The 121,896-nt window shown below is 40.8% G+C and overlaps 2 protein-coding genes across 2 annotated transcripts in view; one reads left to right on the top strand and one right to left on the bottom strand.

The window, feature by feature from the left end:
- Positions 1 to 636: 636 nt before the first annotated feature.
- Positions 637 to 104,482, top strand: EPG5 (ectopic P-granules 5 autophagy tethering factor). The gene is made up of 44 exons (XM_063453849.1): positions 637 to 771; positions 39,501 to 40,436; positions 41,399 to 41,642; positions 43,235 to 43,371; positions 44,380 to 44,487; positions 44,987 to 45,060; positions 45,367 to 45,472; positions 55,935 to 56,049; positions 57,010 to 57,160; positions 59,630 to 59,785; positions 61,215 to 61,372; positions 61,748 to 61,902; positions 63,682 to 63,822; positions 64,309 to 64,473; positions 65,340 to 65,459; positions 65,597 to 65,835; positions 66,460 to 66,600; positions 66,888 to 67,032; positions 68,124 to 68,321; positions 68,866 to 68,976; positions 69,189 to 69,311; positions 69,527 to 69,693; positions 70,778 to 71,005; positions 71,849 to 71,972; positions 73,141 to 73,285; positions 73,482 to 73,653; positions 74,028 to 74,190; positions 75,212 to 75,354; positions 76,118 to 76,274; positions 76,783 to 76,977; positions 77,875 to 78,088; positions 78,848 to 79,008; positions 80,251 to 80,443; positions 81,838 to 81,913; positions 85,453 to 85,556; positions 86,930 to 87,105; positions 87,642 to 87,827; positions 88,624 to 88,833; positions 89,196 to 89,340; positions 98,273 to 98,515; positions 99,099 to 99,318; positions 100,068 to 100,283; positions 101,479 to 101,593; positions 104,248 to 104,482. Exons 1-44 carry the CDS (start codon positions 718 to 720, stop codon positions 104,428 to 104,430), a joined length of 7,713 nt encoding a protein of 2,570 aa, XP_063309919.1. The 5' UTR covers positions 637 to 717; the 3' UTR covers positions 104,431 to 104,482.
- A 14,038-nt stretch (positions 104,483 to 118,520) lies between these two features.
- Positions 118,521 to 121,896, bottom strand: part of SIGLEC15 (sialic acid binding Ig like lectin 15) — an 8,504-nt gene continuing 5,128 nt past the window's right edge. Inside the window, exons 3-4 of the mRNA XM_063456390.1 lie at positions 121,605 to 121,896; positions 118,521 to 118,654 (exon numbers count right to left, since the gene is read on the bottom strand). The exon at positions 121,605 to 121,896 is cut by the window's right edge and continues 80 nt beyond it. Coding sequence (XP_063312460.1) covers positions 118,521 to 118,654; positions 121,605 to 121,896 — 426 coding nt within the window. The remainder of the gene's footprint in view (positions 118,655 to 121,604) is intronic.

Here is a 121,896-nt window from a genome sequence, read left to right as displayed (position 1 = left end):
ATCTCTGTAGTAGGGTTTTTTTGTGATGAGATACTAGTTTGCCCTGGTTATCTCTGTAGTTGGGGTTGCTGTGTGTTGAGATACTAGTTTGCCCTGGTTATCTCTGTAGTAGGGGTTGTTTTGTGATGAGATACTAGTTTGCCCTGGTTATCTCTGTAGTAGGGTTTTTTTGTGATGAGATACTAGTTTGCCCTGGTTATCTCTGTAGTAGGGTTTTTTTGTGATGAGATACTAGTTTGCCCTGGTTATCTCTGTAGTTGGGGTTGCTGTGTGTTGAGATACTAGTTTGCCCTGGTTATCTCTGTAGTAGGGGTTGTTTTGTGATGAGATACTAGTTTGCCCTGGTTATCTCTGTAGTAGGGGTTGTTTTGTGATGAGATACTAGTTTGCCCTGGTTATCTCTGTAGTTAGGGTTGCTGAGATGAGATAATACACAGTTCTGGTTATCTCTGTAGTTGTGGTTGAATTGAGCTGTATGTAATAAATGAAGGGATAACAGCAGAATACACAGGATGTGAACTAGGCAGATTCGCGGTCTGAGCCGATTGACTCTCCTCGGGCTCCGTACGCAGTGAAGTCATCTCATTGGTCGGATGGTTCTGCCCTGTGAGCGCCCTCTGCCGGCGCTGTGGATTATGTCCGTGTTTACAGAGCTGTCAGCTGACAGAACTACTGACACATCTCGGGCCCCAGGGGCCACAGCACCCACCGGACAGAATGGCCGAGGCCGTGAGACCACGGAAAGTCCGGAGCAAGAGCAGGCAGGACAAGGTAACCGAGGACAGGGGCCGCTCTGTGACACACCGGGAGACAGGGCCCGCACACCTCTCATTACAGCTCCCATCACCCTCAGTACAGCTCCCATCACCCTCAGTACAGCTCCCATCACCCTCAGTACAGCTCCCATCACCCCCAGTACAGCTCCCATCACCCCCAGTACAGCTCCCATCACCCCCAGTACAGCTCCCATCACCCCCAGTACAGCTCCCATCACCCTCAGTACAGCTCCCATCACCCTCAATACAGCTCCCATCACCCTCAATACAGCTCCCATCACCCTCAATACAGCTCCCATCACCCTCAGTACAGCTCCCATCAATCTCACTACAGCTCCCATCACCCTCAGTACAACCCCCACCATCCTCAGTACTACCTGACCCACACTACAACCCCCACCATCCTGAGTACTACCTGACCCACACTACAACCCCCACCATCCTCAGTACTACCTGACCCACACTACAACCCCCACCATCCTCAGTACTACCTGACCCACACTACAACCCCCACCATCCTCAGTACTACCTGACCCACACTACAACCCCCACCACCCTCAGTATTCCCAAACCTCACTACAACCCCCACTACCCTCAGTATTCCCAAACCTCACTAAAACCCCCACCACCCTCCGTACTACCTGACCCCACTTCAAAACTCACCACCCTCAATACGACCTGACTTAACCACAACCTCCACCACCCTCAATACAACCCTCACCACTCTCCGTACTACCTTACCAAAGGAAATACCCCACCACCATCCATTTTACCTGACCTCACTACTGCCCCCACCACCCTAGGTTCTACCTGGCCTAACTATAAACCCCACTACCCTCAGTACTATGTGACCTCACTACAACCCCCACTACCCTTGGTACTAACTAGCCTCACTACAACCTCCACTACCCTTGGTACTAACTAGCCTCACTACAACCCCACCATCCTTAGTACTACCTAACCTCACTACATCGCCCACTGTCCTCAGTACTATGTGACCTCATTACAGCCCCCACTATCCTCAGTACTAACTGACCTTACTACAACCCCCACTATCCTTGGTACTTCCTGACCTCAGTACGACTCACAGTATCCTCCGTACTAACTGACCTTACTAAACCCCACCACCCTCAGTACTACCCTTGGCACTAGCTGACAACACTACAACCCCCACTACTCTCAATACTACCTGACCCCCCTACAACCCACACAGTGCTACTTTATCTCACACTGCCACTAACCTCAGTACTACCTGACCTCACACGCCACAAACACTACCCTCAGTACTATCTGAACACACAACTCCCATTGCTCTCGGTACTACATGGCCTCACACTGCTACTACCACTATTTTGTCTGCTCTACCAGCTATCATACTAAAACTCTCACCACTGTCAATACGGTCATCCCTCATGCAGGTAAATACCCTCCTGACCGACATCTGCCTGTCAACTCTGTTACCACTCAAACAAAAACTTTTACCACCACTAATACTAAGTGACATTTACCTATCAACATTTGCTGTAACTCCCACCAAACTCAGTACTGACATTTGCTTGCCATTAACCTGACCCAGTTCAGTCATGACATCACACAGAAGCTGTCATAACCCTCATTACTGTCTCACACTGCAACTCCTCCTAGCCCCAGTGTAGGTTGACATCTACCCATAAGCTCTGTCGGCCTTTGTACTTCATTTGCACCTTTAATTATTCTTAATATCAACTGGTCATCCCTTCTATTGCAACTCCCATCACCCTACACAACCCTGAGTACCAACATTACAAAGTAGCTTCCACCAACTTCAGTGCCGTCTTAGGTCTGTCTGTCAGGTCTACCACCGTCCTACTGCATTTACTTCCACTCTCATTTCTGAATAACAGCTGTCTGTCAACACTCATACTGCATTGCCAACAACCTCAGCAACCAATTCCAACTATCCTCAATAGTGCCCAACATGTACGTCATGGTTACCGACTTTGTATTAGGCTTTGTGCTGTAACTCCCACCACCCATACTATGGATACCTGCTTTCCTTCTTGCTTATTCCCATCACCCTGGGCACATTTAGTGTGGACAGACTATATTTTCTAGGTTCCACTATCCTCAATAGTGAATGGCACCTACCTGTTAGCCCCCACACAGCTACCCCCTCCCTCTTCAGTGTTTTACATACATCCACTAGGCAGACCTTTTTTGCCTTGTACTGCAAACTTTGTTATACACAGTGAATGAATCACAGTATCACTCTATACATTCTGACCTAACACTGCAACTCCCATCATTCACATTATATGCATTTCATGCAAGGACTTTAACTGTGTTGCACATTTTGCAGAATGTTCTCTGGTGTATAACAAATTAAAATTAGGACCCCTCAGTCGGGACTGTCCCCCTGATTGAGACTGTTGATCGATATGATATCGACTGACGTAAACCTTTGATATGTTCACATCCATTAACTCTGCAATTGCAAACACGTGAGCTATAATGTGGCAGTTTTTGTTTACTCTTTTGGGTGTTTGAGAACCTTTACTGATTTAGCAAATGTCTGCTATCAAATCATGATCTTGATTTAATGTTTTTGGATAAGCATTTCAAATATCAAAAAGTAGTATATAAATGAATGCATTAAAATATATATTTAAAAAATGTAAATTCAAAATTGATAAAAAAAAAAAACTAAAAAAGTTTATCCGAAATGTTTAAATCATTTGATAAGCTTATCGAACAATATTAACCCCTTTTGAACACAAATGACGTGTGACATGTCATGATTCCCTTTTATTCCAGAAGTTTGGTCCTTAATTGGTTAAACTGAGGCCCTTATCTGGTAATATTCAGTAGGCTAATTTTATCTTTTTTATTTTTTAATGCTATTAAATTGTAGCTTTATATTCTTCGCTGTCACTTTTACGTGTGCTGGCTTGAGTTGTTGTGAAGGTGTGATGTACAGGGAATTTTATTTACATTTTTATTTAAATTAAAGATGGGTTTCATGAAAGTCTAGTCATTATAGACAAATTGACTTATGGATTGGACACTTTAAATGTTACCTTAACATTTCTTGATTTGCTGTTATGTGCTCTTTTAAAGAAGTCTCTGTCTTAGAAATTTGTATAACTCTGATGGTTATTTGCAAAGAAAAGGGGAAAGCCTGATATTCCATGGCGAGGCCCGCAGTTGTCATAAGAACACTATCTACATAAAAGCTGGAGGTAGATGTTGGAGGAGAAGAAATTTTAATGAGAAGCCTATGGAGAGAGGACAATTAATTTTCTTCTGAGATTTAGATCCCATGATTCAAATGTATGCTTATGTGAGTGTGTTATGCAGAGAGTGTAATTACATTTATGCGAAATTTAGGAGAGTATTACTTTTTCAATATTTTCAAATTAATTTACACCATTAATGCTTTGTGTGAGTTTGAAGACATCTTACAAGCATCACCGTTACGTACGCACTTTGCGTAGGTAATGTACTCCAAGCTCCCAGTCCCTATCTCACTAATCTTTCCATATAGCTGTGGTGATTTTGTAAAAATGTAGGTTTACATATTCCGTAAGTCCTATGGGATATATACTGTATATCTCACATTAAGATGCCAGAATTGGAATAGAAATATCTGCCACTTCTGGCTTAATGCTGAAACATAGAAGCCGCAGATTTGCAACAAAGAAATAATATTCCGAGGCATATGCCTTTTGTAAGTTATGATCTTTACATTTTTTGCGTAGCTAGCTGAATTATTGTGGTGACCTCATGTTATTTACTCACATGGAATAACAATTTGAAAATAATTGATGCTTCATGTAGCTATGACAACAGGACAAGATTTTCAAGTAGTGCTGCTGACCTCAGTGCTGAATTGCGTTCCACCCTCTGATGTAATGCTGCAGCACATGAACAGGTGGACTGATATAGAAAATATATTTGACCTCTTATGATGAGTGCTGTTGCTGGGATAGTCTCATAAAATTTATCCTACAATATGAGTGAGGGATTCGTTATGGAACTTGTTTAAAAATGTGGCATTTAACTGCAAGTAGTGTGATTGCTAGGTAAATGTAAATAAGCTCTGGTCTGGACATGGATCAGTTGGTATCAGCTCGTTACTCTGCATTGCTAATCTTGTAGTCACTCACTCTCAGAGTGAATCCCATACCAAGAAATGTTGAGCAGAGTGAGCATAATGTTTTTATAACAAAAAAACATTAAAGGGACACTATAGTCACCTGAACAACTTTAGCTTAATGAAGCAGTTTTGGTGTATAGAACATGCCCCTGCAGCCTCACTGCTCAATCCTCTGCCATTTGGGAGTTAAATTCCTTTGTTTATGAACCCTAGTCACACCTCCCTGCATGTGACTTGCACAGCCTTCCATAAACACTTCCTGTAAAAAGAGCCCTAGTTAGGCTTTCTTTATTGCAAGTTCTGTTTAATTAAGATCTTCTTATCCCCTGCTATGTTAATAGCTTGCTAGACCCTGCAAGAGCCTCCTGTATGTGATTAAAGTTCAATTTAGAGATTGAGATACAATTATTTAAGGTAAATTACATCTGTTTGAAAGTGAAACCAGTTTTTTCATGCAGGCTCTGTCAATCATAGCCAGGGGAGGTGTGGCTAGGGCTGCATAAACAGAAACAAAGTGATTTAACTCCTAAATGACAGTGGATTGAGCAGTGAAATTGCAGGGGAATGATCTATACACTAAAACTGCTTTATTTAGCTAAAGTCATTTAGGTGACTATAGTGTTCCTTTAAGATACAGTGATAACAGGTGTCCCAACAATATCAATCACTTCCACTGATCATCGGGGACACAGTGGACTCCATTTTTCCTCTTCACTGTGGTTGGGCAACTAAACATGAGGGGAGCTTCAGTACTTTGGCGTGGGAGGGGAGTAGCCAAGCTAAAATTTGGGGATATAAAAATAGTGGAATAAGTCGGGTTTGATAAGCAGAATGTACTCTTTTTTTGTGCTAGCATAGCAAGACTGGTTACTTAAAGGGACATTATAGTCACCAGAACAACTACAACTTAATGTAGTTGTTATGGTATCTATAGCCTGTCACTGCAGGCTTTTTTTTTTTATTTAATGTAAAGACTTCTTTTTCAGGCATTAGCCTCCCAATGCTTGCCTATGGGAAAGCAGTGGAGTGGCTAAGATTATCAAGTTTGATGATCTCGGCCACAAAGGCGCGGCATCGACTGCGGCAAAACCGGCATGGCTTGGGAGAAAAGGTGAGTAAAATCAACTTTAAAAAGGAATGCAGGGGTGTGGGAACTAAACAGTGATTTTACCACTATAATGTCAGGAATACATGTTTGTATAATAATGACCCCAGGCTTAAAATTAATATAATGTGTAAAGCAGATGATAATGTCTGTATAATTAATTTATGAATTTAAATCGCTAAAAAGCTTACTGCAATGTTTTAACATTTGTGAAAATGTCTATTATATGCAGTCACATGATGAGTACATGTATCTCCAACAATTACCTTGTACACGGCTTGCAATATAAAATAATAATTGCAGTTTGCATGGCCTAACTATGAAAATTAAGCACTCTTCAGTGCTATATTTAACATCATGTGTAGTTATTTGTGATTGTTAAATGATAGTCACAGAGAAATGTGTGCCATATCAGTCCCTGAACATTTGGTAGATTGAATAGAACTGTAATTAACATTACCCAGTAGTTATGCATGGATATGAAATCATCTTTATAGACCGTCTAAGTACCAAAATCATAAGTTTCAATGCACATTGTAGTGTTGTTGGTGCTTGGAGTATTCCGTTAACCCAGAGCTTGACAAATTTGCTTTGAATCTAGGAGCCAGCTAAAAACAAAAAAAGTTTTGTTATACTAACAAAACTTTATTTTCATAGACAAAAAAATAATTCTTAAAGTGCCACTATAGTCACCAGAGCCTTACAGCTTAATGTAGTGGTTCTGGTGTCTAAAGCCTGTCCCTGCATGCTTTTCAATGTAAACACTGCCTTTTCAGAGTGGAGCTAGTACTGGCGCCTGGTGGGACTATGGTAAGTTGTCAAACTATGATAAGAATGTTTGGTTTCTTACAGTGTGGTATTAGGCCAGGGCACTTCTGGAGCCTAGACCACTACTCCTCAGCTGTAGTGGTTATGGTACATGAAGTGTTACTTTAACCACTTAAAGGACCACTATAGGCACCCAGACCACTTCAGCTCAATGAAGTGGTCTGGGTGTCATGTTCCTCTAGTTTTAACCCTGCAGCTGTAAACATAGCATTTTCAGAGAAACTGCTATGTTTACACTGCAGGGTTAATCCAGCCTCTAGTGGCTGTCTCCCTGACTCAGCATGAGTACAGATCCCCATAGTAAAGTATTGACCACTCGGGAGCTGACGTTGGCAGGGGAAGGAGAGGTCACCAGTGGGAGGGGGGACCTAATAACCCTATAGTGCCAGAAAAACGTGTTTGTTTTCCTGGCAATATAGTGCTCCTTTAACCCCTTAATGACAGATGACGGAACAGGTCCGTCATGCGGGTGAAGCACTTAACGCCGAATGACGGACCTGATCCGTCATGCGCTAAAACTAACCCTGTGGTACCGGCAATCTCTGGGTTAACGCTGTTGCTGGGTGCGTCCAAGTCAGGGGCAGACCAGCAACCGCAAATTGTGATGTCCCAGCCCACGTGATTGCTGTGACAGCCAGTCACCGCGGTCACAATGCTGCTGGGATATCAGATCCGCCTCCCTCCACCTCTTGTGGGTTTTTGAAGTGGAGAGAGACAGATCGTTGTTACATTGTGTCCCTGAAGTGAATAAATTGTCTGAAGAGGTTCCAAATCCCCTTTACCCTGGTCTTTTAAAAAAATTAACCCTTTCCCTGCTGGCTGATCACTGCCAGCAGTGATCAAAATACTGATCACAGTACTTTACTGTGAACTATTTTTTTTTCCCCCCTCTTAAGGGTTTAAATTAGATTTTTTTAGGGTTACATTTTAATATTTAATTTTATTAATGTGTGATTTAGTTAGTTGGGGTTGTGTGAATTGGGGAATTTAGTGATAAGCTAGTTAGGGATAAAAAATAAATAAATAAAGTTTAGTTATTTGGTTAAAGTTTATTACCCTAATACATAATGCTTAGGAAGTATAGGGCAGAGGAGTTTTATGCCCTGTTAGCGGTCGACTCAGAGGCGACGGACACTGCCTCAGGGAGTGACGCAGGGGACAGGAACTATGTGCCAGATACTGCAGGATCATCAGGAGAAATCGCTGATTCCCCTAATGCTCAACATTGCGAAGATGACTGGGTACATCCTAATAATTTTTCACCAGACATCCCAGTGTTCACTGCCAATCCTTGCATACAGGCTGACCTGTGTGGTTATAATGCGCTGGATTATGTGCAGCTGTTCTTGGGGGATGAGATTTTTGGGGAGATAGTCACCCAGACTAATCTGTACGCTGAGCAGTATCTGGCACACAATCAAGAGTCTCTTATCGCCAGGAAAGAGAGATGGAAACCAACCAGTGTGCCAGAATTGAAACAATTCTGGGCACTGACAATGCTAATCGTGATAATTAAAAAGCCCACAAATAGAATGTAATGGTCTAAAACCCCATTTGCAATACCCCCATTTTTCCCCCAGACAATGAGTAAGGACTGATATGAAGACATACTGCGATTTATGCACTTTAGTGGCCCAAAAAGGCCATCTGCAGTATAATCTTCTATATAAAATACGCCCTCTAATTGCCCACTTTAACAAAAAATTTGCCACTATTTATACTCCCCAAAAACATATTTCTATTGATGAACCCCTTAATGAAGTTTAAGGGAAGACTGGGGTTCAAACAGTACATCCCATCCAAAAGATCCTGGTATGGGATCAAATTTTATAAATTGTGTGAAAGTGGCAGTGGCTATGTGTGCATCTTTCGTGTATACGAAGGAAGGAATAGCAACCTTGATCCCCCAGGTTGCCCAGATATAGTAGGGACAAGTGGGAAAATTGTCTGGGACCTAATCATGCCTACTAAACAAGGGATATTACTTGTATATTGATAATTTTTATAATGGTATCCCACTTCTAAAAATGCTGTACAGCTTTGAGACCGTGGCCTGAGGCACTATTCGGAAAAGTCGCGCAGGTTTCCCAAAGGCTCTAGCAGAAAAAATAAATAAAAAGGGGGAAACAGCAGCTCTCTGCCAGAATGAACTGCTGGCACTAAATACCGTGATAACCATCAACTGTCTGATCAACTAATGCAGCCATATTTGATAATGTGAAAGACCAGGGCATGGTATAAAAAAGTGGGCATATATATAATGCAGACGGCAATCCACATTGCCTTTGTAATTAAAAAAAAAGACAAATGCTGAGCTGAAATGCACATTTCTATCATTTCAGTTTCAGCTCATTTCTGGGTTGCTTGAGTGCCAAAGAGGGGGGACCATCAGTGGAGCCTAAAAAAAGAATGGAGGCAGGTCTCTTCTGCTTCAGGATTCCATCAACCCCCAAAAAGAACCCCTCCCCCCCCCCCAGAAAAGGTGAAGGGTGTGTTACAAGAGGGGCATAAGAGCTGAGACCAGTTAATTCTGCTCTGATTGCCTCTCTCAGCCTGGCCTATGTTTTGGCCACTGTTTTAAAATTTTTCACACCCAGGCCGAATAAGTAGACCGGTTTTGGGGTGTGATTTTAGTAATCTGCTTGGTTACCGAATCTTGGCTTTTTCTCCTGCTTATCCTGTCTTCTCTGATCCTTGACCTCGTCTTGTCCTATTGTTCCGTTTCTTTTTACTCCTTTGACCTCAGCTTGTAACTTGACTATTCTCTGCTTGTATAGCCCGGTCATTCTATGACTGGTAAAAAGTGTCAAAATAACCTTAGGTAAATAGCCTGTGATGTCTACTTTATATAAATATATACTTTTTTTTTTTTATTCTTTATTTTTGTAGTGCACATGCATGATACAGACAGGCTTGAGGTGCCCCAAAAGCAATCCTCAGGCGTTTCCCACGTTTAACATGCGGGGTGTATGATTAACTGGCACAATTTTTATATTTTATCAGGCTTAATTAACGTAACAGTAACGTAACATTAGCATTAATTAATTAAGGCATCGATTAAAGCGTAAGTATATATGTTATGCAGTGTTGGTTCATGCGTTAACTATGTTAGTTTCAATATAGATAGTACAGGTAATGCAGTATATGTGATGCAGTAAACAGTTCGCCTACACGCTAGGGTAGAGTAGCTCATTATATTAGTTGTGCTTATGATTATAAAGATGTAGCTTGCGCTTAGTGCAACATGTTCCCCTCAGAAGCATAGCGGTGGAATTAACATGTTGAGAGGTTAGTAAAGGTAGCTTTATGCGATGCAGTTCAAGCTAGTGTTTAGGGTACATGCCAATCTCGCGCGTTAAACAGAAGTTAATTATCAAACAAAAAATAATTAGACATTGCTCCTAGCCCTTCGCTAGCTAAATGTACATACAAGTGTCCAGGAATGTAGGAGGAGTGGTGCTGGTACTTCCTCCGGTGCTTAATAGAGGTGGTTAGGCCTCTATCCATAGTTGTTCCCTGTCAGCCAACGCCCGTTCTGCTGGGCCATTGGCGTTGCACGTGGGCCCCTTGGATCGAGGTTCTGTCCCCTGTGTGATGCTGGGGGGAGCTCCGCCTGTGTCTCTTGTCGGTTGCCAGCCTCACTGCCCCCCGATCAGCGGCGCGGCCGGTGCTGTGAGCATCCAAACGAAGGGGGAACATCCTGCCGGGTAGTGTCGGTTGGGGCCGCTGGGGTACAGGCATATTGGGCATGTTGGTAGGACCCCCTCCGGGGCTTGGGTGCGCAAGTGCTGGTACCCCAGAAACCTGGCGTTGCTTCTCTCTGTGCTGGTCTCCTGTCCCGCTGGTGGGCCACTCTGGGTGTACGAGGTGTATTTCCGTCCATGTGGCGCCGGATTGCCGGGCGGAACCACGCCGCCACCTCTCTGATCGCCATCTTGTAGGGCTGTCTCTGGGCCCGATGTTTGATCCACAGGCTGGCGCAGATCTGGTCGAAGAACTCCTGTAAGTTCCTGGGAGGTTTAAGTAATGCACGTTTTTTAGTAGGCTGTATCAGTGCCGCCATCTTGTGTGGGCCTGGACAGACCCACATTGCTTTAGACTTTGTCTAGGTGCTGGTGTGGGGGTAATCGTCCCCAGCGAGGACCGGGATATCCCCCGCCGGTCCAGAGGGGGGGTAGCAGGGTTGTGCTGAGATCATGTCTGTGAGTGGGTCCCGTGCCGGGAGTTCGGCCGTCACCCCCAGGCCTCAGGCTCCGCTCTGTTGTAGGCCACATGGTCGTTCTGTGTCGTTCCGCCCCACATCGGTGCCGGACCGGTACCATTCTGTTTCTCATGATTTCGTGAGTGGTCACCGTGAGTCGCTTGCGTTAATGGGTCGATCTGTGGTGGCGTGTTTGTACTCCGTAGTGCAGGAGCTCTTAGAGTGTGCGACCGGCCATCTTGGCTTCCAGGCCCCGCCCCTAAAATATATACTTTTGGGTGGCAATTTTGTTTTCTTTTATGGCTATTAAGCTTACAAGACAAACCTACAAATTCTAAAATTGCTCCACATTAAAAGTTTATTTTACACCTTATGTTTTGTGATCTGTAACTACCAAAAAAAAAACTTAAACTCCTAGACAAATTATATATTCTGTAATTTAATTTATTTTTAATTACTTTCCTTAACCTGCACTAATTATGGACGCTTTAATTTTGCAAAAACTGTAAAAAAAAAAGAAAAAGTTTTCCGCATTTTTTTCTTTTAAAAATAATAAACAAGCATTTATATATGTATATGTTACTTGTATATGTTACATAGTTACATAGCTGAAAAGAGACTTGCGTCCATCAAGTTCAGCCTTCCTCACATATGCTTTTGCTGTGGATCCAAAAGAAGGCAAAAAACCCAGTCTGAAGCGCTTCCAATTTTGCAACAAACAAGGAAAAAAATTCCTTCTTGACCCCAAAATAGCAGTCAGATGTCTCCTTGGATCAAGCAGCTATTAGCCCACTAATTAGAAATTGTATCCCTGTATGTTATGTTTTTGCAAGTATTTATCCAATTGCAATTTAAACATCTGTATAGACTCTGACAAAACCACCTCTTCCGGCAATGAATTCCATATCCTTATTGCTCTTACTGTAAAAAAACCTTTTCTTTGCCTTAGATCTCCTTTCTTCAAGCCTAAATGTGTGACCTCGTGTCCTATGTACAACCCTGTTTATGAATAGATTTCCAGATAATGGTTTGTACTGGCCCCGAATATATTTGTATAATGTTATCATATCCCCTCTAAGGCGCCGTTTTTCCAAACTTTGTTACATCAAATTAAAGCCCTTTCTGTCCTTTAAAAAACTGAATATAATGTGTTGTTGCAATAAATTAGTATAATGCAAACTGCAATTTGATGCAAACAGAATGCAAAAATTGCTTGTGTCATTAAAGCGGCACTGTCATGGCCGAATACCGGTTTTTTTTTTTAAACCCCCCCTCCCGCCTCCACTACATCCAATTGACCCCCTAGTCATCCCCAAATGCCCCTAAGCCCCCCATATTACCTATTTATTAATCTGTATTTTCTGCCCCAATCTATATTCAGGGCGCCGCCATCTTTGTGTGGGTAGGTGAAGTCCCTGTGGGACACGTCATCTCCCACACTAGATAATGCTGTGAGATTCCCGCACATGCCCAGTTAAACACTTGGACATGCGAACGGGAATTTCATCTATTCATTCATTCATTCATTCATTCATCAGACAGACGAATGAATGAATAGAAAAAAAATCAGACGAACAAACTAACACTGTGTATCAGTGTTCGTTTGTTCGTTCAGTTTATTACAAGGAGGGAGCACACAGCTCCCTCCTTGTAACATGTAAAGATAGAAGCGGCAGGGAGCAGTGCTCCCCACCACTTCATAAGCCTTGCCCCGCCCTGCAATTAGGTTTAAGCCAATCTGGTTTAAGCCAATCAGAGTGCTCTTTGTCATTTTACACAGCGTGGGAAAATTCCAAAGAACTTTCCCACGCTGTGTAAAATTACACAGAGCACTGTGATTGGATGGATTTCAAGCCACCCAATCAGAGTGCTCTGTGTCATTTTACACAGTGTGGGAAAGTCCTTTGGAATTTTCCCACGCTGTGTAAAATGACAAAGAGCACTCTGATTGGTGGGCTTGGAATCTAACCAATCACAGTGCTCTGTGTCATTTTACATCTAATGTAGTGGCTCTGGTGTCTATAGCTTTTCCACGTAAACACTGCCTTTCCAGAGAAAAGGCAGTGTTTACATTGCTGCCTATTAACATCTCTAGTGGCAGTCACTCAAATGGCCACTAAAGTGTCTCCTATCTGCATGAGGCGCAGAATGCTCCCCAAAGAGATGCATTGCTGATTGGTGCAGCATTTTACCGCGCATGCTCGATAGCTCCCAATGCTTTCCTCCAGGAAAGCATTGGATTGGCTGAGATCATCAAGATTGATAATCTCATGTATGGAGACAGGCATGGCATTGGGGAAAAAAGGTGAGTAAAAACACCATTCCCAATTGATCAAAGGGGGGCTGGTGACCTAAACATACACATTCACTGACAGACACCTGGACTGATAGACACACAGACTCACTGACAGACATACACACACTCACTGACTAACTGACTGACTGACTGACTGACTGACTGACAGACCCACACACTCACTCACTGACTGACAGACACATCCACACACTCACTCACTGACTGACAGACACATCCACACACTCACTCACTCACTGACTGACAGACACATCCACACACTCACTCACTGACTGACAGACACATCCACACACTCACTCACTGACTGACAGACACATCCACACACTCACTCACTGACTGACAGACACATCCACACACTCACTCACTGACTGACAGACACATCCACACACTCACTGACTGACAGACACATCCACTCACTGACTGACTGACAGACACATCCACTCACTGACTGACTGACAGACACATCCACTCACTGACTGACTGACAGACACATCCACTCACTGACTGACTGACAGACACATCCACTCACTGACTGACTGACAGACACATCCACTCACTGACTGACTGACAGACACATCCACTCACTGACTGACTGACACATCCACTCACTGACTGACTGACAGACACATCCACTCACTGACTGACTGACAGACACATCCACTCACTGACTGACTGACAGACACATCCACTCACTGACTGACTGACCGACACATCCACTCACTGACTGACTGACCGACACATCCACTCACTGACTGACTGACTGACTGACAGACACATCCCGGTTTGCCGGGAGGAAGTGAACTTTAATTACTTTCTCCTTGCTCTTAAGCCGCGCAGGGGAAGGGTCGGGTAGCCAGCTCTGCAAAATGGGAGCGAGTTGGAGGCGTGCTCTCTGGTACAGGGGTGAGCCGGAGGCGTGCTCAGTGGAATAGGGGCGGGCTGGGGGCGTGCTCAGTGGAATAGGGGCGGGCTGCGAGCAGAGCAGATTTTACCAGGTGTCCTGCCGGCTTGTGGTTCCCCTGCACGGCCTCAGCGCCGGAAGGAAGTACTTACAGTTCCCTTCACTTCCTCCCGGCGCACGGGCGGACAGAGAGCTTGCACGGCGTTGCAAGACAGGAGGAGGAGGGCAAGGGCTGACCAATCCCAGACGTCAGGGCAAAATTCTGGCGCCTGGGATTTGTTGAGCACTGATATATATTTGTTTTTTGCAGATATGTCTAGTCCTGTCTGTCCTAACAATATGGAAAAGGACAAAGTGACTGCTCCAGTACCCAAAAAAGCTTATAAAACTAAGCATTTGGTATGTAGTGAATGTTCTATGCCTCTACCAGATGGCACAAAGAAAAGAATCTGCAATCAACGTTTGTCTTTGATACCTGTTTAGATATCAGAACAGTCAGTCAAAAGATTCTGAAGCCATAAAAGTGGGAGGAAGGATAAAAAAGTTTGTTCACAGATGGAGAGACACCACTTCAAATCCGTGGATTTTAAATCTGGTAAAAAATGGATACAAAATCAGATTTGCAGGCCCCGAAGCCGAATATCCCAGTATCCTCCTACCAATCGAATTTAAAGAACCAAGCTTTGTTTTCAGCCACTGTGACCCTGTTAAAAAAGGGTGTCAAAGAGAGAGTTCCAAAGGCCCATCTCCATCAAGGGGTTTACTCTCATTTGTTCCTGGTCCCAAAACCAGATTTGTCATTCTGGCCCATTCTAGATCTGAAGAGTATAAACAGTCTGATTCCATGTCAACGCTTCAGAATGGAATCCATCACATCAGTGACACAGGTCCTGCAAAGAGGAGATTTTATGGCAACACTGGATTTAAAAGATGCGTATCTACACATTCCTGTGAACAAGGTCTCAAGAAAATACCTAAGATTTGCCATAAAAAAGGGTTCAAAGATTCATTATCAATTCAAAGCCCTACCATTTGGTCTGTCCTCAGTGCCAAGGATATTTACAAAAGTTTTGGAACCTATCACCGCAGTTTTGAGGGAAGAAGGTATCACAGCCATTCCCTACTTAGATGACTGGTTTGTCAAGGCAAACTCAAGAAACGCTCTTGTAGAACATGTGAAATTCACTCTCAGTATCCTGAATGAGCATGGTTGGATCATCCACCTAGAGAAGTCATAACTTCATCCAACAAGGATGCACTATAAGAAGAGCCATGAGCGTTTTGAGACATCTCACTTCTACCATTCCAGCTGTAAAATGGGCCAGAGTGGAATCAAGACCATTACAGTGGGAAATCTTGACACAATGGTTCAAAAAAGAAGATTTGGATTCCATAACGGAGATTTCTGAGCCTGAAAAAAAATCAACTATACTGATGGACAGAAACTCAAATCCATTCCACAGGTCTGTCATTTCAACCAAAGTATTGGATCATCACCACCACAGACGCATCAGATCTAGGATGGGGAGCTCATCTTCAGTACCATATGAAACAAGGCATATGGTCAGTAGAAGAAAGAGAGGAGTCATCCAATTTCAAAGAATTGCTGACTGTTTTTTATGCCCTTCTTCAATCCAAAACCCTCATTTTGGGAAAGTCGGTAGGAATTCAATCCAACAACCAAACTACTGTTACATACATCAACAAACAGGGAGGTACAAGCATAAGAAAACTACAGATACTCTGCACAAAAATGATGTCATGGGCTCAACTTCATCTAGAGGATCTGTCGCTGTTCATATAAGGGGTATAAACAACATTATAGCAGATAACCTCAGCAGATCATGATGGTCCCAGAACGAATGGTCCCTAAATCCTGTGATATTTTCTCAGATTGTGGAGAAATTCGGGAGGCCGGTCATAGACCTTATGGCAAGAAGAAAGAATGCAAAGGTAGTAAGATTTGCCTCCCTTTTCAAGGCAGACTCTCCTATGGTCCTCAATAGTCTATCGATCAATTGGGACTTCAAACTTGCTTCTGGGTTTCTTCCTGTAAGCCCCATTCCATGGATTCTACAAAAAATAAGAACTGACAAGGTGTTTGTTCTGGCAGTAGTTCCATACTGGCCAAACCGAAGTTGGTTCTCAGACTTGAGGACAATGCCTTTGAGGTCTTGGCAACTTCCACTATCAACAAATCTCTTGGAGGACGCAGGGATTCCCCTAGAAATCTTGAAGATGTTCAGATTGACAGTATGGCTGCTGCAAGGCTGATTTTACATCACGAAGGTGTTAAGGATGAAAGGATTTTACTTAATTCCACCAGAAAATCTACCTCGGTCATTTTATTTAAGAATCTGGGCAAAAGATTTTCACTGGTGCAAGGATCATCATTGCCTAAGTAGTTCTCTTTCTACAGATACGATTTTTAATTTTCTACAGGATGGTCTTAATGTGGGATTAGGGTTATCTACACTCAAGGTTCACCTTTCCGCTCTTAGCCACTTCCTGGAATTTGGCTTCAGACCTTTTGATTCAGAGATTCTTCAAAGCCGTAAAGCTCATCCGACCTCCTAAGAGAAATTTCTTTCCTTTATGGGATTGGTCAGTTGTTCTTAAGGCCCTTTGTAAAGAACCATTCGAACCTTTGGATGAAATTTCCCTGAAGCTTTTTGTAGCAATAACATCTGCTAAAAGAATCCGTGAAATTCAGGCTCTTTCATCTTCTCCAGAATTCACTTTTTTTTTTTTTTCCAGACAAAGTTGTCCTACATCCAAAACCATCCTTTCTTCCGAAAGTAATCACATCAAGGGCTATCAATCTAATTGTACTGCCTTCCTTTGGTAATCCGTCAGCCGGGAGAAGACTTGGCATATGCTAGATGTTAGAAGAGCCCTTAGAATTTATATTGATCATTCATCTGGCTTCAGAAGATCAGACCATCTTTTTGTCAGTTTTTTTTTTTTAGGTCTCACAGCCTTTAAGGCTAGTCTGGCTAGATAGCTAGTAGATACCATAAAATTGTCCTACACTTCCTCAAAATTGCCTTTTCCATCATCATTAAAATCACACTCAACTAAAGCTATGGCTGCTTCATAGGTGGAAAAGGCTCAAGCATCTACAAAGGATATATACAGAGCTGCTTCGTGGTCTTCCTTCAACATCTTTGTGAAGCATTATAGGCTAGACATATTCTCTGCCTCTGAAGCAGCTTTTGGGCGTAAGATGCTTTCAGCAGTGGTTACCTAATTCCCGCCCAGATTGGTGGTGTTTTATTTATTTTACATTTTTTGGGGATCTCGATATATCCCTATCGTACTGCCACCATATGTTAGGAAAAACTTTTAATTTACTTACCGTAAATTCCTTTTTCCCTAATATGGTGGCAGTACAGGTTTCCCCGCCTTATTTTGATAAGTTTTGCAGTAAGAGGTCTTATTGTTGCAAACTGTGGGATCTTGGAAGGTTAGTGCTTTATACTCAATGGGGGAGGATCTTTTTTTACCTTAATTTCTTTGAGATGCTTGTCCCAGGGAAGAGCACATCCCTATTGCACTGCCACCATATTAAGAAAAAAGGAATTTACGGTAAGTCATATTTAAAAAGTGTGAGAAATTAAGACATTTTGTTCTTTTCTTGCAGTTCTGCGTTGCATTTTAACTGTGATTGTCATAATACGGTTAACTTTTACTGCAATAAAATACACATATTTGTGTTCAGCAATATCTCAAGAGTATAATGGTACCCCCCTGTACAGGTTGCAGCTGAGGAATGAAAATTACCTCCATCATGGCATACCATTTGGAAAAGTAGACAACCCAGGGTATTCAAAATGGGTTTTGTAATTTTTTTTTGCATTTAAACCCCCCCCCCCAAAAAAAAAGGTTATATTACCGATTATATCATCAGCATCATATGTTTTAGTGCTCTAACACTCTCTTATATTTGTGTTCTGTAATATCTAACGAGTACAACAGTACCCCACATGTCCAGGTTTTATTGTGTTTTGGAAAGTAACAGGGTCAAATATAACACAAGCCCATTTCCATTTCTGCACATTTAAATTTGCCAGATTAGATATGTTGCCTTTGAGACCGTATGGGGGGCATCTTACGAATGAGAATTACCGTATTTTTCGCTCCATAAGACGCACCTCACCATAAGACGCACCTAGTTTTTAGAGGAAGAAACCCAGTAAACAATATATTCTGAACAAACTGTCCCATAGTGTTTCTTACTATGGGACAGTTTGTTCAGAATATTTTTTTTCTCCCCTGTCCCATAGTGTCCCCCTCCCCATAGTCTTCATCCCCCTCCCCTCCCCATAGTCTTCATCCCCCTCCCCTCCTCATAGTCTTCATCCCCCTCCCCTCCCCATAGTCTTCATCCCCCTCCCCTCCCCTCCCCATAGTCTTCATCCCCCCTCCCCTCCCCATAGTCTTCAACCCCCCTCCCCTCCCCATAGTCTTCATCCCCCCTCCCCTCCCCATAGTCTTCATCCCCCCTCCCCTCAGTCTTCATCCCCCTCCCCTCCCCTCCCCAGTCTTCCTCCCCTCCCCAGTCTTCATCCCCCTCCCCTCCCCAGTCTTCATCCCCCCTCCCCTCCCCAGTCTTCATCCCCCCTCCCCTCCCCTCCCCTCCCCATAGTCTTCATCCCCCCTCCCCTCCCCATAGTCTTCATCCCCCCTCCCCTCCCCTCCCCATAGTCTTCATCCCCCCTCCCCTTCCCTCCCCTCCCCTCCCCTCCCCATAGTCTTCATTCCCCCTCCCCTCCCCTCCCCTCCCCTCCCCATAGTCTTCATTCCCCCTCCCCTCCCCATAGTCTTCATCCCCCCTCCCCTCCCCTCCCCATAGTCTTCTCTTCTCTCCCATACTGTCCCCCTCCCCTTGTCCCATAATTACTTACCTGTCTTGTAGCGTTTCTCGGCAGCACAGGGCGCACCGCGGTACTGGAACTTGAATTTCATGTTCCGGTTTCCGGCGGGACTGAAAGGAAGTGCGCACATGAATTTCTATTTATTTGTGTATAGTTTTTTAAATGTTTTTTTTGTTCTATTTATTTTTTGTACGGTGTCAGATGTTCAGTTCTCTTTGACATCTGCCTGTCTGCATTGGAGCAGATCAATATTGTCAATGTAATACTTGCATAACTTGCAATCTTACGTTTGTCAGCAGTTGTTGGAATTTGATCAGCTGGCTGTTTGCTGGTCATATGCTATAAGCACACATTTACACATATGTAGATATAGCAGAAATGAAACCTAGAATTTTTCTTTACAAATTCCCTCCGGTACTTACAAATCACTTAATTCCCCTTGTTGATTTCTCCCTCATCCTTTTACATTGTAATCGTGTTTTGGTAAGGCCCTCTTCATATATTATTTTAGCATGTCATTCAAATTTTGTTAGAATGGTTTGTTTTGTTTACCTATTGTACAGCAATGCGAAATATGTTGGTGCTATATAAATAATATATAAGTAATTGTAAGTAATGCTTAAACTCCCTCACTTGCTATTTGCCTTGATTTATATTTATCATTTATTATTGTGCTAGATCTCAATACCTGGGCACCTTCATATTGTTCTCATCGATCCATGGTATCTGTATTTTGCCCTTCTGTATTATTCTTCTGTCTGATATAATGCAGGTAACTTAGCAACTGAAATGGAACTTGGCTTAAAGGAACATTTTAGGGTCAGGAACACAAACATGTATTCCTGACCCTATAGTGTTAAAAGCACCATCTAGCCCCCCCCTTGCCTCCTAAATACAGTAAAATCGTACCCCTGACCTTCCTCCTTGGCTGACATAATCAGAAGTGGTGATCTCAACCAATCACAATGCTTTGGGAAATGGGAAAGCATTGGATTGGCTGAGCTTGTCAAGGAGGCAGATCAAACACAGCTCTGGCCAATCAGCATCTCCTCATAGAAATGCATTGAATCAATGCATCTCTATGAGGAAAATTCAGTGTCTCCATGCAGAGTGTAGAGGCATCTCTAGTTGCCACCTGTGTGGAGTGACCTGTTGAGGTATCCCTATTGTAAACACTGTATTTTCTCTGAAAAGCCAATGTTTACTGCAAAACGCCTGAAGGGAATGATTACACTCACCAGAACAAATATAATAAGCTGTAGTTGTTCTGGTGACTATTGTGTCCCGTTAAGCTTTGCCTATTGACAAAAATTGCCAAAGATTACACTCCTCTGCTTTTTTTAGTTTAACTTAAAAAAAGGTGGAGAAATAAAAAAAACAAGGAGAAATAATGGATTAATGTCCAAGACGTTTTAAAGGAACACTATAGCCACCCAGACAACTTTATGTCAATGAAGTGGTTTGGGTGCCATGCCCGTTCTTTTAACCCTGCAGCTGCAAACATTGGATGGTTAACCTGCAATATCTACTTACCCTCACAGCCAGTAGAGGCGCTTCTGCAAAACCTCAACTATTTCTAAAAGAGACCATCTGATTGGCATAGCGTGGCACTTTGCTGCATACTAAACTAACAATGCTTTCCTATGGAAAAGTACTGGATTGGCTGAGATCATTGATCCCAATGATGTGGAGCTTCCCTGTGAATACCGCCGCATCTTTTAAACTTTGGCAGTGTGGGTCCTTGTTACCTAAAAAGTGAATAGGATACTATATTGTATGGAATACATATTTACATTCATAACTCTATATTGTGTTTTTTTTTTTTTTTTTTACGGATCAAGGCAATTGTCAGATCTCTGAATCAAACCAAAACCTAGAATTTGTGCTGTGTGTTTGTTCCAGAGTAATTGAAGTGTTTCTCTTTAAGTGCACCCATCAATATTAAATATCAGGGCTCAACAAATCCCAAGCGCCATGGTGACTAGAAATTTTGCCCTGGTGCCTGGGATTTGAAGCCCTTTAGCTAAAGCGGCAGGATGGGGGAACAATGGAGCCTGCTGGCCCCCTTGGGTATCATGCAGGCGACAGCCCTTGGCTGCATGGGGCAATTTGCGATGTAACAGTAATCTTCCTGCAGCTCCTCTCTGCTCCCTTGCGCAGTATAGTGATGCCAGTAGCTGGAATATGACGTAATTCAAGCCCCGGCATCACTACAGGGAGCAGAGAGGAGCTGCAGGTAGATTACTGCTCCCTCGCACGCATGATGAGCGAGCAGCCCCACTGGACCCCAGGGAAAGATCCACTCAGCTCTGCCAAAGGTAGGGGGACTGGGTGGTTTAAAATTAAAATGGAAAATGTAAATTTGTGTGTTTCTGTGTTAGTGTTTGTGTGTGTGTGTGTGTCTGTGTCTGCTCATGAGAGAGGTGTTTTTACGCACTTTCTTTCCCACACTGTGCCAGTTTCGCCATGGCTTGTCCTGCCTTTATTGCTGAGATAATCAATCTTTAAAATCTGAGCTAAACCAATGCTTTTCTATAGGAAAGCATTGGGAGGATATTGCGCATGTTTTCTATATATAACATTCAGCACCTCCGTGGAAAGCGTGGAGACGCTGAACAAAGATCCTGCACACTGTGCAGTACTTACACAGGACTCTGTAGTGGCGTCTGAGTGACTTTCACTAGAGGTGTTACTAAGCAGCAATGTAAACACTGCCTTTTCTCTGAAATTGAAAAAGCTATAGGGACAGGCTATAGTCACCAGAGCAACTACATTAAGCTGCAGTGGTTCTGGTGACTATAGTGTCCTTTAAAGGGACACTATAGTCACCGAGACCACTTCAGCTCAATGACGTGGTCTGGGTGCCAGGTCCCTCAGGTTTTAACCCATCACATGTAAACATAGCAGTTTCAGATAAACGTGCAGAACGTCCATAGGAAAGCATTGAGCAATATATAGACAGTTTGAATGCGTGTGCGGCACTTGCCGTGCATGCGCATTCTGCTCCACTCGGGAGCTGGCGTCGGCAGGGGTGGAGAGGTCACGAACAGTTTAACCCCTTCAGCCCAGTGGGAGGGGGGACCCTGAGGGTGGGGGCACCCGTAGGGCACTATAGTGTCATGAAAAACGCTTTGTCTTCCTGACTCTATAGTGATCCTTTAAGAATTGTATATTTATCGTAAATTCAACTTCGCTAGTTTTAATAAAAATTATTAAAGGACAGATAGGACTTTATTTCATTATCCTCCATGTATATCTAAAAAATAGGATCTCGGCTCACAGAGGAAGCCCCCGGTATTGATATTGATACCTGCCTCTCCCACGCTGCTCGTAACTGAGATACCGGACATTCCATACCATGCTAATGGTGTTAGAGCCCAATATTTTTAGCATGGAATGGAATGTCCTCATGTCTTTTAAGGTAGTAAACCTTAAATGGATATTGTTTTTTGCTTCTTGTTTTCTTTTTTTTGTGTGTTTGTCATGCGTCTTGACTGTTTGAATTTGTTTTCTATGGTGGCCATGTGCGCAAGTACTTTTGCAGAAACTCGTTGCCAATATATGCGCATATTCATTGGCTGAGAGTGTCAGTGAGGTATAGCACATACATGCTACATGTCCATCATTTTGTATGGGTAGCTGGATGTAGGTTTTAACACCATTCTACAAGCTAATATACAGGTCTATCTACTCTTGGGCATACACAGAATGGCTCTTGTTTTATTGTACTGTATAATAATCTGTGTAGACTAGCTGTGCAGCAGTAAATGTGCGTGAATGCATCTAGCACAGGCGAGCAGTGGCCTTCTTGCTGGTTATTGTGTTTTTTGTGGGAAAGAACAAAATAAATGACTGCATGAGTTTTTATGTTGCATGTATGCCAATGAAAATGAGGTGGAGGTCTGGGGGGGAAGGTTGAAAGGCAATTGATTGGGGTTATGAAGTGGGTGGGGCTATTGTGAAAAATACATTTCCTGTTGTTTGGACTGAGAGAATAGGAAAAGCCTCATTAATATCTTTTTAAACTGCTCTTCTCTTTTTTGCTGCTGATTTACCTCCGCATACGAACTGTGTTTTTTGTGTGTGTTTGTTTTCTTTAAATGAAATGACGTTCCTGGGAGAAATGTACAATCTACTTGAGAGGGAGATGCCGACAAATAATTGTGATACTTACATTGTTACCATAGGAACTGTTTATAGAAAAGAATGATTGAGAGCTTCCCATAGTACTTTACTTTCTGATTCATTCACAAGGTAGTAGTTATGCATTCAGAATTTAACTTCAACTGCTCTCTCTCTTCTGGCATTGTCCCTGCTGATCTTAAACTTGCCACTGTAGTACCTATCCTGAAAACATCTCTTGACCCGTCCTCCCCCTCTAGCTATCGCTCCCTTTCCCGTATGTCTCACTTGCTCAATTCCAACTCTCTCCTTTACCCTCTTCAATCTGGCTTCCGCACTCTCAACTCTACTGCTCTTATCAAAGTTACTAACGACCTAATCGCAGCTAAATCCAAAGGCCACTACTGCATACTAATTCTTCTTGACCTCTCTGCTGCCTTTGACAATTGATCATGCTCTCCTTCTTCAAACTCTTCAATCACTCGGTCTCTGTGACTCTCGTGGTTTTCCTCTTATCTCTCCCAACGCTAATTCAGCGTCTCCTTTTCTAATGATACCTCCACCCTCGTCCTGTCTCTGTTGGCGTCCCCCAAGGCTCTGTCCTTGGTCCCCTTCTATTTTCTCTTTATCCTGCCTTTTTTTTGGCAAACGTATTTCCTCTTTTGGATTCCACTTCCATCGGTATGCTGATGACACCCAGATATATCTCTCCTCCCCGGACCTCTCCCCTGCCGTCCTGCAACGTGTCACTGCTTGCCTTTCTTCCATCTCTGACTGGATGTCCTCCCGCTTTCTGAAATAATTTTCTGCATGGATTATTGTAACCCTCGCCTAATTGGTCTTCCCAAAAGCCGTATTGCCCCGCTGCAGTCTGTAATGAATGCTGCCGCCAGACTGATTTTCCTCTCTAGTTGGTCCTCTTACACCTCTGTCCTTACATTGGCTTCCTGTATCCTATAGGAGTCAATTAAATGTGCTATCCCATACATATAAAGCACTGAACAATCTAGCCCCTCTTATATCTCTTCACAGATCCATAGATATGCCCCTTCTCGGTCTCTCCGCTTTGCCCATGACCTTCTCCTGTCCGCTGCTCGCATGCGTACAACCAACTCATGTTTACAGGACTTCTCGTGAGCGGTCCCGTCCTTTGGAATAGCCTGCCTACCGATGTCAGACTCTCCCCTAGTCTTTAATCGTTTAAAAAGTGCCTTAAAACCCATCTCTTTAGAAAAGCTTATAGCCTCCCACAGTAACCTCTACCTCACTTACCTGTCTCTTGCTTTCTCCTAAAGGGCAGCACCATACTCTCTCCTCTAGCTCTGCTTCACCCCCCTTATTTGATTGCTATTTCCTGTCCTACTATGTTTTATACCCCACTTCCTATAGACTGTGAGCTCGTTTGAGCAGGGTCCTCTTCAACCTATTGTGCCTGTAAGTTTTCTTGTAATAGTCCTATTTATAGTTAAATCCCCCCTCTCATAATATTGTTAAGTGCTATGGAATCTGTCGGCGCAACAATAATAATAATAATAATAATAATAACATTACTACCTCGCACAATTTGTAACCCAATCAGGGCCAAAGAACTATTGGAGTTAATATTCTGATAATTTACATGATTTTTTTTCTCTAAGCAAAATTAAAGTGCAACTTTTTTTTATTTATTTCAATGAGTAGATAAAACAACAAAAATTAGGGCATAATAGCAATTTATTGACCTGCAGTGGTTATGGTACTGCGGTCTTCTATTACTTTCCCAATAGCTGAGCATAAGTGATTATAACTACAGAATATTCCCCAAGCATGAGCCTAGACTTCATGAAGGGTGTAACAGGAATAACTTTTATTGATGCCACACTGGCTTTTATGAGAATCCTCCTGCAAGAGGACCTCCCACAGTAAACAACTACAATAACCAATCAGTGTACAGATTTACAGTAACACCCTCCCTCTCTCCTGGGAGATATTGAGATAAGTTAAGGAATAACCCAATTATCTCCAGGCAGAGGGCACACCATTTTCACAAAAATTATTTAAAACACCCCTTTTTACAACCGGTATCCCCACAAATTATATCCCCTGATAGCCCCGATTTGGGGGACCAACATATTCAAATTTCACCCAGATCGCTTCAGGGGTTCCCAAAAAGTATGGAAGTCATAAGTTACCGACCACACACGAGGCTCCTGCCCAAAACATTTCCACGAATTCAGCATGTGTGGTCGGTCAATTCAGTAAATTGAAGTCCCGAATGGATCCTCCTGGCTCCTAGGAGCGATTGCTCCCCTTGTTCGTATGAACCAAACTACCGAATGGCGCTCTCCTGGCTGTTCGGCAACTACAGGAAGCAGGCGTTCGTATGTTGCAGCGGTGGTTCGGGAGGTCGAGTGTCCGATTTTAGTTCCAGACACTTGACGACCAAGTCCCGCTGCCTCCTTTTGTGCAAACAAGATGGCTGCCATTTTCTGTTCCACGTGGATTTTGGCTATACGAACGGCGGCCGCCCAGAGAGCGCTTAATAGACGGTTCTTTTGAAGTTAATGAGCCAGGAGGGTGGTCGGTGTTCGGTAGTTTTAAACTGCCGAACCAATAAATCCAAAATGAACGAAATGTTGAAGAAAATGCCGAAACTCAGTCTATTTTTTTCACAGGGGGTTCCTGCCTTCTTAAGGCAGCAGGCTGGGTGCACAGTTTAGAAATATCACAGCTGAGCGATATTGCTCAGCGGCAGAATTAAAAGGGCAAAGTGCAGTGCTCACTTTCAGCACTGCACATAGCTTATCTGTCAGTCTGAGGTCACTACCTGTGGTTCCAATTTATAGAGGGGACCCTCCGGTTTCTAAAGATACCTGGAGTTCCTTGGTACAGCAGGTATTTAACCCATGCTGGTACTTTTTAAAGCGTGACAGCCCATGTCTTCACTGAGAGTTAAAGTGCATGACAGCATAGACCGCCTTGTGGTACTTCAGTGTTTCATTAATATATTTCCTCCCTGCCACTTGCTTTTATTTGTATTTATAAACTTTTCTTCCTGGTGCTTGATCACAGTACCTTAGTGTAGCCATTTTGTTCTCCCCTGCCCATGGTGTTTTTTTGTTTGTCAATCTTCTGTCGGATTGATTTCACTGATTGTGGGTAAATCTGATTGGTACCTTAAACGGAAAACTTGCTTTAAGTCGCACTCATTCTCAAGGTTTGTCAACGTGACTTCGATGAAAGATACCCGTTAAATTACAATGGAACAAACTAGGTTTTGCCCTGGTTCAGAGGTTGTACAATTGTCTACATCCTTAACACTCCGAACACCATAGCAGGGACATCAGAATGTTGTTTAACTAAAAGTCTTGAACCCAGCACTGTTTAGCTCTACCCCTGCCCCTTTACTGCTCTCAGATTATTTAAATAGGAAATTTAGGGCTACCCTAGATAGGGGTGCTGATGTCTGGCTAAGAGGGTCAACTGACACTCTAAGCCAATCAGTAGCTTCCAATATCTAAAAATGGCTTAAGAAAAATGTACATTTTAACCCCTAGATGTTGGTTGGCACCTGGGACCTCCTGGAACCATAACAACTTATTCACAATGAATTTGTTATGATGCCTGCAGGCTCCCTTTAATGGATTAAAGTGCAATTAAGAGAGCAGGAGATAAAAATGAAGTAATTAGAAATAGGTAAACTCACTGTTATATCTGATTTGTAAATGAAACCATTTTCTGTTTTCAAGCTGACTGAGTCACAGTCAGGGGTGGTGTAGCTTGGACTGCATAAACAGAAACATAAGTTAGACCTGCAGCATATGTGCGTGTTCATACTGCCTCCCTTCTGAGTTTTTTACATTTTATATTTTTTTTAGGAAATCATTGCTGTGCCTAAACAATAATTTAGTTTTTGTTTCAAGATTTCCAAAATGCAATGCTATGGTTACTAGCTATTCTTAACATATGCTCGCTGCAGAACTCTGTGCGAGGGCAATATTCATCTATTAACTGTTGCTCGTATCTGATTCTATTCTTTTGTTCTCTGATGTGTGGCTTCCCACTTATAAATAGATTGCAAAACTGTGTATATCTTAAAGGGGACACTGTGTGCACTTTACCATTTCATCTCATAGACTTAGTTATAATGCCTGGAATTTCCTGGTGCAGTCCCTTCGTTCAGTGTAAAACCTGAATGAGGGTCCCTGGCCCCCACAGGTACTTTGGCTAAGGCTGAAATACACTGTTCCTAGTCCATACCAATTCTTCCGATCAAGGGGCATCTGTGATAGGCTGGAAGATATTAGCTGAGACTCTCAACAAATCACTGCCTCCTATTGTTACTCTGGCTATTGCTTCGTCATTAGCCCAATCAGTACAGATGGGAAAGGGAGAGACCTAAAACATGTTTAAATATTTGAACGGCTGAACAGTATTTGGCGCACCCATTTGGCAAAGCTGAATTGGCACATGGGATCCTCTGTAAATGTTACAGAATTGAAAGGGTTTACACTGGTTCTATAAATCTAGAATTAACCCATACAATTATTATTGTTTTTATTTTCTTAAATTACTTAAAAATGGTTTGACAAAACTTGGAAGAACCACATATAAAAAGCTTAAATGGGTTGCTAGGAGTGCCCTTTTAATGCAAGTCAATTGCAGCATCCTTCCCCGCTGCAGTAGTTGTTGTTGTTGTTGTTGTTATGATACCGGAGAAACTGACGGAAGCCAAGCACAGAGAGATGGACACAGGTTTCTTCAGGAAGGAAGAGATTCTTTATTGGATCACCGATCGGGACTCAGAGGGACTAGCGTCACCAAAATACCACAAGTTCTGAGCCCCGGACAATAGTGCAGGCTCCTTATATAGGCATATAACTCCTCCCATATTAAGCTCCACCCGCACATTCTCTTAACCAATCAACACAAATAAGAATTAACTTCCTGTTTGACCGCATGGCTTGTCCAGCACAATGGAGGAGGGGGAATACTACATCCTGTATTCTTGCACATGCTCCGTACACTACTGATCGTATCTTGCCTCGTGCAACCAACTGATCGATACGTCAGTATATGCACGTACACATGCCACGTGGTAATCTCGGCCTACTAAATTTATTTTTACCGAGATTCCACCACATTCCCCCCTTTGATGCCTCTTGATATTTTACAATTACTTGAGGCATCACATAACCTTAGTTTTGCTTACACCGCAAGTTACCTTGAACCAGACCAGACTTATCTTATGATGTGAATCTTCAACATTCATCTTCCTGCATTGGTTCTCCTTGATCTAGAGCCTTATACTTATATATCGCCATTATCTGTGCAGCAGCCTTCCTCTCTGCTATATTTGCTATCAGGCTTTGCACAGACCTAACTACTAAGGGTATAAGACACGGTAGGATTAGACACAACAGTAAAATCAGTAGGACTCCACCTACCACTGCCTTAAGCCCTCCAAACCACTCATACCAGCTACCAAACCAACTACTTGGATTGTACCCTTTCCATACCTGAGTAGGCACATGCGCTAGTTTAACCATATGGCTAGTAAGCTCAGCTATTGCTTGCCCTTCGTCATCTATTTGAAGACAGCAATTGCTTAGGTTAAACTTCCCACATACACCTCCCTCTACTGCCAAAAGGTAATCCAAGGCTAATCTATTCTGGTATACTGCTGTCCTCATCCTGGTATTATGTTTTACTAGGAGATTGAGCGCTTGTGATGTTTCATTAGTGATAATCTCAACCACCGCCTGTAATCTTATAATGCGGTTGAGCATATAAATAGGGGTTCTATAACCAAAGGTACCATCTTCTGCCCACGTGGCTGGCCCATAATAATCTATGATACGCTGGGGAGGCCATTCATTATCTTCCCAGGTGCCTATCTCTAGGGGTCCCCTTTTCTTCCTATGATTCACATCATACACCTTAACACCTAAAGTCTCACCTGTTTCAATCGGTAACAAGAAGAAGGATGGTTTGAGCATACCCAACACACATGCCCCTTCCCAGTCCTGTGGCAGCTCCGAATAGGCTTTCTTACCACAGATCCAGTACAAATTTGCTGGGGCTCTCCAGGTAGATGTGATAGATAGATCAAACCACACATCCTTTAAACTGGCATATCTAGCAAACGGGTTAGATGGTTCTGAGACATTTGAAGCCGACCACCAAGTTGTATTTTTAGTGTCATCATCATAAGCTTTTTGCCCTAGACAAGTTAATTCTCCTACAGAAGTATTATACATTATTCCTTTCCTTGCTATGCAAACATAACCTATGATGGAGGTCTTTAATCTCCACTCAGATTTACCTCTAACACTCATATGATAATCGGCCTGTGTAGATATTAGTTGGTCAACTGCCTCAGAACCGGACATTACCTCCTTTGCTTCCCAAGGCCATTGGTCTCCCATGTTAGTACCTCCACACACATAGCAGTTGGTAACATTAAGACTACCGGCAATACTTTCAGCTAGGTCAATGAACAGGTTCTTAGCATTATGGGGGATCTTATTATCTATACTCATCTCTTCATAAAAGGAATGGTATACTTGATGAGTCTGGGAGGATACCGTATCAGTCTCTATCCCTATAAACAATAATGTCCCAGGATCTAAACCCGTCCCGTATATCTGAAACCCAAATAAATTGCCATACTTATCGGGGTTATTAATAAGTATATGGACTGGGTTGCATTCCATAGACTTACAATATGGGCTAGTCGGTAACTTAGTCACTATCATGTCTTTATCTACTGTCTGTCCCCAAGTCGCCCACCCCACACAAGACCAATATGGACAAAAGTTATAATCTTTATTTGGGCATCTGGGACTCACATATTTATTTTTACTACTGGGACAAATATATTTATCGTTAGATCCATACGTCCTCTCCCATCTAAGATCCCCACATACATTCCACGGCTTTCTACCACTTGATATCGCCTTACATGCATCAAATAGCAGAACACCCGAAGAATATACGGATTCTAACACCGTCTTATTAATTAGGGTCCCCTGAGGATCTCCATTCCTGAGAGTCAACCAAATTGTACGAGGTTGATACTCTGGACTGAAGCACTTAGGTTCTCCTGCTCCTAAATGGCACACACTATAGTCTATATTTAGGTATCTACATCTTGATACCTCTCCTTTACATTCGTATTGTGAATGCCAAATTAGGGTTTGGGAAATATGGTTACCTGTTCTCGTAGTCTTAATGCATACCTCACAGCTAGGAGTGTCGGTACCTCTACCTTCCTGAATATAAAAACACACACAAATAAACACAATCAAAAGCACATCTTTCGCCGTCATCCTCAGTCTTCGTCCGTGCGAAGGCGCCTCAGCTTCCAGGATGTGAGGGCTGCAGGGAATGGAGTTCTGCTCGTCTTCACAGGTGTCCCTTCGAGACTTTCCTGGCTTATAAACTATGTGTTGGTAAGCGGACAGGCTTTATTATGGCCTTCTCACTCACATACCAAATCCCAAAAATGATAAAATTTGTAATCCACAATAATTCCTCGTTACTCCGACTGAGTAGTGCGTTTCAACCGGATCTTGCAGGGATTCTCTGGATCTGCTGTAACTTGCCAAGAATCGACTGCTGCTGGTTTAACCCTGGAGTGATGTATCCACGGAGTCACTTCGGCCACTTTAATCGCTGTAGGGGTAGACAAAAGAACAACATAAGGACCTCTCCACTTGGGCCCTAACGGTACATTATTCCACTCTTTAATCCACACTTGATCTCCTGGATGATAACTATGAACAGGGGGATAAATATTCACAGGTAATCTATCTTGTACCCATTTCTGTACCTCCTCCATAGTCTTACCCAACTCTACAACCTGCTGCCGGGTAATTCCTTCTCCCAACTGACTCAAATCCCCCCTTAAGTTACCAAGTACGGGAGGTGGTCGCCCATACATAATTTCAAAAGGAGAGAGGCCCATCCTTCTGGTAGGGGTACTGCGGATTCGCAATAGAGCTATGGGTAAGAGAACGTTCCACTTAAGTTGGGTTTCCTGACACATTTTAGCCAACTGGTTCTTAATAGTTCTATTCATTCTCTCTACCTTACCAGAACTCTGGGGTCTATATGCAGTATGAAGCCTCCACTTTATACCAAGCATATGAGTCAGTTGTTGTAGGCACTGGTGAACAAAAGCTGGACCATTGTCCGATCCTATAGAACAGGGTAGTCCATATCGGGGTATTATTTCTCGTAGCAGGAATCTCACAACTTCTCCTGCTTTCTCTGTACGAGTGGGACATGCTTCTACCCAGCCTGAATAGGTGCACACAATTACCAACAGGTAACGATGTCCACCCGATTTAGGCATCACTGTAAAGTCTATTTGTAGATCGGACATGGGGAGTCCCCCCATAAACTGGACTCCTGGTGGCTTTACTGGTCCTTGTCTTGCATTATTTTTAGCACACGTTACACATCTGCGTACAATGGCCTGAGTCAAGTTGGACAATCTTGGTATGTAGAAATGTTTTCTGAGAGATTCTTCTGTACTGTCTCTCCCAGAATGTGTCCCGTTATGATAGTTCTGGACAATTTCTACTGCTAGTGATGCTGGTATGACTATTCTTCCATCTTCTAGCTGATACCACTTGTTCTCCAAATACTTTCCCGGTTCAGTCTTTAACCACTCCTCTTCTTGAGTTGTATAAACTGGAGTCCATTGAGACAGTGGGGTTGGTATTAGAGCAGCTATATGCCCCACATACTCCTGTCTTCCTGATTCAGCAGCACGCTTAGCTGCACTATCTGCCATCCGATTTCCTTTGGTTACATCACCATCTCCTCTCAGATGCGCTCGACAATGTATAATACCGACTTCTTTCGGCTCCTACACTGCTTCTAATAGTTGTAGGATTTCAGCTGCGTACTTGATTTCTTTGCCTTCTGAATTCAGTAGTCCTCTTTCTTTATACAAAGCTCCGTGGGCATGAGTGGTTAAAAACGCATACTTGGAGTCCGTATAGATGTTTACTCTTAAACCTTCAGCCAATTGTAACGCTCGCGTCAGTGCTATCAATTCTGCCTTTTGTGCTGATGTTCCTTTCGCCAGTGGCCGAGCTTCTATCACCTTGTCTATTGTTGTTACTGCATATCCTGCATAGCGGATCCCTTCTTTCACATAACTACTGCCGTCGGTGTAATATTGAACATCGGGGTTCTGGATGGGAAAATCACAAAGATCTGGTCTACTTGAAAATACTTCATCCATTACTTCCAAACAATCATGTTGACTTTCAGTAGGTTGTGGCAAAAGGGTAGCTGGATTTAAGGTGTTTACAGTCTCTAAATGCACTCTTGGGTTTTCACACAACATTGCTTGATACTTGGTCATACGGCTGTTACTAAACCAATGATTTCCTTTGTAATCCAACAACGTCTGTACTGCATGTGGGACTCGTACATAAAGTTCTTGACCCAGAGTAAGTTTATCGGCTTCAGCTACTAGCAGGGCGGCTGCAGCTACGGCTCTTAGACAAGGTGGAAGTCCGCTGGCCACTGCATCCAGTTGTTTAGACATATAGGCAACAGGTCTTTGCCATGATCCCAAGTACTGTGTCAATACTCCCACAGCCATTCTTCTTTGCTCATGTACATACAGGTAGAATGGTCGTGTGTGATCAGGTAGACCTAATGCTGGGGCACTCATCAAAGCCTTCTTCACATCTTCAAATGCCGTTTGCTGTTCTTGAGTCCATAAGAAGGGGTCGTGCTCTGTACCTTTGATGGCTGCGTACAGAGGTTTTGCCAGTATCGCATAGCTGGGAATCCATATCCTACAGAAGCCTGCTGCCCCCAAGAATTCTCGCACTTGTCTTCTATTCTTGGGTATTGGTATTTGGCAGACAGCTTCTTTTCTCTCTGGCCCCATAATTCTTTGACCTTCAGAGATATGGAATCCCAGATACTTGACAGTTGGCAAACACAACTGAGCCTTCTTTCTGGACACCTTGTATCCTGCCTTCCAGAGAATGTGTAGTAGATAGTGCGTTGCTTGCTGACATTTTTCTTTTGTAACTGCTGCTATCAACAAGTCATCTACATACTGTAACAATACACATTCTCCTGGGATAGACTCGAAATCCAGTAGATCTTGACTTAGAGCTGAACCAAATAGGGTAGGTGAATTTTTAAACCCTTGGGGCAGTCTTGTCCAAGTCATTTGGCGTTTTGAGCCCGTTACAGCGTTCTCCCATTGGAAAGCGAAGATACATTGATTTCTGCGGCAATTCGGAGGCAAAAGAAGGCATCTTTGAGATCTAAGACTGTGAAGTAAGTAGCCCCGCCCGGAATTAAAGCAAGCAGGTTATATGGATTGGGTACGACTGGATGTATACTAACAACCGCATCATTGACTGCTCTCAAGTCCTGCACAGGTCGATACTCATCTGTACCGGGCTTTTGAACAGGCAGCAATGGGGTGTTCCAGGGGGAAGTACAGAATTTTAGGATACCATACCGTATGAACTTATCCAGATAGGATTGTATGTTCTTCTTAGCCTTCTGCGGGATGTGGTATTGTCTTAGGCTCACTGGATAAACCCCAAGTTTTAGTTCAATTTTTATAGGTGGAATATTGCGGGCCAGTCCTGGTGGGTTGTTCTCTGCCCAAACTCCTGGTATGTTAAACAATGTCTCATCACTCCTAGGGTTTTGGCTAGTCAACACTGTATAAAGTCGCCACTCTTCTTCCTTTGGTACGGATAAAGTCATAATACCTGAAGGTCCATTAAACTTTAAAGATGTTGTTCCATTTGGTAGGAACGTAATCTGCGCTTGTAATTTTGATAGCATATCACGTCCCAGCAATTGGACTGGACATTCAGGCATATAAAGGAATTGATGTTTTACTACGTGGCCTCCCAATGTACAGAGTCGACTTTTAAGAACCGGTTTTTCAGCACTTCTTCCAGTTGCTCCTATCACAGTAATAGTCCTTCCAGATGGAGGAGCAACTAGATTAGTCACCACTGAATGTTCAGCACCAGTGTCGATCATGAACGCACTCCTTTTTCCCCCTATTGATACATCGACCATAGGCTCCGCTCGACCAAGGGGGATGGAGCCCGGTCGGTATCAATAGTCCTCCATGACCGTGTCAGCCAATCCTACAAAGTCCCTACCTTCTCTATCGCGGGACCTTTGCGCTGCTGGAATATACCTGTCTTCCCTAACACTTCCTCTGTTCCCATTACTCCCTCTATAACCATTACTCCCTCCGGGGCCTCCTCTACCTCTTGCTCTGCCTCTAAAGTTTCCGTAGCCTGCCCTGGGTTGGTCTCTCTCGTACTGCTCTCTTTGTGGACATTCGTTCCTCCAATGCCCTTCTTCCTTGCAATACGCGCATTGATTCCTACTCAAAGGCTCCCTATTCCATCTACTATCGCCTCTATCCGGGCCCCGTCTATCTACGCCTGCGATCGCTACCGCTAGCATATCAGCCTTTTTACGCATCTTGCGCTCTTCCTCTTTCTTACTTTCTGTATCCCTGTTCATATAAACCTTATTCGCTACCTCCATTAGTTGGTTGATGGACATACCTGCAAACCCTTCTAACTTTTGTAGCTTGCGCTTAATATCTCCGTATGCTTGGCTGACAAAGGCGGAGTTAACCATTCGGGAATTGTCTGCGTCTTCCGGATTAAAGGGGGTATACAAGCGGTATGCCTCCAATAATCGGTCATAAAAGACACTGGGCGCTTCATCGCTTTTCTGGATCACCTCAACTGTTTTCGACATGTTAATAGCTTTCTTTCCTCCTGCTTTCATGCCAGCAATTATAGCGTCTCTATAGGCTCTGAGTTGAACCATATCAGCACCATTTACGTTCCAATCGGGATCAGTGTTGGGATAATGTGTTGCGGCCCATGCTGATGGATTGGCTTGGTTTAAAGTACGGGCTTTATCTTCTAATGCTTTAATGGCTGCTTGATTTATTCTTGTCCTTTCCTCATTGTTAAATAAAGTCATTAATAACTGCTGGCAATCAGCCCATGTCGGATTATGCGTCTGTACTATTGAGGTGAACAGATCAGTCATAGCTTGTGGTTTCTCAGTATACGAGGAATTATGGGTCTTCCAGTTTAAAAGATCGGTTGTGGTGAATGGGACATATACGAAGACTGGGTCAGCGTGTGCCATTTGACCTGCGGCATCGATATAAGCTGACCCGGGATTCAGACGAAGAGGCATCTGATAGTGCTTTAATTGTTGGGCACCAGTCAACTGTCGGGTTTGGATGGGGCTACGTAGAGGGGCGTCAGTCATGGGTTCCGGTCGGGGAGAGATAGGGTATGGGGATGTGGGAGGTTGGTTTTGGGAAAAGGTTGTAAATAAAACACTTCGAGCCGAGCTAGATGAAGCTTGACCGGAAGTCTGAAGTGGCGCCAAATCAGGATATTCGTTTCTAATGGGGGTTGGTTCTGATTCCGGAAGGGGAGATTTAGTACGAGGGGGGGTGGATCCTGTACTGGAGGAGGAAGCGGAAGTGGATGAGGGTAATGAGGGGAGGGGTGCAGGACTTCCTGCGTTTGCGTCACTTCCTCTTAACGGAAAGTAAGGGGGCGGCAAAGGGATCTCGGACTCAGGGGGCGTGTCCAAAATGGGCCTAACACCAGTCCTAGTGGACGAACAAGTCCTAGCTACCATGAGGCGACACTGCTCCTCGTGGCATGTCTGGAGCCATTTTGGCGAGTCATTTACGGCCTGTCTCCAACAATCAATATAAGGAAACTGGCCGTAAAGTTCAGGCCTACCTGATACAGCCACGTGTAAGCGCTGTACCAGAGTTGGATCCAAACTGCCACGTGGCGGCCATGCCGCAACCAAAGTAGGCCACTCCCTAGTGCACAAAGTAACCAAACGTACAGAAGACATCTTAACCCCAAAATCACAAGTTTTGAATCCCTTTTTAAAATTCTTCACCATACAACCTAAGGGATCCGGAATCGTTGACTGCGACGCACCCATACTTAACAATGGAACGTCGTCGACAACGAATACTATACACGCGTACTATTCAACAGTCACACCCGTTTCCTCTGGCAACAGCACCACGTGGTACAGTTACCAAGTGAAACGTACACAATAACAATAAACACTCAGGGAATTCCCGTACACACACAGCTGTTACACCAGTCACTATATAATCAATATTATGCCCTTTGGCGTAACTGTACAGTCACCCACGCTATAATTCTCTATATACGAATTACCCGTCTATAACACACCCCAGTAACATCGTCTTTTACAAATAGCGGTTACAGTACCGTTAGCATAGGTCAAAGCACAAGTTAAGGTCACAACACAATTATTAGTGGTTATGGTGTTAAAACATGCAATTGACGACAATGATTAGTACTTATATACAGTGTCAGTAAATATACAGGGTTATGGTACCGTGCACTATAATACAGCAACACACTATTAACACTCTCGCTAGACGGCTGAGCTCGCGCTATCTAACAAGATATACACTTTACTAAAACAATCGTTAACACATTTACAATTCCCAACTAAACTATTGGCCAGTACCTTGAATGGACTACCTAAAACTATATACACCCGTTTTGGTTAGCCACACTGCCCAATCACCACATATAGCGAGCTAGAGAACCGAATTTACACAGGCGCCTCTTGGTCGCACTATCAAAAGTCTAGTGGGTTCCAAATTTACACGCCTTCCCACTTAGCCCAGATAGGTTGAGAGCTAGCGAACCGAATTTACACAGGCGCCGCTTAGTCTCCCGGTCCCTCCGACCTAGCGAACGTAATATACACCCTAGAACGCTAGTCTAGACAAGACACCGGTGTCCGGCTAGGGCTATTTACACCAGGACCCCGCCTGACTAACAAAATCAAACGGTCTGACTAAAGAGCGTTCGATCGAGCGGTGCGCCTTCGCTCCTTCCCTCCGACAGAGGGGGCAGATACACAGATTCAAAACCCCTTTGGGCCTACCGCACAATCGGTATACCCCTAGTGGGTCCTGCCGTCTAAAACAGCAGTTGTCTTACCTCCTCGTTCCTGAACCTGAGTTCACACTCATCGACGGGGACACCCCAGCACTTCTCACGTAGAGGCCGATGATCTCCTGGACAACGGCCCAGTGGCGCCGAGACGAAGGGAGGTCCACGCAGAAGTTCAGGGGTGCAGCCGTAGAGAACGTGGGCAAAGATAGACCGTCTCACGCCTCTGCCTCTCAGCTACCGTTGAACGATGAGCTTCCCGGCCAATGCACCAAATGATACCGGAGAAACTGACGGAAGCCAAGCACAGAGAGATGGACACAGGTTTCTTCAGGAAGGAAGAGATTCTTTATTGGATCACCGATCGGGACTCAGAGGGACTAGCGTCACCAAAATACCACAAGTTCTGAGCCCCGGACAATAGTGCAGGCTCCTTATATAGGCATATAACTCCTCCCATATTAAGCTCCACCCGCACATTCTCTTAACCAATCAACACAAATAAGAATTAACTTCCTGTTTGACCGCATGGCTTGTCCAGCACAATGGAGGAGGGGGAATACTACATCCTGTATTCTTGCACATGCTCCGTACACTACTGATCGTATCTTGCCTCGTGCAACCAACTGATCGATACGTCAGTATATGCACGTACACATGCCACGTGGTAATCTCGGCCTACTAAATTTATTTTTACCGAGATTCCACCACAGTTATTATTACAATCAACTTGTGCTGACTTCGGTTGACATCAATAAGAACAGTGTTAAATCGTTTCAGGGACGTAAAATCTATGCTCAAGATAAGACTGCTATAGTGGTTCTGGGAGCAATGAATTTATGTGAGCTAAACAAAATTAAAGGTCATTTGAGAATACAAGTTCACAAGGAAACTGTAATTTTTCTTGAAATTTAAAAAAAATAAAAAAATGAAAATCACTTTCAACTTGTGTTGCTTTGTTTCACTTGCATGGAGGTCCACACTAAGAGTTTATTGATACGTGGGAGAGGGACCACATGTTGATAGTATTTCTGCTGCCCCAATGTATAGGTGAAATTTTATGTTTAAATTCATACTAGGTTGTGTGTACTATAACAGGTACACTTTAACTGCAGATTTGGAAGAGCAAACCGGAAAAGCCACAGCTATACATCATTAATATGTAGTCGCTAGTAATGTTATTCTGTATAGTGTGAGTTTTTAGTAATCTAAAGTTCTTGGCCCCCAACTGTCTCGCTTTTGTCAGGACAGTGCTGACATCAGGGCTCTGTTCCGCTGTCCTGTTTTAGTTTCCCCGAGCAGCACAGTGCAAGTGCATCATTCAGCGGGCTCTTATGGATGTTGCCGGTGACGCAATTGCATTACTAATGACTCTCAGAGCCTGCCCCCACTGCGCCGGTTGCATACTTCCCAGTGTTTGGCGGTATGAAAGTTAAAGGGACACTATAGTCACCAGAACAACTACAGCTTAATGTAGTTGTTATGGTGGGTATAATCATTATATGAAGGTATTTTCATGCAAACACTGCCTTTTCAGAGAAAAGACAGTGTTTACATTGCCCCTAGGGACATCCCCAAGTGGCCACTCCTTACATGGCCACTGGAGGTGCTTCCTGGCTCAGGGCTGCACTGTAGGTAGCATTGCCGTTCAGCGTCTCCACGCTCTGCATGGGGACACTGAATTTTCCTCATAAAGATGCATATGAGAAGGTGCTGATTGGCCAAAGCAGTGTTAGGCCCGCCCCGGTGGGAAAGCTTTGGATTTGCCTTAAAATCTGCAACCTAAATGGTGGGTTTAGCGCTATAGGGTCAGGAATACATGTTTGTGTTTCTGACCCTATAGTGTTCCTTTAATTTAACATTTTCAGCCACAATAGTTTAATGTAAATTCTTCAAGTCAGCTATGTTTTAAGTTTGGCTATTTGGCCTTTTAACTTGAAATTATTATGAATTCTCAACAATTCACACTTTACTGGTTGTGGTAGATTCAAATCTGAATTGCTAAATATCAAGACTGTGGCTGTACCAAAGTGGAAACATTTCCCCAGCTTAGCTGTGTTTGCCTAAAATTCTGTTTACTATAATCTGGGGTTTAGTGAAAAAAAAACATAGTGACTAACTCTTAGAAAGCACATTGGATTTTTTACTCCTCAAACAAGGATCTGAATTTTTTTAAAGCAAGTTTTTTCACCATCCAATGCTGTTAGTGTTTTTCTTAATAAAACCCTCTTTGGTTTCTCTTTTCAGGAAAAGAAGAAGCAACATATTTTTAAGGATATAAGCTCTGACAAAACTCTACTGGTGGAGAAAGAGAAGAAAATCGCTGCTACAGTATCTATTTCTGATGCATCTTCACTTGCTCAGACTGCACAGATTCCTAAGACAAAAGAGATCCCTGATAACTTTATTGAAATCCAACTTAATGATGAAACCGGTATACAAGAGATAACTGTGTCCGGTAACTTGCCTGCCGCAGCTTCTGTAGCTAATGACGAACCACCTGTAGAATCAAATAAAACTACTGAAGACATAAACAATACAAACATAAAAGATCCAGTATGTTTTTCTCCAAGACAGGAGGGAAACATTCAAGGAGATGGCTTGGTAACAAGCGTTACAAGTGCAATGGAATGCTCGGATGTATCTACAGATTTGAATGAATGCATTGCAGGGTCTCCATGTTCCTCAGTTGGCAAACAGTCTGTAGATGCTCAGGAGCTTCACCCCGCCGTCCTTACAATGAAGGAACTCGACTCTGCGAACCCTCAACACTTTGTGGAAGCCAAAGAGATTCTCCATCTGCCAAAGGTGAAATCTCTGTATCCTGAATTACCAGTTGAAATTGTTGATCAGAAAAGAGATGTTGCTACAATTAAACCTCTTGTACATATTGAACGTCTGTATCCAGAAATTCCCCAGCAGCCAAAGCCTCTCCCGTTCACAAAGGACCAACTGAAGATATTTGAGCCATGCTCGTGGCTTGAGAATGTGGATTCTTTCACGGATGAGTTTGAGAGCATTGCTCATCAGGACAGACATGAATTTCATGAACTGCTCATGAATTATGCTCGATGTAGGAAGCAGCTTCTGTTGGCAGAAAATAAGTTGCAGATCATGATATCTGACTGGAAAAATATTAAAAGCAAAGTTTGGGACTTCAAGGAGGAACACATGACAGCTCAGGTAATCTGCTTTAACATTTTAGACAACATGGAATTGCTACGTTTAAGGAATAGCAACAATGTCAACGATTTTTACTTATATTTTGTTTTATATATTATAAAATGTGTAGGTTATAATTTATTAATTGATTTTAATTTATAGCTGAGCTGAAACCTCTGTTCTGCCAGCACCGAGACTGAAATGTATTGGGGGCAGACTAGATGGGATGTGAGTTCTTACTTGCTGGCCCAATCCCACCCCTGAATGGGAAATCTTGAATTATCTGTATCCATGTGTAGCCTTACATTTGGCACTCTTACAGACTTATTCACCTAATTGGGAATTATCAGGAATTCTAAGGGAATTTTTAAATTTAGGACCAAAACTGCGAAATGGGGAAAAAAAAATCTCCAAGTCAAACTATTCAGTACAGCTACTTTGGCCTTACAATTAAACATTCACGAGTTCTCAACAATTCTAACTTCAGTAAATATCTCTCCCCAGAACTTGGAAACCTCGGCTCAAATCCTAGCCACACCATTTTACCAGTAAGTGTCCTTGGGCACAACATCTAAAGATATATAATTGTAACGCACTGCAGATTATGTTGGTGCTATAAAGATGCTAATGATAGTAATGTATAAGTTAACACACTTCAGTATCATACATGGTGACTCAATATTTAACCAGTTACAATATGGGATTGTACAAGGAGCAAGTAAGCATACGCTTACGCTCTGTACTGTTAACTCACAAAGGGTGATAGCTGGTCCAGGCTGAGGAAATTTTTTAATTCAAGGCTATTTTGTAAATGAAATTATATATTTGTATAATTCTTCTTTAACTTGGTATCAATTAAAAAAAAAAAAAAAATGCATTGTAAGTGGTGGAACCAAGTATTATACTATTAGAGACTTCCTGGAATAGAAGAAAACTTATTAATATGCTGGTTGGTCTTAAATATCTTGCATTTTTCCCTACAGGGACTTTGTGAAGATCAGGCTAAAGTTGTTGGCTATCATCATTACCAAACAGCTGACGTGAATGAATCTGCATTAGGAGATCTGAAGCGACTATTTGAGCTGAAATCTGATCACTTGCATCAGACATTCGCCCTTCATTCTTACACGTCCGTCTTATCCCGTCTGCAGGTTGAATCTTACATGTATGGATTGGTCAATAACTCCCTGTTTCTAAGATCTGTGGCGATTTATCCACCTGACCATGGTAATTATCCTAGTTTACAATCCTTTCATACCATTTGAGATACAAAGGCTTTTTAGGACAATAAGGGGACACTATAGTCAATAAAATAACTTTAGCTAAATAAAGATGTTTTGGTGTATGAATTGTCCCTTCAGTCTCAGTGCTCAATTCTCCCATTTAGGAGTGAAATCACTTTGCTTATGTAGCCCTAGTCACACCTCACTGCATGTGACTTACACAGTCTACCTAAACTCTTCTTGTAAAGAATCATCTAATGTTTACACTTCCGTTTATTGCAAATTCTGCCTAATTTAGAATGTCATATCTCCTGCTCTGTTAGTAGTTAGCTAGACCCTGCAGGAGCCTGCTGTATGTAATTAAAGTTCAATTTACAGAGCAGGAGATAAAACCTTTTGAAGTAAGTTAAGATCTTATTAAAAACGAAACCATTATTTTTTCATGCAGGCTGTGTGAGTCAAAACCAGGGGAGGTGTGACTAGGGCTGCATAAACAGAAACAAAAGTGATTTAACTCCTAAATGACAGATAATTGAGCAGTGATACTGCACAGGTATGATCTATATACAAAAAAAGCTGCTTAATTAAGCTAAAGTTTCCTGCAAACATCTCTAACTAAATCAGATGGATGCCTCTTGGAAATATGAAACAACAAGATCCGTTGCAAATCACATAAAAAATGGCACATCTGTCTGTTTAGTGTTCTCACTTTAATTTTGAAAGTGTAAGCAATTTCATTATCTAGAATGCATTACAGTTAGAGTTTAAAAAAAAATGCATAAATATGTTTTGACACAGCGTGACACTTGTATTCGTTCACTTTCTCCTTTTTTTTTTTTTTTAAATGATGCTCAAGATCAGTAAACAGAAACAAAATATACGACTGATAATAACCTTCGAAGGACAAAGTCCTTCCTTATTACTGTAGGACACACAGCAGTTTTGGCTTATTTTAAAGCCCTTAGTGAGAAGAAAAAAATGGGGAGGAAGGGTGATGGAAAAGAGGGGACCAGCCATGGGATGCCTAGCTTGCATTAATGAACACCTGGTTGACTAAGGAGAATGACCCTATCCCCTAAAGTTAGCCCTCTCCTTACTATTACCCAAAGCTATAGCCTAACTGACACCATACCCTTAGAACCTCACAAGCTCACCTTTCCATGAACATGAGCTTAGAGTAGCGTAGCTTAGCACATGTGATAGATAGACCATATAGAGAGGCAATGGTAGATTTCATATTGTACATTTCCTCCATCTGAGATATCCACTGATGGAGAGTAGACCTGCTGTCAGTCCTCCAGTACAAAGGAATGAGAACATTGGCTGCATTTAGTAAATTCTTCATGAGAGATGTTTTACAGGTTGGAATAGACTCTGGTTTGAATGGAAGATCCAGGTCCAACATAAATATAACCATACAGATTTGCATCCATAGTTGTGGCTGTATTTGTATTTTAAGTCTCTCTGGTAGCACATAGCTATAACCTAAAAGGCTTCATGTGAACAACAAGGAGAGTTAGCCTTTTACCTATAGCCTTGTTTACACTTAACTTTCTTGTGTTCGGAACCCCAATGTAAACTTTTTTTTAAATACAGGTTCCCAAAAGCTAGAAGGTTCCCATTCTGATGTCATCCTACTGAAGGAATGTATTAGTGTCTTGTTCAGCTTCACACGGAGAGTCATTGAAGATGTTCAGTTTCAGAATGATGTCCTCATTTGGCTTCAGAAACTGGTAATCACCATGTGTCTTATTTTTTTTTTTCAAAAATCTACTCTCCTCAATGTAATTCTTTTGGATGAGCTTTTCAAATGATCACTGTCTGTTAGAAAACGTTTTAAATTATTTATCTATACTCTGCTGAAATTTTAGTAAAAAAATCTTTTGAAATGTTTTTTTCTAATCGATTGTGATCATTTGAAAAGCTTATCCAAACAAATGTAAATAGACATCCATGTGTCTATCTGCCCACAAACCCACTCGTTGTGGCCTTGATCACAATCCAGCTCTTTAATCAATATCAAGATTTCTGAATTTTTTTTCGGAATTTTTGTTGGAATTGACTGTAAAGCCAGATGCTGATGAAGGTCTTCATTTATTAGCTGATAATGTTGGAATGTAGTGGTTATGGTACTTGGAGCCTTCCCTTAAAGAGTTGCTCCGAACAAAAACAAGTGTTTTCATAAACTTGCCTCTTTTCCATTGCTGAGCCCAAGTTCTCCCCTCAGCACAATCCTTCCTTGGCTGATGTCATTGGGTGGCTTGGAGTGGGAGTTTTGGCTATATGTACAGTATGCTGGCGCCAGATGTAAATATTGATGCGGACAGAGATAAGGGCTTAAAGCGGCACTGTCATGCCGAACTTGCCTTTCTCCAATCGATTCCTCTCCTCTCCCTCTGCCAGGATCTGTTCTTTATTTCTTCCTGTCTGCTCTAGTTTTCCTTAAAACATAAGACAAAGTAGGGACTATTTTGTCTTATGTTTTAAAGAAAACTAGAGCAGACAGGAAGAAATGAAGAATAGATCCTGACAGAGGGAGAGGAATCGATTGGAGAAAGGTAAGTTCAGCATGATGGTGCTGCTTTCATCTCAGTATGTGCAATGTTTCATTGTGAAATGTTACACATAGAGACTCCAGACATCATGATCACTTAGAATAACTGAAATGGTCATGGCGTTTGAATTAACCCTTTAGGTAAGAAGTGCTATGGAGCTGGATTAATCTTTGTTTTTCTCTGTAGGTGTCCATCTTACTAAAAGTTGGCTGTTTGGGAGATCACCTCTTCCTCCTGAACCACATCCTTCGGTGTCCTGCTGGTGTCAGTAAATGGGCAGCTCCCTTTGTTCAGGTATGTGCATGTCGTATTTGTAGTGTAACTGCCATTAACACGTTCTCTTCTGCTTTGCAAGTACATATTCTAATAGCATATTGATTATAAACACCAAGAACTGGCCTGGATCTACTAGCAGTTTGTAAATGTACTGTAGATAAATTATATCCTTTTTAAACTGATCCATTGACTCATTTTACCTAACATACTTGGGGGACTGGGGCCAATTATAAAGAAATTTACTAATCAAGAGAAATTTCACTTTTACATTTGCTCAGCTATTTTCAGCATTGCCAGTCAGCTCATCAATTAAAATATATCTGATTTGATATGTTTTTACATATCTTGGTTCATGTTACAAACCCTAACAAAGAGGAAACCCAATTTCTCTTTGGTTTTTAAAATAAAAAAATACCTAAGGTATATTTTAAGTTAATAAGATTGTGGGTACATGCAACATCTTTTATTCAAAGAGAAATAGCAGAACGATAAAAATTGAATATTTGTTTTGTTTTAGGTTCGAGTCTTGCACAATCCTGCAGGTGTTTTTCACTTTATGCAGCTTCTTGCCTTGCTGATGTGTCCTGTTCGGTAAGGAAAAAGTGGAATTGTATGTGCTATTTGTAGTGTATTGTGTTTATTTTGTGACTTTCTTTAAATGTTTTTATTTAACACTTAAATATGTTTAAAACGTATCCCTCACAATGGACATCTCAATGGCCGTGTTTCTCAAACACATGGTTGAGGTTTTATACATTTTCCCTGGGAACAGAATTTAGTTTTCATGAATTATTGGACTATGAGTTCTCATAAAGGGCTTGAGAAATGCTGAGCTAAGGAATCCTATATTTGTGTGGCAGGCCAATGCATTGCCTAACTCATTTTTCTCCATTGCAGAAATCGAGTGGATTTCTTGTGCCACATGAAGCCAAATGAAAGAAAAAGTTTGTCTTCTGGCAAAGAGTCTGGAAATTGGACGTTAGTTGATGAGGGAGGAGAGGAGGTAAGTTAAGCATTATGTGCTTTTCTCTTGTCAAGGGTTATGCAATACAAAGGTCAGATCACTGCATATGACATGAAAAATTGGGATTATTGACAGAGTTTGGTAGGTTGATAATGTAATACTGTACATATAAATTAAATATATATTTATTATCTGTGTGTGTGTGTGTGTGTATATATATATATATATATTTTTATCTGTACAGTTTTTTTTATATGTGTGTGTGTGTGTGTGTGTGTGTGTGTATATATATATATATATATATATATATATATATATATATATACACACACACACATAAAAAAAACTGTACAGATAAATATATATATATATATATATATATATATATATATACACACACACACACACACAGATAATAAATATATATTTAATTTATATGTACAGTATTACATTATCAACCTACCAAACTCTGTCAATAATCCCAATTTTTCATGTCATATGCAGTGATCTGACCTTTGTATATATATATAAAAATATGAGGGAAGGCTGCTCTCCGGACTTTTAAAACATCAAACTTTTATTGAGAAATAGTTAAAAAACGACCAACGTTTCGGTCCCCGCTCGGGACCTTCCTCAGGGTCAAATAGAACAGCAAAACAATACAGTACAGTGTAACAGTGACGAATATATACACCAATAGTCAATTAGTTACTCACTCAGGTGTGTTCCCGTGCGTTCCCGCCATCACCCTGTGTTCTTCCGGGTGTGCGCGCGCATACATGTGCGTAACGTCCTTTCGATTACGTGTCTACGTGTTGGTTCACCCGTCACCCTGGAAACCATATCAACAAAACGGCCTGCTTGTGCAAACCGGACCGTGGTCCACAGAATGAAGGATTCTACAAATATACTGACAAAAAAGTGCATCTAAGTGCTTATGATTAAAACGATGTATTGCCAGTGAAAGTGGATGTGCAAATCAATATCCATATAATTAATATTAATGACAAAAACTATGTGCATTGACCCCAAATGGGGTATGTGGGTAATTATGTATATACGGAGTGTATCATATCTAAAGTAGTGGAAAACGCTACTTTCCTCATTAAAAGTGCTGGTGACAAATATAAAGTGCTGTGGCTTTACGCAAAACTGTGCAAATAGTGCAAACAAAGTGCAATGCTCATACATAAAGTAGCTTGAAGTGTAAAATACCTGTGTATAACAGTGTATTGCAATAACTCCGAAATAAAACTACAACTAATAAAAAATACCCAATGCTTTCTATCACTAATTAAAAACATTTTTTCATTCTTTCATTTTTTCATTTAAAATTCCTAGCTAGCTGTGAAACTTCATATAAACGCATGATAAGTATTATTTTCATTTAACCCCATAGGAGCCACTGTATTTAGTTGATGGATCCAAAAAGTCTCTTTTTGAAGGAGCATCTTTCCTCTATCTCCACATCTTCAAGGAGAGACCACTCATTTGCTACAAGAAGAATAGGAGCCTCAAGGATATACTGGTTCGCACAGATCCAGTGGAGAGCTATTCGGGGGCAGTTAAACAGAATATACGAGGGAGTGTGCGATGCCTTGGGTGTGTGACATGTGGGCACATGATTCCAGCTAAGAGATTCAACCACCCACATACGAACGGGACCTACGATATTAAGCATACGATTACCTGTAAAACCCAGTTTGTCGTATACAAACTGGTATGTCCATGCGGCCTCCACTATGTGGGCAAGACGGAGACACAGTTATGTGAAAGGATCAGAGGACATCGGTCGAGCATCAGGCTAGCCTACAGGGATGGACAATCAGACAAACCGGTTGCACGGCACTTTTTGGAAAAAAAGCACCCACTGGCATCACTAAAGTTTGTGGGTATAGACCACATTCCTCCCCCCCGAAGAGGTGGAGATAGAGGAAAGATGCTCCTTCAAAAAGAGACTTTTTGGATCCATCAACTAAATACAGTGGCTCCTATGGGGTTAAATGAAAATAATACTTATCATGCGTTTATATGAAGTTTCACAGCTAGCTAGGAATTTTAAATGAAAAAATGAAAGAATGAAAAAATGTTTTTAATTAGTGATAGAAAGCATTGGGTATTTTTTATTAGTTGTAGTTTTATTTCGGAGTTATTGCAATACACTGTTATACACAGGTATTTTACACTTCAAGCTACTTTATGTATGAGCATTGCACTTTGTTTGCACTATTTGCACAGTTTTGCGTAAAGCCACAGCACTTTATATTTGTCACCAGCACTTTTAATGAGGAAAGTAGCGTTTTCCACTACTTTAGATATGATACACTCCGTATATACATAATTACCCACATACCCCATTTGGGGTCAATGCACATAGTTTTTGTCATTAATATTAATTATATGGATATTGATTTGCACATCCACTTTCACTGGCAATACATCGTTTTAATCATAAGCACTTAGATGCACTTTTTTGTCAGTATATTTGTAGAATCCTTCATTCTGTGGACCACGGTCCGGTTTGCACAAGCAGGCCGTTTTGTTGATATGGTTTCCAGGGTGACGGGTGAACCAACACGTAGACACGTAATCGAAAGGACGTTACGCACATGTATGCGCGCGCACACCCGGAAGAACACAGGGTGATGGCGGGAACGCACGGGAACACACCTGAGTGAGTAACTAATTGACTATTGGTGTATATATTCGTCACTGTTACACTGTACTGTATTGTTTTGCTGTTCTATTTGACCCTGAGGAAGGTCCCGAGCGGGGACCGAAACGTTGGTCGTTTTTTAACTATTTCTCAATAAAAGTTTGATGTTTTAAAAGTCCGGAGAGCAGCCTTCCCTCATATTTTTCTACATTATTTGGAGCTCTGGTGGTGCGCCCGGCATTGGACTGTCTTTAAGCGTGAGTGCAGGGGATATTTGTATTTTTATATATATATATATATATATATATATATATATATATATATATATATATATAAAATAGAAAAAATACCGTCACTCTAGGTCTTCCAAGCAATGGCGTTTATTTTCAGTTAATCCAATGTCAACGTTTCAGCCCTAGTTCAGGGCTTTCATCAGGACACATATATATATATATATATATAAAAAAATATTATTATTATTACCAATTATTATTGCCATTTATATAGTGCCAACAGATTCCGTAGCACTTTACAATATTATGAGGGGGAATTTAACTATAAATAGGACAATTACAAGAAAACTTGCAGGAACAATAGGTTGAAGAGGGCACTGCTCAAACGAGCTTACAGTCTATAGGAAGTGGGGTATAAAACACAGTAGGACAGGAAATAGCAATCAAATAAGGTGGGGGTGAAGAAGAGCTGGAGGAGAGAGTAGAGTGCTGCCCTTTAAGAGAGAGCAAGAGACAGGTATGTAAGGTTACTCTGGGAGGCCATAAGCTTTCCTAAAGAGATGGATTTTAAGGCGTTATTTAAACGATTGAAGACTAGTGGGGAGTCTGATGGCGGTAGGCAGGTTATTCCATAGGAAGGGAGCCGCCCGCGAGAAGTCCAGTATGTGTGAGTTGGCCGTACGGGTGCGAGTAGCGGACAGGAGAAGGTCATGTGCAGAGCGGAGAGACCGAGAAGGGGTATGCCTATGGATCTGTGAAGAGATATAACAGGAGCTAGAATTGTTCAGTGCTTTATATGTATGGGTTAGCACTTTGAATTGATTCCTATAGGATACAGGAAGCCAATGTAAGGACTGACAGAGGGGGTGAGGTGTGAGAGGACCGACTAGAGAGGAAAATCAGTCTGGCAGCAGCACAGACTATAGCGGGGAAATACAGCTTTGGGAAGACCAATTAGGAGAGGGTTACAATAATCCATGCAGGAAATTGCTAGAGCATGGTCAAGCTCCTAGGTAGCATCTTGCGTAAGAAAGGGGCGGATGCGGGCAATTTTTTTTTTATGATGGAATCTACAGGAATTGGCAACATACTGGATGTGAGGCTTAAAGGTGAGGCCAGAATCGAGTATGACGCCAAGAAAGAGGAGGAACAGTATTAGAAGGAGGAAAGACAAGGAGCTCAGTTTTAGAGAGATTGAGTTTCATAAAGCGGGAGGACATCCAGTCAAAGATGGAAGAAAGGCAAGCAGTGACACGTTGCAGGATGGCAGGGTAGAGGTCCGGGGAGGAGAGATATATCTGGGTGTCATCAGCGTACAGGTGGTAGTGGAATCCAAAAGAGGTACCGTATATACTCGAGTATAAGCCGACCCGAATATAAGCCGAGGCCCCTAATTTTACCCAAAAAAACTGGGAAAACTTATTAACTCGAGTATAAGACTAGGGTGGGAAATGCAGCAGCTACTGGTAAATTTCTAAATAAAATTAGATCCTAAAAAAATATTTTCATTGAATATTTATTTTACAGTGTGTGTGTATGAGTGCAGCGTGTGTGTATATGAGTGCAGTGTGTGTATGAGTGCAGTGTCTGTATGAGTGCAGTGTGTGTGTGTATGAGTGCAGTGTGTGTGTGTATGAATGCAGTGTGTGTGTATGAGTGCAGTGTCTGTATGAATGCAGTGTGTGTGTGTGTGTGTGTTGCAGAGCCGTGGGGGATGGGCAATTCTATTTTTATTTATTTTAATTTTTTTTATTATTATTTCTTATTATTAAATTGAATTTTTATTATTTTTATTTTATTATTATTAAATTGAATTATTATTTTTTTTATTATTATTATTATATTTATTTTTTCGTCCCCCCTCCCTGCTTGATACATGGCAGGGAGGGGGGCTCTCCTTCCCTGGTGGTCCAGCATTGGCAGTTCAGTGGGGGGGGCTGTGGGGGCTGCAGAGAGCGTTACTTACTTAGGTAAGTAACGCTCTCTGCAGCCCCCACAGCCCCCTGTCTGTATTATGGCAATGCAAATTGCCATAATAAAGACTATTGACTCGAGTATAAGCCGAGTAGGGGGTTTTCAGCACAAAAAATGTGCTGAAAAACTCGGCTTATACTCGAGTATATACGGTAATACGTTTGCCAAGAGAGGCAGTATAAAGACAAAATAGAAGGGGACCAAGGACGGAGCCTTGGGGGACTCCAACTGAGACAGGACGAGGGGAGGAGGTATCATTAGAAAAGGAGAAGCTGAATGAGCGTTGGGAGAGATAAACGTAAAACCACGAGAGGATGGAGTCACAGAGACCGAGTGATTGAAGAGTTTGAAGAAGGAGAGCATGATCAATAGTGTCAAAGGTGGCAGAAAGGTCAAGAAGAATTAGTATAGAGTAGTGGTCTTTGCAGTCTCGGTAGAGTGGAGATGGCGGAAGCCAGATTGAAGAGGGTCAAGGACAGAGTTATCTGTATAGATAAAAAAATCGGCACAGATAAAAAAAAAAAAAAAAATATCTATGGGTAATGTACATGTTTGTAAAAGTTGGTATGTTAGTCATTTATTTCATAAAGTTTTCCAATCTAAATGTTTTTAATTCTGCAGTTTGGGCATGTATATGTAAATATAATGTTATTTTTGGTAGACTTTAATTAGAAAGCATGTGTCACATGCACTTGATCACACCTTATCTGGTATGATTTATTCTTCTCCACATGACTTATATCCTGGTTTTCTAACTGTTCCTATGCTGGTTAGTAACATGTCCAGCTTTCAGTATGTTTACTTAAAGGACAGTATAGTCAGCAGAACAACCACAGCTTATTGTATTTGTTCTGGTGTTTATAGTCAGTACCTTCAGGTATTTTGATGTAAACACTGCCTTCTCAAACAAAACACAGTGTTTTTCTTATAGTTTAGGAACACCTCAAAGTGACCACTCCTTAGCTGACTACTAGAGGTGCTTTCTGGGGCTGTGCTGCACAATGTGCAGCACTGATGTTTAGCATGTTCATGCTCTGCATGGAGATTCTGGGCTCTTCTCATAGAGATTCATTGATTCAATATATCTCTATGAGGACATTCTAATTGGCCACGGTAGCGTTTAGCTCTGCCCATGCCCTGCCTCCTTGGCTGATGTTATCAGAATTGACTATCTCAACCAATCCAATGCTTTCCTATAGGAAATCATTGCGATTGGTTGAGATCAATTCTAAGGCGGATCAGGGGTGGAGCCAGCGACGGCAGACTCGCGCAACGCTGGTAATAAGGATGTTTCTACTATATCTAAGAGGGGCTGCAGGGGAGATAAATCGTGATTTTTAACACTATAGGGTCAGGAATACACATTTGTGTTCCTGATCCTACAAGGTTCCTTTAAAATCAATGTTTGTTTCAAGTTTTCCTGCTTTTTACTTTGCCTATACTACTTCTATATTTCCTTCTGCCTCTGTGATATCTTTCTAGTTTGTAAGTGCTTATCCCTGCACTATCTCACTCATTTTAATTTTCCCACTATTTCCAGATCTCTGCTGATCAGGGGTGGCTGGTGAAATTTTAGATTATTGGGCACCAGACTCCATCCTTGAGAGTTGATCCCAAAGTTTTTTTTTTTTTTTTTTGCCACTTAACCCTATGTGATCCATCCCTGACCCAGTGAGACAACACACCATAAGCCTATAAATAGATAAATACATATTTTATGCACAAATCAGAAGCATTAACCCTCACCGTACCATATATGGAGCCATAGACAAATCCATTAACCCTCCCAGTTCTTTTACACAAACCTATGAATCCTCATACATAGACCTATAAAGAAACCATTGACTCTTCCTGGGCTTGCAAAGACCTATAAACACACCATTGCTCTTATTGCAATGCAATGTCCTGTAAATAAATCCGTAAACCTCCCAGTGCTATACATGAACCTAAATACAAACAATGAATCCTCCCAGTGCTATATATGGGATTACACACATTATTATTGTTATTATTAGCATTTATATAACACCAACATAATCCTCTGTGCTTTACAATTATAGATGCTGGATATTCAGAGGTGAAGGATGTCCTGCTCTACCGAGCTTACAATCTATTGCACACAAACCATTAACCATTTCAGTGCTATACATGGGGCTATACACAATCATTAACTTTTTTAGTACCACAAAGATCTATTAACACAGATCTGACAACATTAAAGAGGCATTTACAGCACAGTTTGTTTTAGCACTGGTATCTCTGAATCTATTTAGTTAACCCCTGCCCCCACAGAAAAAAATGTAACTAGTCTTCCTCTTACCCTTGATAATAGATATTTGTTTTTCTCACAATTATGTAGTCGGGTGCTTCCCCTAGTTATGTTCTTTGTAGGCGTCATTGTTTCCTCCTTACTCTATAAACACGCAACCTTCATTCCGTTTGACAGTTCCAATACTTTTTGTCCAAACAAAATCCATCTACTCATTACTCATGTGCTTTCTAAACTGTACCATGCTTGATCTCTGAGATTCTTCTTGAGCTTTCTATACATTCTTCATTCTATCATTCTGCTTCAGCAAATTCAGAGTGCTACAGCCCTTATCCTCACCAGACTGCTTTGATCTGTTCATCTCCTGATTCTCTTTAACCCCTTAAGGACACATGACGTGTGTGACATGTCATGATTCCCTTTTATTTCAGAAGTTTGCTCCTTAAGGGGTTAAACCCAAACTACCTTTTGATCCAACATGAGCTACTTTTAAACTCCTCACTTGTTATAAGTTGGAAACCAAAACCCATCTGCAGCTATCAGTATTGATAGTTGGTGTTAGGGCTATGGTTAGTAGTACGGTTAGGGTTTGGGTAAGGTAAGGGTCAATGCTGATTCAGGGTTAAGGATAATGTTTGGGGTAAGGGAAGGGGTAACGTATACAGTTAGTTAATGTAAGCCAGGGTTTGACAAATCCCAGATGCCAGGTCACTATGACGACTAGGAAATGTGTCTTGGGGCCTGGGAGGTGTGAGCCCATTCAGCCCCTGAGGTGACCGGCTGCCTGAAATAGGAGGCGGGCTTCTAGGCGGCTCGTGGAGAGCGATATACTACAAATAAAAAATACAACCTAAGTCTGCAAACTAGAAAATAATTATAAATATACCTATCCGTGACACAGAAACAGCTTCCCACGGATCACCTCCCAAATGGTGGTCTTAACAAACCATAGAAATACACACAATACACGTGGAATTCAGCTGGTATGTCTAAAAGAAAACAAGTAAACAAAACATAGTGTGATACCGTTAAATACAAGAGACACTCTCTGCTATAGATTGCGTTTACGAGATATTGGAATAAGAAGCACTCCAAAGGTGCCTCCCCCGAAGTGGATGGGGGGAGCTAGTATCTCCTTCTCAGGGTTGAACTTATCACCATAAATCAGGAACCAGCCAGGACTCTGATAGGTAGATAAACTTAAAAAAAATTTTAAATGACAATAATCGGTCCCAACATTGGGATTTCCTCAGAGACCAATATGAATACAAACAGTCAATAATTAGGCTCCCAAAAGCAACTTAATCCCTTCCACCCTTCAGTCCCCTCAAATAGGGCTAATCCCTCAAGTCCATTGGTGCTCCAATGGGCGTCTTCCCTTCTTCTCTATTCCATTGGAGAATTCAGCTCTTGCTTCACCTGCTCCTAAATGTGTGATTTCAAATAGCCCTTCTCGCAGCTGTGCGCAATTCCTCCAATCAAAGAAAACTTCCGTGCGTTCAAGCATGTACTTCTGTGTGTTTCAAAGGCCCTCATGGAATACAAGATGGACGTGCGCTCCATTGTGAATCCAAGAATCTCCTCCTGGTGTTCTCTAGGGGCATCTGATTCTATTAAGCAGATAGGGAGAGGCTTCTAGTGCTGTAGTCTCCACTAAAGGGAGAGTGCAGTTAGTTCTCATTAAAAATATCAATTCCCCCAGATTACAGTGTGGACATGTAAAAAGTATATATTGATTTATTTCTTAAAGTGCAATGTATATATATCTAATTAAGTGATTGTCTTACTTTTGTAAAAGAAACATGCAATTATTAATCCATTACTGTTCATATTGTAAATTCCATTTTTTTATTCTTAACACACCATTTTAGTATCCGTGAAATTATCTGACTTAATAAATTAATACATTAATCATACTCATCGAAAAAGTATCAGTGCCACACATACCCATTAAGGCCAGATGCGCGTGTGAAGAGCAGAGGGATGCAGGCAGGTGGCTGGGTGTTCTAGAAAAATCCCCTCATGGAGAGCTGAACGAGGCAGGCGGTTCACTGAGTTCAGAGGCGTCAAGAAAGCTGTAATCTTCCTGCTCTGCTGCCTCACTCTACCTGCAATCATGCCTGGCATACTAAACATTGTGCGAGCAATGCAGCCCCACTGGAACCCAGGAACAGTATTCACTCCAGCTCTCCCAAAGGTAGGGAGGCTGGGTGGACAAATTTAAATAAAACAAATTATAATTTGTGAGTGTTTGTGAAAATGTGTGTGTGCGTTTGAGTTGCAGTATCAGTGTGTGTCCGTCTGTCTGTCAGTGAGTGTGACCCAGGAATGATCTCTAGAGGCCGTCTGAGTGACTGCCACTGGAGTGGCTACTAAGCAGCAATGTAAACCTAGAAAAGCGTGCCTCGGCATGTCCCTCGGCGCTGACTTAGTCCGCCTTCGCTCCTCCCCACCGACGTCAGCTGGCGGGGGATACCTAACGCGCATGCGCGGCAATGGCTGTGCTTGCATTAGGATTTTGACATAGGAAAGCATTATATAATGCCTTCCTATAGGGATTTGGGTGCCGCTGAAAGTCTTCATGCATAGTGTGAGGACGTCCAGCGTCCGTTAAGGAACCAAAAGTCACCTAACAGTCCGGAAGTCCCTCTAATGGCTGTCTGGTAGACAGCCACTGGAGGTGGAGTTAATCCTGTAAAGTAATAATTGCAGTTTATTAAAAATAGCCCTTCTATGTTTAGCCCTTCTATGGAACCTGGGCCACTGCACCCAGACCACTTCAATGAGCTGAAGTGGTCTTGTTGCCTATGGTGTCCCTTTAGAAAGTGTCTACTCTGTAATAGAACTTGAGGTGTGGTCTAGGAAATCTAGCATTTAGTGATGTGACTTGTTTTTTAATGTGGAACTGTTAGGAGGTGTTTTTGTAATACCCAAGATCTCCTTGATGTAGACCTTTGCATTGTGAGTTCTCTTTTCCCCCTCATTCTATTTTGTTTTTTCTTTTTCTGTAAAGCCTTTTGGTTATAACATCGGATAAGTGGGCAGAACAATCTAAATGCCACATAGAATTCTGGAAATGGTGGGAAAACTAATTCTAAAAATAATTTGACTGTTTCTTTAATGGCTCTCTAACATGTATTTTGAATGTGTATTGCGTCTTTTATTTATAGAAGAGCAAGTAACAACCTTGGTTTTCTTGCAAAAGTCTATAATGAAATCTGTAGAGTAATGCATGAATCAGATCCATATTCATAATGCTTCATGGTGCTAACCAGACATCATTCTATATTTCTTTAATTCATGTGAACATTCCTGTTCCTGTAATAATGAGTTTTATGCAGATATTGCTGTTTTTTTTTTTTTTGTTAGGATGAGGACCCAGAGACCAGCTGGATGTTGTTATCAGAGGATGATCTAATTGCCCTTCTTACCCAGTTTCCTTTCCAAGATCTGTTCAAAAATGTTCTTGGTTTCAATCATAGAGGTAAGTGCTCTCCTTAGTGATACACAATCCTAACATGTTATCATTAACACATTACCAATGACCACTACTGACCATACCATCATTTGTGGTTTTGATGTTTTATCCCAGTAAACACTATTTTTGTCAGAAGTCTTACAATTGTCAGAGGCTTTTACTTAAAATTAACATGCAGTGTGGTCTATGGACAGGTTAATACATATTGTCATGCTGAAACATGTATAGGTTTGTATTAAAGCTCTTTATGAAAAATACTTGCTTTTCTGCAAGTTGTCAGCTTCAAGATAACACACACACACTCATTAAAAATCTAGTCGGTGCCAGAATAAATTATTTGTTCCAGCTACTACCTGGTTCCCAATTGCTCACTGAAGAAGCTGCAAATCCTTCAGAGTTTGAGAAAATGCAGGGCTTTCAAATGAAGGGACACTGTAGGTTTTGTGTCTGCTTTATTTCATTAAACTGGTGTTAGTGTCTGGAGTTCCCTGGTACCATCATTTCACAGTTTTTAATGTTTTTATGTTTTAATGCTAAACGAGAGTCCCCAGCAGCCCATCCCATCTATGTAGCTTTGGATAATTAGGAAGTATTACCTGAGCAGCAATGGGGAACTGGGATTGCCTGAGAGTGTCAGGTGACTGCTTTTAGCCTGTCAGAGCTTCAGCTGATGGTATGAACGGGTATGACTCCAAAGAAGTGTGTAATCTCTGACTTGGTCATTTAATGTTGCTGCTCTTGTGCGGTTTAACACTAAATGGTGTGACAGTGCCAGGGGACTCCAGGCACTACAACCAATTCAAAGCGATGAAATTGTTATAGTGACTACAGTGTCCCTTTAAGTATTTGTGAACCTATAAGCTATATGCAATTTGCACTTTCTAGCCATGGTTTTGTTCTACACAGTGAGATTTAAAAATGTTGTCTCTTTATTCACAAGTAATAAAACTCTTCCGTATTTAACAGGTGACTACTTCCCTGAGAAAACTACACCACAGGAAATGATGAAGATGTTTGCTTTTACCAATTCATTAGTAGATCTTCTGGCTCTTGGGCTAGAGACCTTTAACAGAGCACGGTATCGACAGTTTGTCAAACGGATTGGTCAGATTATACGGTATGTTTAATGATAATAGGTTATGTCGGCGCTGTGTAAATACCAGAAATAACGTAAAAATAATAGGCAGTGATTATGGTGCTTGGATTGTAAAATAAGGTAGCCAGGAGTACTTATTTATGTGTACTGTTATAACAAAAGTTTTTTTTTTTTTTTTGGTCAATCTTTATTTTATTTGTGCTTAGAGAGAACAGGGATGCCCAGCTCGCCACAACAGCGGTCATAGACAGGCATATAAACACATCGTGTCATAAACATAACAATACTTTGCAGTAAAATATCACATTGTGGTACAAATCGTTAGATACAGTGAAAGTAACTATGCACAAATTTTTTTTTTTTTTTTATAGTGGGCTAGATCGTTATAACGAGTTGTCTCCTCTATGACTGTAAAGGTGCCAGGCTAGAGATGGCATTGTCAATGTTGTAGGGGTGTGTTGGTTTGTGTGCTTGGGGCCTATATGGTAATTGTCCTCCCACCTGGTGTTGGTGTAGCAGGGCTCTATTTAGCTAGTCGTTGTGTTTGGTCGCCCCCCAATTTGCTTAGTAAATTGTAGTGGTGAGAGCGTGTTGTCCTACCATAGCGGTCTAGTGTATCCTCAGTGTTCTGTGGCGGTAGAGTCTCTCACATCCCCCATTAGGTGAGGTCTTTTGGGGTGCCTCACTGCCTGGCTAAAAGTTCAGCTTCTATACGGGATGGCGTCGTAGGTCGGAACTATGGTGACTGTGGTCTTCGGGACCTGTCTAAGGTAGTCGTGTGTTTTGGCCATGTGTCAGGTTCCTGGGGTGATATGTGGCGCTCCATGCTGTGCTGTGCTCCTTTACCCTGGAGCACTGGGGGGGAGGGGGGGGAGGGGGGGGGGAGGGATTGTAGAGACGTAACGTGGTGTTGCCACCTTGTGGCTTAGGCCTATCAGAGAGAGGTATTGGTAAGATATGTACGGCCTTTAAAACAGAATTAAAACATAAACACAAATTATAATTTGAAAGTCTCCTTAACTGAAGAAGTTCAGGTAAGTCTCTTATCCCTTCCCGGCTCAAGCGTGGGTTTGGCCGTGGCCGCTCTTGCGGGTGTGTGCCCATGGGAAGCTGTGCGTTGCTGTGGGATACCCAGTGCCGTCAGCAGGGCCGGGATTTCGGTCGGGTCTGTGGCCTTGTACGATTTGTCAGCTTTTGTGACCCAGATTGATCGCGGTGTCGCCCATCTGTAGGGCTGCTTCTCTGCTTGCAGTATTTTCGTTAGGAGTTGCATGGATTTCCTCCACAACAAGGTGGCTCTGCTTAAATCCTGGAAGAGGGAGAGTTGGCATTGTTCAAATTCGTAGGGAGACTGTCCCTTCAGTGCTTGTAGGAGTCCCATCTTGTCCGTGATTGATTGGCATCGCAGGATGACGTCCCGAGGTGCTGTCGCTGGTGCCTGGGGGGATTTGGTGATCCTATATACACCATCGAAGGTAAAGTATTTGGCTTGCTTTGCTGGGAGTAGGGAGGCCACCAGCCTCCGGATAAAGTGTGTCAGCTCGTCGAGTGGGATTGTTTCCAGGACCCCCCTGATCTTTATATTCTTCCTCCGCCCCCTATCGTCCAAGATATTCACTTGCCTGTTTGTTTCATACTGTGAGGCCTGTATTTGTTGTACCCGGTCGCCCAGCTCCTTCAGCCCCTGCTTAAGGTCAATCACCTTCCCCCTCTGTAGCTTGGGTGCGTGCAGTGACGGCCTGTACCTCCGTGGTGAGCACCGCCAAATCAGCTTCCCACATTCTCCGGAGGTTATGCTGGAGGCTGGTAAGCATGTCCTTTATCTCCTGTTTGGTTGCAGGAGTTGCTTCAAGTGTTTGTGAGGCACTCCCTGAGGCTGGTGCTGGGTTCCGAGGGGAAGCTCCCCCTCCCGACCATGAGGGTGAGGAGTCTCTCGAGCAGGAGATTTCCCGCTGGGTTGGGGCCAGCGTTGGAGGCTGTAGCATGAGGCCGACGTCTCTCTGTGTCTTGTTGTCGGTTACCGGCTGCTTTTGGGATTTCCTCCCCATGTCTCCCTCTGTCGGTGTAGTCGGTAGGAGCGTGGACAGGTCGAAGTCACTCCACGTCGGGTACCCCCTTTGGTACGCGAGGGCCTGGTCTCTCACGCGGTAGGCCTTCGGGCCGCGGCTGCGGGTTTTTTTTCCCGGTGTGATGAAAAAAGGCATCGGCCGCTGTAGTGTATCGTTCTGCAGACGGAGCTGCCCCCGGTTTCTATTTTGGCGATACGATGCCTCCGTTATTCGCCTTTTAGTGCGGTAGATCGCTGGAGCGGTGTTCAGGTGCGACCACTCTGTTGCGCTGCTAGGCTCCGCCCCCCCAAAAGTTTTTTATTTTTTTTAACCTGTGTAAAAGAGTTTTGTGCCCTTTTTTTTTTTTGCTCTGGTTACTATTCCTTGTAGCAGTGAAATTATTAAACACAGAAAATCTTGGTTTCATTCTTGTTTTCCACAGGATAGCTCTGAGCTATGTGAGTGATCACTGGGAACTCTATCTGAGTAGCAATAGTGCCTCTACCCAGAGTTCTGAGCTGTACTCCCTGGGTAAGCTGCAGGCGGGGTACGACGAACTGTTCCTGCGATCTGTTCTCTATGTCCTTAAAGCAAAAAGGTAAGAACTGGAAAATAAATGTATAATTTTGCCATATTTAGTGTCTTAGGTGTGCACTATATAGTTCTGTAATAGGTTATTTTCTCTAAGCATTAAGTTATATTGAATTGACATCTAACTTGCAAACATTTGGCTAAAATAGTTGAATTATTATTATTTTTTATTTTTTTTACCCTCAACTTGTTTACTGAACGAACTACATTGTGTTGCACATGTCTCTGGTATCATTAAGGTGACATTTAAATATATGTTCTGCTTTTTACATAGTGGTCCTTTTTATTTTAAATTAAAGCCTTAAATTAAAGCATGTAAACTATATAATCTCATACTACATCCTCTAGGGGGAAGACTAGGAGTGTCACATATAGGATATGGATTTACGTTCAAAAAGGAAATAAACTGAGGAACAAACAAAATCAACCGTGAAATAATTCACCTAAAATATTATGATGATGACCCTAGTTACAGCCACTTACTATGAATAAATATATCCAAGACTTTAAGGGGAAACTATAGTGCCAGAAAAACAAAGTTGTTTTCCTTTCACTATAATTTCCTATAGTGCCCCCTGTGGTGCAGAACAGTTACCTGATTCCAGCAACGTTGTCCCTTGGTGCAGGTTCAGGCTCCGCCTCTACTCCTCTTCCCGCCGATGTCAGCCCAGGGGGCATAAGAATGCATGTATAATGTTTTCCTATGGGGTTTTACATGACGCTGGATGTCCTCATGCATAGCGTGAGGATGTCCAGGGTCAGGTGACCAAAAGCCGCCTAATGATCCGGAGGTCTCTCTAGTGTCTGTTTAGTATACAGCCCCTGGTGGAGTTATCCTGCAAAGGTAATTATTGCAGCTTTATTAAAAACTGTAATAATTACCTTTGCATGGTTAAGGGACCTGGGACACTTCACCAAGACCACTTCAATGAGCTTGGGTGCCTATAGTGTCCCTTTAACTTATGATTCAGCATAAAAACATATTCAGAAAACGTTGTATAAACTGTTGGCCAGATGGTACTACACTCCAAGTGCACTTTTTCACTGTGCGGAAGCATATCCCTCAAAGACATATTTATGCTGAGGGTATGGGAAGGTTCTGCAGCACTTGTGATGGATTTGCCCTCTATTGAGAACAACTCCACCGCACTGTTTCATGCTTCTCATTTTTGCTATACCTTTTTTTTTTCTGTCTCCATGCTTCATGCATCATGACACCATGAAACCACCACAGTTTCCAGCAGTTTCACTTCTGTTTGCAGGTTATTTTTTGTGTGGCTTTTTTGTCTTCTTACCATCCCATACGATAATCGCACACAAATGATCTCATTGCAAAATTGTTTTTATGTTGACTGATAAACTGTGATGTGATATGTTAATGTTTAATGTCTTACGGTTTTCAGGATTACTGTAACATTTGTTTTTCTGTGTCACAGGCTTGGGATATGGCTTTTTATGTCTGAGATGCCTTTTGGAACATTGTCAAATAGTATGCTCTGGAAGCTGTTTTATCTCATGCATGACGCAGAAAGCGAGAGTATGTCAGAGCTATATCCTACCATAGACATGACTGCATGCAGTTCCAGACTAAATGGTATTTATTTTTACAAATCACAATGATTTTCCCCTCCAACTTTTATAAAGGCTTTTGAAAAATATCAGTACCGTTCAAACCAAATATGCACAATGAGATGCGCTCAGTTATGACACATTACCTGAAAATGGAACATTTTCATTCAGTTATGTTTTACATTGATCTATTTTGGTCAAAAATGTAAAATTAATTTAAAATTTCCATCATTGCACGCCTTGTGAATAACCCTGCATTCGTATTTTAGCTTAAAAAAGAATAAAACAGAACACAAAAAAATAGCAAATCTGATTTTAATGTGAAGTACTTAAATGGTTGGCCTTTTTACTCTGAATAATTTTAAGACGCATAGTATCCATTACTTTTTTCCCGTATTAGATCAAGAAAACAAACAGAAGTTTGAGGAATATCTTTCAACAATGAACAGCTCAGAAGGCATTTGTCTTCTCACTACTTTTGCTCAGATGGCACAAACCAAACATCAAGATGTGGACGAAGAGCTGGTTCAAAGCATAGCCTTGGAGATTTATGAGGTTTGATGGACTGCAGGATTTCAAATGCTCTTAATTTGATACATTTATTATTTGATATTTTTGTTCCTGACTACATGATATTTTAATAGAACCTTTTTTTTGCTATATATTTGCAACAAAATGTGAATTGTCTGAGAGCAACCTTGTTATTAAAACCCTAAATATAGAGCAGATAAGGTAATATATATATATATATATATATATATATATATATATAAAAAAATTTTTTTATTACAATGCACACTGGGGTGGGCCTAAAACATGAAAACTATATAGTTCATAATATAACAGATTTGTATTCCTAATGCTATAGTGTCCCATAATAGGAACCTATAGGTTAAAAAAACACAAAACAACAACTTTCCCCCCCACCCCCTCAGGACTATAAGCTCACCTTTATCACTGAGCCCACTGTCCACCCCATTTGCTGATAAAAAAATACAATTTAAATAAAGATTACCAACCTCGTTTCCAGTACCAAGGCTCCTCTGCTGCAGCTGCCCGCTCAGTCTCCAAAGATGCCAACATGCCTGCTGATGTCTACTGTGATCTCGTCCAATGAGATACACACATGTAGTCAAACGCTGTGCTCCTCCAATCAAATGCTGTTATGAACAGAATTTGATTGCAGGTCCGAGTTTCACTCATAAGTGCCTCTAGTGGCTAATGGGCTCTGGGTGACTTTAGTGGTCTTTAATGCAGTATATTTGTATTTATTTATTTATTTATAAAATATTTTACCAGAAAGGATACATTGAGATTGTTCTTGTCCTGGGTCCACAAACACTGCATTGTTACAATAGGGTACAATATAATATTACAAAAAAATAATACAATATATATGTTTATCGCCAATAGTGGTGTAGATAAATATTGGCAAAGGAGTTTGAACAGGATGCATATTTCTTTTTGCAAATATGTAACTGTTCCACTTTACTAAATCCCATTATTTAATAAAGTACCAGATCCAATCCAATCAACCTGCTTGAGTTTTAGAGTAATTGCCTCATATGGGGGCTGAATCCATTCCAACAAGTGCACAAGCCTGCTCTCTCCTTTGAGCTGGCCTACATGTGTGAAAGAGAAAAGTGTACGAGTTGACAACAGTTTTCTACAGTTACATAGCTGGAGTGTGCTTTTCCTTGGGCATCATTTTGGATAGCTAAGTGTACGTGTATTGGAAATGTGTCTGAGGAAGATTAGAGAATTCAAACCTAATGACCTTATGTAATCTACTATTACTGTTATAAAATTCCTGCATCAATGGTACTCCACTTCCTTAAATCTGTTTTTGTCCATTTTGCAGCATTTTTCCATAAAGAGATTCTATATATAGATGTATACATATATTATACCGCCAGTGTTCTAACTGCTGAAGACCTGTTCCTTGTAGACTTATAGAGTTGCCATCTGGGCTCACTGGGATTAAATCAATTATTGTGGAGAAATATTTGGAGAAAGTATCAAAATCAAAAAATGTTTCTACGACCTAATATTTTAACCACAATCCCATTTTAATAAATATGCCTGATTAATTTTTTTTTTCTGCATTACATTTGTTCAGAAACTAAATTCTGAGCAACTGTCAAATTTTTTTACACATGAATTACTGTCGATATACTTAAAGTCGGGATCAGTTTTACCCTGACTGTTTTTAGTCATTTGTAGTTTTCAGATTATGTTTTGAGTTGCTGTATGATACATGAATATTTGTTACTGTGTATAAAATTGAATTTTTGACACACATTGTATTGATTCTTAATGTTCCCTTCTCTCCAGGTATCCTACGTGAGCCTCTCTACCAGAGAGACATTTTCTAAAGTGGGTCGTGAGCTTCTTGCCACAATCACTTTTGTGCACACTAGTATGATTTCTGTCCTCCTAGAACGCGTCCGGGCCACCATTGATGAAGTGGGAATGGTGAGCATTGGTTTAAATAATTTTAATGTTGTTTTTCCGTATCTGTGGGCTGTTATCACTGTATGTTTGTGGGTAGTTGCATGGGTCATGTTGAATCTATTCTGAATTTAATTGTGTTTGTGAACAAACCTTATTTAACCATCTTTTTCCCAGATGCATAAGCTTTTGGCCTGTACATCCACTGGGTGTAAATGTGTTAAACATAAAATATTGGGGCTTTTGCTGCCCCTCCAGTTTACAATTTCTCTGCTTCCCAGTTTTTCCAATACCAGTTGCCAAATCCGTGTTTACATATTAAAAGTGTATCTGTTCACAGATAGTGTTCTGCGTTAGGGATATATCGACAACGCTGATGTCTTTTTGTCCCAGTGTAGTAACTCAGATATTGACATTGTTTATTTTTATTTAACAGCAGAGTTTGGGATCCCTGTAGTTAACCGACTTCATTGACACGTATGTGTTTTTTTTCTCTCATTTCCTTCTAAGGTATCCTTATATTTATTTAAAGAATTGCCTTTACATAAATGGCGTCCAACCTCCTCTGAAATCGGCATGATTCGTGACTGGCTGCTCAATCACAACCTCTCCGAGGTGGAAAACAAGCTGGCCTGTGTTATACTGGAAGGTCTCAACTGGGGGTTTAACGAAGAGGTGTGTTGTGGGTTTTATTGTGCGGCATATAAGCTGAATTCAAGCTTTTTAGGAAGTTTAATGTGGAGAGTGGAGGGTACTAATGACAACTATCAGTTTGTCTAAAATAACCAGGCTGAACATTTTCAAATCCATCTTAGATTAATATTTTCTTTCCTGCTCTGTTCTTGTTAGAAATGTTATAAGACAATACAGATCAATGTTTAGTGAATAAATCCCATTAATAAAACATATTTATGTAAAATAACATTTTCTTATTAATTAAGCAATTTCTGTCAAAATGTGGAAAATAGCAGTGCCTTGTAATAGCTTCTTCCGTCTTCAGTGCTGATAGAACAGGCGTCATATCCTGAGCAATACTCAGTAAATACTTTTGATTTCTCCCTATTCATGTACGAGAAGATCTATAGATAATCCTGCAGTTCTTTTTTTACATCTAATACAATCTCTACTTTAACACACTGTAAGTTGTGTAATTGTATTATACTTAATTCTATACTCGGTGCTAGCATGTTGTGCACGTTATTACATGAGATTATTGAAAGCTTTTTTAGGGGCCTGCAGCTCTATCTGCTGCAAGTGTTTCCTGTACAATTTATAGGCTACATCTTTGCACCTTCTACAAGCTCACCCGTTCATCCACATGTTTTGTTAAGAAAGGTCCAAATGATGTACAGCAGCATTTGCTTTTTTCTTTTCCTGAAAGTGCATTTCATTTTCTTCTGTAAACTTATAACAGTATAACTGACAATATGTTGATTACAAGTATGTAATGATTGTGAGTGATTAGGGAATGTTTCTGAATGATTTTGATATTGAACCGTATTGTTTGTAGTCAGCATGGTTGATATATTGATCTTTAACAGAACACTCTTCACCTCGATGCTGCCGTTCATGTTGAAGTTGCCCTTATGGTCCTTGAAGCATACCAGAAAAATATCACGGAGAAGCCGTACACCGGACTGATTTCAGAAAGCATAAAGCAGGTACTCCTAGTTTGTAGCCACGTTTCTTGTAGAGTCTTCTGCAGTTTCGTAATACGCTGCATTGTCCTTTTGTAGGCTTGTGAGAAATACTTCTGCGGGTTTTTATTAATTCTGTTGTACCTTTTCTCTAAATAAAGGTATCTTACTTAGCCAGTATTGTCCGAACGGGTCAAACACCTGAAGCTTCTTTCAATCAGTGGGCTTGGGATCTAGTGCTAAGGCTCAAATTGCACAGAAATGACAACCTGAAGCAGCTGTGTGATAAAGTTCCTGACTTGACAGAAGCCTCTATTCTGCATCCCGTGCTTAAAGCAGTGAAGCTGGGTATCCCTATTGGCTGTTACATTGCTCTTGCGGTTTCCTCAATTGGACACAGGTAAATACACCTTACATGTTTGTGACATATGGGTTTGATTTGGAATGATTGTTGCTTTTTAAAAGAGAGAAAGAAAGACTTAAAGCGGCTCTGTCAACTTCTTGTGTTTTTTTTAAATTTATTTATTTATTTTTTTTGCCGCTGGTAGTGTGGTGGCAGCCATTTTCTTCCAAAGGATCCTATTCAGCTTCTGGCGCTCCAGTGCTGTACTCTGTCACATGCGTGAAAATACAACACTAACGCCTATGGAGGATCCCACAAGAGCTTTGTAGAGCAAATAAAAAATACATGAAACAAAGTAGTCCCTATTTTGTATAGTGATTTTTAGTGACTGAGTTGGAATTGCAGCACAGTCGATGTGCGTATTTCAAAATGTTTTATCTTTATGAAATGCACTTTTTTTAAGGGGTGGGGGAGAGACAACAACAAAAAAATATCCCATAAAGCATAGGTAAAAATACTTTTACTTTTGTAATAAGTATTACAATATACTTATTACATGGTAATACAAATTACCATGAGTATATTTTAAGAATGTTTAGGAATGCAATTTGACCAAAAAAAAAAAAAAAAAGCTATTGTTTGCCTGCTTATGTTGAGTTGTTTGTTGTTCTTATCACACAGTGTTGACAAGTTCTGTGCAGAAGGTGTTACTTTGCTGGGAGAACTGATCCAGTCCAGGCACCTGCGGGCCGTTGTTCACCTTTTGGATAAAATTCTGCCCATGTTTTACCCCTGCCAGAGCTATCTCCTTAAGAATGAGTTGTAAGTTATCCCCTCTTTCTCTATCCAACATGTCTAATATGGTTTGTGCACAAGTTTTCATATAGACTGATGTTTACCAGGTATATATAGTGCAAAGAGTATTGACCATCTCTTGATTCATTCGGTGTGTGCATTAGCTTGGTATTGCCCAGAGTACATTCTTAGATCCCACCGAGTAATAGTAGGCTCTGTAGGATCTCAACATCTTTTAATTATTTATTTTTTGTTCTTTGCTACTTCCATCTGCAGCACTAAAAGTGTCCCCCTGTGTATTTTTCTCTCTGTAGGTTTTTGTCCTACATTTTACTCTTCCTTCAGCTGGACAGTGGAGCTCCTCAGGGTATGACCATGCAAATGACACATAAAGTTACTCAACACTTGACTGGAATTAATTATGGAGAAAATGTGAAGCTTTTAACAAATATGGTGCATGTGAGTACTGACTGTCATTTGGTTTGTCTTTGGGTGGAAGTGTACAGCTTTGGTTATGATTAGGTTAAAGGGACACTATAGTCACCTGAACAACTTTAGCTTAATGAAGCAGTTTTGGTGTATAGAACATGCCCCTGCAGCCTCACTGCTCAATCCTCCGCCATTTAGGAGTTAAATCCCTTTGTTTATGAACCGTAGTCACACCTCCCTGCATGTGACTTGCACAGCCTTCCATAAACACTTCCTGTAAAGAGAGCCCTATTTAGGCTTTCTTTATTGCAAGTTCTGTTTAATTAAGATTTTCTTATACCCTGCTATGTTAATAGCTTGCTAGACCCTGCAAGAGCCTCCTGTATGTGATTAAAGTTCAATTTCGAGATTGAGATACAATTATTCAAGGTAAATTACATCTGTTTGAAAGTGAAACCAGTTTTTTTTCATGCAGGCTCTGTCAATCATAGCCAGGGGAGGTGTGGCTAGGGCTCCATAAACAGAAACAAAGTGATTTAACTCCTAAATGACAGAGAATTGAGCAGTGAAATTGCAGGGGAATGATCTATACACTAAAACTGCTTTATTTAGCTAAAGTAATTTAGGTGACTATAGTGTTCCTTTAAGATCAATTCATTACTGATCACTGGAAAAACTAAAACAGTAGTTGTAGGCTACAATTTAGTTTGGTTTACTGTTATTCATATTGGATATTTACTGTTTACTGTTTTTTTAGGATGGATTGCATCAAATAAGCTCACCTCTTATGCCTCTTACAGCATAATAATTTACTAAAATGATTACTAAAAAGAACACTTTTGTGAATAGGCTGTAAGTCTGAGCTTACAAATGCATCAGAGGAAGGTGTTTTTTTGGTAACTTTTTTGTGTACTTTGTTTTACTGGTGACCTTTTAAATGCATCAATCTATTTCCTAGTCCCCAAGTGTCTAACTGCAGCTCTCAATCCACTGCTTACTGATGGAAGCGAATTGTGGGAGTTGTAATCAATAGTTTAAGGGAAACAAAAGGGTTCTCAGGCTCTGGCTTGTCACCCGTTTGTTGTACAATGTTAACTACTTGTTTTGGTTTACCCCCAAAGTCTCATATAGCTGCAAGCAACAGTTCCAATGAAGTGGGTGCTGTGGCTGTCCTTGAGTTTTGGACTCAAGTCCTCATTAGCCAGCAGCTGTGGCACAGGGATAAAGGAACTCTCCACCTGATGGATGAGCTGTGCAAGGCAGCATTCAGATACCTGCAAGAGGAATGTGTACAGAAACTGCTCTACCAACAGCACAAGGTAAGGCAAAATGGCTCTCCCAGTGTCTTTAATGTATTTCTTCACTGACTAAGGCCTCAATTTAATACTGTTAGAAAAATCTTTCCATGTGATATATCTACAGACGTCATCATTAAAGGTTGGATGGAGTTTTGTAGATATCTGGAAAGTTTTTCTAATAGTATTGAAACATTTGGAAACCTTATTAGAATGAGGCCTTAATAGCATCTAGTGTTCTCCTCATTTAACAAGATATTTTACATGCATATAAGGCTGAAAGTTGCCTGATGACCTAGAATGAGTAAGAGACTTGTCGTCCTGGGTGTGCAGGATGTTTTTTCATTGTGTCCTTCTCAGAACTGTATAACCGAGGAGACTTCCTTATGACAATTTTTCCAAATACTTTCTCTATGTAAATAAGTGGTCTAAAAATGAAGGAAAGCATAGAGGAACGTGTTTGTGTGGGTATGGAACCCCTAAGTAACCTTTTATACACATGGCATCATTTTTTTTTTTTTTTTTTTTTTTCTTTCATCCGATTTTAATTGAGCTTATTAATTTATAGGATGCGTTGGGATATCACTGTGACCGTGGCCTGATCTCTTCATTTGTGGGTTGGATTGTAGCTGGCAATGTGACTCCTTCCTTCATTGATTCCGCCTACAACCCCTCGCAGGTGCTGACAATGTCCATCAGTTGATTATGAAAACTTTGTTTGTTTTTAATTTTATAAATATTTTTTTTTTCTATAGTAAGATTTTGTAATTGATATATATACGGTAGTCTTAAACATGCATTGGATGTTTTATCTGTTAAGCGTGTGAACAGGTTCACAAATTGTCTTGATTTTTGTTTTGATTTTCTTCTTTTCCATGTGGTCATTTTCAGATCTGGTTCTCTTGGATGGTCCTTAACACAGAGTCTCTGTTTGAGGAAGATTCACAGCTACGTAGAGTTGTTGAATGGGAACTTGTCAGCAATCCATCCATTACTCCAGATCAGGCTCTTAAGGTATTTACACTGACATTCATTCATGCTGTCTACTTATGCTTTATTGCTACAATCAGCTTTTGCAAATTATGCTGCTGTAATAACATTTTCAGTTATTGTTGTATTATTTCATATGAATGGTCTGTCTAGTTTTTAATATGGCATTGTAAAGTTGCTTTTTTTATGTCCCGATTTTTTTGGAATAATGAACTGTAATTCTCATTTCTTCCTACTAGAAAGCTCAGCAGCAGTTGAAGTTACCCATAGTGCCTTCAGTACAGAGGTTAATGATTTATCGTTGGGCTCATCAGGCTTTAGCTACTCCAGCAGATCATCCTCTCTTACCATTCTTTTGGCAAAAGTTCTTTCTCCTTTATCTTAATCGTCCAGGACCCCAGTATGGGTAAGGTGCTATAGTGCCATACGATGCTTCACTATTGAGTACTACAGATTATATTTAATCTTGGCGGTGAAACAATCTGACAGTTTGTACAAATGTAACATTCTACATTGCATGAGCTCTATTTTCAAAACACGTTAATGTCAGTACTGAAATTACTTCTCAGTATCATAAACTCCAAGCTCCGTTTTTATGTGTTGTAAGTGAATTATTTCACGAAAGCCTTTGTAGATACGGAGTACCTCTCAAGGTGCTGTAGAGCTACTCCGCTCATGTTGCTTTGTCTATAAGTTGACAAAGATTCATGGTAGTTGTAGCTCTAAAACAGCTTGTTTTAAGGACAATCTCACAGCACAAGTTAGAGAATCCTTAGTAGGATGAATATGGAGTCTCCGACAATAAATGTTATTGCTCTCTAGCAAAACTTGATTATAAGCACAATGGGGTTTTCATTTTGTGAAATAACATTTAAAGTGCCTTTGATTACATTCTTAGGTGTAAAATAAATCATTACTTTTATTATGTAACACGTGTTCACCTTTTTTACATGCTATATTCTGCTTTTGGCTCATCAAATGATTTAGATGTTTTGCAAACCGCAACTTCCATGCTTTATTTATTTATTTCTTTGTGTGCTTTTACTGGTATTTTACAATCAACTTCTGCTAAATAAATCTACTCAGATATATTTCTTACTTTTAGCAAACAAATATATTATATTGCTTAGCGCACCATCTACAGACGAAGCTAAATGTAGTCCGTACCATAACTTCCCTTAGTGAACACAATACGTGTGACTCAGCCAGACTTGGCATTCAGGAAGATGTAAAGGGGTCATTAAATTGTTTCTTCTCTACTACAAGCTCAACACATATAAGCAATATTTAATTTACAAATGTACTTGAAACATACATTTTGGTTAGCCTCTTTAGGTGCCTTCCATGAACAGAAATTTCCTTATAATTATTATTTAATACATTTTTTTTTGGTAAGGTTTAATTTAGGTGTATATTGATGCATAAGGGTAAATAATAAAATGTGTCCTGAACGCCTGTATGTAAGCTATTTTGAATTATTCTTTTCTCAGACTTCCAGTAGATGGCTGCATTGGAAAGCGTTTTTTCAGCAGCCATGCTCATGCCCATCTCCTGAAGCAGATGAAGCGCCGTCTGATGGAAGTGGCAGATTTTCACCATTCAGCCAGCAGGGCTTTGAGAGTCCTGGTCCCTATGGATGGATCACCTGTGTTTTCAGACTCTGGGGGAAGCAGCCAAGAGTGTATGACCCCTCCTGACCTGCACAAGGAACTGGTGCGGTAAGGGCTTCCCTACTTATAGTAATGATAAACATAAGCCAGAACTGCACAAATCTGAGTTTAATGTGTGCATTTGGAAATTTAAATCTGATTTAATGAGACTATAGAAAGTAAATTGTACCTCCTTTATTATTATATAATGTCTAGATTTACAGAAAATGATATGCTTCTGTTCAAACAAATAAAATAATAATGTACCTGTGTGCCTTTCACTGGTCTATACTCGCCCTTTGTTACAGTGCAAAACCAAAGCTGGAAGCTCGAATTTGGCAAGCTGGGAGGTCTTGTTTTTGTCAATTAAAGGAAGAAATATTGCACATGTGTAGTACTAATTCTATTCGTCTCTATGGGTTATGGTTGAATGGTACATGCGATTTGCAGATTTTACAGTACCTTAATATAAATGGTTCAATATACAACTGCACTCAGGGACAAATGACTATATATAAATAAAATCGCAGCACTCATGTTTTACATTTACTGCTGGTAGAAGCTTTTCTTGTAGGCAGAAGGCAAGGTTATGGACAATTTGAAATTTAAAACTGTATGCTGATTAGCTACTCAAAATATTTGGTCAGTCAGACTATATGTAGGATTCAAACACATCTCATCTACACAAATGAGAATAAACTAACCACAAACATAGTTTTGTTTTCTTTATTAACTGAATTCAGCCCGTATAAAACTGTGACGGGTCTGTGTTTATACTAGGGTCATTGAGAATCTCTCTTTTTATGTTATTTGCAATATATGTTCTAAATCTCTTTTTAGATGCATTCAGAAAAAGTGTTTTCTTCTCAATTCTTGCATATGAACTGAAGCAAAGTTTTCAATCTCTTCTAGGTTATACAATGTGTTTATTGTTTGGCTGGAAGATGAAAATTTTCAGAAAGGTGATGTGTACATCCCCTCTTTGCCTAAACAGTATGATACTCACCGTCTGGCTAAGATCATGCGTAATGAACAGGTAAATGAACACATGAGCACACAGGTAATTCACTTGAAAAGGTAGGACCTGACTGTAAGAGGTTTGCCTTGACGGGACAGGTGGACTTACACCTAATGGCCATTGAAGATAAGCAAAAAAAACTCAATTTATTTAAATATGCACAGGGATTTGGTTTTTATTGTATGTATTGGGACTCATGTGTACTATGGCCATTGCTGTCGTCTAGGAGTAGTGAGTCTGAGCACAATACTTATTTTTGTGTATTTGGACTAGACTCTTGTGCTGCTTGGACCATTTGGCACAATGTACAAAATATAGCGTATTCCATTTACTAATTACTAGTATCAAAATAAAGAAACATTTTTGTTTTACAAAATATTCCACGTTTTGCAGGTCCTAACATTTTGATTATTCTAGCAAAACTAATCCTGAGATATCCATACTGTTAAGGTTTTCAAAAAAGACTCTTAACGGGAAGTGGTAGTTAATAGGGACAAATTGTGACATTGTAACCTGACGTTGTTACTTAATCTAATTCAGAGCTATCTACTTAGATGTTTAAAAAAAGTGACACGAATTTTAGATTTCTACAGGGAAATCTTCACAATAATATAAGTGTACTTGTAGATTCATTTCTAAACCGGCATTCAATCATCCTATGACTGATTCATTCAATGCATCTCAAAATAATTTGGATACATCTTCGAGTAAGACAAAAGGATACTACCAAGAATAACCTTATTTCTTTTACTAATAATCATTAATGTCATTCAAGTATTTACACTTACTACTATTGATTGAAATTTGTTTGGTACTCTTGATTGTTTCACAATGTAGACATGCATTTAACTTATATCATACTTACTTGTTCTAACCATTAATATGAATAAATGTAGTTATTGATATGATGCTGGTCATAGGGACCCTAATTTTAGAGCAGCGCTCGGGCACACGTGCTCTGGCCTGCCTGAGATTGTGGGCAACCTATGCTATTTGTTAATTCTGTAGTGATGGCTTGCATGTGTCATGTAGTGTTTTTGAATTTTTTTTGAAACTCTCCACTTTCAAGCTTTTGGACTGGAGCACTTTTCTGATATATCTGATCATTTTTAAGGGAGGCCTAACAAATGACTAAACCCCTCTTTGTTACTGAAAATAAACTAATAATATATGTTTTTCTCTCTAGAGTCTATGGATGGAGTTTATAAATATGGAGCGCATTACATATGAAATTCAAGATGCTATAAGTCTGTGGACTCAAATCAAGTTGGAGATGGATACAAGTATGCTTGCTCCAGGGCAGTCAATGCATCTACCAGACCCCTCGACAGGTATCTTTGTTAACTCTTTTATTGCCTTAGTGTTAATGGGGGTAACTTCGTGAAGTGACTTAAAAGGATCAATGATTTGAGCTTCGTGAATACAAATAAAATGTTATCCAGGCCTTTAGACATGTATAAGTCTTAACATGATTATTTTTTGTTTGGTTGTTCAAAAATGACCATGATTTTGGTATGTTTGTTACAGCAAAAGAGAGAATTTTCAGCAATCTGAAGAAGCACAATATCCCTTGCCCTGGCATCACATTGCAACTTATGAAGTCTCCTGTGCCAGTCATTTCACCTTCCTGTTACATTAATGTCCAGGAAGCAATGAAGCTTGTTCACAAAGACCTTACTATATTACAACAATATGCAAAGTGAGTGCCTACTCTGTGTCTTTCTCTGTACGGTAATGCCTTTAAAGGGACACTGATGAGGGACACTATAACCATTACATCTCATTGACTTAGTTGTTGTGCCCAGAGTCCCCTGCCACTGTCTCTCCATTACATGTTTAACCATTTTCTAGTAATTTTAACACTGAATGAGGATTCCTAGCTGCTCACAGCCCAGCCCCTACTGGAGTTATGGCTAGAATTTCCACTTGGTTAAAATTTGATTGCTATTCGATTGCAAAATAACAAGAGAATGCATTATAGAGCGATGGTTCTTGAAAGAACACTCACTGTTAGATATGTTTCTGTGCCAAGCTATTGTTGTTGTGACAATCTTTGCTCTGTTTCTGTTGCAGATCTGCATCAATGAGGGAATCTCAACAAGTAGCCTTAGATAGCGAGATGCTTGATACAATCCCAAAATTATATGTCAACCGGGAAGAGCAAATTGAAATGAAGATCGAATGTCGAGGAAATCTGAATAAATCCTGTTCTGGACCAGCTGTAGTGACTGTCAAGGTCAGGGTTGTTACTTAATTTAATTCTCAGACACTTATTTTGTTACCCAACACAATTATTAATATGATCTCCGTGAGCATTTAGATTAAGTGTGTTTACCCATGGTCTTGCACTTGTTGCTGGATCACATTTGCCATTGTCCAGCAACATGTGTAGATCTGACATTTAATGTACTCTTGGTATTCCTTAATGTTATTGCTATTTGCTAAGCTGATCAGAGAGTACTATAGTGTTAGAAATAGAAAGATGTATTCCTAACATTATAGGAACCCCAGCCTTCCCCCTCCTCCCCCCCCCCTCTTTTTCCCCAGCGATATGAGCCCACCAGGCATTAGGTCTCTCTAATAGGAAAGCATTGACCTAATGCTTTTCTATGAGAACTGAAACCACTGGAGGTACTCGTGCAAAGCGTGAAGTTTTTCTGCTTTGTTTCACAGAGTCAAACAATGTAAAACAGCAGGAAGCGCCCCTAGTGGCTGCTGGTAGACTGCCACTAGAGGCAGTCTTAACTTGCAGTGTAAGCATTGCAGTTTCTATTAAACTGAAATGTTTTACATAGCAAGGTTAAGGGAATAGGGACAGTGTATCAAGAGTACTTCAATTAGATGAAGTGAACTGGATGCTTATAGTGTCCCTTTAAATCTGAAATGTGAGAAATATCTGTGTGGTCGAACTAGTAAACATTATTTAGGATTATTATCAACTGTTACTTGATTGGTGACAAGTGACCCATAAGCCCCTGCAGTAGGAAGGGTACAGGGCTCTCCTAGATAAGTGTAAATGAGAAGAGGTGTGAGACCCTTCCCACTTTAATTTTTGTTTTCTCATTATTTAGAAAATGTTTGGGGAATTCCATTAATAGTTTTTTATTCCTTAAAATGCCTAATACATTTTCACATGTGTGTGTGTGTGTGATTAGAGTTTGTGGATAATATCTAAATCTCAGGCTTTCTCAATTCCACCATTAGTAGCTGATGTGTGAGTAAGTAGATAATTGTCTAATAAGTGAAATGTACCATAGTTTGAAGGCATGCAGATGGACGAAGCAATCAGCCAACAACTTCATGTCCTGCGACGAGAAATGAAGCAGTTACAGACTGACGCTACCAAACCTACGACACTGAGCATTATCGAAACAGCTGTACATCTTGAGAACTTTATAACGTGAGTTCATGGGGAATGATGACTTCCTTCCTTTTTGGTATGGTGGTGCTGCATGAAATTTACTCTTTGAGTGACACTTTTTTTTTTGCTTTGAGGAACAATTTAATAATACGGCTAAATAAGAGGTGCCATAATGTCTATCCACATTAAGAGAAATGGAAAAATTTAATATTATATATTACTCAACTATTCTCTGCCATTGTCAGTGGAAATTATGTGTGAAGTCTTTCAGTCTCAGGCCTTACATAGGTTGGTGTAGAACTGAAATTTTAAGAAGTATTTCTTCCTGTTTAAGTGCTTTTTAATTGTTACTAAGCAGTCAACATGCTGAGAACCATTTGAACTTCACTACCAGTATGGAACAGCATTTACTATGTGGTACTGCAAAGTTCTGTAAAGAACAGCCTAAACTTTAATACATAGTATATCATATATTATGTAGTGTTCATTGCAGTACAGTTCGAAAACAAGAAGCAAACAAAAAAAAATGTATTCAGTTATTGATGTTGCCTATACACTATGAATTTGTTCTACCCTCTAGCGGCCATTGACATGCAAGCAGTCATTGAACATCTGTTATGTGTAATCTGTATATCTACTAAGAAAATATGTTTATTCATTATATGGTGTTTAAATACCCAGAGTTGTTTGACTTACCCCAGATAAAAATTATTTCCATAGATACTTTAATGTAGTTTCTATCTTTGTGTATTTTGTTATGCACTTACAAAGTTGGTATGTTGTGGGTTTCTTGTGCACACAGGGCTCTTGTGAATGCTTTCAAAGTGCAGTCTCCCCTTGAGATACAAAAAATTGGGATTGGCACATTCTTTGCAGTGGTGGAGTTTGTCTGTGATGAAACCCAACGGCACCCTCCATCCCGTCAATTCTTTACCTCTTGCATTGAAATCTTGGGTCAGGTACGGCGTTTCTTTTAATTTAATGTGCATATAAGGCAAATATAACTGGTGACACTAAAGGTTATTTTGAAGGTTAATTTTTACAGCAGTATAGACACACTCCAGGCTTCTAAACATCAAATATGCATCTTATTTTTGACTTCATGACAGATATATGATTTTAAAAATAAAAGCTAATAAAAACACCAAATGTGCTTCTTGTCACAGGTAGTGGTGGGAAGTCTAGCAGGAAAAGTTAGTCCTGTATGACTGCAGAATATGGAAGTGCTGAAAACTGAACTACTCATTCCATTAGTGATGCTGGTCAATCATCATGTTCTTATAGACAGTCTTGTTCATTCACATTGCATTTGTTTTGTCTACTCTATTAAACCATTTGTTGATCTCCATTTTGTAATGTGCAGGGTTTATATTTTTATAGAATTATCTTTTGACACTACACGTTGGATTACCTACAACTAAAGTGGCCTTAGATGTATTTGCTAACCCTTTTCCATTTGTATTTAAGGTGTTTATCAGTGGAACTCAGTCTGAATGTAGGCCCATCCTTCAAACCATTTTGCAGAATAGGAGGTTGTGCACTCTGCTGTCTCCTTACTTTACACCAGCCGCCTCCCCTGGGGAGTTTGTACAGTTATATGAAAAAGTGGTGGAAGCCATCAATGAAGATAACAGTGATGTCATCTTTATGCTGCTAACCAAGGTATGTTTACTTTTGCTTACAGCAGTGATTCAGGACCCAAAATTGTATCTAAATGCTATTTTAGTTGGTTCTCATTGGATCTTTAAACCAAATCACATTCGTCAGACTGTAGACTGCAGCTGCCCACAGTAAATTGTTTACTATAGAACTTTCTTCCATCTTCTATGATACTGGAAGGAATCTGTTGAGTGTGCTGGCACATTTTGTTTAGCATAGTTTATATTCGCAATTTGAAAAAAAAAAAAAGGTAATTGGGCTAATTTCACAATTAAAGAATGTGTGACAAAGGTATTGTAATGTACAGTTTACGTCCCTATCTGAAAGAGCTATAATCTTTTCACATTTAATTTTCTGCCTACTCACCTTTTAGAGTAATGTACATTTTCAAGGCAGTACTAGTGAGTTATGTCTTGGTCCAATTTGGTAGGCAAAACAAAAAAGATGAACTTATCAAACCATCTCTCGCTGGAGGCATAGAGCTTGCTAATTTGCACAGCGGCTTGTTCTTTCTGTACAGTTTCCAGTGGTGTGCTGAAGGGTTTATGGCACTTTTTATTTGATATCATTTGATAATTTCTAAAAGAATAGATATGAATCCATAAACATGTAGTTTCATGCAGAGCTGGTGCTACAATAAGTTATGCTTCTGTTTGTGGATAGCTCTTCAGTTCCATAGGCCCTGTTCCCCTTTTCACAGGCGAGAAAGCTAATTGTGTCCATCTTAGGCAGATGTAGATCACTGTTTGCACTTCTGTGTGACTCATGGTTCTACCAGTGCAAACCACAAGCTTCCACCATGCATCGCCATGCCTTTTTAATGAGCATTATTATGACTGTTATACTTGTATATTTTAGTCTCAGAAGCCTAACATATCTGTTTTTTTATTGTTGTTTAAGTTTGACCTTAATCACTGGTTAAACTCTGCCAAGCCTTCTATGTCAGAGCGGACTAAGCTGCTTGAATGTGTCCATTTGGCTCTGACTCTCTGTGGCCTTGTACCAGAAGAGGACCTACTGATGCCTTTCAATATCTTCTGTAAGCACTGGAACTCCATCCTTCGCTACCAGTTTCCAGATCATTACAGTGACTGCCTGCGGCTGCTTATGCAAAGTAAGATCTGATTGACAGTCCAACAAGTATATTATAGATCCTAATAGCTCTCATGGGTTTGCTTGCATTTTGAGAACCTCTATTTATATGTCAGAAAGATATGAGTCTCTAGTACAGCATTAAGATGGATATATACAGTTTGTGGCCTTTTAATTCTTGTTTGGCAAGTCCAATTCACTTGGGTTTAAGGGCCATTTTAATGCAAGAGATTTAGAATAGAAATGCATGTAGGGTAATCATATGGTGGGAATTCATAATTTAATAGATCACATTTAGGACTGTATTATTATTATTACAACTACGATTTAGGTTTTATTGCATTTAATATTTTATATTGAATAACTTTTCATAGAGACTTCAATAAATGACAGTGTGGATATATAATGGGGTATAACAAGGTAAAATCAAGTAGATACCACAGGGTAAAAAAAAATCTTTATTGCTCTGGACATTCTAGGTCAATGATTTGAATGATTTCTAACCATTGGTGCTGCACATATTTCATACAGCTGATTTAGTCTCATATATTTTTTCTCATGTAATATGTCATGTATTCAATTCTATTTGGTTCACCATTATACACCTTCTTTCTCTTGGTGTTGTATGTATTATGATGTGCATAATTCTATGTAACAAGTATGGTGTTGGGGCTATATTTTTCAATAGGTTAAACCGTATCATTCTACTAAGTGATATCTGCATCTAATCCATTTCCTTTTTAATTTTATAAATAAATAATTATTTATGGTTATGTTTCAGGTTCTTCAGAACAGCTGTTGAGTCCTGAATGTTGGAAAACCTCTCTGAAGGCCGTAGGGTGCTACACACCACGAAAACCCCAAACCACCTTAAAACAAGAGTCCGCTGATCCTCTTGCCTACCCAAGCTCTGCAAGTAAAATGATGTTATCAGCAGAGCAGGTGACACTGTCGGCCTTCTTCATTACTGTGGTCTTTTTAGTATGCTACGTGGCATCACCTCTCTAGCTTTCCAAGTGTCAGTGGTTACACAACCTAATGTAAACTCATTTGAGGGCTTCCACATCATAAGTTTGTCTATGGTTAATCTCTCTAGATTTACAGATTTTTAACTACCCAACTGATTTCCAACTTGAGAGCAGATATTAATAATGTGTGATAAGGATAAAGGATTGTTGTGCAAGAGGTGTCAGACTGCCAGAGATGACTTGGGCCTCGATTTGATATTGTTGCATATGCTTTTCAAATGTTTTCATATTTTTGGATAAGCCTTTCAAATTAATTTTTCAACATAATAAAATATCTAAACATATATTGTATATACAAAAATATATAAAATATCTAATTATTATTTTTTACAAAAATATATTTTTCATCATATTAAATACTTTTAAATGTTTATACAAAAACATGAACTCATTTGGAAAGCTTACCCAACAATATTAATTTGAGGCCTAAGTTTAACCCTTAAGAGACTGCTACTAAAGTCAGCGGAGGCAGTTTTTGCCTCAGAAAAACAAGCTGTCTGCTAACATCATCAGAAGTGGTAGCCTGGTCCAATCACAATGCTTCCCCATAGGATTGGCTGAGACTGACAAGGAGGCAGATCAGGGGCAGAGCCAGCATGATTCAAACACAGCCCTGGCCAATCAGCATCTCATCATAGAGATGAATTGAATCAATGAATCTCTATGAGGAAAGTTCAGTGTCTGCATGCAGAGGGAGGAGACACTGAATGTTTGGATGCATTTTAGGCAGCCATGACCCAGGAAGGATCTCTAACCGCCATCTAAGGTGTGGCCAGTGAAGTTATCACTAGGCTGTAATGAAAATGCTGCATTTTCTCTGAAAAGACAATGTTTACAGCAAAAAGCCTGAAGGTAATTATTCTACTCACCAGAACAAATTCAATAGGCTGTAGTTGTTCTGGTGACTATAGTGTCCCTTTAAAGTCTGTAAAATAAATCCTGACTAAATATCATACAATGACTTTGAAGAGAACTGCACCACATTTAATAGCAGTGACAAAGAATGACTGTTATGCTAAGAGCTAGGCTGGGGGTGTTTAGTTACACAGGTACAAATCTTTTCCTATGAATTATAAGTGATATTGATTGGCTTTTAATTATGCCTGTTTTAGTTGTTTTTCTTTCTTCTTCAATAATTTTTTTTTTTAATTTCCAGGTGTTGGAGACCATTAATTGGCTGTCAGATTTTTTCTACAAGTTACGCTTGTCCAAGTCTGACTTTGAGAGCTTTGGTTTATTTTCAAAATGGAGCACTTATATCCCTGAAGTAAAGATATTTTTAGAATACCTGGTAAAAAGTCTCATTGATTATGAATTTGAAGCAATGGGAAGTCACAGAATCCAGGCAGGTAATAACCATGTCCAATCTTTTTACTTCTTTCATTGTCTGACATTTGTGTGGGATTTAAATATATCTATGAAACTGACAACTGCAAACCACATTGTTACCATTGTCTGTCTGCATATTTGAAGGAACTCTTCAATAAAAAATATGTAAAAGGAATAAAAATAAATAAATTATTGTATATATTCTTAATTTCTATTATTTTTTAGAAGCATGGAATTTTTTTTTCCTATTTGTAATGTTCTTTGGATTACATAGCATTATTTCAACAGTTAAAAGTTAAAACAAGACAAACAAATACTCTATTAAAAGGACTCTCCAGGGAGGAGATTTTACTTACCTGGTTCCAGCGCCGGGAGCCTTGTGAAGCCGCGCCCCCTATTTCGTCAAAATGACGAAATAGGCGGGCGAGAGCAGGGAGCAATCAGACGCTTCGCCGCACATGCGCACATAGTTCAGAGGGCGGCATTCATGCCGCCCTCTGAAGTCCTGAGCGCACTACCGCGCATGCGCGCGGTGTGCGCGGCCGCGAGCTGAGCTGAGTGACAGCTCAGCTCGCGGTCTTTGCCCGCCCCCCTCCTCCGCTGACAGGCTGGAGAGAGAAGGCACGCACACAGTGCCTTCTCTCTCCTGAACACGTCAGACGTATTTTAATACGTCTGACGTGTACAGGGCCTTTTTAGGGCCCTGCGTGATAGGAAGTCCCTCTAGTGGCCGTCTGAGTGACGGCCACTGGAGGTATTCCTATCAATCAATGTAAACACTGTATTTTCTCTGAAAATACAGTGTTTACATTAGATTGCCTGCAGGGAGCTATAGATAATACCTGAACAACTACATTAAGCTGTAGTTGTTCAGGTGACTATAGTGTCCCTTTAAACTCACATTAATTCCAACACTGGGAATGTCTCCTCTCTACAGCTTTGTTCCTTTTCCTTGCTCTTAGCAAAGTGTTGGTACACACTGTGCATGCATTACAATCAACACAACCCACCAGAGATGCTTCTTATATAGAAGCATTGAAACCAGTACTTCTCTATGAGAAAAACTCAAGCAAAAAACTCTCCTGGATGTCTGACAGTTGAGAGGTGTTACTAAGGGTGTTTTTTAAAAGTACTAATTCATTTGATTTACTTGGGACCATCAAGTTATGGGAGGGCTTGTCTTGCATGTAAGGGAAGATGAGAGAGGTAAGTTTGGGAAGCATCAATTTAGTAAATATTATAAATGATTTTGTGAGGGAAATAATATCTACCCCTAGATGAATCATGGCAATCATGAAAATATGGTGATCTTAAGGAGCACTGTGTTCTTTCTGTGATATTCTTACAGGGCCTAGAATCTAAGAATTCTGATCTAACAATATCTTACTTATTTTCTTCTGTTTTGGTTTTCCAGTGCTAAAATCTCTTCATTCTATTATTACTGAACTTTTCAAGCCTTGGCTGCTGGTTCTAGATAAAGATGAGAACAGGTATGTTTTGTTTCTGCTTATTTATTTATGTATTACTATTTCTGATAGCATGTCCTAGAACAGAGGTAGGCAACCTACGGCACTAGTGCCAAGCACGGCACTCGAAGTGTCTTTCCACGGCACTCAAGGCTGCTAGAGCCAAACAGGGTCTGGCCTATCAGGAGTCTCAGTGAAACTTCAGATATCTGCTAATACAAAGAGGTAATGAAGGACAATCCTCAATTTATGCATTGCAGCACTTAGATCACTTCCTCCCAGCACTTGTGAATGGGAATCCACACTGTAGTAGAGCAGCCCACAGCTGATGTTGCAGCTCCTGTCCTTGACCTGTACCTGCCCAGGCTGGTCCCCACTGGAACCCTGGGAAGCCACCCACACTGCTAGATATACAAGGACCTGCAGAATAAGCCTCCCCTCATACAAATAATACGAACAGCCCACACACAAACATACACACAATCCCCACAAACGCAACACCACTAACAATCTACATACATGCACAAAATCCCACATGCAGCCTCTCACGTGCAAAACCCCAAACAGCCCCCATACACTACCTAACACACAATGTGACATATCCATCTACACACAATTCCACAAGCAGCCCTCATACACAGCCCACATTCATATGTATCATACACGATACCATAAACTACTAATGAACATATACAATATAATAGCTCATATACATACAAATACAACGATACAAAGCAATTACAGTATAAATAACACAAGCAGAATATGGCAGCACACACACCTCAATTTAAAAAAATAGGATCGGCAGGGCCGTTTGAAGGAATTTGGGGTCCCCAAGCAAAATGGACATGGTGCGCCCCCCCCCCCCCCGCACGCAAAGCCTACAGGAATGACAGAATAGCCATACAGTTTAAGTTCACCCACACTTTATATAAATAAAAAAGGTTTACAGTGCAAATACTGCTGTTCAATATAATGTGCATAAAACTTGAAAATTTTCAACAATTGAAAATTCCCTGTGTTCTCATCTCCCCTTCTCCTCACCCCCCTCCCTGTGGTCTCCTCATCTCCCCTTCTCCTCACCCCCCCTCCCTGTGTTCTCCCCATCTCCCCTTCTCCTCACCCCCTCCCTGTGTTCTCCTCATCTCCCCTTCTCCTCACCACCCCTCCCTGTGTTCTCTTCATCTCCCCTTCTCCTCACCCCCTCCCTGTGTTCTCCTAATCTCCCTTTCTCCTCACCTCCCCCTTCCCTGTGTTCTCATCTCCTCACCCCCCCGTGTTCTTCTTACTCTTCCCCCTCCCTATGTTCTTCTTACTCCTCCCCCTCCCTATGTTCTTCTTACTCCTCCCCCTCCCTATGTTCTTCTTACTCCTCCCCCTCCCTATGTTCTTCTTACTACTCCCCCCATGTTCTTCTTACTCCCCTCCCTATGTCCTTCTTACTCCCCTCCCACCCTCCCTGTGTCCTTCTTATTCCCCTCCCCCTGTGCCTTCTTATTCCCCTCCCCCTGTGTCCTTCTTATTCCCCTCCCCCTGTGTCCTTCTTATTCCCCTCCCCCGTGTCCTTTTTACTCCCCTCCCCCGTGTCCTTCTTACTCCCCCGCCTATGTTCTTTTTACTCCCCCCCCCCTCCCTCCCCATGTTCTTCTCACCTCCCCTTCCCTGTAGCGTGGCAGAGCTCAGGGTGCACTTCCTGTCAGTCCGGCCGGGAATAGGAAACTAAATCTCCTGTACCGCGTGGTACCCAGCCGGACTGACAGGAGGAAGAGGAGCTCGGCCACGCTACAGGGAAGGGGAGATGACAAGAAAGGCAGTGCTGCAGCCGCCTGAGGCTCTCTATAGAGCGCTCAGGCGGCTGCAGCCTTATAGAAATGGCCGGCCCTGCTTGGGGGCCCAGGCCAGCTCGGGGCCCCAAGCAATTGCTTGGTTAGCTTGCCTGGTAGCGACGGGCCTGAGGATCGGCACGCTACGGGACATCACAATCCTATATCGGCACAGTGCTGCTAAAAGGTTGCCTACCCCTGTCCTAGAATATTACAAATAACTGTTGGGTAATACTTTAACTGGTGTTGTTTTAATGCAGTGACATATTTAATCCATAAGAAGGTGGTTTTCATTACATTAAACCATTGCTATATGTAAATATGATGGAAGGCCATCGTAATGACATTGGAAATCTTCTTGCAGGGCGGTAAAGCTGCTTTCATAGAATTTTTGTTATTTTGGTTTGTTGTTGTTATTGTAATATTGAATGTAGTACAAGTTCTTCATCAGCTTGATATAAATAAGATTGCAAAAATCGGTGACATGTTAGGTGTGGAGTCACTTTTATAAAGAAAGAGATGTTGGAGTGTAATGAAAGCAATATTTAACTCTGTTCTAAAACAATCGACTGTATTGTGTTACCTGTTTAAAGTGAATTCACTCCAATGGAGGTATTTTGAGTTTGTACTGTCCCTTACAGGTGAGACTTGTGATATGGAGCAAGTGTGTGCTAAATGGGTTTAGCTCAGAAAAAAACAAACAAAAAACATTGAAAAAGGCAATCCCTATTATGATGCAAAATCCTCTCATGTTTGTTTCTGCAAAAAAAATTATCTCGCTCTATTTATTTATTGATTTATTTTAACTAGAAATATAAAATGAGGTCACTAAAACAGGAGGGAGTGAAACTTGCCAGAATTGCATCTCTCTCTCTCTCCTTTGTCTTTGATCACCAGATTGGACCATGCCCACCTATTCCCTAACTCAATGAGCAGTTTATTGTGGGCACTAGTACATAACAGATCCGACATTGCTAGCCATGTCCTCACAGGTTTTGCTCAGCCAGCCTAAAGAGCATCATGGGAAATATAATTCCCATGTGTGTGCTTCAACGTCGCCACTCCACTAATAATTTTTATGCTGATGAAAGTTTCATAAAATTTGCATCGTGCTTTAATTATGGAACTTTTCTCCAATCCTTCACCAACTACCTGACTGAAGTGTGTTTATTTTATTTATTGTTTAATCTTTTTAAAAAGAGATTGGGTTTTATTGAGTCATCATCTATAACCTCTTACAGTGCCTCTGAGCTGTATAGTCATAGAATTTAAACCACTGATAGGTAAAGTGAATAACATTGATTATATTGTTACAATGGCACCTTTTAAGGGGTGCCATTGTAACATTAGGCAGCAAGTGAACAGTCAGTTCTTGAATTTCATGTGTTGGGAAAATGGACAAGTGAAAAGATGTGAGTGACTTTGTTAAGGGCCAAATAGTGATGACTGGGTCAGAACATCTCCAGAATGCAAAGTCTTGTGGGTGATTCCCAGTGTGCAGTGGTCAGTACCTACCAAAAAGTGGTGCAGGGAAAAGACTACTGGTGTACCAGCTTCCCCATCATGGGTGCCTCAGGCTCATTGATGCCCATGGGCAATGAAGGCTAGCCCATCTGGTAACATCACATTAAGAGCTATTGAAGCTCAGATAATAACTTAAACGTTTAAAGCAGTTTCATATTTATCTCCAGTGTCCCTTAAAATGTATTTTGTGGTTTATCTCACTTGCCCCCTATTTAGCAATCAACGCTGCTATCCATGGCTAGAAAATGACACACCTCTTGCCACTGGAATGGTTCGATTATTTGCGGACTGCATTCTTACACTACATCAGAAATGTCAGGGTGAGTAAGAGGAATTTGTGCTTAGAGAATTAAGTTGTTGTATTGTTTTTGGAAAGTATGTTTAATAATTAGCATCTTCAGATGTTTTTAACCCCTTCGCATCCATGCCATCCTGAAAATATATTGGTATTTAAAGCCCCTCAGGATGGCATACTGCTGTTTTTGTGTGAGCAAGGTTAAATCCCTGTTGGCAATGGGGAGATCCAGTTCCATAGCTGGGGCCATACTTACTGACCCCAGACTGATCAGTGAGTTGAGTGCAATGCACAAAGGCAGTGCAGTACTTTAAATCATAATGACTGAATCATTGTGCCCAGCCACAGTGTTTCTCTGAGAGAGGGTGACCTTAGAGAGATCCTTAATAGACCGGATTATGTCTTCTTACATGCCGTCTTGCAGATAGTGGTTTCTGCTGGTCTGTACAAGCCGCCCAGTGATGACCACTGTGTGATGGGCAAGGATAGCATGAAACGACAACATCTTAGAGAAGTCTCCTTTTCATGCTTACTGTACAGAACTCGCATAGAGCACTCTGTGCTGTGTAAGCAGAAAAAAAACGAAGAAACTCACTGGATCCCTTGGTATTCGGATAAGAGTTAGAATTATGGTTGGGATAGGGTTGACGTACTATTTTAAGGCTGACGTAGGGTTAGGTTTAGCCGAAATTATAAACGGGATCAAAGTGTAAAGTTCATTATTGTAGTGATTGTCTTTCTGGCAAGTAAAAAATAGGCATGTCAAAATTAGGGCATATCTATTATTTTACCCTACAAGTTTCAAAAACACCTGGCAATGGTGTATATGTGTAGGATATTGCTGTACTTGAGGTACAGCAATATCCTACTCATCTATACCTTTAATAATCCAAATATAGTGTCTTCGGATTATTGGAAGAAATGTGGTCTGTGAAATTTCCCATGAAAATTAAACTTGCATGTAAAACAAAACAAAAAAATAAATATAACTAGGATTTTGCAGAGGTTGGTAATACAATGGTCAAAATGCTTTAGATGTTAATAATCTTAGGGAGTCTGCTCTCTACAAAAAAATCACATTTGTGGTTTTGTATTCTGTGACTGCGGATAAAGTTGTAGTCTCAGCATACCAAATTTTATCAAAGATTTAGTGTTAAACCCATAATTCACACCTTGCTTTATTTGTCCTATATCTGCCAAAAAAATATTGAACTGAGTTGTTTACAATCAGGACTGATAAGTGAATCTATTTTAAGTTAAAAGACAGAACACAACAATATCAATTATAATTAATTAATTTTTAGGAACATTTTAAATGTAAAAAAAAAAAAAAAACCTTCATACAAGTATATCTATATGCCACCTGAAGCCTTATGCTAGTTATCCTTTTTGAAATAGATCACTTACTGCCAGGCGAGCGTGGTGCTCTGTGGTTGCATCTCATGCACTACTGTGAGTCCTGCACAGCTCCTAAGCTTCCTGAGTTTATTCTGTACGCATACCACACAGAGTACATCAAACTCCCCTGGAAGGATATGCATCCTGACCAAACGCTGATGGAGGAGTTCTTCAAGGTAAACTCTCATTTAGACGTTTGTCGAACCACTTTAATTTGGAATCCTTTTCTTTTTCTTCATTCACCTCTTTTCCCACCAGTTATCTTGCTTAACGATCTGTATGAGTTAATTAAGCCACACAACATGCATCAACATACATGTACACATGTAATTACATATGTGTTTATTTTGCAATGCCTTCTCCATTCATCTCAGTGGGTGAAATTTGATTATGCGTTGCCCAGCGCAAAGAATGCCACATGTTTATTGCATACTCTCTTTTTTAACCTTGTTTCTTAAGGAATAATTGGAACATTTCATAAGTGTAGACGTAAGCCAATGTGCAGTACATTTTAAGATTTTTCCATCTAAGATAAGTGAGAGAGGTTTGTGTAACAATAGGAGAAGAAATACATTCTTATTTCGCCTGTTTAATTATTTTAATATTTTTGGAATCCAAATTATTTTTGGAACATTTTCCAACCTTAATAGCAACAAAGCCGTACTGTATGCAGCAGTACACTGACTTTATACCTTTGCTTTGTGTCCCCCAGGTAGAAAGGGGGAGCCCCAAAAGCTGTTTTCTCTTCCTGGGAGCTGTTCTGTGTGAAGTAAACTGGGTGAGCGTACTCTCAGATGCCTGGGGTCCAATGCCTCATCCAGAAACACACCGTATGTTGGTCTGTCTCTTGTTTATGATGGTATTTCTCACTAAGGAGGAAAAGCTTATTAATGAAGCGGTGAGTGGGAATTAAAACTTCATAAAAGTAATTGGTTAGGATGAATTGAACATCACTTCTGCATCATCATGGAAACTTTTGGCCCATCCTTATTTATCCTCTTTAGCCTATGTGACTATTAACTCAATAGAAATGCGAATTAACTAGATAGTGTCTTGGGTAGACAATGATGGGCAAAAAGTCCCGAGAATGTATGATTGAATCCAGCATACAGTAGGATCGGACAGTGGAATGTATTAAATATAATAATTGCCATTGATGTTTTTTTCTTATGGCCAGTTAAAAAGAAATCCCTTATCCCTTATTGTTGGTCACATTATATCATTTTACTACCTGTATCCCTTTGGCCTCCTCAGAGAACCATTTATTTATTTTTTTGCCAGCATTTCGCTAGATAGAATATGAGAAATCTTTACTTTGGTTTACAGCATAATTGTGCATATTGACAGCATGTTATGATATGGTGTGGATTACATGGCAAATAAGTCGTTTGCTAAATCATTTGGAAACGTTTGGTACAATCTTTCGTTCACGGCCAAACTCTAAGACTGTTAAAATGTATCTTAATGTTAAACATACTTTACTTACACTTTATGAAAGTTATTTAGGTGCATGTCATAACCCTTTACATTCCAGTGTAACTGGTCCATTGTTACCATTTCCTTGGTGAGCTGACATTCCTACAGAGAACGCTAACCAGTGTTTGTTTTAGAATTGTAAATTGCGAGTAACAGTAAGATTGTGACGATTTTCTTACGGTCTGTATGTTAATATTTATGTGTTGTTTGAATTTTAGGGGGCTCCGCTAATTAATCTTTTAGGGGAGGCCGGCACCATGTCCTGGCACCTTGTGGATGCAGTGTCATACCAGAACGTAATAGGATATTTTAGCAGTCATTATCCTCCCTCCATAATCCTGAGTAATCACCTGGCAGATGAGCTGCTTCTGAAGCTGTTAAAGGTCTCAGCAGGGCTTACCTGCTTTCCAGAAAATAATGTGTATTCTGTAAGTACAGTAACTTTTTTATCATTAATGTGGAATACTTTTTACTGTTGATAGTAATGTTTCTTTTTATCTGTTATGAGATTTTGGTTGGAGACCTGGTAACATTCAGTCCAAAAATTATCCACGAATACAGAAAAAAAATTAAAACATGAATCATAATTGATCTTTTTATATCATAATGTGTGCACCTTTATTTATTTTCTACGGAGTTTGAGGAGTGCTTGCTTTACTTTATTCCCTTCGGCTATTGTTTTTAGGGTGTTTTTTCTATTTATCATTATGTCATGTGTGATTCACAATTGCTCAAGAGTCATACTCGTTTTGCAGATAATTATTTTTGTGCATGTTCCCTTTTGTTGCAGGACGTCACCCCCAAATGCCGAATCTACATTCAGCAGATGGTTCAGTTTCTTGGCTCTTTGGAGCAGAATGCAAAAATAAGCCTTGGAGAGATGGAGCAAGAGATGTCCAAACTTCTCGATGACATTGTATTATTCAGTCCCCCAGGTAAGTTAAAAGTAGTACTTCGTTAACAATTTACCAGGATTTATTAGATCTTACATTGGGCGTTTTGAAAGATCTGAATTGACAAGTGTGATTATCTAACGTGTTTTCATTGTATTTGCTTTCTTATGATTGGCCTTGAAAACATGTTAAATACATCCTTTTCACCCAAATGTTTTCATCAGCATGTTGACTAACCCTGATATAACTGAGTAACTGATACTTGTGTAAAAATATGTGAGCCCATTCAAAGCACTGTGTGAATACTAACACTTTTCCCTTCAGATTAGAGGCAGTGCTTTACAACAGGGATTTCTAATCTGGAAGGAAAAAACAGGCAGGCAATCCCCAAAATTGTCAAATACCTCACCCAATTACACTTTTTCACACTTTGCATAAGACGTCCGTTGCAGGTACAGGTGTGTAATGCGGTGCAATTACTGGCCAAATTTAGACAAAGTTATTGCTACTTATCATAAAAGTGTTCCAAATTCAATACATTTGAATTTCACTTTGCATTCCTAGTTTTTACTTTAGTTAATGATCATGACAGCGTTGCTTAATTCACTTACATGTTGACATAGCAGCCTGCCCTTACATATGAAGAAGCATCTTTGCCTCACTTTCAGCTGGAAGAGCTCTTGAACACCCTGTACATTGAGCTGATATTTAGTAATAGCTACCATGAAATATGAAAATGACTCGGGGCGTGGTTCCGGCTCTGACCAAGATGGCCGCATAAGGAAAGTGCTCCGCTCCGCCGGACCCCGAAAAGCCGAATAAGCAACGTATTTTTCAAATTAGCTGACCTCATGGGGCGCACAAAACGCCCGGAACACCCCCAGACCCCTAAAAGCTCGCAACAGGGGCCGCTGGACGGCTTCTTACAGCCGCAACAGGGCTCGAGCGGAGGCCCCCCTAGCCCCAAAATGGCGGCGCCCACTACACCGGCCCCTGACATGGAGATGCCAGCCTTGAGCCGCATTGAAGCTTCCCTGCGGGACCTAAAAGACGCTGCAGTAACTAAAGCTGACCTCCAAACCATAATCGCTGCAATTCAGGATACCCTGCGATCCGAGATAGCGGAGATGCGTAACGACCTCACCGCGCAGGCAGGCCGCATCACTGTAATGGAGGAAGCGACTGAGGCCCTCACAACCAGGGTGACGGCCACTGACACCGCGGTGGCGCGACAGGGCGAGATGTTACTCTCCCTACGCCGACAGATGGAGGATGTCGACAATAGGGGGAGAAGGTGCAACATACGGGTCCGTGGGGTCCCAGAGACTGAGGGACCGGAAGATGCAGTGGCCACACTCACGGATCTCTTTAGCTCTCTCCTGCAACCGTCTCCCCCAACAGAAATTGAGTTTGAGAGGGCACATAGAGCCCTGCGACCCCGCTCGGTCGAGGAGGGACCACGTGATCTTATTTGCTGCCTACACTCGTTCCCACTGAAAAACGCCATAATGCTGAAGGCCAGGGAACGGCAGACATGGCCCTTCCGGGGGACTCAGGTTTCCCTCTATAATGACTTTTCCCCGATGACTCTTGAAGCCCGGAGGGCCCTACGCCCGGTCACTACAATATTACGTGACCGTAACATACCTTATAAATGGGGATTCCCCTTCTCCCTGCAAGTCCGGCATCAAAACCGGTGGATATCGTTAAGGTGGCCAGAAGAGGTACCTCGCTTCATGGGAGAACTAGGCCTACCCTCTCCGCCGGTCTCTGACTGGATCCTGGGCCCACTGAACCCGCCACCAAGACCGCAAAGGGGACCCAGAAACCGGGGTGGGAGAATGCCCCCTGCTCAACATGTGGGAAGCCGCGGTGATCCGTTATCTCCGGAGGAGTGATACCGGAGGCCTGCCAGGACCCATGCACTGCTGGGTTCCGACCCGAGACGGCTCTCCTTGTTTGCGCCCTCTACATCTCAAATGCCCCTCCTGCACGACCACGATGTAATCCCTTAAGCCGCTGCCAACTACCTGATTTCGCCTACCAGAGCCTACAAGAAGCAGGTTTGACTTAACACTCCGACTCAGGTACTATATACTTTGGGCTCCAAGCACAGAGATAAGGGTTTTGGGAGGGGGGGAATAGGGACATACAGTTTGGGTGGGGATATTGTTCCTATCTCTGATACCAGCGAGAGTCCCAAGGGGGCTATGGCACTGACATTTGCATATCTCCAACCACCAACTCTTTCCACGCTAGAACGGGTTTACCCTGCCTTGGGGTGGGGGGAAAGGGGGGGTATTGCAATGTAAACGCACCTACTGTCCCGTGGGGGACATCCCTCATGAGTTTCCTCCAAGCGCAGACTACTTGGAATTTAATGTTCAGCTGCTGTGGGGGACTTCTTGCCAGGGACAGCAAGGGGAATGCTGGTATCTTCTTGGTTCGATTTGGGGGGGAGTTGGGGGGTAACGGGAATTGCATTTCAAGCTTTAATATACAATGTAATGTTTTGTTGAATTTGTGTCTGCACCTTACATAAGGTCCATACCCATGTTCATTTTCAACTATGTTGGGACGGAATGTTATAGAAGCCCGTAACCCTTTACCACCACATCCCCAGCCCCCCTCCCCCCCCCATCCCCCCTCCTCCCCGGCTATTTGAAAGATTGCATGACCCACCGCTACACCCTGGGCCCTCTAGCGCGTAACAGCGCACACTACGCTTGCCCTCAACCGAGGTCCTTTGATGTGGTTCCCCCCCCCCTTTACACCTTCCTGGTTGGTGGGAAACCTGCACGGTTTACAGCTACATCGCAGGCCTACTGGCTCATAACAGCGCATGCGGTGTCCACACTCCACCCTAATTATTTAGTGTAATGGTGACCCCGAGAAATTCCCCCCCTCCCCTGCCGACACACTTGACCGTGCGGTCACCCGGGGACACCTGGGGCGCAGGGCCCCCGGACACTAGAGGTAGATATGTGGGTATCAAGGGGCCACACACATTTTATCTTGGGGGACGATGTATATATGACCATAATGTTTGATGTTCTTACTTGCTCGCACCATTTGTGCGCGTACTGTATATATGTTGATATTGTTTATTTAGAGCTCTAACTAGGGGGCTCGGTGGAGCGGACGACCTCGTACTTGACCCGTAGACTCTCTGACGCCTCACTTGGCTGGGGCTTGACCCACGTTCTCTATAATTTCCACTCGCGCTAGTTGGTTGGTAACCGGACGGTAGGAACTTGGACTCCTGGGCTGGTCCCGGAGATACCCTCTGCTGTACCCGGTTACCGCGCGAGTCTTCCCCCCTCACCCTGTTGAAGGGATTCTACCTGGAATAGCTTACGGGGATCGGGGAAGTGACCTACGTACAGTTACACGACTCCCTATACATACACAAGACACTGCTAGCCTGACCCCCCTGTGCCGGCTTCGGTTCACCGGCTACCGACATCTACTATCTCCCACTCTTCCCCCTCTTTCTCGCCCTCGCCCTCCCTTCCACACGTCCTCCCCCCCCTCTCACCTCCTGCTCTCTTCTTGCCGCCCGCCGGCCGGCCCATACCTCGGGTGCGCGATTGCCCTTAGCCCTCTGCGTCTTGGGGATACGGCCCGGCCCTCCTCCATTTGGAAACCCTGCCGAGACGTATCATGGCATTTCAAAGTGCACCTCTGAGATTCCTCACCCAGAACTGCAGGGGACTTAACATTCCGGAAAGGCGCACGCACCTGCTACGGGAAATGAAAAAGAATCACATCTCAGTCGCCCTGCTGCAGGAAACGCACTTTAAGGAGGGATCGGCACCTGGATTACGGAGTAGACACTATCCTGTCAACTGCTTCTGCAACCACCCTATGGCTCACAAAGCAGGTGTAGCTATATTGATTGCGAGGGAACTGGATTTCAAAGAACTGGAACGTGTTCAGGACTCTCAAGGGAGGTATCTCTTCCTCAAAGGCGTCATAGCGGATAAGATCTACACTATAGCGACTATATATGTCCCCAACAAAAAGCAAGCAGCGTTCATTCGCAATGTTTTACTCCAACTGGAGGACTTCACAGATGGGATATTGGTGGTGGGAGGGGACTTCAACGCCCCACTTGACCCGACTCTAGACTCCTCCACAGGTCATAGCTGTATACCACAACGCAACATTAGGACAATCCGGCAGTCACTCGATTCCCTTCGGCTAGTAGACTGCTGGAGGGCCCTTAATCCCTCGACAAAAGATTACACCTACTATTCCGCACTCCATAATCGATACTCACGTATAGATTACATCTTCATCGCGAGGGAAGGACTCTCCCATCTCCGCGGGGCCGACATAGGAACAACCACCTGGTCCGACCATGGATCAGTCGGGATAGAGCTGAACTCACCCCTCTACAGACCGAAGACCTGGACCTGGAGGCTCAATCCGTCTTTATTGCTGGACCCAGGCGTCAAAATACAAATCCAACAGGAACTGGACCAATACTTCCGAGAAAACGACACCCCGGAGTCTTCCCCGATCACCATCTGGGAGGCTCACAAGAGTGTAATCCGGGGCACACTCATACGCATCGCGTCCCAGAAGCGTAAGACCCATATGAAGGATATGGTTGAAGTCTATACTGCCATCTCTACTCTGGAAAGCCAACATAAACGCTCCCAACTTAACGCCACTTATGGCGAACTAATGGAACAAAGGAGAAAATTGAAGGACCTTATCCTTAAAAGGCATCTTAGTTCGGTTCAACGCACGAAGGGCTTCTACTACACGCACGCCAATAAGGGGGGCAAATATCTGGCGAGACTGCTGAAGGGCCCCCAGCCCCGACAACAAATTCATAAGATCCAGCTGACCTCCGGAGAAGTCTCCCCATTCCCGCAGAGAATTGCGGAAGAGTTTCGGCTATTCTACGAACGATTATACAACCTCTATGGCCCTACTGGAACCCCTACAGACTCGAGGGTACGCAACGCGACACGAGAATATCTGTCCGGAACGATCGCCAAGGTGATCGATCCGGAATCAGCTACACTTTTGGATGCCCCGATATCCACAGAAGAAATAGCTGCGGCCCTTAAGGCGTCCAAAACGGGTAAGGCCCCCGGACCAGACGGTTTCCCCACGGGTTACTACAAGTGTTTTACGGATATACTGTTGCCCTGGCTTTCTAAGGCGGTCAACGCAGTTGGAGAGGGAGGAATCCTAGGGACGGAATCCTTGGCTGCCACCATCACGGTCTTACTGAAACCGGGGAAAGACCCCTTGCAATGTGGTAGCTATAGGCCGATCTCCTTGTTAAACGTAGATGCCAAGCTGTTCACGAAGGTTATAGCCACCCGTCTTAAACATCTACTTCCGGACCTTATACACCCTGACCAGACGGGCTTCATCCCGGGTAGGGAGGCCCGGGATAGTACATTGAGACTCTTCTCCATTCAGCACCACGCGAGGAGGTTGGGGACACGGTTGCTCCTGTTATCGACCGATGCCGAGAAGGCATTCGACCGAGTCAACTGGGCATATATGCTGGAGACCCTCCGATTACAAGGCTGCGGGCAGAGACTCCTAGCTTGGATATCCGCGCTATACAGCAGGCCACGAGCATCGGTACGGGTTAATGGGGCCACGACTGGGGACTTCGCGATCAGCAACGGGACCCGACAGGGATGCCCGCTTTCGCCCTTGCTGTTCGCTCTCTCCCTGGAACCTTTATTACAAGCGATTCGTAGTAACCCGGACATCCAAGGGTATGACTGGAAGGGGGTACAACACAAAGTGGCAGCGTACGCGGATGATCTCCTCTTCTTTGTCCGCAATCCCAGGATCACGTTGCCGTGCCTCCTCCAAGAACTCGAAAGATACGGGCAGATATCCGGATTTAAACTCAATGTCTCGAAGTGCGAGGTCTTGAACATCACGCTCCCCGCGGAGGAATTCCGTTCCTTGGAGACGGAGTTTGCATTCCACTGGTGTCAGGACAAGATGAGGTACCTGGGGGTTTGGGTGTCTGAGAACCCGGATAACATCTATCAACACAACTTCGCAACCTTACTGAAGACCGTACTCTCGGACCTCACCAGGTGGGCGCACCCGCACATAACGTGGCACGGCAGAGTCGCGGTCATTAAGATGAACATTCTTCCGCGGGTTCTGTACCTTATGCAGACCATACCTCTTGCTCTACCGCCGGTTTTCTTCTCTACCCTGAAGACGGCGGTGCTCAAATTCGTCTGGAGAGGCGGTCGATCTCGGATCCGACACGAAATCATCTGCCGACCTAGAAACCAGGGTGGCCTGGCATTGCCCGACTTTAGAAAGTACCATCAGGCCACGATCATGCAACGCATCCTAGACTGGCATGTAACGTCCTCCGCCAAGCATTGGGTGGTACTGGATAGAGGCCTTATTGGTCCGACCCTGGAAGAACGAATATGGGGCACCTCGGGACGAGCACCGGCCCACCCCCCAGTGGAGGGACTGGTCCTCCAAACCCTGACGGGATGGAGATCTGTGAGACAGCTGGACCACATATCCCCATCCCCTAGCCCGATGCTCCCGCTCACGTATAATGAAGCCATAGGGGGGGGACTTCCCCCCTTGGCTTGGCCTATCCAAGACACAGGGACATACATACCGATACACAGAGCTCTGGAGGGCGGGGGGCTGAGGACTCTGCCCTCGCTGTTGGGCGACAGACCACGAACGCCTCTCATCTGCTTTCGTTACTTCCAACTACAGCACTTTTATGAAACATTACCACATAAAGAAAAACTACACAGAACCCTCACATGGTTTGAACGCCTCTGCGACCGGGGTACCGTGGTGGAACACGCCATCTCCGTCTTATATCAACAACTCCTGACCAATCACGCGGAAACACCTCAGACATTCAAAAGACAATGGGAGGAACAACTTGGAAAAGCTCTTACGGTACAACAGTGGGACACAGCATTATTATGGCAACATAAGAGCTCCATGAGTTCTTATTACCAAGAGGTGAATTATAAACTCATTTCCCATTGGTATAGGACACCGGCTCTACTGCACCGCATATTCCCCTCCATACCCTCTGTATGCTGGAGGTGTCAAGAGACGCGAGGAACAGTTCTGCACATATGGTGGGACTGCAAGGCTATAACCCCATACTGGGAGATGATCAGGGAAACAATCATACTGATTCTGGGGGACATCCCAGACTGGACTGCAGAACTCGCCTTACTACACATCACAACGTCCTCAGTCGCCTCGTACAAGAAGTCAATATTGCGGCACCTGCTCAATGCCGCTAAAGCCAACATTCCAGCCCACTGGAAAACATCTGATGTACCTTCCAAATCAGAATGGATTCGCAGAGTAGAGGAGATACAGGGTGCCGAAGCAGCCTACTCGGCCCTAACCGGCAGGGAGACAAAACATGCGGAGGCTTGGTCGCCGTGGTATATGTATATCTCACGATGCTGTGACGCTGGGGGCATATCGGGGAGCCCGACGGGGGCACGCGTCGTCCCGAGCTAGGCAGAAGAGACAACACCCCGACTATCTCATCCACTCTATCCTCTTTCACTCCCCTCCTCTACCCCTCTTGTCGGTGGCCGGAGCTCCGGGGTCGGCCCGGAGGAGTCTCCTAGACACCTACTGTAAGATAACGACTACACACTTATTTCCTTGAACACGAAGAGGTGCCTTGAGACACACACACGAAATTACCAGAAGTTAGCGAACACATATGGGGGGTGCTCCACATCTGGCTAATAGATGTGATAACCAACTGCCTTATGACGAGATAACACCCACCGAGACGTAGGTCCCAGTTGTGACGCACTCACGATACAACCTCTCTTCATACAACAATAGCACCCACAACACACACCACAATGCACACCTCTGACGAAGCTCGAGAGAGGGAAATCCCTTATGTTCCCCCCCCCATATCTCAGATACATTGACGCGTGATGACCTATAGGCCTAACCCAATGCTGGGATGATGGGGCTTGTCGAGGTGACAAATACGAAGCTACTGTTAGACATAGGACCCGACTCCCAGGTTAAATTGAGATCTGGGGTCTTCACCTCAGTACCCGCAGTTATCCTTACTATAACCAGGGTTTCGATCTGGCATTATCACTGCAAGCTCGCAAATCTTGGATACCTTACTCTCCAAACGGATACTAAAGTCGAGCGCACTGTAGGGTAGAATTCTACACTGAGTAGTGCACACAAGGGTAGGTCCTCCCGGACACCGTCCATCCCTGAATACCACATAACGCACCGGGATTCAATGTATAAAGAGTCTACTACGTGGGGCTGCCCACGTTTGTTTTTCTTTCTCCCTTTTTATTTATCCTCTCCTTATCACTGTATATATAATATTGTATTGAACGCCGCTGATCCTTTGTTAACCAGCCGTTAATAATGTTTAACCGTTCTCATATATATTATGCTAAGCAATGCTGGACCTACGCGTCCTAACCGTTTGATAATATTGTCTTTTTGAATCTATCAATAAACAGATTTACAAAAAAAAAAAAAAAGAAAATGACTCTATTAACACAAATGCTCTCTCTCATATTTTGGTATCATCTCTCTGGCAATTTTTCAATAGTATTTTTCCCCATTATTTTTCGCAATACTATTAGTGTTTACCTGTGGCACAGCCCTTCCCTTTTCTTTTGTTCATCTTGTTCTCTCCAAAGGGTTTTGAGGGATTCCCTTTGCTGGGGCCACTGCCTACCTAATATTCCTGTGTTAATTAGTGCTTACCTTCTGTTTTGTATTTTGCATATTTTGCACAATGCCTATTGTAATCAGTATATTGTGATTCTTCACTTGTTAAAGCATATTCTCTTTTGTTATATGAAACCTTGGATTGAAGGATTTTATGTTTTAATTCTTGTGCACTTTTTTATGTGAACATTGTGACTATTTCTAGCTGGCGAATCACTCAAGGTTTTTTTTTCCCCCCCTGCAGATCTTGAGGTCCAGAAACGCCATATGGCTCTGAGTAGCCTCTTTATGGAGCTCCTAATGGTGATGAATAATGCCAGTGTGACCACAGCTGAATCACTGCGGGGAGCCTTGCTGAAGTGGATTGATAGTAAAGTGCAAGGCCTGCTTGTGATGCCTCTTTTAACAGCTGCGTGCCAGAGTCTGGCATCGATCAAACACATGGCAGAGGCCACTGAAGCCTGCATCCTGGCTTACTTCAAAGATGGTAAAACATGCGACTGGTCATAGAAAGGGGGATAAGTGGGCCAGAAATGACTTTGAGCTCTATTTCTGTATCACTATCCTTTATACTTATTAAAGTTAGGAGTTACAAAGAGAACATTGGGTTAATTTATTAGAGAAAAAAAATACATTTAAACAACTTGTGTATGTATTTAGAAAACACTATCGATTTGTCGAGAGGTTTGTGTTTTATAATAGACATAGAATTCTACGAGTGTTCTGATTAGTCTGTTTTTGATTCATCTGTCTCTCCATTAACCCCTTTTTTCCCAGCTCTCTATAAAATACATTGTTTCTTGTCACTATGTTAAAGACATTTGTAATAAAGTATTATTGAGGCTGTAAACAAATACTTGTAGAAAGATTGGTTACTATTAATGTAGTCAAGACACAGCGTAGGGTAACTTAATATACATTATAGCTACACCCATTGATCTATTAATGGTAATGTTCAGATTATTCTCACATTAAGCATCTTACAGCAATTTGAGTGATAACATTTATTAGATAATTGTATTTATGTTGTTTAGTAATGGTGCCTCTTTTCCTTATTTATTCTCTTAAAGAATCTCTTCACATTCAGAATCCAGGCTGGGGCCCAATCCTGGCCTCTCTGCAAGTCCCCGAGCTTACTACTGAGGAATTCCTACAGGAATGTCTGTCCCTTGGAAGCTATCTGACCCTTCATGTGTATGTCCTGCAGTGTTTAAACCGGGAACAGACCCTCCCCAACGAGCTGAGAGTTTTGGTGAAAATCTCAAAATGGCTGGAACAAGTGCAACCAAGGTAGAGTTTAAAAGCATTTTACCATCCTGCTGTGTACTGTCCTATGTGTTCTGTACTTCACTTCCCATCAGTGTGAGAAACACAGACCAGTAGCTTAGCTTTCATAAAGTGTCTTTACTGAGCACGTTACAGAAAGCAGTCTGGAAATTATAAGGCTGGGAAAACAGAAAATCTCAGAGTTTTAGTTTTCTTTGCATGATATTTTTTTTTCACAATTAGAACATGTGCATGATGGTAAAGCATGGTAGGTTACCAATAAAATGGCACTAATGCTTTCTTGTAGGAGCATGATTTCACTAACCGCATATAAGGGTGACAGTGTTCTGGCCTATCTCCAAGTAATAAGTGGACAAGCCACGTTCTAGATTGAATGAATGTATGATTAAGTAGCAGTTGAGAGTAGTTGAGTTTAGATTTTTAATTTTAAAGTTTTACAACCAAACTAGGGAGGGCAGCCAGTGGACTGCTGTCACCAATTTAAACACACAGTAGGGAAAGACTTAATAAGCATTTACGTAAATATTTTATTTTGTTTTCCTACAGTCATCTAACTCCAAACCTCTGGAAGTCTTGCATGAAAAGTAATTTTGGAGCAAATTAAAAAAAAAAAAAATGAAACCTTCCATGTTTGTACCACATATAGCAGTTTATCTCACAGCACATTTTTCTTCCCTGTGACATCTTCTTCACTGTGTCTGTTTTACGATATCAGCCTGAGACACAATTGTCTTGTTTATTTTTCTCAATAGCTCGGTGAATGAAGAACCCAAGCTGTTCCTTTGGTTTCACAAAGCTTTACAGCTCTCTCTGATCCAAGTGGAACAAAACGATAGTATCGTCACAGAGAACATCCTTCGAATACTGCTTTCGGTTCAGAGTAGACTGTCTCTTCTAGGTGAAGAAAGAATGACGTCTGGAATTCTTGGTGTTATTGGGTTGGGAAGAAAGTCTCCTTTATCAGCAAGGTAAGATTACAGGTAGCCAATGTACCATTAGGAAGTAATTACATAGCTTAATACAATAGTGTATGTGTATAGCCCAGTTTAATGAAATGTGGTTTAAGTTTGACAATTGTTAGGTGTTGAAAAAGTATCAAAACATTTAATTGTTTTTCCATATTTATAATTTTTCTGGAGTAAACATTTCTCTCAGATTGGTTGCAGGGGGGGAAACTTTAGCTGTACCACTGGCATAATGTGAATTAAAGGGTCACTCCATACTCCTTGCTAAAGTGCTTTATGTGTGAAGTGTCTTTTTTTTTTTCCATTTTAAAACAGTGCAAATTGTAAATTGGCCTTGTTGCACCCCCTGGCTGTTAAGGGGACACTAAAAGCACCCGTCTGGGTACAGTGTCCTTGTTTCCCGTAGTCCTGCAATGTAAAACATTGCAGTTTTAGAGAAACTGCAATGTTGACATCACAGTACTAAGAATCTTTGAAATGATGCTGGATGTCCTCACACTCTCCATGAGGACGTCCAGCATCAGAGAAAAGCCCATATGAAAGAAGGCCTCTCCACCTATGAACATTTGGTAACACTCATGATGTTTGAGGAGGCGGATTGTAACTCAGCCCCTAGGGACTGTAATCAGGTAAGCTATTTAACCGTTTACTTCCCTGGGGAGGGAGACTGTGGGGGATGAATAACACAATAGTATTAGGAATAAATGCTTGTATTCCTAAGACTAAAGTGTTCCTTCAATTAGACAATCGGTCCTGTTACTTCCTGGTTGTTTTGCTCGGTGGGGCTAAGTTTAAAGAGGCAGCAATTGCCCAGAGCACCTTCCTTGCAAAGACTTCTAAATTAGCTGCATTGGGAAATCTGTAATTTGACAGCCAAATACAATCTGGGCTAAGTTAGCCTTTACAAACAAGAGATCTGCAACTTTTGCAAGCTGTTTTTAGATAGTCCCAAATACATGTTTTCATTGGGATTAAAGCTTCTGAACAGTAATTTTTATTGAATCTGTTTATTTTTTTGGGCCAATGCTGTGAACTGTTCCTTTAAGCATTGACCCATTCAGAATTAACTATACCAGAATAGAAGAAAGTTATAAGGTTGGTGAAGGCCTGTAAAATAAATAACTCTTAAAGTCACACTAACATACTATTGTTTGATAGATATAAAAGATGATGTGGCTTCTTGTTTTCCATGTTCTAGGTTTCGGATCATCGCTCGTAGTCTGGCTGCATTCGTTTTGGCACAGATCCCTGCAGAAAATCAAGTCCGCCTTAAGGCTGGGTCTGGATTGCACTTGTCACAAAAGGCTCAACAGGTATAAATATTACATAATGTGAATCCAAAGTGATCTCAAGTAGAAATATTATGTGATGCTGTTTAAGTGGTTTGAGTATATAATAATGACATGGTTATTGTTATCATATCAACCCTAAATCACTGCCTGTGCTACCTCTTTCACAAGAAGGACTTCATTTGCACTCTGTAGAACCTTGTGTATTGGACAATTGACCAGTACAAACCAAATGTATATAAAGATATACTGGGATTGGAGCATAGTACCTGTGAATCTAAGCATTAGAAATACTAAACCTTTTTGAGCCCATGAGTCATGTAAAACAATTCAACAACTGGCAAATTAAATTATTTAAAAAAAATTGTGGTCACTTTGGAACTAACTATGCTTAAATCTGCAATATGCCACCAACAGAGTATAAACATTCATAGGCTGATTTTTTCACATCTGTAATTGCTATTACATAGATCACACATGCACTAATTGTGTAGGTTCCATAAACTGCGGCAGTCGGTTACACATAAAAATAGTGATCATACTGTGATCAGTGGTTTAACCTGTTTAACCCTGTGGTAGACCTGGCATCTCAATTTTTTTTTTATGCCCTGGCATATTATGATGGATTAAAGATGGACTAATTAATTGTGTTAATAACATTTCCCTTCATCTGCATATGTTCTGAACACACTAGGATGTTTGTGTAAGTCAGAGAAATCAGCAGGGGAATTCTATTGGTTTTCTAGATCAGGGGTTCCCAATTAATTTTTCACGTGGAAACCTTTGACATAGTTTACCAACATCGTGGAACCCCATAGCACAAACCTTTTAATTAGCAGAGTGTCTTTTATAGCAAATATGTTTTTCTTCTATACATACACTAATTTCTACAGATAGTAAACAGATTGTAGTACATAGGAGCAGGTGTGCCTTTTTGTGTAAAGTTGCTGTTTGTATGTAATTTTAACTTTTTAATACAGGGGTGTGTTTGTATGTAATGTTTGCATTTGTGTGCAGGGGTGTACTTGTATGTAGTGTTGGCTTTTAAACATGGATGTACATTTGTGAGTAGTGTTGGTGTTTGAATTCAGTTTTTTTTTCTTTTGTGTGTAATGTTTGTTTGCATGCGGTGTGCTTGCATGTTGTGTTAGTGTTTGATTGCTGGGATGTATGCACACACATACGCTGCTATATACATATATACACATTGTGACATACACATGCACACACTTTGACACACAGATACACACACTGGCACATAGATACACACACCTTGACACACATATTCAAACACTGACACACAGATGCACATACTGAAACATATACAAACACTGCCACATAAACACACTCAAACATTGGCACATACACAAACACTCTGATACACACTGTGATATACACTGGCACATACACTCAGATACACACTGACACAGAGATACACACACACATACTGGCATAGATACATACACAGGCACATACATACACTGGCGCACAAACTGATGCACAGACACACACACTGACACAGAAACAAACACAGGCACATATATACACACACGCACTGATACACAGATACACTGGCACATGTACACATACACACTGACACAGATACACACGCACTGGCACACACTGACACACACATACATGCACACACTGGCACATACACACACAATCTAACGAACATAAACACATACATATTAAAATGCTTGTATTTGTAACCACCTTCCTGTTAGCTTACCTTGGTGTCCAGGAGGGTGGCTTGATGGGCGTGAGCATGCAGCAGCAGCTCACTCCCAGTCTCTATGCGTTGTGCTGCTGCCTCCAGCCTGGTGATCACTCACTGCATTCCTCCTGTGTGTCTGTTTCTCTAATGAGGCTGGGAGGAAGTGCTGTCACTTCCTCCTAGTCCGCCGATAGTGCAGAGGGACCAGTCAGGCTCTTAACCCCTTAAGGACCCAACTTCTGGAATAAAAGGGAATCATGACATGTCACACATGTCATGTGTCCTTAAGGGGTTAAAGAGCTGCGCCGCCCGACCGGGCCCTTGTTCAGTGGTAATAGTCATCGGGTGGCCCTAAGTGCATGGGCCACCCGATGGTCAAATTGGTTCCATGGAACACTAATTGGGAAACGCTGTTCTAGGTGATCGCTTCACTTTTTACATTTTGATCCAGAATTGCTTGTTCTAATCATAGACTCGTATCTACAAGGTGATATGAATTATTTAGGAATTATTCAAAGAAAAGCCACAAAAAAAGAAGCATGTTCATACTAAAACAAACATACAGAAATTGCTTTAACACCTTTACGTGTCCACTGTGGAGAGGAAAATGTTGTGCAGGAGCATGGTAAAAACCTTTAAACATATTAAAGGATTTAGAAATGTTATATTGACCATTTTTATCAACAATCTACTGCAATGGCGTGATTGGAAGTTTAAGGGGGAAAATAATGTATTTGAAATTAAATTCAATTTACCGACCAAGTAAAGTTAACTGACATGTAATAATATAATGTGCATGTAATAGTATAATGTGCCGATCTTAATTTTAGTGGGGAAAAACTCAATAATTGGGTACATTTTTCCCAGTTTTTTTTTATTTTCAAAAACATAATCTAACGCTGAAAGCTGATTACTACATTTTAGGATTATATATTGTAAACCATTTTTTGTCCCCAAACAGGCTTTGGCTGTATTTGAGTCCATGACCTCAAGCAAACAGTATGCAGAGTATCAGGAACAGATATCGCAGGCTGCCCAGTTTATCCGATACCCAGGACACTGCCTTCAAGATGGAAACACGCTGCTAGCTCTTCTCATCAACTCACTGTATCCAGAAGTGCATTATCTTAATATTATACGATAAAACCAACAAAGCCTGGGACTTTTTTACAGCTTCTTTTTTGTAACTGTTTAATTGGTGCATTTCACTTTTTTTTTTTTAATATATATATATCCAAAAACAAACGAACCAACCAACTATCTATCTCTATGTGGAAGTGAGGATATGATAACAGAACTACATGAAACTGGTGTTTGTTGAACAGACTACCTGGGAGTGAATCATAAAAGAGAGACACACAGGAGAACAAGAAAATCATGTGTAATAGTTCTGGTCCAATTTAAACAGAGAAGTATGTTTAAATTTCCTGTTCACTGCAGATGGCATTGGTTCTTTTTTTTGTGGGGGAGGGAGAGAGATTCACACAGGGTTTAATTACTGTGCCCAAGTGTTTTAAATGTCTACTCATATTTTATGCATATACATCTTACATCAGTATTTTTCCTTGTTAAATTTGACTTGATTTTATGTTTTGTAACAAGGATGGTAGAAAGGCCAAAAAGTAGCTATATTTACATTTTACATGATCCTATAGTGCCAGGAAAACAAAACAAAGCTGTTTTCCTGGCACTATCGGTTTAATAGACCCTCCCCCTCCCCCCCCCCCCTCTCCCCTCTCCCCCCCCTCTCCCCTCTCACGCCACACCTCCCGTGGTTCTGAATGGGTTAAAACCCCTTCAGCCACTTACCTGAGTCCAGCGTCGATGTCCTTCGGCGCCTGGTCAGGCTCTGCCCACGGCTGAGGTCCGCGGGGGAGACCTAATGCGCATGAGCGGCAATGGCCGTAAGTGCATTTAGACCTCCCCATAGGAAAGCATTGTTCATTGCATTCCTATGGGGAAAATCTGACACTGGAGGTCTGTGAGAAAGTCCAGCGTCAGATAACGTCCAAAAGTCTGTTTGGATTCCGGAAACCACAGTTACCTGTTTGAGTGCATTGTGGTGACTGTTCAATTTTGCTGAGCCATGTATTCACAGTGGTGGTATCTACCAGAACATTGTGCAAACCAGCACAGAGTATAGTTTTTTTTTTTTTTTTTTTTTTTTTTTAAAGAGGTGGAAATTGCACCAGCTCTGTTAATGGTAGGGTTATAATTCACTTTTAGCTTTCCTTGCGGCTTTACTTCATGTTTTGCGTTGCTGGCTGTTCCGACATATTTATAAAAAGTCAGTTGGCACAGAAATCATCTTTTGGTATCTTCTCAACGTATTTTATTACGTCACCTGGTGATGCCCAAAATGAGCAGTATCATCTGGAAAGGGAGGTGTCAGCCTCTCTCCCAGGCTGGTCTCACTCACAGTGCCCTGGCACCATTCAGCACAGTACTTGTGCATCCAGGGTTGTGTTGTCATGGCTCTTCCTGGGGGCAGTACCTGATGAGGGACACCAGAGAAAAAACCCAGGACAGGAGCCTTAAAATTGGGCTGGTCCCACTGGATTCAGAACTATAGGGAGGAATTTGATTGTCATCATAGAAATGTCTGCTACCTTTAAAAGCCAGGACTGATCAAGTCTTGACTCAAAATTGAGATCTGTTTGTTTTAAAACAGTGTTGCTCACAATCAAGGTTCACACTGAATGCTAACAGGGTCACTCACTAAAGTGTATTGCAATCTGAATGGTGTAATTAAAGCTAAAATAGGCAAGCTGCTTCTATATATGAGTTTAATAATTTTCCCATGTGAGCTATTTCGGCCTGTATTTTGCCATTCAGATTTCAGTTCCCTATAGTTTTGGATTTTAGGGACTCTGAAACCTTTTTCCAAATATGTAGTTTTGCTCTTCCTCTTTTAAAATGGAAGCCTATAAATTTCAGAGATTTTTGGTTGCACTGTAAACTCATTAATGCAATTGTTCCAAAATTAATAAAATATAAATGACAAGAATACTTATTAGTTAATAACAAGTTTTGATCAGTACCTTACGGGTCTGTCCAAATGGTACAGATTACTGTTGCCTTATCAGACGTTCAGTAACCTGTGTATATTCAGTTGTATTATCATACCATTTGTATAAATGCCAATGACTGCCTTTGTTATAAAACAAACACTGGTTTCTTCCAAAGCATTCCACCTTAAATTACGGATTTAACATTGTGGACTTTCTGTCGTGTTTTTCTGACATTTACCTCGAAAAGCGAGAGAACAAGTAATCCCTGTTGTGTAATAGATCCATCCTACTTGCTTGTTATGTTTTTGGATTAGCTAAGGGTATTTTTTTATTTTTTTTATTTGAAGTTATTTACTAGGCCTACTGATTCCTGTAATTATGTTTTTAGCTTTTAGAGGAGACTTTGAGTGATCTTTTCTGCATGTAAGTGGGATATGGAGCTTATCAGTGCATGTAGAGGTGTTCGGCCATATAGTTACTTTATTTTCTAAGGATGAAAAGAGATAGCAGAGATGATGTCTTGTCTTTCAGACGATTCTAGACTTCTATCCCTTCCTTGACAGATCACAGAGAAATGTCCCTCTGTAAAAATAACTTTGGAACCTTATTTATCAAGGAGAATGGACTGTTGGATCCAAATCTCTTCCCCACTATATCAAATAAAATAAGTGCCATAGAAATCAGTTTAGTTTCTGTTCCTACATATATCCTTACATTTGGAATTGGTTTGCACCATATTGCCCCAGTCTTCCTTTGCTAGATCATCATGTTGCATGGCTTGTGTGGGGAATGGTTAAGTAAGCTTTTTGTGTATATTTAGTAATAACTGGATAGTGTGGTTTAGTTTTCCTGCTTATGTGTGTAGACTAATTGGTATCCTTAATCTGCATGCAGAAACACCATTTTAAACACTGCTATATTCCAATGAGTGGCCCAAAATGAAACTATTTCATTGGTTAATATAGTATCTGTCTTTTCCAGCTTCATGACGTAGAGAATGATGTTGCTGGTTAAATTGAATTTGTTGTATAAGACTTGACCCTTTGTGTGCGGTCTTCTATGGAGATCATTAGTTCTTTAGCATTTGTTATTTATATATAATTCCTAGAATATAATTATGATATCTCTAAAAAGTGGACCTTTTCAATGTTAAATTATTTTGTGTAACCCATAAAATGGAAAAACCTGCACAATGCAGTACTCTACATTTTACTGATAAACATAAAATAAGGCAGTCTGGCTATGGTAGGTAGTAGGACAGTACTTACCGAGCCAGTAAATTATATTTGATCAAAGAAGGATGTATTTAAAAATAAATACATATCGATTTAAAATATAATAATTCTATTATATTAAGGCTTGAGATCTTGGGTGACGATATGTTAACTTGTCACTCACTAAAATGCATAGGTGCTGCTTAAATCGGTTGCATAACTCTGACATTGCTATTCTTGTCTACTACAGAAATGTATTATAATTCAAGCAGCCATGTTGCATTCTTAACCACTAACATTATAAAGTCCTGCAGAACCACAGTTAGTGTCATCATGACAGCCTTAACGTATTTGTGGTCCTGAAAGATTTAAAGTAAAAATTTAAAAATAAGCTTTTAATCCAGTATCAGGCGTACCCCACACAGCTTGTTATTTTGATTGGCCGGTGGGACCAGTGGACTCTAAAAGTCAGTACAGATGTGAGGTCACAAGGTTTACATCACATCTGATAGGCTGCAGGACAGGATGCAAACAAGCTACTGATATAATAAATCTACAAAATGATTCTAAAGTTTGGATTCTCAACGCATCCATTAAAGTTGCTACAGTTCTCCATGCTGTGTACAATAGCACATTTATAGAATTGTAAATCCAATTCAAAACAATAACCCAATTATTTTTAAATTCCAAAGCTGTCAGAAATATTCAGTCATGCTTATTTTTCCATATTAATATTTTTTTCTGCAGTGCAAGCAAATATTAATCTGTAGTTAAAGGAGCACTATAGGGTCAGGACACAAACATATATTCCTGAACTTATAGGGTTAAAACCACCATCTGGCACCCTCATGCCTCCCTAAATATAGTAAAATCTTACTTGTATTCAAGTCTGTAGCTGCTTACTTAGTCCATGTTTCCTTTAGACCTGCCTGCTGACATCAGCAGAAGTGGTAGCCTGATCCAATCACAATGCTTCCCCATATGATTGGCTGAGACTGTCAAAGAGGCAGATCAGGGACAGAGCCAGCACAATTCAAACACAGCCCTGGCCAATTAGCATCTCCTCATAGAGATAAATTGAATCAATGAATCTCTATGAGGAAAGTTCAGTGTCTGCATGCAGAGGGAGGAGATACTGAATGTTTGGATGCATTTTAGGCAGCCATGACCTTGGAAGGATCTCTAACAGCCATCTGAGGAGTGGCCAGTGAAGTTATCAATAGGCTGTAATGTAAAGACTGCATTTTCTCTGAAAAGACAGTGTTTACAGCAAAAAGCCTGAAGGGAATGATTCTAATCACCAGGACAAATTCAATAAGCTGTAGTTGTTCTAGTGACTATAGTATCCCTTTAAGGGACACTGAAGCTTGGCCTTTTTCCATAATGGCAAACAAATATTGAATTTAATTTTTTTTTAAATTACATCTTGAAATTTAATGCAAAAAACCCCAAAAACTTTTATAACCAGTAAAATAGCAAACTCTTTTTTTCCAGCTAGATGCCAGTTATGTGTCATCACACCTCATTTTTGGATGGATTTAAAGTTTGCATAAAATCGTATATGTGAAAAACTAAGAAACCTTTCAAAGAATCCTAGACTTTGACAGCAAATAAGAACCATGAGGCCCATCATGCCTGCCATCTTACACATGAACAGTAAACTTAAAACGTTTGTGCACATTGTGAGAATTCAAGTGTAAGTCCAAAGGAGGACAAACGAAGCTAGGAAAAACCCCTAATGGAAGATTGCAGGGTCTGCAGTGCCTGGAAATTAAAATTCTCAATGAGGAAAGAATTTGGAATTAAATGAGGAATGATGCAGTGTTATGATTAAAAGAAATACAAATGTTTCACCATAATTCATCAACAGAGGGAGGACATAGAGTATTTTAATCATTTCTTGGGCTACTGCAGACGGGTTTCCATATTTGTTGCTCCTACCCAGCTTTATGCACAAGATACCCAACAGTGATCAAATTGCTAAAACCTATAGTGAGCAGATTATACTTTATAGCAATGCAAGTGGAGAGGCAAACTTTTATTCAAAAATTACTTTAATCTTGGAGTATTATATCTGACCCTTAAAGTCATCGTTAAAATTATTGCTCATTATAAAACCGAGTCTCATTGTGCAGTGTATTATGTAGGCTGGTTTTCCAGAAGAGCACATTCTTACTTTAGATGAGCGTTGTGCTGAAATTGAGAGCCATGTCTTTAACATTTGCACTTTTTGGGATGTTTTCCTTGGCAACGCAGACCAAAATCTGATTAAAGATCATTTTATTTGAGATTTCTATATGTGTTTATAACAGTTTAGCATACAAATGAAATTAGGTTAATTTGTAGGAGATGTAGCTGGTGACAGATATATCATATATACGTATTAGACAGTTTATAGCAGAAATTCATAGTTTAATACAGAATATATTATATGCCTCCATTATGATAGAAAATTTATAAATTATTGAATAGCTATTGTGTTGTATTAAGGTGAGACGGGTTCTAACTTACATCTAAGTAATGTGCATTTAAAGTAGGCAGCGTTTCTGAGTTTGTGTGGTCTGTCTAACAGAAAAAGATCAAGCAGTACTTTGGAATCTTTTCTAATGTGACCCATAAAGTATTATTGCTGCTAATGTGTTGCACTATTTAGCATTTGCTTTGCTTGTATGAGCTATTGTAATTTATATAAGGAAATTGTGGTGTTCTAGAACTTTTAAAACCTCAATGTTTCCCCTGTTGGTGGATTGCAATTCATAAAAGTCTTTGCCAGCCAACCTTCACAAGCTTCAATTGGCAATATAGTCCGGTGGAACTCTGTTCGTTCCACTGTCTTTAGTTCCACTGTCTTCTACTGTATAGAAAAAAAAATCTATATATCATTTAGGTGGACACTACTTTTACCATTAAATATTTTTTCTTTTCTTTTTTTTTTTTTTTTATCATTCGGATCTTTCTGTTCATCATATTTCTCCTCTGCTAAAACGTTATAGAAAAATAAATTAAACAGCAAACATCACCAGAGTTTTCGATGTATGCAAAGACGTTTAATCTTAAACTGGAAAATGTGATTGCATTTTAACCCCTTGAGGACCAAACTTCTGGAATAAAAGGGGATCATGACATGTCACACATGTCATGTGTCCTTAAGGGGTTAAAATACAATTCTTAAAAATCATGAGTTTGCAACAAGCAAATAATATAGTATTAGACCTTCCAGATGTACTTTCTCCAAAGCTGTAATATGTATAATCCTGTTTTAAGTTTGCACAGCAGACTTTGTTTAGTTAGCAGTATCAAAAAAAGAAAAGAAAATAGGAACAATGAGACACTGCTTTTCATGGCACATTCTATTTTTAATGTCTGGCATATGGTTTTAGCCCCTTAACAGAGACCTCAATTACTGTTAAAATATCCAACTTTTTTTCTGCAGCTTGAGATGCTAACAGGACGATCACATGCTGTAGCAGTGCTTACTAATATAGTTATTAAATCAGAAATCATCAACCACACTAGACAATATTCAATGTTACCACAAGACTACTTTGTAATATAAAATATATTGGTGTCTATGATAAAGCTTATTCAGAAAGACCCAGATAGTTACAAGCCCACTCTCACCTTTGTCTTTGCCAATCCATACTTGTTGGGGCTTTACAAGTTATCGGGGTGCCCTGTGGACTAGAGTGCAGTTTTACTTACTTATTGTGCAATGCAACTCTGCGATACCGCTAAATAGGCTGCTGTGCATTCACATTAAGTTTGTTAGTAATAAGCTTTTTTCCTATCATCACATTCTAACTGCTTATAACTGCATACAATATTATTTGTTTAGTTTGCTGTGTTGCAGCATTGCATTACCTTACTGAATCAAGGCCATTGTGTGGGTGGTAGCTTCTTTTTTTAGAGCTGGAAGACTGCTTGGGTACAAAGATTGATCTTCTGCCAACCACAAATTTCTATATTCCTACAGCGAACATTTAATAGATACTGACACTCTGGCAAATTAAGCAATTTTATTGGCAATGCTTGCTTAGAGTATTTTATTTCAGAGCTTTAGAGTTTATTGCAACAATAAAGGACATGGTTAGACAAAAAATAGCTCTTCACTTACCTCTCCCTTAATGCACTGCCAGCCAATGGTTTTCTGGCAATGCATCATGAGTGATGTATTTTCATAGCAGCTTGAGAGCTACTTTGTCTTCCCATGATATGGTCATGATTTTTTTTTCTTTTCTTTAAATGTCTGTTTTCTATGTTGCCAGTATTCCTCTATGAAGAATACTGTTACTTTCATGTGCACTTTTTATTTGAGTTTGATGCAAATATTCCTTATATCACTAAGATGTATTGTAAATGTAATTTATCAATCATTATATCCAGATTTTATACATAGCGAGTTAATCATCAGATTTGTGAACAATGAGTAATGTGAATCTTCATTCTTCAGAACTCATCTCTTTTCCTGTGTTGTTTTTAAATGTCTTTATATTTAAATGTATGAAATAAAAAGCCTTTCCAGTGTAATATAAACATATTTTATTATGATGAAGTTCTCCAAACACTGTGCAGTACACAGCAGACAGGCACATATTTTACTACTGAGCAGTCGCTAGCATTGTAGTCCTGCGCTGATATTTAATATACCGGCACTACTGTCTGGCATGTTCGCATCAACCCTTCAATTTTGTGGGGTGTGATAAATGCTGCCTGTCATCTAAAAACTACTTTGCGGCAGAAAAATAGAGCTTTGAAATAGTTTGTTTCCATAATTTTAGAGGTTTACGAAAGTTTAAAATCCCCTTATTGTAAAAAAAAAGGAGCCTGAACAATATAGTTTCATCTGTGCACCACTCTAGCCAAATTCCCAACAAATGTATAAATCATATGTCACAATATTGAATATTGTACTTTACAGTCTGCTTAGAGGTATCAACTATGCCTCTCATTGCTATGCATTGTTTTCTAGGATTGATGTCTGAGCATTGTGGGATGTGTGCAGTTGCAAGATGTATACTTGTGCTGCATACATCTTTTAATCTGCCGCCAATTAATCTAGCACAATGTAGAGATGTAATGCAATAATTTTCACAAAGCTGATGTAGTTATTCAGATAACTCATATTTGCATACTGCCCTAGTACTGTTTGGACAGTCCCCTGTTTTGATCCCAGGAAATGTTTCTGCAATCTGCATGGTAATACAGTTTGTGGTGATCAGTACTACTGCATACCACCAAGTGCAAACTGTTCTGCCCGGTAGGTTTCATACTTAAATAACAATTGAATTGCAAACTGTGTCTGGCACAGATTAGTGCAGAGCTAACTTGGCAGCACGTCAATGCTATAGATCAGACATGCCACCTAATATTGCTATAGATCAGACATGCCACCTAATATTGTAAAGCGCTACTAATATTGTAAAGCTACAGAATATGCTGGCGCTATATAAATACCGGTAATAATAATGCCCCTCCCTACTCTCTATCTCTTGTCCCAGCCCAATACTTGCCTAGGTTGGCAAGCATGAATTTGTGAACAAGTACATTTATACATTTTTGTCTACTTACTTTTGCACACAGTGATTTAATGACATTGATGGCAAACAGACTTACTTAGTTACTATTTAGAAAACTTGACAAATACACAAAATGCATAACCAACCAGGAAGTAAGATGTCTGCATGTTTCTAAATATTATGTTATGTGATAAGAGTGTTAAGCACCAGCAGGTAGGGCTACATGTAAGATGACCCTTAATGCCTTAAACCTCGACATACAAGATTTACTTGCCAGAGTTTTGCCTATACTAGCCTTTCTTAATTACTGGCTACCAAGACCCAACTTTAGATTCCCATGTTATTTCATTGGGGCCACAATAGCTAGAACGGGCAAATTAATATATTCATCAGACCTCAGAACCGGCTCACAATAAATTGTTTTCTATAAAATCACTAATTTCCAATGCAGTGGAGCCAAATATCAATGACACTGTTACGAGTGTAATTACAGAATTTTGCAAAAATTATTTTATTTTACAGTACAATTGAGGAATGGGTCACTGAACTGATTTGAAAATGAAGAGTGGGTCACCAATGCAGTGCTATATATGTAATTTGATCTCTGCCGTAAAGGTTATGAATCATTGGCCCAATCCCTTCTCATCAAGTGGTTTTAAACCATTATGACGTGTTGGGGGGGCCCAAGTCGTTTTATGCTCTGTTTATGATTGTAAACTGGTTCTCAGGTGATAGGCGTTCTTCTGTACAGATAGATGTCACTGTTTTATTCATTATTTTCTGTTTTAGAGAATTAAACACAACCCAGCATTTTTCAAATATTGGGAAGTGTTTAGTGAACAAATGGCTCTCTGTGTGAATTTGTATACATACGCTTGTGTTACCAAGTTTGGAATTAGATTAGTGATTTAGTGATTAGTCTTTTTATGTGTTTGTATAGCTACAACTTTATGGACCTGCGCAGAGGGTTTCTTTAACTATCCAGAGGATAGGTGGCCAATACAGCATCAATGTGACACGTTGCTTCTCAACATGGCAGCCGTGTTTAATTTACCCCTATTATAGAGGTCTTAATCTGCTTCTGACATTCGTCCACCCTCCTTAGTGTTATAGTGAAAACCTTTAGTGTGAGAGTTAAAGAAACCCTACACCTCTCCTCTGGTTTAGTGAAAGAGACACAATAGAATTTATTTACTATTCACTCAACAGTGGTGATAAGTTGACAATGGGTTGAAGAATTTAGACCATATTTGTGAAACAAATACTTAGTTGAGTCGGATTTATTTTCCCGCTCTGGTATTGTGGTCTGATATTTTGTCTTTTTGTCAATGCATCTCTAACTTTTTAGTGAATAGACCTCCTAGGTCCATCCAATATGTATGTGTGCCATATGATATGTTCTGTCTACTTCATCACATTTCCTTTGCAGTGCCAAAATGTGTGTAAAGAAAATGAAAATGTATTCTTGAGAAACACAGGGTATGTGGTAAATGTTAGAATTTAGATCACTTTTACAGAATTTGTCATTAAATGTTCAGTGAAATATGATTTAAAATGTGCATTTTATGAAGAGTAAGTTTTTGTTGCGTTTTGCATGAAGTCAATAAAGCTGTCTATTATAATATGTGTATTGACTCTTGGAACAACCTGTGCTGTTTTATATGAATTAATGTGGATGGTGACAGACGGACATAACCAGCAACCATTTTGCAAGTATTCATATCCGTTTTATGTGCACAACAAGATTATGGTTATTGGATGACGTTTTCCTCGGAAAGTGAGTAAGCACGGTTTGCTACTTTTTCTCATTGAAGGGGTTATAGTGTCTGGAGTGCCATGGCGCTGTCCTTCCAGTCAGTTAGAACCATTTTTAATGATTTAATACTAGACGAGAGTACCTGGCAGACAATCTCCTTATTATTTCTTGGGCTCATGAGGAAGTCATAGCCTCAACAGCAATGGATGGCTGTGATAAGGTGGAAGCAGTCAGCTGACACTTTCAGCCAATCACAGCCATCATTGCTGGTATGAATTGTTGTAGCTACAAGGAAGTGTGTAATCTCTACATTAAACATACCTCCGGTAGGGGCTGGGCTTTGGGTGACCAGAACCTTCATTCTCAAAATTTGTTCTAAAAATAAAATATTTTGTGAAAAAATTTTTACTTTTCTTTTTTTTTTTTTTTTTTATGGGAAAACAAACAATCCAGGCATTCACCAAATTTAGGTTTGGTTACAGGTAATGATGCATTTTTTTTTTCTTCCCATCTCTCATATTTTCAATAACATATGTATTCGTTTTACTCCAGTGGAATCCTGGACATGTCCATCACAACTAATTTACCATGTACACAAGATATACATGATGGCATACTATTTGCAATAGTAGACAACCCAACGTATTGCAAATGGGGTATGTCCAGTCTTTTTTGGAAGCCACTTAGTCACAAACACTGGCCAAAATTGGCGTTCAAATTAGTTTTTTGCATTTTTCACACACAAACAAATATGAATGCTAACATTGGCCAGTGTTTGTGACCAAGTGGCTACTAAAAAAGACTGGACATACCCCATTTGCAATGCCTTGGGTTGTCTACTATTGCAAATGGTATGCCATCATGGGGGTAATTCTCATTCCTGGGCTACCATACACTCTCAAAGGCAACGTAACCAATCTGGCGAATTTCAATGTGAAAAAAATGAAAAATGTAACATGCTATATTTGACCCTGTAACTTCCCAAAACACCATAAAACCTGTACATAGGGGGTACTGTTCTACGCGTGAGACATCGCTGAATACAAATATTTCCATTTTATTGCAATAAAAGCAAACAGTATTATGACATTCACAGTTAAAATGTCATGTAGAACAAAAAAAATAATCTTATTTTTCTCCCAATTTATTCTATTTTATTCATATTAAATTATGTTTCATAGCTAAATATTTGATGTTAAATAAAATCCATATTCCTCTGAATAAAATGATATATAATAAGCGTGGGTGCACTTAATATGGAAGAGGTGAATTACGGTTGAACAGACATATAGTCAATTTCCAGGTTTTGTTTACGTTTTTAATTTGATCACAACGTGGACATTTGGCTCAGTCCTTAAGGGGTTAAAATTAAATGATGCATACCGTGGCAATAAACGTTAACATCAATTACAGGTGTTTTTATTTGTTTGATTAAATAGTGTAAATGAGAAATGCCAGTCGCCCCTTTGATATGTTTCTCGCCCTAGTATTTCCTAGACCTAGACACTTAATTAACATGAAGCAAATCTGTTTTAGACAGCAGGCTACACTTATTCTGTGTAAATGGCAATTTACATTATTTAGTTTGAAGAAAGAGTCTTTAAGCAATATATTTGTGCGTATACTGTCTCCCTCTTGTGGTCATTGTGCCTATTACGCTCCAGATGGACTGGGATTGTAGGGAATTCCATAATAACATAAATTATATACCGGTATTGTAAATAGTTTATTTACTTTAATGCATATTGTCTGTTGTTGTTATTATTTTCTTTTCCGCTTTCTGGATTGTTTTTGTTAAAGGGTCAGAATAAATTGCATGTTTTAGGTCAAAATAACATTTGGAACATTCTCGAGCTCAGTTTTGTAATTCCCTTGTTTATTCTCCACCACTAATTCCTCACTTCGGTACGCAAACCTGTTTCGTTTTTTTTTTCTTGCACTTGTAGCTCTTCTTGATATCATGGCTGTATAAATCCTAATGTTTTGATCAAAGAACCTAAATTGTCTGGAGGGAGACTTTGGAGTGGAACAATATTGGTACATGAAGTTATTTCTTTCAGTGCAATCAAATGCAAATGTTGCTTTTGATACAATATCATGAAATCCAAACCCTTCAGCAATTTATTTTTAAAGTCTGAACAGAAACAATGTAACACAAATTACAAGCAACTACTAATAATCAGTCTGGACTGAAGGTTTTGCAGTAGTAATTAAAGGTTTGAAACAAAACGGTAAGGATATAGAGAGGAAGGTAAGGGAGGAAGGCTCCCACCATGGAGGTGAACTATCCCTTATCACAAGGAATTATAATTATACATCATATTTTTTCCGAGCAGCCCAGATTTTATAGTAGGAAGGTACGGTATTGTAGATGGTGGCCATGGGTTTATCCATAATTGGGCATCTCTGATAACTGATAGTACTTCCCCTTTATCATGTTAAACTATTTTTGGGAGTGGAAGGGAAGAATCTCTATTGGACGAGATATAATAAATGACCAGCTTTCTTGTTCTATGGATCCCTGCAATTCCAAGCTAAGTACATGGTTAATGTTTGTCCAGTATAGAACCATGTAAGGGCAGGTCCACCACATGTGATTGTATGTATATACCCTTATGACCACAATTTCTTTATCACAGACCAGAAGAGACTTTCCCCATCCTAAACAATTTAGTCTGTGTAGAATACTATTGGAACATAGTTGTAGCACATTTGCTCCTCTGAAGTTGCCTCCCAAATGTCTCCCCCCCACCTGTGCCTAGTTACTGAGGTCCATCTCTTATTAACAAACATAGTTAAGTTTACACAAATAGAACCAAACTTATTACAGATGAGACCTTTTTCAGAAATGCCCTCAAAGGTAGTAAGGTCTCTTTGGAATGCTGTCCTGACAGGAAGTTGCACAAAATCCCTAATTTTATGGAAATGATTACGGTCTCTTGTGGACACTTTGAACATTTCTAAATACATAATTATATTAAAACTCAAAGCTCCTTTAAAGGGACACTATAGTCACCTGAACAACTTTAGCTTAATGAAGCAGTTTTGGTGTATAGAACATGCCCCTGCAGCCTCACTGCTCAATCCTCTGCCATTTAGGAGTTAAATCCCTTTATTTATGAACCCTAGTCACACCTCCCTGCATGTGACTTGCACAGCCTTCCATAAACACTTCCTGTAAAGAGAGCCCTATTTAGGCTTTCTCTATTGCAAGTTCTGTTTAATTAAGATTTTCTTATCCCCTGCTATGTTAATAGCTTGCTAGACCCTGCAAGAGGCTCCTGTATGTGATTATAGTTCAATTTAGAGATTGAGATACAATTATTTAAGGTAAATTACATCTGTTTGAAAGTGAAACCAGTTTTTTTTTCATGCAGGCTCTGTCAATCATAGCCAGGGGAGGTGTGGCTAGGGCTGCATAAACAGAAACAAAGTGATTTAACTCCTAAATGACAGTGAATTGAGCAGTGAAATTGCAGGGGAATGATCTATACACTAAAACTGCAAGTAATTTAGGTGACTATAGTGTTCCTTTAAATGTTGTTAATTTCTTGCTAAGCTCTATACTCCCATCTTTACCAAACTGACACTTTGATTCCAGTCTTCTGATTCAATGGAAATAATTGCTGTATTGAATTCAACCACTTTAAGATTTTTTTTTTTTTTTTTTGTTCTTATTCAGAAAATCCCCATAATTGAAATGACGAATATTAGTCCACGAAGCAGATGACAATGAATCATGCATAGTCTATATACACAATTTGCTGAATGAGAAGGAGGGTATATATTTCTTCAGATTTAAACGATCCTCCGGCATGGATTTCATGGATCTCTTTGCTCATAATTTTCATACGTTGATTCCTTGGCACATCTGAGACAAAAGAAAAGATGCATGAGAATTAGTTCATTACTTTATAATTATAATTAATTTATAAATATAGGAATTCTGTAACAAAACACTAAATGTGCAGTAGGGCAATTTTATTGGTTTCTGCATTATTACTGTATCACCTCTCAACATTCCATAGGGACACTTTAATTTTAAGGGTATGGCCGGATTTGGGCCGTTCAGACACATTTTAGGTGATTTCGTAAAAACAATTTATGAAACTTAAGTGTAATTTAAAACAAGAACCATGTATTTTATTTCCACAGACTGATTTCTAATATGTCCTTAAATGTAAACATTCCAATTTGTGTTTGAGCATCAAGGTACGTAAATGAGCACTGTTTCTAGCTTCAAGTTACACCTCTTTTTACTCCCTGGTATTTCCACTCACTGGCAATTAATGGACCTCTCAGCATAGCTCCAAAAAGGAGTACTGTAAATCACCACTAAACAGGTAACTTCCTATGGGAATATGGTCAAAGTTTAAAATGAATTTCTGCACCCACAGACTTCAGGCAACATAATCACTTCAAATCAGTGAAGGGGTTATGGTGCTCGAAGTAGGAGTTTAACAGATAGGTGTTTATTCATTAAACACCAAATTAAAGTGAATACACAATGTAGGCTAAATTAACCAAGCTGCGACTGCAGCTTAGTTTGAGAATTTACACAAATTTTGACTTTAATTTTACAATTCAGATTTCAATCTAGTGTTTAGTGAAACAAACGATTAGTGTTAAATACAGGCATTTTAGTTTTGGATGTTTTTGTTTCCCCTGACCTTTAAATGATTGCTTCTTTTTTGGTCCATCTGATGAACAGAGTTCTTCTAATTTTATTTTTATGATTAAAGCTGATTACGGTAACTACGTCTAGCTAGAAGGAAGTCTCTGAAGCATACATATTGACGGCTTCCCTGTTGGTCATTTCCTAAGGTGAGTCAATGAGGACAGGTACAGTCTTCTGATAACCAGCACTGTTTGATACTTCTAAAGTATTATAGTGCATAGTTATAGCTTATGGTATAGTTTATATAGCTTCTAGTTCACAGTATCTCAGTAGTTGTACTTACAGTGACATTGCCGCTAAGCACTTTGCATTGCCTGTTTGTAAAACAAAACAAAAAATATACTGAATACATTTGTCACTTGGCTTCGCCAATACAAAGGCAAGTTAATAATTCAACGGAAATGTCTCCCAATTCATTTCCTAAGCCAATGTTCAACTTCACACAATTCATTGCTAGCAATGTTAGTCATTATAAAATGCACATTCCATACATCTGCCAAGTTTAGCCATCATTGTTATAACAGTACGCATTTACATTATCACACTTTCTGTAAACCCTTCACACCCTTGGCCTTTGACGCTGTCTTTTTCTGGGCCTTGTCTTACCTCTACCAAAGCTCTTGCAAAGGTAACTCCAAGCCATTTAGGGGTTAGCATTTAACTTTTTTTTTTCTTTAAACACAGTTTATTTATATTTCATCATAATACAAATAAAACAAAAGCACAAGATTATATATTGCACGGTGTATGCATTTTGGAAACTTAATTATCCTGCATAGACAGTCGTTTCAATAGCGAACATTTGTTTTTTTAACAATGAGAATCTGTGATTGTCGGTAAAGGACATCACTCCTCCCACCAACATGGCTCCCTCTATATACAGAGTAACATGGCTCCCTCTATATACAGTGTAAACATGGCTCCTCTCTATATACAGAATAACATGGCTTCCCTCTATATACCGTGTAAACATGGCTCCCTCTATATACAGAATAACATGGCTTCCTCTATATACAGAGTAACATGGCTCCCCTCTATATACAGTGCAAACATGGCTCCTCTCTATATACAGAGTAACATGACTCCCTCTATATACAGTGTAAACATGGCTCCCCTCTATATACAGAGTAACATGGCTCCCTCTATATACAGTGTAAACATGGCTCCCTCTATATACAGAGTAACATGGCTCCCTCTATATACCGTGTAAACATGGCTCCTCTCTATATACAGAGTAACATGGCTTCCCTCTATATACCGTGTAAACATGGCTCCCTCTATATACAGAATAACATGGCTTCCTCTATATACAGAGTAACATGGCTCCCCTCTATATACAGTGTAAACATGTCTCCTCTCTATATACAGAGTAACATGACTCCCTCTATATACAGTGTAAACATGGCTCCCCTCTATATACAGAGTAACATGGCTCCCTCTATATACAGTGTAAACATGGCTCCCTCTATATATTCGAGTAACATGGCTCCTATAAGGTATAACAGAAACTCTGTTCACCAGTCAAATGGGTAGCGAATTCACAGGTTTACACAGAGGAGAGCTTGCATTTTGGTGGTGTGGGGTTTATAGTAAGACAATCTACCAAAGACCATCAGAAAGGACATCAACTAGGGAAGAGGTGTTGTTGGGTTAGATAAAGTTAAAAGTATATCGTCCGCAAATAGTGATATATGGTGTTCTTGTGTATCTGTTTGAATGCCTTGTATGTCTGGGTGGTGGGTAATGGTGTGCATCAAGGTTTCTAATGAGAGTATAATCAACAGTGGGAAAAGGGGCACCCCTGTCTTGTTCCATTTGTTATATGGAAAGGTGTTGAAGCAAAGCCCACATTCATTACATTGGCAAATGGGCTGTGATACAATTTCATCAATCAATAAGTCTGGGGAGCCAATTTTGGACAATACCCTCAGCATATAGGCCTAATTCAGTCTATTGAACACATTTTCTGTGTCTTGCGCAAGTATATAATTAGTTTAAACAAAACATGACATCATATTTTACATTTAGTACATAAGTTAGAACATTCTTAATATTTTCAGCAAGTTTTGCCCTTGGTACTTTGTAGTTTAAATAAAAATACAATAAATACTACAATTGAGCACGTAAAATTATTTTAGCTCACCTTTGCTGTAATAAACATATACACAGAGCATCATAATGACCAGCAATAACTTGAGTCCGAGGGTAATCCATATAATCTCAAGCAGAACTTGACTGCTGGTTCCTGGTCTGAATTTAAAGAAGTAAACTGAACCCTCTGCTTTGCCGTGGGCATTGGTGGCAGTGCATGTGTATTTTCCATCCTGTTTAAGGTAATGTAACTCTGTTGCCATCTGATGTTCCAACACTGCCTTGGTAAGAAATTTGTCCTGGTTGGTATTAAGAGGATCAGTCCACACCAAAAATGGCGCAGG

The sequence above is a fragment of the Pelobates fuscus genome, chromosome 5 (assembly GCF_036172605.1).
Source record: "Pelobates fuscus isolate aPelFus1 chromosome 5, aPelFus1.pri, whole genome shotgun sequence".
NCBI lineage: Eukaryota > Metazoa > Chordata > Amphibia > Anura > Pelobatidae > Pelobates > Pelobates fuscus.
Note: the sequence above shows the minus strand (reverse complement) of the source record. Positions and strands in the feature narration are given on the sequence as shown.

What these genes read in the sequence shown, in the direction of transcription:
- EPG5 (XM_063453849.1), top strand. Translation starts at nt 718, where the DNA reads ATGGCCGAGGCCGTGAGACCACGGAAAGTCCGGAGCAAGAGCAGGCAG. An exon ending in TAGCCTTGGAGATTTATGAG is followed by an intron (nt 61,903 to 63,681) that starts GTTTGATGGACT and finishes CCTTCTCTCCAG; the next exon opens with GTATCCTACGTGAGCCTCTC. An exon ending in GTTTCCTCAATTGGACACAG is followed by an intron (nt 65,836 to 66,459) that starts GTAAATACACCT and finishes CTTATCACACAG; the next exon opens with TGTTGACAAGTTCTGTGCAG.